Here is a 144,179-nt window from a genome sequence, read left to right on the forward strand (position 1 = left end):
TTAAATTACGCTTAGCCTGAAGCTCAGAGCGCTGGTGCCAACGTACGTCAAGCGACCCAGCGGCCCTCGAAAAGAAACGATAAATTAAGTAAAACTAAATTAGATTACTCTTAGGCCTGAAGCTCAGGAGCGCTGGTGCCAACGTACGTACGTCAAGCGACCCAGCGGCCTCGAAAAGAAACGATAAATTAAGTAAAAACTTAATTCAAACTCTTCTTACTAAGTAATCTAATCTAATTTACTGATCTATTCGTACTGATTATTTTCTTGCTACACTTTATATCTATAATTATATATTCTGTTAGCAAGCTTAAAGTACGTAATGTCATGTACTTATCCTATCGTTAGTGACTAGGCAAGTTCAGGTAAAAGCGTGTTTTGGCAGGTAAATAAGTACCTACTTACTTGCACCTTATCGTGGCGTGTGTGGGGGCGGCGGCTCCCACTCGACGACTTCGACTGACTGCTAGACACCGACCGAAAGACAGCGACCGAGAGAGCGAGGAAGCCAGGCACAGCGTACTTACGTACTGTAGTACTGGAGTCGTCCGCTGTAAGGCGCTTCAGCCCTTGAAGCGAACTCCGGCGGATGTATCCTGAAACTCCGCGTCTTACCCGGTCGAGCCGGACCCCGCCAGCTGACGTCTCCCGCGATGGTGTTGAGCTACTGGAGTCCCCCCGTAAAATGACATGTTACAAACGTAATACAAGTTCTAAAAAAATTGTCGGTAAATCCTTATAACGTACACGGACGCATGCAAATAATAAGTTACAGATCGGCTAGACACATTAAATTTACGTACTTTTAAAATTTATATATGTTTTAATTAATATTTAAAAATTGCGGAATGAAATGGAGCATTAGCAGCAAGATAATTATAACTGCAATATTTACATTAGAGCTACATTTTATCTGTGGCTTTTCGAGCAATTTACCGCCGAACAATTGTAACGTCATAGTAATATATATTTTCTTGAAAATGTTTTGAAACATATTTCACCCTCTTGAAAAATGATAGAATAATTGGACTTTCGGCCCTAAATCCTAATTTTCTACTTTCTTTAAAAAGTAAACAAATAATATTCATAATTTTTCGCCATTCTGCGTGTTTAAGTAATTAAATTAGATATAAATGTTTTAATAGTGTTTTTCTATTTTATAAACAACTAGCGGGCCCGGCGCGCTTTGCTGCGCATTTCAATAATTTTTTTGCAAAAGTTGCCCGCGGCTTCGCACGCAATTTCCCGTTGAAAACAGTACACTATATTCACTTATTCTTTTTCTATCACATTCTAAACATTGCTGAGATAATTGATAGTCGTTCCATCGTGAGCCTCTTGGGCGTATTATGAAGGTATGTACCATATTCCTGCCTCTATCTAGCTGTTACCCACGGCTTCGCACGCAAATCTTAAGAACCGAAGTCCTTATATTACTTAGTAAATTTTTTTTTTTACTATGATAAATTTTAGATTAAATTAGTTATATCTCCGATGCCACGATTGAGCTTGCTTTGTTGTCTCGATCGAGAGAATATGTACACACGGAGTTTTGAGAACCATACTTCTGTAAAAAAAAACAACTAAGTTTGATTTTATAACATTCTTTATATTTGTAGCCAACGTAAGATAGTAATTATGATATCTGCATTACTCTTCTGATCAAGCATGAGCATGGTTTATATTAAATAAATATTGCAGTTAAAGGTGAATTTTTACGTCAAATTTGAATTGTATTATCTGGATAGTAAAGTCTATGTTTAACAGTGATTGCAAAAACAGTTTAAACAAAATTTGTCGTTTCTCTTAAGCTTACTCTATGCTTTAAAACTATAAGTGTAATATATGTTTACAAAGAACAGCTGATTAAAAATTTGAAAAGACGTTAACATATGTTTGCTGCAATGCATTTCTTATGGGTATTTCTGTAACCAGTGGGGCGGAATCCTGAATCGGGAAAGGGATGGGCATAGCTTATAAACCTTCTCCGTGGAAAAATACATATACGTACAAATTTTCATCATGATCGGTCCAATAGTTCACGATTCCATAAAGGACAAACATACAAACATTCATTTTTATATATATATAGATTTATGTAATATTTAGGAGAGACAAGAAGAGCTTCGCACATAATTTCTTATTGTTTGCAAGCGTATGATAATGTCTTGTCCGAGTTAATTATATTTCTGACGTCAGTTTTCAGGTTGGCTTGTCGCCAGGGTCAAAGAATATATTTATAAAAGAGAATGTAGTGGACCATTGAAATTTCATCCATTATTTCCGCATTTCCAAGCCCTAAACTGGAAGATATTACTAAATATTATGGTTTTTACAGGACCACAAAACAAGCAAGTTATCCTCGACAGTGTAAGATAAGATCAAATTTGAACTAGAAATAGTTTTCCGAAATTTGAATGTTTTTTGTGTGAGAAAAACTATTTTGTGATATAAAAGGCTGCCTAATTTTTACGTTTATAATTTTATTTTTATTTATTTAATTCAGCTATAGTCAATAAAGGTAGGAAATGACAGCCTACATAATTAAATTAATTTATTTCTCAATATTATATAATCTGAGAGCTATCATAAGATAGTAATATTCCCTCTTATGAGTAGTATAAATAAATAGACTAAGAGGTGAGATACGCGTTTTATACATGACTGAGGTATTTGTAGACATTTCCGTGAATACCACTCTATACATCCGGTCCCCCCAGCACTGTAGAACTCGTATTGTTTCATCGACGTATTGTTCTTTAGACAACAATGTGTTGAAGCACCAGTAGTACTATAGTGATTGTCCAGCAATCTTTCATATTTGTTCTCATACAATAATTATTAACTATTTTGTTCGTGGAACACTTTAAACATCAAACTGGTCAAAATATTAATCGAGTTAAATTAAGATACTGTCCAGGGTAAGTATTTCCTGTAAATTACTTTACAAATAATATTCCTCGATTTGGTCATGATACGTATGATATTATATAATAAGGTAGAATACGTAATAAAACAATTGGCTGTGTTTTAGGATTCTGTTAAAACAACCTACCTACAAACCATGCATTACTATTACTGTAAGAAATGAAATTTCTTTTAGTCTTCGTCTAAAAGAAATTTAATTAATTTTGCTAATAAAACGTACTAATGGTTTTGATCTGTATAACGAAGAATAACCTATAACTTTCAACAATGACAAAGTTTTAGATGGTATGGTAATATCTCTTCACAGTGATAAGCAGAGAATTCAATCGTCATAAAGTTATTTGTAACTAATTTTAACTTTGAAATATGAATCAGATAGCCTTGATAATAGTACAATTATTTATAAATGAGATCGTGTGTCATTATTACTTCTAAAAAATTTCAATTGACTACTTGAATAGTCTTATTTAAAAAATATTAAATATCCATCCATTACATACAGAAGTATGGTGGAAAAGAACATTGAGTTTAAAGAGTAACCAGTACGAAAGCTTCTCTGCGTGCATAATTATATCTCTGAAGAGAATTAGTTGAATTTAACGAGTTATAATTATTGTATTTGGCTGAGACACAATATAGCTTTTTAGTGTCTAGATCCAATGACTAACGTTCGACCGTGTCCCTGTATCACTTCTGCCCGGTGGACCGAAATCATTGTATTGTACACAGTCCGTAAAAAAGATTTCGAATAAGATGTTTGCTTTTGTTTCCCTACATTTATTTTACTAGAGCTTGGTAATATTGTTTTAGTAACGTCAACCTGTTAATTTTTATGTAATGTAACTTTTGATTTATATTCATATACAGCCTGAACTTTTATATTGATATAAATATTAATTTGGCACCATAAACATATGTCATTATGAATTAGTTTAACTATTTTTATTAGCCAGTCCATTAAATTGTTAAAGATTTGATATATTCGGGATGAGACTTCAGGTGAAACGAAAATGTTGACAACTTTCACTCCATAAACAGAATAAAATTTAATAATTTTATTTACTGGGAAAATAGACATTGCTTACTATGTATGTACATATCAATTAGTTATAGAATTAAAGATTAGTGTTTAGTTATCATGTGTAGTTAATCAAATTAGATTTAAACCAGCCAAATAAGGTACCACAGGAGCGTGTACGTAGATAGATACACTTAATATTTAGTTTCACTTTTATACTATTACGAAGCAAAAAGGTTTGATTAAAGGACCATTCATGGTCTAACATAACACATGGACATATTTTTTAATTTTATTAAGGAAAATATTAAAGATTTACTACATTTGTTTACCGAACGAAAACACAGTAAAAAACAACGGCGTGATTGATATATCATCTGTGCTTTGATCACTAAGCCATTTAAACCGTGAGACGGAGTGGTGTTATTTTAAAAGTGTATTGCCATTAGAATAAACCTCCTAGATAGAAATAGAAACGTTAAGCTTTTAGATTTACCTTTCGTATTCTTAACACCTTTGCGAATTTTTAATATATTAAAATATTTTACCTTACAGAACAAATCTCTTAGAAAACTGGTAATGATAGATAAGATATTAGTTTTAAGTACAACCACGTTATGAAAGAACTTTACATCCTCTGGCTGACACTAAAACCTTTTCTCTAAGCATTATGAGATTCTTAAGCAATGTTTGGAGTATACAGAACCACAGTGAAATGTAAATTATTCATAAAATACGTAACTTTTCAGGAAAGAAATTCAACAAATTATGAGTGTATTGCCTTCTTAGGATCATAATTATTGTAAGGCAACATTAAATATTATCTGCAAAATAAAAAATATAACTAAATCCAAAACAATGCTTGGATGTTATAGGTATAGGAACATATGTTTTATACCAGTTATTTAGCAGACACTACATATTGGTTCTACATAAAAGCTTTAGGGGTTATTATTGTTTTAAAGTTTTAATTGTAATGCACCTGTTATTGTGTTTCAAATTTTACTATAAATAAAACAGCCGTTGTTGGAAAGTTTTGTTTGAATATTAATGTTGAGTTTTAACTCCAGTTCACCTTCCTCTCTATGCAGTGTCTGGAATTCGATGCTGTCACAGATTGCATACCTGGAGTCATGTCTGAGACAGCGACATATTCCAGGCACTGCTCTAAGAGAAAAGTGAACTGAAGCAAAAACTTAATACTTATATGATTTTTGTTATACTAAAATTATTGTCCATTCCTACGTAAATTACACTAAATTAAATAAAAACGTAACAAAGGATTTTGTAATTTTTACCCGTATTATTAAATGTATTAAATTATTTTTATAAATTAAAAATGTAACTACATAATAATTTAGTTTTATTTAAAATAATACAAGTTTTAAACACTTTTAATTTTAAATTGGTTTATATAAATTGTATACGTGTAATACTATCAAACGAAATCAGAGAACAAGAAGTTGTTCAAACGCCTAATTAATTATATTTTGATCTAAATTTTTGTATTGCTGAATACAAAATCAGGTTATTGAACCAAATCAGTCCTATAACAATAGAATAAGTAATAAATGAACAAAATGCGTTTTCATAAGGCTTTAGGACTTATTTAAATAGCAAATAAATTAAAGACCAGATATGATGTAAGTAAATTATTATGAGTATACAGAATAACGAATTGAATTGTCATGCTTTCTGGGTGGTCATAAGGACATTTAAACATTGGTAGAAAATAAGGCCTGTTTAATCAAGATAGTCCTATTTTACCGGCAATCATCTACACGTCAAAATCAGGTTTTGTGAAATTAACTATTGCTAATTTAATATAGATAAGTTCAGTAATTTAAAAACACTTTCTTTTTGTAAAAATAAGGATATTTAAATTTTATTATACTTTTTTTGTCTGAATATAACTAAATGTTTTATTTACGGCGGAAATATAAGTTGATAGAAATTTACATATCATTCTTATTATTAAATGAAAAATTAATATTTTTTTAAATAGAAATACAATAAATATATGCAACTAGCTAAATCACTTCCAAACAAGAAATCTTGTAGGTGCATGTAGATTTTAATACAGCAATTTACTAATTAATTATTATATTGAGACGAATATTGCAGCTAATAAAGACGTTCTCATTGTACATGTTCTATGCATGAAGGATACCAAGGCAACAGATCACGACGAGATGGTTCGTAGTATGACCAAATTATAACCAAGTATTGATTTCTCCTATTAGATTCTAAACTATATAAAAATATAAAATAAAAAAAAAAAATATTTTTTTTATTTATTTAAATTGTATTTACCAAAAGTTTAAAATATAGGGCACTAAATAAAACAAATAATTTAATTTATACGTGTTACAATACAGTATAAACATTAGTTGAATAAATGATTAAATATACCAGCACATACGAAGATTAAAAGTATAAATAATATGTCTTATACGCACACCCATGAAACCTGAAACCTGAAAACAGGAGTACATGAACATTCGTGGCTTATTCATGCGGATTAAACTTGAACAGGCTTTGAGCCGAAAAGATTGAATAGGCATATATAAGGTAGAGAGGAACGGAAAATCCAGAGGGAATGAACAATTTAGCTTTGGAGTGGCTTTTTGAAAATATGAGATAAGTTTTTCTCTCAAATAAATTATAAAACATTGTGCTAAATCTCTTTCATCGAATTTCTCGAACATTAGATTTCTTTCTATCGGAAAGAAATTTAAGAATATTTTATTAAAGTTTGCTCTATCCGAAAAGGTTTAGCGAGTCTCTCTCATTCAATTTAATAGTACTGCCACTACGAAAACACACAATATTTGCTCTTCATATGTTCCATGTTATCTTTATTTATATCGTTTGATTGGCTGGGGTTTTGTGCCAAATATTACATTGATTAGTCATCTTAAGCTCAATATGTTTCATTGTAATATATACTTTGAAAACTGTTTTAGAATTTTAACAAGCAGGTTCTGATAACTTTAATGAATGGTGGTTAATGCTGTTCGAGCATTTTTTATTATAAATTTGTATTAGGTAGTTAGGCCGTTATCACAAGAAAATCCAGTAGTTTTTGCATGACATAGTGTGGTCCTATTCTGAAATAAAATATTTTATGTATTAATTGAGTAATACGATGTAGGACATCAGTGGAGTCGATCGAGAGTAATGAAGTTATTATATCGCGTGCTATTTCTGGCCAGAGCTCACGCGAAGATCACCTGATAGTATCGTGGGAAGAAGGGGGAGGACATTCGAGTTTATCTTGATTATGATGCAAATCCTGTACAAGTGCAACGATGAGTGAAGAAACTAGTAACGAGACGAGGAAGTCCCGGATCTACATACCTAGACCTCGAGCTAACAAGTTATTGCAGCATGTCTTCATTATTTTCAAATTCGCTTTGTATACAAATAAATAACACATATATAAAATAAGTAATTATTAGTCATTGATCTCTGCAGTGTATTTTTTAAAATTTGATTTAACCTTGAATTATGACAAGAATTTTAATCAAATTAGTTATTCCACTTGCGGAAAGGTCCATCGTTTGAGTTGGGAATATTACATTTTTAACTTTGAAAATATTTCATTTAGGGGTTTTTATTATGGTTGACTGTTACTACTAGTAGACTACTTAGTAGGCTTAAGAGAAGGATAGAATAAATATTGACTACTGAATATTAAATTACAACTAAACGTGCACCTATTAGTTTCCATAATAATAATAATTTTAAAACTTTTATTTATATGATAATTCACTTTAAAAAATGGTTTTATTTTACTTATAACAATCTGAATTTCGGAATAAGTTTATCAGATTTAGCCTATATGCAGTTTTAACGTTGTGTAAAATACTTCTTATACTCCACAAATTACAGGTAGGTACCTATTATGGATAACTTACATTTTTTCATACTAACTTTAGCATATTATAAATAGCTGACAGAGTAGGTATTCCAAGTCACTTTTCTTTGTATAAGGTATCCAAGCTCAGCATAGACTATCTAGAAAGGGAAAGCCTACAGCTCTAATTACTAGCACTTTACTAATTACTAGCACTAATTACTAGTAATTACTAGCACTTTACTAGCAATCACTAATCACTAGCAAACCTCATTTAATTATCCAAGAATAGATTATCAAAGAGAGTTGTAACAATCTGTAAAGCATTGGATAAAATAACTGTATGAATTCCATTGTTGGTAGCTTTGTAGATTTATAAAACTAGTTACAAGTTCTACCTTGTTTTTTTAAATAAAAATACCTAAGAGTTCGTAAAAAATCAGTGTATATTCTATGACCAAGGCATTTCTTTCACTATACTGTTATAATTTATTATAGAATAAGCAACAGTATTAGAACTAACAACAATAATATTTTGTTCTAGCTAAATATTAACGCTCTGAGACCCTACTATAATTTAAGAAACATTAATACTATCACCATACAGTTATATTTTAAAACTCAGGACATAATTAATGCAATTTATAAACAACAAGAAAACTCTAGGTACTCAATGTATTCACTATGTTAATTTGTTGCATTCATAAGTTTGAATAAAAATGGAAAAAACACTCCAAAAAAATATTAAAAAAATAGCAGTCGTGGGACTGCCGATAGAAGTGAAAACGGAACTATTAAGTTGAGAGTAATTAACAATACGTTATAGTAGCAGTACATCTGTAATTTTAAATGTGACGTGTTTTTAATTTTCCAATTTTAAAATCCACGAAAAAAATATTATCAAATAACTAGAAATCTATTTTACCACTCTAGTAAGATAAATCTTATACCGTAATAATACTCATTTCATGATGAAGAGGTTAAATATTAAAAACATAATTTAAATGAATAATGCTAAATTTAAAATACAAATATTCGTACAAATATTAAAAATGATTAAAAATATATTCGTTGTTTTCATTATTCATTTATAAGTGAGTAATCACCGAGTGAACAACAGTGAGTTGAACACCGTTGTAAATAATACAGTTATTGCTACGGATAAAGTATATAATTGCAATAACAATTAAACCCACAATATTTTTAAAACTAATAAATTAGTTAAATTAACTTGGTTCTTTCGTAAAGGTATTTTTATTGCACAATAAACTAATTTATTGAGTTAATACGGTATCAGTGAGCCAATGCGCCAACTACAGTTCCGGCAGAAACGTTTACTCATCACTTCATACGCTACTACAGGCTAAACAAAACTTCCAATAAAAAAATGATAAATTACAAAAAAATATTCATCTATTTTCACACAACTTTCTCGCTGACAAATTTTGTCTGACCAAAAAATAAAAAAAATCCTCGCTTACTACTTTTTTCTTGTCATTGTAAACGCTATGTAAAATGTAAACAATAATAAAAATTATTTCGAAATTTTTTTAATATTTAAAAATGTAACCAATAGATTGCCAATATTAAGAGCTTTAATTTGACGCATCTTACAGAATTGTACGACATTGGCTTCACTTTTAAATCGCGAGAGGAAGCCGTAAAGGTCACTGATTTTCGCAGTCTGTTTTCATACTCCGCCGGGACAGTTTTAACACAGCGAGACTGACTTTTTCATGCAGGTTAGTAGTCCGCGGCCAAGTCTACGGTTAAAAAACACAGCGAGACTGACTTTTTCATGCAGGTTAGTATCATTAGCATGTCGGTGACGCGAACCGAGGATTTTACCCTCTACCAAAACGCTCAACGCGCCTAAAGAAGTTTCCACTTCAAAAATACCTCAGTGATATAATTAAAACTGAGTTAAATTTGAGAATTCTCAGATGAAAGGAAGTTTCTTAATAATCGGTTTGTGTTTTAACTTCTCAGATAAATTAAACTTGAACTTTCTTAACATAATATTCGTTTAATAGTTAGTTTACCTGTTTATAAATTGGCGCATTTCTCAGTTTTATTAATACGTTTTAAAAACGTTTAAGTATATTCCACTAGGGATTCCACCAGATATAGATAACAAATATGTAACTAGTGAGTCTACAGTGCTTGTTACTACTTTGCAAACAGTAAATTATATTAAACTTTGTATTTAAATTAAATCCAGAGATTGCTTACACTATACTCTTACCTACAACGAATGGATCTGTACCTATATATCTTTATCTTTTTTAATATCTACCGAAGTTTACGTAGAGACGAGTCTCCATTATTAAGTTCTTTATGTTAGTTTTCTTTTATTTATAAATTTTAGAAGTGAACTAAATCAAGACTTAACTTTGGTAAAGAAAAATAAATTGGTTGTTTGTTTAAGCCATTGTCAATTAGGATATCTCAGGTCAAAACTGGTTGAAAAGTTGTGAAAGTTTCAATAAAGAAACTATTATACATAGTCAAGTCTCTCTTTGTTAGCCACTATTTCAAACAAGATCATGCCGTGCCAAAGTAATCCACCTCTCAACTCAATCGGAACTTAAAGTTTCTGTAACGGTCGATTGAGAAATAGAAACTTATACAGGCTTAAAACATTAAGACTCCTCGCCATTATTTACAATAAAAAGATATAACAAATCTGAAATTTCAGATACTATGGTCATCAAATACAAAATTTAATACTTAACTGGAATGTTTTTAATATGAACCAAAATTTCGTATCTACATTAAAATATGTATAATAATTTAAGCAGGATGACAACTTTGAAACTAGAATTCAAAGAACAGTTTTACTAGTGAAGCCGAATCCTAATGTAAAAATTTCTTATCATGGAATTCAATGTAGATGTTTTAGTCAAAATAAATCATCAAAAAACAATTTAAAAACAAAACCTGAAATAACAATCGAGTATTAATTGTTTTAGTACATAGTATTAACCTCAACTAATGTAATATGGTAATCAAATACAGTCGCCTAACAGTAAACTACAGGGTGGAGCGCGGTAATTTGCTGATTTGAAAATAAAATAAAAAAATTATGAACCTTACAAAAAATTATTTTTTATTTTAATTATATTGAACAGTAAGGGAATTTTTAAATTACATGGTTTTAAATAATGTATCTGGCAAATGTCGACCTTCGGCATCCACACACTGCTGCATACGTTTTCTGAAGTTTTCATTAACTCTAACAAGCATGTCGACTGGTATTCTGCCAATTTCAGCCTCAATATTGTTCCTTAGGTCTTCCAAAGTGTTGGGACGGTTGATATACACCTTCGACTTCAGGTAACCCCAAAGGAATAAGTCTCGTGAGCCAGTTCAAATCACCCCTCTAAGAGATAAGCCGTCCAGGAAACATTTGCCTCAAACAATTCATGGTAACCCTCGCTGTGTGTGCAGTGGCACCATCCTGTTGGAACCACGTATCCTCTAATTGCATTGCCTCAAGATCCGGCTGAAAAAATCCTGTATCATAGTCAAGTACCGTTCGGAGTTCACAGTTATGGTACGACGGTTACCCTGAAAAAAGTAAGGGCCAATGATGCCTACTCGTGATATGGCGCACCACACAGTGACGCGGTCCGAATGCAGAGGTCTCTGGTGGACTTCTCTGGGGTTTGTTTCACTCCAGTAGTGCATGTTTTGCTTGTTGACACACCCACTGAGGTGAAAATGTGCCTCATCATAAAAGAATACAATTGCGTCACGCGGTATAGTTGCAAGCGTGTCTTCACAAGAAGTACGCCGTGTCAAATAGTCTCGTGCTGACAATTGATGGACCACGCACATTTTATACGGGTGAAATCTCAGTTCATCATGAAGAATCCGGTGGAGAGAACGTCTTGAAATGCCAAGAGCAAGTGATTGCTTCCGAGCAGAGCGTTTTGGAGATTGCAGTACTGCTGCTCTAACTCTATCGATGTTTTCCGGTTTTGTAATCCTTCTCTGAGGTCCCCTTCGTACACATGACACATTCCCTGCTGTTCTGAATGCAGTTACCCAATTTACAATTGATTGCCGACCAGGAACACGTCCGCGTGGGGGAACAGCGAATCGTAAACGAAAAGCACGCTGCACTGCAATGGTCGAGTGGGCATTTGAAAAATACGCTTCAACACAAAACGACCTCTCCTATCGTGTCCACTGCATGATGGCAACTGAAACGTGGAGGAATACAAATCTCCAGTCAGCCACTATAAGCCATGCCCACTTTCCCCTCTCTTCGACCAACAGTGCCGCCACAGCCTGCAGTGCAAAAAAGCAAATTACCGCGCTCCACCCTGTATATTAATTCGACCCTTAACATTACACATTACCCTTGTTAATTTATATGATCGTAATCATTACAATCAATGAACACTAAAGCCGATGAGCCCTGATGCCGTAATTGTATTGCCTCTACCTATTCACACATCATTGTACAGATTATCTCTACTTTAGTACCTGATAATTCAATTATTTATACTTCAAACCGTATGATCAATACTCGTATTATCCAGGACACGCTATTTTAGTAAAACATTTACATAAATAGGCTTTCATCGACTGAGCTTTTATCGATGCCTCTCCTACTAGTTGCTGGTAAACGGAAACTGTCCAATGAGTTTACATAGTGGATTAAAATTCTGTTTTAAAATCGTACATTTCTACCTCTACATCATATTTGAAAATGGTAAACGTCGGTATATTAGCAGTCGGCCAGGATGTAATTTTACAAATGTAAACCCTCCCACTCTGACCAAACCTCTGGCTTACGTTTGATATTGTAGAAATTATAAAAAGACCTCTACATTTGAAACTTTACGTTTTTGTGTACGAAACATGGAGTTAGATTGTGCTACGTGTCATTCTATTGGATTTTGCTGAGGTTCGTAAACAGTTTTACGTTCATCTTAAGAATTGGCATAATCACACTGAGAACATTAGGGAATACATAACATTTTATACTAACTGAGTACAATCCTGATATTTTAAGATATCATATATATATATATATATATATATATATATATATATATATATATATATATATACAGTAGTTTCACACTAATCATAACTATCTGCAAGATATTCATTTAAATTTAAATCTATATTTCGTTGTCTGAAGACGATATATTGACTTTGATAACGTTAAAGCGTACACGAAGATTTTAAAACCTTCGTACCCTTTTCTTAGGGTAAAAGCTTTAATAGAAACAACAAATTAAGTTCAGAGCGCAACTATTCTTGAGATCTGGTCAATAAATGGAAAAGGGTTAGGTACTTTTGCGTATTATATGAATGTTTTATAGAAGATGTATAATTGCGTGACCGGATTACACTAACCGAATTTCTTTATTTCTTCAGCTTGTGTTCTGAAAAATAGCTCCATTGACTTAAATTAAATAAACGACCTAAATGTTACTGTGAAGGTACCGGTATATAAAAGAAATAAAGAAACAAACAAATAAGTATAAATATATACATATATATTTATACTCACAGTTACATTTACTAACACTATATAACATATTACTGTATTAAAACGTTTATAATAATCAACATACATTTGTTTACAAAACAAGCAATGTAAAAAACCTAAAAAAAATCGTAAAACGTTTGTTTTGAATTTTGTTTATTATTTAAGCTTACCTGCAAATAATCTCTGTGATACAGGAAATAATTTGTGGCTGCAATATGTGGGACAAGTTTAATATCGCGTATTCCTCAGGAATGCTGAACTCGTGAAAATACCATTCGACGCGTTGGTGTACCGAGCAGACCGCTATTGCACCACAGCTGTATTGTTCTTTGGACAATAATGTGATATCTTATAGACTACAGTACTAATAATGATGTAATTTAAAATACCTAACGTAAGCTGAACTATATGTGAATTTAATATAAGTTTTAATAACGCATAGGTCTCATTTCCATTTTACCTATTACATATTTTTACTTGTTTTAATTGTATTGTTTCAGGGGAAGTAAATTTTATGATTCCATAAAAGAAAAAAAGATATATTACAGTCAATTTTTTTATTCTTTCATGTTTGCCTCATTAATTACCTCAATTATCTTATGGTAGAAAAATGATAAATTTTTAATGGACATTCTTATTTAGGAAAAGATTGTAGACAGCGTAGGGTAAATTTACAGTCAATAAGCCTCCAACCAGACGTAGTGTTATTAGATGTATATAATATAGATGGTTCTTTCTCAAACAGTTCAAGATAACTTAGACATACACCTGTATAATCAAGAGTAATATTGATACTAGAGTACACAAGAACCTGTAGGAGAGAAAAGAGAAACATCCGGGAGGGAGGTCCTTAAGTCACCAACTAAGAGTATCGCTAAGACTTTAGGAGAGAAAAAAATAAAACGTCCGGGAGTTGATTTTCTAAGACACTATCAACGATATTATCTTATTAAGTTATGAGTCTTAACATAACAGTTTCAGTCAGCAAATGCTATTAAATAATCCAATACCAGATATATTGATTGCATCAAATCATGTTTTTTAACTCTTATCCAGTGATATTAGTACAAGTATACAATTATACAAGTATTTATTTATATTAAGAACCCAATTTAAAAACTCGCTGCAACGATTCTAAAACTCCACATTAATATGTAACTAAGTAAACAGAACAGTATTCATTATGAATATTGTTTTTTAATTAGTGCCATGGCTAAAAGTAAAACGGAACACTTATTTGCTTATTTGTGTTGGGATCGTGACTAAAATATCGTAGTTCACTCAATCGTGCACCTAATTTGACAGTGAGATGAATTCTTTACTTGATTGCACTTGATTTAGTTGTCTAGGGTTCTCTGATGTCGAAAGGATGTAAATAGTCCTTCTCTAAGTTCTCCATCACTGACTCTCTTTAATCTTTTCAGACGGAAGTAGAGTTCAGAGAGCAGGAGTAAAGATTGTAACAGCGTCAGATTTCAGACACTGCACTAAGCAAAACTGCCTTTGGACTCGCACAAATATATATAGCTAATCCTTACGTATATAAATTATAAAACGCCTAGGGTAGATAGAGTAAAATTTATCGTCATTTTAATCCCGATACTCTGCATGTTAAAGGTCAAAAGTTTAACGTATATACTGTTTATGATAATTGTGTATCTGTTTATAGTGTTATCTTAGTGCTCAGTAACCTCACAAGACAACTGGCTGAGCATTCCGGTTTTATTTTCTGCTTCGAATAAATTTCATAAAATTTCAGCAATTTATTAAAACATAACAATTCTCATTGTAAATGATACTTAAGAGGTTTTTATTGTCCTTTTTTATGTAATTATGATTACTAAACAAAAAAGTCTAATAAAATTTAACATAATGACGCGTGCTATTCAATTTAGTCATATTTACAATAGACTCAAACATTGTCATTTTAGGTAGTATTAAATTCTTCCTTTTTTTTGTACGAATGATTTGGTAAATACGTGATAAAATCAAATAACGTGTACAAATAATTTTAATTTTTTATATTCTTGAGCATTATCATCAAACCACTATTGGAAGCAATATTATTTAGGTACTTTGTTCAGACCATTACTACAGTTAACTAGAATAGTTATAGTTTCAGCTTCCATTTAACCTAGATGAAAACTTTCAAGTAGATTCATATTAATATATAATTAAAATATTACTAAATGTTAGGAATGAACAATGAACTTGTTCTTTATCTGATTTACTGTTTTATACTATACGATTAGTACATATAATCTCATATAATTTGTTTACAAACGAATGGATAATCAATAGCAAGGAACAAACAAAGGATATTGTAGTACAGACACTAGAGTAGCTTATCAATAGTGCACGATTACATTGTTGTACAAAGAACAATACATCGGTGGCACAATAGTACTCTGCTGTGGGGACCGTAGGTGTTGAGGGCTATTGTCGTTATGTATAACAATACCATAGTCACGCAATATATTAAACTCATATAAAGCCTTTGAGCTAGACAGTAATGTTCACTTCTATGATTAATTGGTAGATGCCTGCATTGTATGTCAAACGCAATTAACATTAAAATCAATAATAGTTCATAAGAGAGCTTCTTAATGTTAAATGATTAACATAAAATTACAAAATAAAGTTTAAAATACAAAAGAAAACATGAATGTAATGTACGTATTGTGAATAGAAAAAAGTAGAATATACTAAATTACAAGCAGTGCTATTGATCCACTTACTACGTAACCTCTTAACATAAAACGCATGGTTTACAAAAATTGGGCAAAAAGCTCATACTCGTATAATGATAATTTTATTTAGAGCTTCAGACTATTAATTTTGTATGACAAGTACAATAATTTATTATTAGGTTGCATGCTAACTTTTCTTCCACAATTATAGGAGGGGAGCCATTGCTATCCCCCGCTCACCAAATCTGATTTACTCATCTTTAATTCAGCATAATACTGTAATCAGATACCGAGCAATAACTTTTTTCACACTATGTTTTTATAATCACAGTCATAAATTAGGAATACTAATAATAACCGATTTATCCATTGGTAAATTCGGTCCATAAAGCATGTGATATACAATGTGGCACTTCCCGCTGTGACCAAAACTTATATAACAAACTTTTTCAACTAACGCTCTCCTATTGAAGTTAGTTTTCTGCGTATCTGTAATCGATTGTGATTTTACGACACTAATAAATTTGTCAGACCTACATTTACAAATGAAGCAGCGTATATACATTTAATACCGATCAATACCGATATTAGACTCAGGGTGTAATATGAAATTTCTTTTTATTAAGTGACAGTTTAAAGTAAAACAATCTATCCCATCTTTCCCTGTGGCGATGTAAACAGCTATTGTACTGTTTGAAATAATAACATCCAGAGATTAGACTATTAGATTTCTCATTTAATGAGTGCCACTTAAATTATTGCCATAGTTGATGTCTTGTAGGAAATATAGACATTCACAAAAACAATAAAGTGTCAACTACATATATGCACCTTAAATTAGTCTTACCTAGTGTGTACACTGTCTCCACTGGACAGCCGTATCCATCGTTTAACCAAGACCGTACATTAAAACGCTAGAACTAATTCAGTTAAATGTATGTTAACAACTTTATATATCAAGTTTCAACAGAGCCTTCCTTACTTAATTCAGATATAGTTAAATATGTACGCCTTGACTACTACTTACGATTTAATCAATACAGATTTTATTGTTTTTAGATTCAATTATATGTAATTTTAAAATATTCATATTACGTCTAACTTTGGTCTCAGAACACACGTTGATGCCTTCACGAATAAATAAATGGTCTAAAACTACTTCCAGTACAGTCTTATACAATTATTGCTTGATCTGACACCTTTCATTTCAAACAATAGAATAAATTGTCGTTTAATATAGGATATATTTTATATCAAACATTAGTCACCAATAGTCACCTAATTTGTTAAAAATTCTAAATACAGGGTGTAACTGGTTATTTTTAACATTATTATCTAAAAGCAAAACTCTCCAAAATGTTATTCCTACAATTGTATGTAAAGAGATGACATGCAACTTGAAGAATGCAATTAAGTAAACTGTAATTAAATGAATATATTGTAATAAACATCTTATAGTAGATTCCTTTGAAAGAAACTGTTAAATGAATAGGTCTTCTTTACTAATTATATAAATGCAGAAAATTGTGAATAGTTCCTTTCAAGAAATAAACTCAGCTCTTTAATTATATAGCTACAAAAGAATTAAATTCAATGAAACATATAATGTCCCATATTGAAAGAATATAATGGAACCTTTAAGAAAGGAACATCTTATGGCAGACGCTAATATCTCTTAATAATATAACAAGTTAATTACATCAAGGGCTTTCACCCTTGTATGGATATGCTTGACATAACCGTAAAACCTTACATGTTAATAATTCACGTAACCTACTGGTATAAAAAAATCTCCTTACGTAATTATAGTTATAGCTTTATCCATATATTAGTAATCAATTATATGAATTCATAAATAATAACAAAGGTATATTTTCAGGAATATTTTCTACTTAATTTGTCGATTTAAAGTAGACCTTACTAATGACTAATATATAAAAACCATTTATAATAAAGAGATATATTTGTCAAAAGTAAGAATTAGATACAATCAGAATACCATTGAGAAAAAGCAAAGTTTTTTTCAACCCTTTAGAATCTTTTTATTATGTATGGATACAAATTTTGTTTATAGAATAAAGAAAGAAAGAAACTTGTTTATAAGTAATCCCAAGTTTGGTTGGATATTTATGTGTGACATCTGTTCATCTACAGAGAAAGAACTACATCAGTGCACCATGATAGGTTGTCAACGTAAGAGAGATCTACCGTTGAAAAATAGTACACAGTATAGAAACAGATTAACTGAGTAAACAAGAATACTATGATCTTATACCAATGCGTTTGACTATTAATTAGTAGAGACTTACTAAGTATAAATATTAAAATACTTATAAAAATTAAAACAAAGTATTTGCACTTGGTATGGACAGAAAGTGGGACTATTGTATTTGAAGAAAACGGTATTCTATTTTGTTTTTATTTACAAATATGAATTTATACATATATTCATTTTTCAGTAACGTGTATTTACAGGAATATCTGAGAAAATCCTGTATATCAGTGTAAAGTATATACACATATTATTCGTTTATTTATGTATATATATATATATATATATATATATATATATATATATATATATATATGTGTGTGTGTGTGTGTGTGTGTGGGTGTGTGTGTGTGTGTGTGTGTTTGGTTATATAGAGTACAGATTTCTCCTGAAAGCTATTATTTTAAGGTGGTAGTGTTGTGGTTTTAGACATCGTCATTTCACGGACGTTACATCAACACGGGTGTTTTAGCGGCTAAGAAGTATTTAAATTTGGATTCACACGGGCCTTCGTGTTACAAAAGTCACCGATAATCGTAGAAAATAAAAAAGAATAATATGCAAAATATTTTATTTCGTAAAATGTAATTTGTGTTTGTTTTTACTAAAATTCTGTATCTTAATTTTTTAATACTTTATTTACTAAAGAGAGTTGTTTCTAAATCATTGTTTTTATCCATTGATACCAGTGAGATACGCCACTCAAAATTTTGATTTGTTTTATAAGTGTGTTATATTGTGTTGGTATGAAAATTTCTTGAAACTTTAAAGTAAAAACCTTTTCCTTTCAATATCTGTAAAAAAAGAAAATGAATGGCTTCAATCACAAAAATAGACAAATTAGTATTCAAGAAGTGTATTATTGATCTGAAAGCTAAGAATTCATTAATAAATATTATAGTTTTTACCCTTTAAATTTCACGCTGAATTGTTTTGATTATTTTGTACACTCTATATTTTGTATTGAATTTCAATTAAAACTAATTCCTTATAATAGAATGGTATACAAAATTTTACCTTTTCATTAAAGGCATTATATGAATAAAAATAATTCAAGCTCGGTATTAGTATATTTTAACATTTATTCTAATATACATGTTTTTAATGATTTTACATATATTTTATATAAATATTATATGCATTTAAATAAAGCGGATTAAATTGCGTTTCATTATAGGACCTATAAGACAAGAAATAAGACCAGTACAAGAGACGCAAGTGCTTCAATAGCCTCATAAAAAGGAACAAACCTGGTCTCAGAGAACATTACCGGTGTCCTCGCCCCGGGAGATTTGTCAGTGTGACTTGCTGGAGAGTTGGACTGAAAACAAGATTTTACTTCTAAAGTTACCTTTAGAAAATACATGTAGTATTATTCCAATACATAATACCTACCATATTTGGTATAATATTAAGGGAAACAATACTAACTAAGAAAACATCATAAATTCCATACTTTCGCCTCCTCACGTCTTATAAAACAGGAGAAATAGATATATATTTTGAAAAGTAACGTATCTTATGGCAACTTTCATAACTTTAAATCAATTATATGTATACAGGATGTTTACAGAAAGGTTACTTGTTTCTGATAGAATATATAATTTTTTTACGTAATAAAAACACACATCCAAAAATGTTTATTTAACCATTTGCTGCAATTCTGTTTGATTTTTTTATAATTATCTCCAAAACTAATGAAGCTACAAAATCTAAACTTAGCACACAAGTTTGAAAAAAGTTGATAAAAATGGAAAAGAATATTCTTGTTTAGTTTTTTTAATAATAACAAAATAGGGTCTTTTGATAATTTTTAAGCATAATAACAATAAAACAAGTATATTTATACAAAACATACTGGACAAAAACTAATAAAAGACTTTCGTTGAAATTCCACACCACATTACTTGTTTCAACGAAATCCGTTGATAAATAAGCCACCTCGACTACTCTAAAGTTAGCTTGCACAAGACGGGAGTAGCAAAAATTGTATATGTTAATATTTATTAAACATAGTTGTTGATTAATATAATATAAAATTAGTTTTATCAGAAACATTTTTAAAGGTAAATACCTTTTTATATAGGAACTTTAAATATTTTACACAAAAGGATAAATGAACCATTACTAATAACTTTTAAACTTTGCCTTTAGTTATATGAATATCTGACTGTGTTTCATTTCGTGTAAAAATGTTCTGGAGCTCGTTTTAAGGTTGGATGGATACCCTCCCCTTGATCAATGTAGGTCAAGTACTCAACACCTCAGGCAATTTGTTTCCGCATACTGTGTAGAGAAACTTGTTTAACATTCTTTCTCACCGATTATTACTCGGTTTAAATGTAAATGTAACGTGTGCAGCATACTGACGAGAATTTATGACGATTTAGATCCTTACTCTTGTTTAAAGTTGCATATTGTGAACTTAGCAGTCCAATCCCTTTTGTTTTGGATGGAAACACAGTCTTTTTCTGTACACAATTAATTAATTAAAAATGCCTCAAATACTGTGACAATGAATTAATATATATAAAACAAGTTTAGAGTGCTGTAGCAAAAGAAATTTGACACATCAGGCAATGGAAAAGATACCTTATTAGGCTACTTTAATAAAAAAAAACAATAACAAATATAAACCATAAAAAAAATCGAAAATGTTTTTTGGTTATTTATTATTGTACCTTTTACTTAATATGTGTATAATTGAATGGAAAAAACTGGCTTTTTAAAACGTATGTATTTTAGTACTCAATTGTTACTGTACATCAATTTACAAATGTAATCTATAGTGTGTTTTTACTGATTTCAAATATGTATATATATATATATATATATATATATATATATATATATATATATATATATATATATATATAATACTAGTTTACCGGTTCACTGACAACGCGTATGTCGGATTTTGTCCAACATCGCGGTTTAGCTTAGACAACGATTGTCGCTTAGACAACGCAGTTTAAGCAACAGTTGTCTTTTATGTCAGATGACAACATACATTATAATGAGGTCACATTTTCTTCAATATCAGTTCGTGTTTGGTGTTGCCAATTGGTAATGCGACTGCACATGATTTGATCATATGGTAGCTTTCCTTACACACTGCGAGGAACATGATTTTAAGGTCATTTACTACCTACAAACTTAGAACGATAATGGGTAAAATTAGCTGCTACATAAACACTTGTTACACTTACCATCACTTCCACTAGTGTTTGCCGTTGAGTATAGACCTAGGATATAATTACTTCACTGTATATTACGTTTGAGAGAATTTATTCACCATTTGTATATGTTTGTAAATATCTTATTACAACCATCGTTTTTATGTAACTCAGCAATAACTAATAAATCAAAAAGTAGATACGCACTCAATATTCGCCAACTTTATTCGGCGTAACTGAAGTGAACGGAACAGGAAATAAGGTAGGATATTGTACACAACAAATGCAACAAAAAGGTCTCATATACAAGTTGTAGAGTAAGCATTGTAGTACTGAAAAACTTGCTAGAGAAATCCTGGTTTTTAACCTGCAGAATACTTTTTAATATATTACGTCTGCCTTTAATAATATATGTAAAGAGCGCCTACATGGGGACTGTTTTAACTCAGAGGAGAAGTTTTATGCCGGTGAAAGTAACAATAGGCAAATTTATTCTTTGGTTATGTTATGTTTTTATGTTATTGTTTGTGACTTCAAATAATTTCAAATTAAAACTAGTTTTTCTTAAGTAAAAAACATTTTGTTATAATTTGATATACTATGTTTGTATTTTATTATTTTACCTTCTTAGATTGCTTCATAGTTTTAATTAGATTTATGGTTTTTGTATACACTGCAAATTGAAATACAATTTTTATTTTTGTCTATTAGAAATATAATTTAATGTAACTGAAAAACATTATTATATTCCTTACGTCAAGTCTTGTAGTATTAGAAATATTATTATACAAGTTACAGATAAACTTCAGTACGTATCAAATACCCTTATACTAATATTATTCACGAAATACCGTTTCATTTGATTGATGTATGCTTTTTTTGTATTACTAAGTGTAATATAAAAGTAAAAAATTATATTAACTGAATAATCTCACGGAACTTTCTTAGTTCAAATACATTATTAAATTGGGACATTTTTGGAAGTAAATAAACAAATAATTAAGAAATTTATAAACTCATAATAAATAAAACGTGCTATTTTAGTTTCAAATATATATAAAGTTAGTTTAACGTAAATTGGTTTATAAATTAAAGAAATTACAATCGTTTTTATTCTGTAACTTACATATGACCATCTTAATCGATTAGATTATCCGCCCTTATTATCCTCCCCCATCGCATGAAATAGTAACAATATAACTTGATGTTAATCCAAACATCGTTGATTGACGTAATGTTTAAAAATTGAAACGTTATAGAAAATTTGCTATTAACACGTTTACAATTCGATGGTGGACAACACTGTACTCAATATCTCCACCTATTCAGCCCTGTGAAGCGAAACAAGATCTGAGAACTATCTACTTCCAAAATTATTGAAAATTAAAACTAATCAATGATTCCTAATGAACCATAGCACTGTAAAAAAATAACCTCCAAGAAATATATTAATTGCACGTTTCCTTAGCAAGACATTCAAACTTCCTTGATAATCAGTATTTAGATAAGTACGTAGGGAGAAAAGGAACTTAGTTGGCACTAAGTCTGGTTTTAATGATTTTGGTTTCATAAAAATAATATTTATGGCCTCGATTATGTTAATGGAAAGAATATACTTGTGAATGTAATGTTCTGTTAAGAACAATGGATTTTTTACGAATGAAGCTATTCACTGCAAATAAAGGACCGGGGACAACTATCGGCATCAGGTACTCTAAAATAGGAACAATAATTGTAGGGAACCTTTGATGTGTGATGGATTCTTGGGAGTCTCTTTATACTCCGCAATCAATACGACGAGATATTACCGCTCACAGGCAAATTAATCGTCCCATTGTGTGAGATAGCCGCTTTCATGTTGGCAATTATTGGCATACGAGTCATTTTTCGTCTGTGATTGACATAGCACTCTCTATAATAATTTAGTTTTTCTAATATCTAAAGTTTAAAAATCTAATAATATTTGTTCACGTAATTTTGAAGGGTTTAGCCGCTTTAAACGATATTTTACACTATATAACATAATCCCCGTATCTATTTAATTATTGAATGAAATATATTCACATATAAAAATGAAGAACAAAAAGAATGATGATCAGTGAATGTTATTGTCATACATAATTTTTTTGACAAAACTTGATAAAGAAAGCAATTGAAACTTAATCTTCGTATATTAATGACGGAGCTCTTTGTCTTATAATGCGTCAAAGCAAATTTATTATGTTTAGATGCCTATCTAAAAAATATTAAAGTTTTGCTTTTCAGAACCTTAATAAAAGTAAATAAAAATGAGACTTTCCGTACAAAATTCAGATCATAATATTTTAATAACATAAATACAATTGTATTTTACGTTCTTTATTGATGCGTTTTTAAACTAACAATTGTTGAAAAATGTTAAAGTATGCCCATATAACCAAAAGTTTGTAAAATAGTATTTCTTATATTCCCTTTCCAAATTCATTGTTGCATATCTAGGTCTTTTACAAGACTTAAAACTAGTTTCATTTTTTTAATATTAGAATCAAATCTAATATTGAAACACTGTCTGGAGTACTTTAAAATTATGTTAACAAATCTTCATTAATGTTTAATTAAGTAATAATAATATGAATATGATATAATTATCACGCTAATATTCAATAACATATCAAAGATGCCTATATGGTCTTTACTGTACAATGATAACGTGAATGTTCTTGTACTGAACGAAAAAAGATCATTACAGCTGTAAAGGTTTATCTCCATGATTGAGCTATGGTATTGTCTTTAGATTTCGAATTAAATGTTGTTAAGTTCTACAAAACATCTCAGTTTATTAGGAACTAATGGCGATTTCGGAATGCAATGTGAGTTTCAAAATGATCAATGAAACACAATAATTATTAAACACGACTATTATATTCTAAAAACGTTCTTTTGTGTACTCATGTATTTCATATTATTTCAGCTGTCCTATTATTATGTGATATTTCATACCCAAACATAGATGAAAAATTTACTCTTCCAATTAGCTTGTAATTCTATCTCATCTGTATTTTTGACTATATAACCTTGGACTACTTCTTCTACTAATTTAAATATAGAATAGATCTTCATGACGTACTTTTTAGTGTTTATAGGAACATTGAGATAATAAACATATTATGGAAATAAACAAAGTTTTATTTAAATTAAAAATGGCACCGTTCAGAAAATAAAGGTTTTAGTAATTTGGAAGTAAATGGATATAAAGAGTAAATCCCATTATTTACGTACTTCCTGAGAAAGGCGGTTACATTGTAACGTTATATATATATATATATATATATATATATATATATATATATATATATATATATATATACAGGGGGATTCGGTTAGTGTTACCGGCACTTTCTGAGCTGATTGTACTATAAAAAATAAAGAAAAAAGTTCATATAAACATGGGTCCGGAAATGCTTCCTTACTGGGTTATGGCCAATTGAAGATTTCACCAAAAATTGTGTGCAGGAGGTCAAATGATGATTTGCCGCGTGTTTATGAAGAGATATTTATAGGCGAATGCAACTTTTTCTAACGGATTTTTAGATGAGAAATTGATAAAGTTCATCTCCTAGCTGTATCTCATTTAGTTTTTTTTGTTATACTACAAAAAACAGAAATAAAATAATTTTGAAAACACTTTTTTAAGGTTTGACGGACAATTATTTTGTTAAATAGGCATTGAAGACCCACATTTTTACAAAGAAACTTGCAGAAAATTTAATTCTGAATAAAATTATGTGCCACACGGCTATTAACAGCGAAGTATTAGTTTCTGGAATTTAATTTTACAACAAACATTCTACCAAGCAAGAAATACGTATTTAGTAAATAAACACCGTAATGTAATGATATAAGGTACACAAATAATTGATTAGCATACAATTGTAAATACGATTTTAATAGATTAATACTCAACTAAAAACAATAATACTATTACTTTTTAGGACTATCCAAATGGTTACATCATGTACCTACATATCTTTGTCACGTTAGCTTTACAGAAGGTAAATTATGTTTTTATAAGTTGGTATCACAAATCAGCTGTTCAACAATACACTGCAATTTATTGAGGAATCCAAATTATTTGTTACCAATTCTGTACTAGTTTAATGAGAGCAATTTAATACAATTAATTTACTACTCGTTTGTTAGTGAAGTGTATTTTAAAGTAACTTACTATCACAATTGCAATGCCTTTGTTATTTACAACGGAAGAATATGCCGACATGGTATTTGTCTTAGGCGTTTGTGACGGAAATGCAACCGCTGCTACTGCAGAATACCGAAGACGATTTCCTAATCGCAGAGTTCCAAACCCAAAAACGATCAGTGGATCATTTCGTACCCTAAGAGTAACAGGTAAACTTCCTAGTATTAATAATTATCGGGATCGCCCTGCCCAGAATAATGTAGATATGGAAGAGGCTATAATCATGGCTACTGAACGCAGTCCTAGTGTCAGTACACGGCGTCTTTCTAGGCGATTCGCAGTGTCTCAGTCTGAAGTATGGAGAACTTTGCGCAAAAATAGCATGTTCCCTTACCATAAACAACAAGTTCAAAGTATTCAACCAACAGATCCTCCTCTTCGATTGGAATTTTGCAACTGGTTAATTAGAAACCGTCAACATCATAGAACCATTTTATTCACTGATGAAGCTCAATTTACGCGAGATGGCGTCAACAACCTTCACAATGAACACACTTGGGCAGAGGGAAATCCACATAGTACAATCGTGCGCAACTTTCAACACAGATTTAGTGTAAATGTATGGTGTAGACTCATTCATGATCGATTAATAGGACCATTCATTCTCCGAGGACATCTAAATTCCCGCATGTACCTAGAATCCCTTACAGAACAACTACCACTATTATTAGAAGATGTTCCATTAGCAGCAAGGTGCAATATTATTTATCAACATGATGGTGCCCCTGCCCACTTTTCCCATAATATAACAATGCACTTAAACGAGCAGTTTCCCGGGCGATGGATTGGTCGCGGTGGACCACACACTTGGCCACCAAGATCACCAGATCTAACTCCATTAGATTTCTGTATATGGGGTTGGATGAAGAACCTGGTGTACCAGGAAAAAGTAAATACACGTGAAGAGTTAATAAATCGAATTGAAGATGCCGCCGCACAAATCAAAAACAATCGTGCAGCGTTGCGGAGGATAACTCGATCAATCAGAAAGCGAGCTGCTAAGTGTATTGAAGTACAAGGACTGATTTTTGAACACCTGTTATGAAAGTGGTACGTAGTATTATAAGCTTTAGATGAAAAAAAATAATTTATTTAAAACTTAATTTAAATTGCATCCTAATAAATCTTATGTGTAGGCTACTCAATGTCATTAAAATGCGGTTTTCCTTTGCTTTGGAATTTCTTGCTTGGTAGAATGTTTGTTGTAAAATTAAATTCCAGAAACTAATACTTCGCTGTTAATAGCCGTGTGGCACATAATTTTATTCAGAATTAAATTTTCTGCAAGTTTCTTTGTAAAAATGTGGGTCTTCAATGCCTATTTAACAAAATAATTGTCCGTTAAACCTTAAAAAAGTGTTTTCAAAATTATTTTATTTCTGTTTTTTGTAGTATAACAAAAAAACTAAATGAGATACAGCTAGGAGATGAACTTTATCAATTTCTCATCTAAAAATCCGTTAGAAAAAGTTGCATTCGCCTATAAATATCTCTTCATAAACACGCGGCAAATCATCATTTGACCTCCTGCACACAATTTTTGGTGAAATCTTCAATTGGCCATAACCCAGTAAGGAAGCATTTCCGGACCCATGTTTATAAGAACTTTTTTCTTTATTTTTTATAGTACAATCAGCTCAGAAAGTGCCGGTAACACTAACCGAATCACCCTGTATATATATATATATATATATATATATATATATATATATATATATATATATATAAAGGTAATTTCATAAATATGTAAACACACCTATAAACCTGAAATAGTTACAAAGTCAGAATGCACAAATCTTTCAATATTTGTAAACTTTGATATATCTTTATCGTTGTAGAAAGTTTTCAATAGGTATATTTAGTATTTGTCATATTGTGTTAAGTTTTTGATGTACTACTCGACCTATGCTCTTATTTATGATTTCCACCTGGCTCCTTGCAGAATATGAGAAACTTTATTTACAGCTTTATTGCGTTTTATTAAGGTTTAATGCTTTACGTGTAACCGTTTTAGAATTGTCAAGCTTGTGCGGGAATGAATTTACATCCTGTATATTTCACTAATAGTGATGATGAAAAAATGTATTTCACTAGCAATGAAAAACTTATTCGTAAGCCTATTCACAAGAAGTTTCACTGAACCACGAGTGTGGAGACAAAGCCTTTCGGTACAAAACTCCAGGGAGTTAATATAACACTGTAGCTTTTTCAAAACTTTTTATTAAACTTTATCTGATCGTGACACGAAATTTAACTAGATAACTTTAGGGAAACAAGCGTAACAATAATTCAAATGTAACAGGTAAACTTTAGCAGATGACACTTTCAAAAGCTGTTAGTTCTAATCAATCTCGCATTTTTTTATAAATGTCATGATCGTTTTCTTTAGTTAAAGATAACATGTGTGGAATTATTCAATAATAGCACTTACCAGTGGCTTCGCCCCCAATATATATATATTCTTTTAATATACATTTTAAATGTATTTACATTTATATAGTGAAAGCATAATACAAGTAACAACACTTCTTATTTTAACATCTTTGGAAACAAATTTATATATCCTGGGCACAAATTAATACACGAGACATTGAATGCAATTTTTATGACAGAAAATCGTCGATGTGACGTCGTATTCATTTCTTACTGATAAGGTATTCGATACCTATTAGCTACATGATTATAGGTACGTATAATAATATAATTTCTAGAATGGTCCGAGGAAACTCTTTCATGTTGTGAACTTGGATTGGGAAACAAGAACATTACTTTATCTCGTATTATCTTTATATATATATATATATATATATATTATATATATATATATATATATGTGTGTGTGTGTGTGTGTGTGTGTTGTGTGTGTATTAAACAAAATTAACGTAAATACATTTATTTACGTTTATTTAGTTTGTTAGATGTATAACTTTTTTTATCCTTATTGAAAACGCCAAATGCCGAAATATTAAATTACATTTGTAACCAAAAGTCTTATTAAGGTATAAATATGACATAAAGAAAATTGGTGTATAGGGATTCTTAGATTAGCCTATATTATTGTAGTAATACATCACAAAATTATGGATGGTCTTCAAACAGATCTAGATAAAAATGTCAGGTTTGAAAATTACAGTGATATGTACAGTTGGTTTTCTCATATTTCTGAGGATCTTGAAATAAGAGTTTTCCATTTAAATATAAGGTCAATAAAAAAAAAACTGTAATGCCTTAAACATTCAGTTGCAAAAATTCATTCATAGATTGGATATCATAGTTCTGTCAGAGATAACTTGCTCATGTGACGAAATTGTTGGGTACAATTTATATGGATTCTCGAAAGTTATTTCATGTAGTTAAGGTAGAAGAGGAGGAGGCTTAGTACTATTTTATAAGCCAGAAATGTTTACTTTCAGTCAGTTGAAGCTAAGGGTAGATTCATTTGAATGCATAGCTGGTAAACTAGCTGTTAAGTAGAATATTTACTACTTAAAAAAATGAATAATACATATTATAGCTATTTATAGGCCTCCTCCTACAAGTACAGGGTTTTCAACTAGTTATTTTGGGACAGAAATTGATGATATTTTGGGACAGTATTTTTCTGTAGGAAGTGTGGTATTTTTGGGAGATACTAATATCACATTTATAGAAAATACCGAAATTATAGCTCAAGATTATGAAACAATGTTAGTATCTAAAGGTCTTGTTAAACTTATTGATGATTTTACTAGAGAGGAAATCAAGGCAGGTAGGGTGACCAGATCTTGAATTGATCACTTGTACATGAGAGACGTTTTTAATTTTAATGACATTCTTGGTTGTGTGCTGAAAACTAAAATTTCGGATCACTATCCTATTGGTGTTTAGCTGTCCCTTAAAATGAATTCAGATATCCAGTGCTTAGATTTTAATGAAGGTAAAATATCATATGACGAGTCTAATTTAAAAATAGAACTACAGAATATTAATTGGGATCATATGCCTGTAGATATTACCAATAGAGCATTTGAATTTATAGTTAACGAATTTTAAAAAAAAACATAAGAAAATTTTAAATTTAACAAGTATAATAATAAAAAAGTACAAGAACACAATACACGTAGAAAGCTTGAAAAAGAGTGAATGACGGATTATCTAAGGGATTTGACCAAAGACAGGGAAAAATTGTTTAAAACATGGAAATCAGATCCGGCAAATGCTAGGCATAGAACTAATTATACATTTTTTATAAATAGGGTCACATATGAAATTAGAAACAGAAAAAATGTATACTACAAAACGTATTTCTCACATTTAAGGAATGATATAAGAAAAATGTGGAAAGGCATAAATAATTTATTAGGAAGAATGAAAGACAAAAAAACCGATTTGCTGATTATTAATTCAATGAAACAAATAATTGGTAATATTACAAATAAATTTGCTACTCATTTTGACGTGGGAGTTACACAGGCTGTTCAAAGATGCAATACAGTTAAAGAACTAATTAGAGAAAATAATTTAAGAGAAAACCTTTATATCCCTAAGGCTACAGCTAAAGAAATCATAAATCTTACACAATCAGTAAATGAAAATAAGCCTCCAGGTATAGATTTCATAAGACAAAAGGATTAAAAAATACTCTCACATTCACTTGGACCTGCATTGGCTAGAGCAATAAATTTGTCTTTGAGTGAAGGAATATTCCCTGAGAGTCTTAAGACTTCAATAGTGAGACCTATATATAAAAAAAACTCTAGAGAAATTTATGAGAATTATAGGCCAGTGTCATTGCAACCAGTATAGAAAAGATATATGAACAATTTGTTGGGAATAAGTGAAATGGTTTCTTGAATCAATGTCACATTACTAATGAGAATCAATATGCTTTTCAAAAGGGTAAGGGAACTGAACTTCTTTTGAAGGACTTTACTAACTATGTAAATGAACAGTTAGGAAAAGGGTGTTATGTATTGGATTTATTTTTGGATCTATCAAAGGCATTTGATACCATCAATCATAATAAGATGTTAGTAGTCCTGGAGAACATTGGTGTTGTTGGAGTAAACTTAAACTGGTTCAAATCATATTTACAAAACAGAGGTTACAGAGTAAAAATAGTAAACACTTATAGTGAATATAAGCTAAGCAACTGTGGTGTACCACAAGGTAGTAACCTTGGTCCATTACTGTTTAATATCTATATAAATAATAGTTTTAATGTAACTGATTATGTAAAGGTGTGGGCATCCTTCTGGTAGCATCTCATATGAATCTCGTAACTGCCCAAGCAATGCTTCAAAACGATTTTAATGAAATAAATAAAGGATTGCATAATATGGAACTTGTAATAAATCCAAAAAAGACTGTTATGATGAATATTCACTTAAGAAATAAAAAAGTAGGAATTGAGCCTGTTTTAAAATAACACACATGTATATATGAGCAACTACACACACGTTTATACCTCACTTCATGTGATTGTGACAGAATAAAATTAGTATATACCTATGATTATCTTGGGATAACAATAGATAATGGTTTAACATGGAAATACCACATTGAGAAAATCCAGAAAAAGATTTGCTCGTGTGTTGCTGTATTTTATAGATTAAAAATTATATTGAATATTGAAAGCAAGATTTCAGAATACAAGGCGTTAGTGGAGTCAATTGTTAGATATGGAATAATTGCATATGGAACAGCTGCAGACAACCACTTCAATAAGATACAAAACCTTCAAAAGAAATGTCTGGATATGATGTTGAATGGCAGAGCTAATGGTATTACAACAAAACTGTTGTATATACAAGCCAATAGCTTGACACCAAACGGTTACTACAAGTATAGCATCCTTGTATATTACTTTGCAGACAATAAATATAAAATTTCAAACAGCAAAAACACTTCTATAGCTTTAAGAAATATTGAAAAATTCAAAGTTTATAAAATAACAAATACTTTTGGTAAAAGATTGGCCAAATATATTGTTCCTTTCCTATTTAACAGTCTACCAAATTATATTTTAAATGAACATAATTATTGTAAGTTTAAAAAACTGGTTTACAGGTGGTTAATGGAAGAGTTATAAATTTAGAATATAGATCTGTATAAACATTTCTAGATATTATTAACTAATTATGTTTATTAGTAAAGGAGAATTTGTGATTATGTAGGGTATGTATGTATGTTATTATTTTAATGTTATTGTGGACATTTACTGTTGTTTAATGATTGTTGCTGTGATAAATATATAGTCTATATTAACTTGTTGTTAACTTATACCATAATATTGTTATTTTTTATACTTTAGTTTTGTTATTGTAATGTTGTTGTTGGGGTCTGTTGTTGATTTTGGTTATTGCTGTGATAAACATATAGTGTATATTCATCTGTTATTGTGGTCCATGTTATATTTTTTATAGTTTTGTTATGCTTTTGAATATTATGAATAAACATTATTAGATTATGATAAACATATAGGCCTAGTATAAATAGTTATTATAATATGTTATTTATTGTGTTATAGACTAGCTTTATAGTTTTTAATTATTTATGTAACCTGATTAAGCTTCATGAATCTATGGTGGATCTGGTTGCCCTATTATAGATAAAATCAGATACAGAGTAAATTGTATATTTTTGTTGCAATTTTTGACATAATATTGTCAGTTGTTTGTGTTTAAAATGTTTTGATGTGATGATGGTATTGTTGTTAAGAAAATGTTATAGATATATTTATAAAATATAGCCTATAGTTTTTGTTGTTGTTGATGATATATAAGTTGTTTTTGTTAATGTTTATTACTTTAATTATTATTACTTATTATTATTTATTTATTTATTACTTTTTAAATGTAAACACATGCCAAATATAACACATGAATTTTATCTATACAATAATAAACCGTTTGCTAGGGTTTGCCATTGGTATAAAAGCCTAGACTAAAGAGGAGAGGAGCTGCTGTTTGTGGTGGTGGCCGCGTACTGTACTGCAGTAAGAGAGGTTAGGGAATGGAAATTCGTTAGATATGACTAAACAATATGCAATATGGAATAACTTACATTTTGGAAGGAGTAGGAAAATAAATTATTATCAATATATAAATGCGTCAAAACTCAATGCAATAACACATACACAATAACACAATACCAAAACACAGTTAGGTTAGCACAGGGATAACACAAACACATATCACAGACTGAATAGGCAAACAGACACATTGAAATATATTTTGAATGCTGTAAATGCTACACATGGGTGAAATAAATTAACACAGTTATTTATTTATTGATAATCAACTAAAATGAACTTTAATAATTAGAGCAAAATTCATGCTAGATTTTGCACGTGCATTGCAATTGCAGAAATAAACACTGGTAGTGGCGGAACAAGGAACGCCTGATGGGAGGGAGTATTTATTCTTGTCTCATACCGATTAGAATTGGGTAAGGACATCGACGGCTTCTGAATCGAAATCATACAATCCAATCACACTATATGACCAGTGCAAATTTGTTAGTTAGGAACATGAACTTAACTTTAAGAGTTAAGAGACCGGTTTTATCAGTGTTTATAATTTGAAATGTAAAGATAAAATAAAACAAACCTGTATGCTGTTATTCTTGCTTGTAAACTTTAACAAAATAATAAATGCCAATTTTGATACGTAATTTAATAAATACATTGTATGGTTTAGTTAAGATAGTTTAATTTGGACCCCGCTGATAAGTGCTGTACTTAGCGGGGCCATTGAAATGTAAGCTTTTGGAAATAAACCAATTCAATTCAATATACATATATATATTGAATTGAATTGGTTTATTTCCAATATATACCAATATATATATATATATATATATATATATATATATATATATATATAAAATCCATGATGAAACTTAAGTATTATTTACATAATTTATCTATATTTAGGGAATTCGTCAGATAAATATTAGCTTTATATATGCATACATACTATATATATATATATATATATATATATATATATATATATATATATATATACTAAATATAGATAAATTATGTAAATAATACTTAAGTTTCATCATGGATTTTATAACCTATTACCTGCAGGTATTGAACTGATAGAAGTGGAAGAGAGACGACAAACTTTTTGCCACCTGCAGAATCCGTATTACAATGTTCCTGTTACAGATGAGTCAACTTTCCGCTTTGGAAAGCAAACAGCAAACTCACTTTAGAACTGTTTGCAGCAACAGAGTTTGACGTTTTATTTCAAAGCAGGAAGTTTACTCTTCCTATAAAGCTTTTTCATACTGATTAAACTGTCGTATACTTCAGTTCAGGTCCTGTCAGAAAATATAAAGCAAATATCTTTTTCGTGTTACATTTTCTATAAAAACTGAATTTGTATTTATATATATTACTTTAATGGTTGGTGTTGATCTAATAATATTTATGTTTGTATATAGGTCAACATTATTTTATCGTAATTCAAACAATAAAATACTTATAATAATGATAAGTAATGATAACGATAACCGACTACCAAACTCAACCTTATAATTAAGTGGGTGACATATGTACTTTTTTTAAATATAATACAATCTTGCAAACTTTAAGGTATATAATATATTAATGTTGTTAATTATTCTTTTTATGTAATCATATAGTAAATATTTCAACATATCAGTTTTAATACAATCTTCTTTATATCTGACAAGAATAGCTAAATCTTTGTAAATATACCAAACATACTAAACATATGTTTTGCATCTAAAAAGCGTAATACTTAATATATACACATTCCATGGATGACTACAGACATGGGCCTTAGGAGAACACAAAAATATAGCACTCGATACAATATCTGCTAATAAAAACGATTTCTCAATAAAAATGTATAAATGATTAATATCTACTTATGTAAATATATACACTTACATACATACGAATGAACTTTTAAAAACTTTGTCGTAAATTTAATTAGGTTTTGATAATAGAACAATAAGTCTTAAGGGGGTTCGGTATGCCCTCATCTTCCCATGTTAATTTGGCCATTTTTATGTACCTTTTTCTCAGAAACTTTAAAGCTATCATCATAAAACTTTAGGACCCCCCCCCCAACTACTATTTAGGACCTTGTTAACATTTAGAGGGAACAAAGTTTAGAAAAAAAGAAGTTTTTATTTAATTTGTTGTAATAAAAATTTATGAATTTTTTGTAAAATAATTTATAATTATATTTTTTAATAAAAATTTAAAATACACCATTTTATAATGTCTTCCGCTCTAATGTGTGTACTGGTCTTTAAGTACATGTGTTTTTTTTATGTTAATCTGATCAGTGGATCTGAGAAAAAGGTACATGAAGTAATAACAAATGTTAATTTTCGGGAAATCAGCAGCTAAAAGGCAAACACAATCAAATAAGTGAATTCACTAACCTTTATTATAATATTAATGACATCCAGCTGCATAACTAGGGTTATCAGGTTCCTCCAACTCTTCTTACTGGTGCTTCCAGCCTTCCTCTTGGCACGTGAGGCAGAGCTTGCACTTGATTTTTTTGCGTTCGGTTGGAGCCATGCGTTGAGCTTTTTGTAAGCGAGCTATGTCCAGCTTTTTCATTGCTTCACAAAAAATTATGTCCAAACAGTCATTGAAAGATGTGTAAACCATACATTTTGCCATATTCCTTTATTGAAGGAATTATGGCATCCATACACTCACTAAGTTGCACAAGTGTGGTATGCCCAACAAAGACAGTTTTTGGCAGGCGAGACAGATTATCTTGGTTTACGGATCATTGGGTTTTGTGACTTTACCGTGGTGACATTTACGAAGCAACTCAGTGCACTTAGGTCTGTAAAATTAGGCTTTATCTTGTTCATTGATGACAGCAGGAAGGTGAAAATGTTTGGAATGGTCATAAGTTTCTTTACAAGCATTAGACTTTTGGCTACTTGCCCAAACTTTTCACTCCCTTTTGGGCAAAAGTCCGTGTTGAGGATTTGTATTGCTGGATAGCTAACTGGTAATACTTCAGCCCAAACTGCTTTTCGCATGTCATCTAAATTGCTTGCATTTCTTCGAAGTGCTAGTCCATAATATTTTTGTATGGCTATATGTCAGCTTCAGTCAGTCTGTTCCGACCGCCTATTGTTTCCCATCCGGTTTGTTTGTTTTTTCCCTCGTTTTAAGTTTAAATTCTTTAGGCGAGTCCCCATGCGCTTATGCACATGCCCAATGCATTCTAGTTTTTTCCAACCAGGGCACTCATTATCATAGGGGCGTGCTTTCCACTACACTAAAAAACCCCTTTCACGAATCCCATCACCTAAGTATTCTACGTACGCGAAATTGTTAAGTGGGTAGGGACGATGGAAAATCGGCATCGAGCTCCGACAACTTCCATGCCTCCGCTTACTTCCCAGATAGTTTGCACTGCACTTATCCACTACTGTTGTCCAATTAATTTTTACTTTACAAACGACATTACTTCAGATGAAATCTCTGCATCACATTACCTTAACGGTATCCACAGATTGTTGCGTGATTATACCATTTTGTGATGTATGGCTCGCTTTTGCCATGTCCCGTCTATGGGCTTACTGTCAAATCCCTCCCTACCTTCATTTATAATCACTGATATTCCTACTGTCATACAGATATTATCCTTCGTCACGTAGCATTATAAGTCAAGAGACGATCTTGACGCGTACAGACCTTAACGCAGTGAGCAGAGTGATCAGTCGCGCCGATGAAAAATACACCTCGACGGATGTGATACGTGTCTTTCAAATCCCTACTGCTCCCTAGATGGACCACGCCGTTAGATGATCCTGCTCGATACGCCAACCAATGTCCACGCCCGCCCCCCCCCTCCATCCTCCCTCCCCCAACCGCCCCCGCCGATGACCCGCCTGTCCCCCCCCCCCCCCTCGGCCCTCCTGCAACAACTACGCCCTCCCCAACGGCACCCCATGACCGATTACACCAATTCAATCTTACATTTATGATCATATAATTTTTTGTATCATCAATTTGGTCTATTTTGCTAAATGCGAAGGACTAAGGAGTTTTCATTTAAGAGGCCAGTGTCTTTTCATTGGCACACCTTACAAATGAAAAAAAAGTTCCCCGAGAAAAAAAGGCCTACAACGATTACGTTGATTTTAAAATCCATCGGGCGATTGATTTGGTTGTTTGCCCTTTGTGATCCTTTATGTCATTTTTTCCTTTGGGTGATGTTCTTTTTGTTCTTTTTTTTTTGATTCTTGATTTTTCTTGATTGATATTGCTTGAATTTTGAACCTTTTTTTGATTTGTGTGTTTTTTTTTTTTTTGTTCTTTGTTGATATTTTTTTTTTTGTTATTATTGTTTGTTTGTTGTATTTTTTTGGTCTTTTTGTTGGTTGTTTTTTTTTTGATTTTTTGTTTTTTTTTTTTTGTAGCTTTTTTTTTTGTTGATTGAGGTTGATGTATATTTTGTTTTTTGATTTTTGATTATTTTTCTGTGCCTTCTTTTTTTTTTTGTTTTGTTGATGACACTGTTTGCATACTGCTATTTGAGGAAATTACATTTATAAGTTTTTTTTTAAAATCAACAATATCATTTTGGGAATTAGGCTCCTTATCAGTTATTTTTAATAATTTTGACTGATATTACCTTGTTTCACTTTTGAAGCACTAACAACATCATCTGTGTCCTCATTATTCGGCGTAGGACTAGGCTCAGTTTCACTCTCAAATAACCTATCTTCACCTAGTTTCTTCCAAAACAACACCACTACACACTCGCTTTCACACTCATACAACTATTTCCTTTTTGAAAAACTCACTTTTTTCTCTTCTTTTAAAAATTCTATACTTCTAGGCATTTTTAGAAAATCAAATGCCGTTCTACAAACAAAAATAACAGTAACTACCAATTCACAAACAGAACTTGTTTTGTTTACAAACACAAAATTGGTTATTGTAACTGAAAGACTGTTATAGACAGCTGTATTTTTTGTTATAGGACAAGGCAGGTTGTACCAACCCATAAATATAAATCATAGTTTTGGAAAGAATTAAAAACTGTGTTACTATTAAAACAAATATTCAGTTGCAATGAAACCCCTAAATGTTGGATGTAGTATATTTTTCAAATAAAAATATAAATATTCCCATCATCGGGATGTCATTAGGTTTTGCCTTAAAATGTCAGGAATTTGTTCATTTGAATAAGAAAATATTTAAAAACACCGGAAATTTATAAAAATTTCATTTTTTGGATACCGAACACCCTTAATTCAATATAATTATTTTGTCAACTGGTAAATATAACAACAGTTAAAAGAATATATTGACATAATCAGTATATTCAGAGTTTATTTTCTTATTAACTATAGGATTATATTACTCATTACTCATAAATATTACTCATCATTCTCTCTTAAATTGTATTAATTTAATCTCATTAGCACAGGCTGCAAAGACTTAAAAATTTAATTTAATTATTAAAAATTTAAAGGGGCATCTAAGAACAAATAAAAGGCTATTACTATTTCGAATATTTGGCATCATTATGTTATACAAAATTTATGCCACGACGTATCGAGTATTGTGATCCATCATCTTCATCAGTTGGTGAGGGGGTTATAAATACATACAAAAATAAAGGACAGGAAAAAGAAAAGCGAGAAAGAAAATGGCAAAAATAGCCGAAAACTGCTTGGCGCCAGGTCCAGACATTGTCACTTCACAGGATGTAAGCACACGTCACAAATACAAGAATCACAATCACACGTCACACCAACACAGGCGAAAGTGGAATACAAACAAGAAAATCAATTCGGCTCTCTCTTTGGCACCGCGTTGTGTCATCTGAAACAATGGGACCCGAAGGCGATACTTAGTTGGGCGAATGGGTAATGGCAAGCCGCTTCCTATACCTTTGTAATTTTGGTCATATATCTCGGTTTCATGGTGTGTGTACTAGTTTTTTTCATTTGAGGTTTGTTTAAACAGTATAACAATGTTAGGTATCCTAGTTAGTTTTTTTTATATTAGTATCCAAAGTGATCTAAACTCAACGGAAGGATGACTTAGGGGTTGGTCTGCTAATTCTCTGTTTGCATTCTTAATAGCTTTGCGTTTAAATGAATTCTCCTTGTGGTGTATTATGTTCGGTTTATCACATTTCATGTGGTGATTTTCAGACCACCAATGCTGAGAATTTTTATACTTTTTCACTAGCCCTTTTTCGTTACACCAAATCTTGAATATTTTAATCATAAAGATCAAAAGTTAAATAATTGATATTTTTGTACGAGCTGGATTCTATAAAATCAATACTTCTTGTAAGCGATGTTTAATTTGGAGTTAAAAATGTGTACTCCCGCCCATTTTGTAACTTTTACGTTTTTTATAATTATTTTTTTACTGAGGCATGTAACATAATCATTGCTTTTAAAACAATCTGGTGATTTGACCTAATTCTATGTATTTATACTAGCAGTTCCTTTTAGTGCCGTTACTTGTTATATGTCATTTCATATAGTTTGGCAAACATTAAAAAAACTTAGTATTTTATTTCGATACGTAAGAAAATGTTTGGATGTGTTCTGTTTATGGTACTCTAGATGCAAATAGTGATAAAACAATCAAAAATGTATACTTAAAACATGATTTTAATTGTTAAAATATTCATTAATAAAAGAACGTATACGATCAGAATAATAATAAAGATTAGTTTCCCACCACACTTCTATTTTGGTAAGAGGTTACTATGTTTTGCCAGAGTCAAATAATACCATGTACATTCACGCTATACTATTTTCTTAAGAATCATAAGATGAAACAGACAGTAGATAGAAACTTTTGTAAACAGTTTTCTAATTACACTTTAAATAATACTTCATTTTAAAAAGCTATGCTAATATTAAAAACAGAGGTAGAAATGTAAATGATCAAGGTGTAGTGTAATTGGATTAAACTTTGGTTTGATTTACTACCAGATATTAAGTCACTGATTCTAAAGTATAAAACCACTGAGAACACTTAGCTCTCAGAATCTAATTTCGTTAACTTTTGTTTGATGACACTCTCATCTCAGATTCCATTATATTTGTATTTAGTTGTATACACTGTAAAGTGTACTTAGAACCCTCAAATCTAATTCACATTAATTTTAATCTTATATATATAAAAATCTTGAGTCACGATGTATGTTGCCAATAAACTCCAAAACGACTGAACCAATTTCAATCAAATTTCACATGTATCCGTAATTTAGTCTAACTTAGAAGATAGGATAGTTATTATCTTAATTATTCGCTTATGTCGTGAATATAAACGAATAAAATGAAGACAAGTTTTCAAAGCGCCTGCACATTATAACCTGCAATTACGAGATAGATACGTATATTAAACAGTGAAACACTATTTGAAGGCGCTAAGTTATGATGTATAATTGTCTAAACTAAATTTTTGGTTGAACTTAAAGGTTGAGTGGTAGACCACTTTGTAATAAAATACATTATGCATGTACAATACATTTTTGACATATTTTCTTGATCGTGACATCAAGGTAAAATCTACATCGGGGTTGGAAATATAATTTACTTCAACCAGAAATGCTCATACGCGGGCAAAACTTACGAAAAGCGTGCGAAGCCGCGGGAAACAGCTAGTTATGTTATAAAATTATATATGTCACGTTTACATAATATTATAAAATTATAATGTTATATAAACTTTAATAACATTTTCTTTCAACATTATATAACGTTAAACTAATATTAAGTACAATTCTGTCTTAAATTAAAGAAATAGAAACTTGTTTTTGCATTCAATAATTACTTCGTGAGACTTAATATAACACTTTTCTTACTTAAGACCGATAAAATAAATTAAAATAATTTTTTTTTTATATTTCAATATGATTTTTTTATAATTTATATCAAATATAATAACAATTTAATTTATTAAACGATAAACTTTTATTTTAAACTCAGTAAATTGGGCCTATACTTTAATCATTGTAAAAAAATTTAAATGTAGTGGTTCCTATACTATGTGCAATATTTATTTATTCTGTAATTAACCAGAAAGCCTACATTTATACCAAATAAAATAAAAGAAACTTCTTTGTGTAAACAACCCTCACCACATTCTCTTAAAAGTTTGATACTGGTAAACTTAGAGATTGTTTTTGTATCTGCCTTCCTAGACTTTGTCTTAAGGGACAGTTTTTAAGTAGATTACAAAGGTCTGTTCAAGCTCAATTCTAAAATTTACATTACCAATTTTCTCCGAAGTAATTTTATATCAGAGTATATTATTAAGATATTAGTAGTTTAATAGTTTTTATGATTTCTATCATTGATTTTGAAACATGTTATATTGATAATTCCTCATTCCTACCGTTCATAGAATATGTAAACTATGTTTTCACCAAAATTTAGATTCATGTTCAAATAAATGTTCGGATGGTGAGAATATTTATGTTAATAATATGAATCAACTTATGTAACTAGTGCATATCTTAGTTTGAATGTAGTACGTAGTAATTAAGTTGCAAACTTAAGTAGGTACTTTACTTTGTCGTTCTGCGATAGTAGCGATATAAACAAATAATTGTTTTAGTATCTTAAATAATATATGTACTAATTTCAAACAATACCATCAAAATTAGACCATAAATATTCCTTGATAAGAAAAAATAATTCATTATAATCTTAAAATTACAAAAACTTAATAAAATGGGATACCACAACACAATGGGATTTTTTGGAACAGTTCTATAGTATCTACAAGGGATGAAGAAATATTATACTATTATATACAGAACTACAATACTTTTACAAAGACTGCAAAACAAATTGAAGGTTTACTATTAATTCAATTGTTTCATATAAGCTTAAAAAACCATATCGCATAGTAATTTACATCATAATTTAAAGCAAATTTTAAAGTATATTTGTCAGCTATTTGTTAAAATTATTATTTAAAAGAAGATTGAATGAATCTTAAAATTTTAGTCGAAACATCGAATATATCTCACATAATGTCGATTGACAAACGATCAATTTAGATTTATAATATAGACCCTATTGGGATATGTCTATCACCTCATCAGTTCATTTGCTGTTACTTGCAGCTTTCATAACTTTGTGGATAATATAAACCATTGCAGCAAAAATTGTTACAAAACACTGAGTTATACGACTTCAATATTAGGTAAAGAAATAAAATGAACCCAAACAACAATTTTAACATTTGTTAAACTTGTTCAATTATAACATTGTGATTGCAATAATGTTACTTTGTTGTAGTGTGACATAGTAAACGTACAATACATAGTAAATGTAAAAGGTCAATCCCTTTTACCGCAGTTGTTCTTCATAAAAGTGTTTTCTAGCGAATTTATGAAGCTCATTAATAACAATACTTTTATTTTACAATAACTCATATCAGTAATGTCTTAAAAGCTTGACTGTTCAAAATTAACGTTGTAAATAGAAATTTGTTAGAAAGCACAATAATCTCATTTATTGGGTTGCTATTAGTTTCATCTTTGAACTTTACTCGCACATGTTTTGCCCTAAGACAACTAACTGTTTTTTCGAAAGAAAACACACACAGGGAAATATTTTAATTATTAATCAAACTAAAAAAAATCTGTCAAGGAAGGAGTAGCCTACTCGTTACTTCCTAGAGCAAAGAGCTCATGCTCACATAAAGATGAGTTAAAAGAGGAATTTAAGAAAGTTGAATCGGATCTTAGAAGCAATGGATACACTCAATTAGTTACAAATAAGTGCAAACGAACCAGAAGAATCATTCTTGAGTCAGAAAAATACAATAGTGATAATTTTCCTTTATGGCAATCCTTTATGTGCTGGTATTATCGGAAAAAAAAACAACATTAGAACCGCGTTTAAAACACACAATAATCTTAGAGTAAGTCTCGTAAAAACAAAATGAAAAATTTGCACACATGATTCCAAAAACTGTGTTTATAATATAAAATTTAATTGCAATAGGGAATACAGTGGCGAGACAAAAAGACCATTAAATATAAGGGTAAAAGAAAACAAAGAAAAACCAGAAATAGTTTCATAGAACATGAAAATATGCACACCACTTTCGGTCAGAAATTTGAATAAGCTTGAAGAGATAAACCTAAAAGAATCCAGAATCTTAATTTAATTATACCCAATGTTTGGAACAGCCAATGAAGTTTTAAGTAGTTTTGAGTTGAAACATAAATACGACCATCCTAAGCTCTGGTATGACAAAGTAAGCATTGTAACGACTTAAGTTGTGCATTATGACTGGGATTCAGTTTGGAGGTTTATAGATAATGTTAAAGGAATTACAAGCTGGACTTCTATACATTTCGGTTAAATGATCATGATCTCTTATCTTCACATTAGTAATTGTAAAACCTTCTTTAGAAATATAACATGTAACAGCTGAATTATGATTTTGAATTTAAAACTTATCCAGACTCTTCCTTCGAATAATATAACTATAAAATACTTGCACCCACCCTATTTTATTTACCATATAATTTATAGATAAATTTTACAGCTGCTTGGTTTTACTGAAGGACCATAGTATTTAAATGTAATTGGCTGAAGAACCTCCGTCAACATTGTCTTCATCTCCTATTTTAATAACGATGCTTCAAAGTCAGGATAAACAACTATAGGAATGCGATTACCGATGATGGATACTAGTAAATTGTAATATACATTGTTTTATAGATGGTAGTACTACCTTTACGTGTTATTTCTGATTGCATAAACTTAGTGCTCATTCATTAATTTTGATCCTATCCTTTGTTAAATTCCTTTCGTAAAAAACATAAACAACGTTTACATTATGTTATACCACAACTACTTTCAGATAACTGGCCCAACGATAAGCTTGTTAAAACCCTTGATATATACATAATGTGAGACATCACTGTCTTATAATGATGAAAGATTTTTATGATCTCTAAGTTTCGCAACGACTGATTTTAAATGGGTATACATTTTTTCCATCATCAATACCAAACTCGTTTTACAGATTCTCGGGGGGTTATTCTTTTCAAACTGTTAGACACCACCTATTTCGACAGGATAACATTATTTCCTTGAAGGTTGTATTGATTTGCTAATTGAGGATATTTTCTAGAAGGTATGTTAGTGGAATTTGTTGGAAACTGCTTGATACAACCTGCTTGATAATTGTAATTGGTCCATTGAGATGAATTTCTCGATTCACATCATTATGTAAAATCTCTCTGAGAGTAATTACATTCATTCATCTTGATATCTCTCTCCACAATCAAGGAAAACATATTATTCCATATTATAGGAACACAATTACAAATTTTTAAACACGGAACGTATAAATATTTTATGTTTTCGTTCTATAAGATGGAGGGGGTTGGTTGGGGTTAATGGGGCAGAATATAGCGGAAAATTATGATTTTAAAGTTTGATGATTGTTTTTTGAGTAAGGGTGAAGGCATTATTGATCGTTGTTAATAGGGAATGATATTTTTAAACTTTTTTATATAAATATGTTTTGTTTCTTTCATCCTAGTTTCTCACTCGATCCATTAAAATTTATTTTCATCGATGCGAGATTTCAGGTTTCCTTCAGGAGTAAACATGTTTTTTTCAAAATGTTTAATTTTAGTGTCTCTTCGCCAAGAGTGAATGAGTTCCAATTGTATACCCTAGAAGTTTGTATGATCTGTTCAGATCTAACTTTAAAATGTTTTTAATGGGATAAAGATCTTATTGATATTTTAATTTCTTCAAAACACAGTCAATCTTTTTCTCCTAATTATTGGAGGTGCATTTTCTTCTTATCTGATTTCGTAATATTTTTTTCAATGATGGATACAACATTAATTTTTATACGGAATATTGCATGACTCACTTCCGAGGCCCTTTCCACAAAAGGAACGAGCAAGGAATCCTCGTTATATAGTTTTGAGTTTATTTGCTAATATAGCCAAGAAGAAATATCAATTCCGTTTTCCTCTTGAGGAATCGATTTCTTACACTCTTCGTTCAAACTATTGCGGTAGATATCTTTTCTGTTTTATAGCACTGTTTTCAGCACTTTTTTGAAAATAGTGTGTAACATTGGCATTTTTATTTTCTGAGAGCTGGAGATCTAAAGCGATGTCCTTTTTTATCGGCTTTGTGCATTTTAGAACGCAGGGATCCATAATATAAATTTATAAAATTATTTAAGAAAGAAAGATAATGATAAAACAGAAATAAAATATCAGCTTATCATTTACGATAGTTGCTAAATTAAAATTCATGTTACTACAAAATAAATTAGAAATGTAAGCTAACGTTGGTAAAATTCAATATCTCTTTGAGCTTATTAAATACCGATAAACAGTTTATCACATCACTACGATACAAACACTTCAAGATCTAAGACCGAAGTGATGGGTTTCTAGATGTGTGCTAGGAGCAGACAGTGTAGAGAGGGAGAGAAAAGGGAGGTTCCAAGGTAAATGCAGGTATTGCAAACTAAACATTTCTGTACAATAGTGTAAACTCTTTAGTTTAATCACTCACAAACATCAGTGTTTAACAGTTTATTAATGTATACTTATTCCTTGATAGAAGTAAAGATTCGTTTATAAATACTGTAACTATTACACAAAACAATAATTGACTAGATAAAATTTGTAATGAAAGTTATCTCCGCATGATGTGTAAATTTATTATCCGAATGATTATATTATCAATATAAACCTACACACAGGCACGCGCGCGCGCGCGCGCGCACACACACACACACACACAACACACACACACACACACACACACACACGACACACACACACACACAGACACACACACACACACACACACACACACATATATATATATATATATATATATATATATAAATTGTGTAAATGGCAATAGCCTTATTTAATTTCAATAAACATTGAATCGCAAAAAGTACTTGCTCCGCCGGGAGTCGAACCCGGATCTCCCACTTGCCGAGTGAATGTGCTACTATTAGCCACCACAGAGCGCTTACTTTTTCCGATTTAAATTATTTTGTATTTGGCCGTATCTGTCACATATGCGTTTAAATAAGCAAACTAAGATATAATTGGAAGACCATATAACCTGTCAAACGACTTTTATTTACAATAAATTGTTATAAATGGCAATAGCCTTATTTAATTTCAGTAAACATTGAATCGCAAAAAGTACTTGCTCCGTCGGGAGTCGAACCCGGATCTCTCACTTGCCATATATATATATTTATATAATGAAAGTTATCTCCGCATGATGTGTAAATTATTATCCGAATGATTATATTATAATATAAACCTACACACAGGCACGCATATATCACACAACATATATATATATATATATATATATATATATATATATATATATATATATTCAATGGTGGTTCTTCATTATCTACTAGTTTAATTTAGGTGATATGCAAGAGACTAAACGTGTTTTTTTAGATATATAAGTACATTTCCTACTGTTCAGAGTATATTTCTTTACTTGTATATTAAGTTTTATTTGTCTTAAATTACATTAAACAAGCTAGGTAATAATAGGCCGCTGGTGCAGAGTGTCTTGAGGCTGAAGCTAACACCTCTTGATAATGTTACACAGCGTTAATTACACCAGCGGCTCATTTTATCAAAAGAGCTCAAGTAAATATTTATAAGATCAGTAGATTAAACTCTTTTCTTAGTAAAAAACATTTTAGATATTTTTTCCATAACACGAGCAATTTTAAGCGTTTCCAGAGTTGAGTACACTACAAATGTGAAAGAAAATTATGTTATTTACCTTATAATACGATTAAAACTAGTTGTGAATTTAAAGCAATTTATTCTATCCTGTTTAGTATTAACATTGCTAACAACATTTAATGATGAAAATTAGCAATTATTGGATGTAATTTGTCCTTGTGGAACGGATTATTACCGTGACAGATGGAAAACAACTAAGGGACGAGCATTTTACATAACTCAATAAGCCATTCCTTACAAGTCACTTACAATTTAAGGAGCATAGCGAGCCTCTGATCATTTCACATGGAATCGCAAGAAAAGCACGCGACACCACGTGCTGTATTTTTTAGATTAGAAATCATCTAGAAGCGAGTGTGTTTTGTACTCATGAGGGACTAAGGAGGTTTATAAAAAGGTGTTATTCCTTGTTTTAATATATGATATACAATGTTAACGCAAACAGATATCAGCAAGCAATGACTACACTTTACTGCATGAGGTTTTCATTAATTTATACTTTACAATAATGTAAACCGTCGGTAGAAACGAACACAACGAACCGCTTAGTCCGCAAATCTGGCAGATGACTTTTTTTCAGAGATATAAATTTTACCTATATTTTATAGATACTTATTATATAAATTTCTGAATGTTATGTAAGATTTACTATGTACGATGGTGTTGAAAGTTTACATAAACTCATAGATTAAAAAAAAATCACGGTAAAAGGTACAAGCGTGCTAAATTTCAAGTTTCTAGGACTTCTAGAAGTGGGTTAGAATTTGTATACATATATCAGTAAGTCAGTCAGTTTCACACACGGCCGTTTATTATATATGACAGTTGCTACTTTTCAAAATATCTATATATTTCTCCCGTTTGATAAGACGTAAGGAAGTGAATGTATAGAACTTATGACACGGTTTTTTATTTGGTATTGTTTCACATAATATTTTACCAAATATGTTTAGGTATTGTGTTTTGGTATAATACTACATGTATTTTCTAAAGGTAAATGTGGAGGCAAAATCTCATTTTCAGTCCAACTCTCCAGCAAGTCACACTGACAAATCTCCCGGGGCGAGGACACCGGTAATGTTCTCTGAGACCAGGTTTGTAGCTTTTTATGAGGCTATTCAAGCACTTGCGTCTCTTATTCAAGCCTTTTTTTGTTGACTTATTGGTCCTATAAACAAATACAATTTAATCCGCTTTATATAAATGGATACAATATTTATATTAAATCCTTATATAATCATTACAAACATGTATATTAGAATAAATGTTAAAATGTGCAATTAACTGAGCTTGAAAGAATTTTTATTCATATAATCCCTTTAATGAAAAGGTAAATTTTGTATACCATCCACTTGTAAGGAATTTGTTGTAATTAAAATTCTATACAAAATATAGAGTTTACAATATAATAAAAACTATTTAGCATGATATGTAAAGGGTAAAAATCAAACTATTTACTAATGAGTTTTTAGTTTTTTCAAAAATAATACATTTCTTGAGAATCTAGTTTGTCTTTTCTTTGGATTGAAGCCGTTCGTTTTCTTTGGTTACAGATATTTAAAGAAAAGGTTTTTACCTTTTATAGTTTTATAACATTTTCTCACTTGTATAATACTACATAACACACTTATATAACAAATCTCCTTTTTTTAGTATATCATTGGTATCAATTGATAAAAGAATAAATTTAGAATAAGCCATCATTGGTAAAAAAAGTATTAAAAGATTTAGATACAGAATCTTAGCTCAAAAATAATTTACATGATGAAGGGAATAAGACATTTAGCATATTATTCTTTTTTATTTTCTACGATTATTCGTGACTTAAACGAAGAGATCTTCGAAGCCTAATTTAAATACACTCTACCCCCTACAACAACACATGCGTTACTGTAAACTCAGTGGAGCAACGATGTCTAAAATCACAACACTACACCCTTATATTTTTACATCCTCAAAAAAATATTACCTTACAGGAGAAATCTTTATATTACATATTATACATATATATATATATATATGTATATGTATATATATATATATACATACACATATATATGTATATATATATGTTATACATATATATATATATATATATATATATATATATATATATATATATATATATATTAAATAATTAAGTATAAACGAATAATAATTCTTAATACTTTACACGAGTATAAATACACATTACAGAAAAAATTAAGTTAGTATAATTTCATGATAGTAAATAAAAAACAAAACAGAATACCGCCTTCGTCAAATACAGTAGCCAAAAAATCGGTCTATATCAAGCTTGAAAACTTTGTTTCAAACAAAGAATCCTACTTTTATTTCCACTAGGATTTAATATTTATGTGTATTCTACTATTTATACTAAGTAATTCTTACAAGATAATAGTTGACCTCGCTGTTGTAAGGTCACAATATTCTTGTTTGCTCAGTTAATCTGTTTCGATACCACAAAAATCAATAACAATTTGTCGACAGTAGGTATCTCTTAAGTTGACACACTTTCGTAGTGCGCTGATGTAATTCTTTCTCTATCGATGAACAGATGTCACACATAAATGTTCGACCAAACTTGGGAATACTTATAAACAATTATTTGTTTATTTTTTAATTCAATATACAATTTTTATCTGTACATAACTAAAATATTCTAAATCGTTCGAAATAATTTTGATTTATTTCAAAAGTATTTTGTTTGAATCTAGTTCCTACTTTTGAGTAATACATTTCGTTATATACAGGTTTTTATTAATTTATTTTACATATTTATTGCTAATTGATAAAGTAAACTTTATATCGACAAAAATAAATATAAAATGTAGCTGTTATTTACGACTTTATATAATTGATTACTAATATATGTATAAAGCTATAACTATAATTACGTAATGAGATTTTTGTATAACATTACGTTACGTAAATAATTAATATGTAAGGTTTTGTGGTTAGGCTAAACATATCCATACAAGGGTGAGAGCCATTGATGCAATTAACTTGTAATATTATCAAGAGATATTAGCTTCTGCTACAAGATACTCTTTTCATAAAGATTCTATTATATTCCTTCATACTGACACATTATATGTTTCATTGAATTTAATTCTTGTATAGCTAAATAATTAAAGATGAGTTTATTTCCTGAAAGATACTATTTTCTGCATTTTCATAGTTAATAAAGAAGACCTTTTCATTTAAAGGTTGTTTTCAATGCATAGAATATTCCTACTATAGAATATTTATTACAATGTATGCATTTAATTGCAGTCTACTTCATTAAATTCTTCCAGATATATGTCACCTCCTTACATTATATTATTTACTCAAAGGCTGTACATTATACTGGAAAATAATTTAGTAAGAACTAAATTTTGGAGATTTTAGCTTTTAGATAAGAATGGTAAAAATAACTGACACGTGGACGGAAACATGATCAAAATAGTGCACTAAAATTTACAAATGTTTGGCCTTTTTAAAATATTAGATGAGTTTTGGTGACTAATGTGACTTAGAGAACATATACTATCTTATATGAGTAGAACTAAACGAAAATGAAAATTTATTCGATTGTTTGAAATGAAAGGTGTCAGATCGAGTAATCATTTTATTAGAATGTATTATTGAAAACAGTTTTAGAACCTTTCTTTTAATTCATAAAGGCATCAAATTAAGGTCTGAAGCTTTTATTTATTAAGGTTATGTGCTGTTACTTGTCCCTAGTTTAAAACAAAGATTTACATAATCTGAATATTTTGAAATCACTTCTTGAAATCAATTTCTCACAGGAAGAGAATCCCAAAAATGGTTCTTGAATCGTAATTTGTAGTCAAAGCGGATATATTTAGCTATGTTTGAATTAAATAAGGAAACCTATATTTAAACTTGATCTGTAAAGTTGTTAACTTACATGTAACTCAGTTAGTACTAGTGTTTTACTGTAAGGTCTTGGGACTAATTTGAGGTGTATATATTCAGTTGACACGTTCTAGTTCTGGCGAATTTCTACAAAATCATCACCTATGGCTATAATTGAAGTGGTACTCGTTAGGTAAAATATCTAATAATCAAATCTCTAGATTTAATTATTTGAAAATGTTATTATTTGAGTGTTTTATATTTAAACTGTGGATTTGAAAACACAGGAAATTTAACGTCACACCCTGAGTCTAACATCAACAATGGTATTGATCGGTATTTTTTGTATATACGCTACTTCCCTTGTGCGCTTGAAAAATGTATAAGTGTTGTAAAATTACAATCGATTCCAGATATTCAGAAATATAACATCAATAGGAGATCGTTACTTGAAAAAGTTTGTTATATAAGTCTTGGTAACTGCGGGAAGTGCAACATTGTATATATTACTTGCTTTACGGACCAAATTTACCGATGGAGTAATCGGTTTTTATTAGTGTTACTAATCTATTACTGTTAATATGATAAATAGTATGAAAACAGGTATTGCACGATACGATATCTATTTACAGGACTATGCTGAATTAAACACGAGTGTTTTACCACCGTATCCAAAACGACGGTTTTTGGGTAAATCAGATTTGATGAGCCGAGGATAGCAATGGCTCCACTCCAATATTTGTGAGAGAAAAATCAGCATAAAACCTAATAAGAAATTATTGGACTTGTCATATAACGTTCATAGTCTAAAACTCTAAATAGAATTATCATTACATGAGTATGAGCTTTGTGACCAACTATTCCAAACAATGTGTTTAAGGTTACGAGGTTACGTAGTAGGTGGTTCAATAGCACTGCTTATAATTGAGTATATTCTAATTTTTCCCATGTATAATATACCTACATTGCATTCATAATTTTTCTTTAGTATTTAAAGCTTATGTTTTGAATTGTATTTCAATCATTTAACATTAACAAGCTATCTTTTGAACAATTATTGATTTTAATGCTAATTGCGTCTGAAATATCATGCATGTATCTACCAAATAATCATCGAAGTGAACATTACTGTCTAGCTTAAAGGCTTCATATGAGTTTAATATATTGCGTGACTAAGGTATTGTTCCAATTAACGACAATGCCCTTCAACACCTACGGTCCCCACAGCAGAGTACTATTGTGCCACCGATGTATTGTTCTTTGTACAATAATGTAATCGTGCACTATTGATAAGCTACTCCAGTGTATGTATTACAATATGCTTTGTTTGTTCCTTGCTATTGATTATCCATTCATTTGTAAACAAATTATATGAGACCCTAAGTACTAATCGTATAGTATAAAACAGTAAATAAAGTGTTGAACATGTTCATTGCTTTATTGCTAACGTTTACAAATATAATATTGTTGTTATATATTACTATTAGTGTACTTGGAACTTTTTATCCAGGTGAAATGAAAGCTGAAACTTCTAAAGTATTCTAGTTAACTGTAATGTCCTGAACAATTTTTTTTCCTCAGGAGGAAATGCGTTACGCACCTAGGGTCTCCGCTTCAGAGGTCCCCGTGTGTGGGACTCCCTTTTCTTCTCTTTCTCTACGATCCCTAGGTTTACCCACTAAAACCTCCTGCGCTTCATCTACTGGAACTGGGATCACAAAAAGGTATTACATCAGTCCAGCGTGGTCTCAGCAGTATGACATATACTACTCTACTCTTCTAGTCTATTGATGTCCTTCCTCCATCTTCTTTTGCCTCATGATCCTCTCAACCATTTCTGCCACCAAGTCCCACTGATCTTGGCTTTTAATCATCTTAGTTATGATGTTGCCACTTGTCAGGATGCCAAGCTCTACCAAGTACGGTCTTCTCAGCTGGTCCCACCTCTCACAATCCAGTATGGTATGCTCTGCCGTGTCTACATCCTGACGGTACCTGCAGTTCTCAGATTCTGTTTTCTGCATACGAAATAGATACTACCTCCCGGATTTTTTCTCTTTTCTCTCCTACAGGTTCTCGTGTACTCTAGTATCAATATTACTCATGATTATACAGCGGTATGTCCCAAGTTATCTTCAATTGTTTGAGAAAGAACCATCTGTATTATTTACATCTAATAACAGTACGTCTGGTTGGAGGCTTATTGACTGTAACTTTACCCTAGGCTGTCTAATATCTTTTCTCAAATAAGAATGTCCATTTAAAATTTATCACTTTTCTACTATCAGATAATTGAGCTTATTAATAAGGTAAACATGAAAGAATAAAATAATTTACCAAAAAGGCTGTAATATATATTTTTCTTTTATGGAATCATTAAATTTACTTCCCCTGAAACAATACAATTAAAACAAGTAAAAATATGTAATGAGTAAAAAGAAAATGAAACTTATGCGTTATTAAAACTTATAAGAAAAAAACTTATAAGAAATTCATATATAGATCAACTTAGGCTTGATATTTTAAATAACATCAACGATCATTATTAGTACTGTATCTCTAAGACATCTCATTATTGTCCAAAGAACATTACAGCTTTAGTACAATAGCGGTCTGCTCGGTACACCAACGCGTAGAATGGTATTTTCACGAATTCCACATTCTTGAGAGATACGCGATATTAAACTTGTCCCACATATTGCAGCCACATATTATTTCCTATACCTTAGGGATTATTTGCAGGTAAGCTTCAAAAAAAAAAAATTCAAAAGCAAATGTTTTATGATTTTCTAAAGGTAGTATTGTAGGAAATATTGTAACATGGTGTGACGATGTTGATCGTGTGTGTGTGTGTGTGTGTGTGTGTGTGTGTGTGTGTGTTCGCTCACCCGCGCGCTTATTTGTCTGTCACTCTTCACAGCATAAATTTTAATCATTCCACTTAGTCAAACTTAAATAAATATCTATCAAATAACTGTTAATCTAAATAAACAATTATGCACCTAATAAGTAACATACAAATTAACTAAATTAATGTAATTACATAATTCACTTTTTACTTGTATTAATACGCAAATAATATTTTAATTGAATATTTTAGTTTCAAAAAGGAAAATTGTAAGACAGTCACATGAATCCATCCTACATGAAGTGTTACCAGCCTTATACATTAAAAGGTATACAAGAAAAAATTTACATTAATCATTATACTACTTAAATGATACATTACTGCAGAAATATTTACTCAAGATTTACCTTAGAGCTTATTCAATACATTTTAGTTAGTGACATACGATTTTTGTAACTCATGATTATTAAAATTAAATTAACCTTATTTTTAATAACAATAGTCGCGATTGAGTATTTAACAAAAGCTAAACTGCAAGTAATCTACAAGATCTCCTAGAGAGAGGTCGTTATATTTATCCATTAAACATCTTATGTAGTTTTATTTAATATTATTGTTACTTTAAACTACCAAGAAGAGTTTTGGCCAAATCCAATATGTGTACCTTACTAATACTTACTAGATAAGCTTTAAATTTAAGCCAATTTATTAGCTTTAAATAAAACCACCAATAATGTCTGTTTTAAAGTATTATACATTGTTACAATATTATTACGACTGCATATTGTGGATGATCACGTCTTGATAAAATATTCCCCAGTTCCAATGTGTCGTAACGAAGGTTGTATGTCCAGCCTGGTAATAATGTGCGCTATTTAAAAATATGGTACTGAATATTTACCTAATTTTATAATTTATTTTGTCGAATGCCATGATCAAAAGTTGGCCGTTTTAAATAACAACTTCAATTCTAACGCCGTAAAATATTTCGGAAATATTTTCCCATTTCACATATTCATATCCGCATTGTATCCATCTTATGAACAGTATGAGATCCTTCATTAAAATAATGTAGTATTATGTTGTGTGTTTCTGAGACACCTCCTCTGCATCTAAATAAATCAGTTAAAATAACACCTATTAAGTGGCAACTTGTGTTATTTTAAAACAAAATATGATATTCATCGTTAAGACGGAAAACTAGAAGCATTTGTGACTGATTTGTCCATTCCATTCCATTTCCATTTTTCCAAGTGCTGCTCGTCTTCACAAGCCAACTTCCGCTTTGAGAAAGAAACAGGAAACTCACTTATAATTGTTCCCAGCATCTGAGTTTGTGGTTTTATTCTAAAATAACAAAGTAGAATTTTTATACAGATTATATTAAAAACTTGTATTTAATTGTATTGATTTTAGCTTCTTACTTGATTAAAGCTTGCACTATATGTTAGCTTTTCATGGAAACAATTTTTGTGTCCATCAAACCTGAAAATTTTTTGACATATAAGTAGTGACACTCTTATCTTTATAAAATTTGTGGTTTAATCGTAAATATGTGTTAAATTTAATGAGGCAATGGCATATTTTTTATGAATGCGCAATAATTTATTTTATCAGGTTGCTATTAGTTTAATTCCTGAACTTTCCCAGCACATTTTTATTGACCTCATTGTACAAAGTGTGCTTATGGATATTCGAAAAATTCTAAATCATCTTTGGATAATTTTTTTTATTTTAATACAAATCTCCATTATTTATCCAAAATATGAAACCGCCAGTATCAAAGTATGATATAACAATTCGATCTCTTCTATAATAATGAACCATTTTATTACAATGAAAATCGTACATTTAAGTTTTAGATATATCTAAAATAATCATCTCAACATGTATTGGTTTATCCATTTTACGATGCTTTTATCCTTGCATACTGCTACGTTGGCTATCGTTAACTATGGTAGCAGTGTTAAAGTTCGGTTTAGCAACCAGTATTTCAATGTTTTTCTGTTATTAAGTTGATGTATTAATGTTTTCTTTGATCTTGAATACTTTAATCAAATATGGCATTATTATTCATTAGCATAAAGAAGTCTGTCCCTAAGAATTTTTTGAGTGCAGCTCTCCTCGCAATCTTGGGGTCGTCTTCACAAGCCAACTTCCGCTTTGAGAAAGAAACAGCAAACTCACTTATGTTTTTATTCAGCATGATTGCAAAAAGTGTAATACACAGTGTATATTAGTTACAAGAAGTCCAAGTTTTAAAGCTTATTGAATGATATAGAACATGAGCAGTATGTTTTGATTTGTTAGTTAGAGTTGTGATTAGTTCCGAATATTAATTTTTGGAGGAATAATGTTTTTGGTAGTATGGGTAAATCGTAATGTTAATCAAGATGACATTCAGGATATTCAATGTCTTATTCTATGATATAGCCAATGTTTCTGTCTTGTGGAATCTGAAACAAGTCTTGTATTTCATCGTATTTGTATTAGGAATTATCGTATTAGGATTTGTGAAGTTCTTGAAAACACCAATGCATAGAAATTATTTGCATCGAAATATCCTAAGCATAGTAATTCTTCTTCTGGACTAAATTTTGATAAATATTTATTATTTGCTTTATCATGTTTTTGGACACTTTGTGTGACACCTGTGCAAACGGATGATTCAACCATCAGTCAATAACTGAAGTTACGCTTCGTTAATTTCATCATTACTTGCAAAGCACGGTTATAGCGGTTAATAAGAAATATCAAGACCAAAAGTTGAAAACATGTACTGCAAAACTCCTCCGCGACGTCAAACTTTTATTAGAGTTAAATAAAGATCACTATTTTCTCCTAAGGTTGAAAAGTTCAATTGTTCCCTTACATTGCAAACTTTTTAATGTCTTAACTAAGTGTGGCGTGTAATGGATGGCTGTATGCATACAAATTAACAATTAACCATACTTAAATACATAAATATAATCTAGATTTGGTAATAAATATGTCCTTTTCATAAATAACATATTACAGTAACTCTAAAATTAAGTATTTCACGCAATTGATTCCATTAAATAGGGCGTACTAAGAGTAAGTATGTTGGAGTTATGTACGTGTATGAATATATATATGATATGAATACGTGTGTGTGTGTGTGCGTATTGTATTTTGGGACTTGGTATGTATTTATGTAAGACTGGGTGTGGTGTGTTGTGGATGGATGTATGCATATAGTTCTTAAATTTATAATCATTAAGACTATTAATGTAGTCAGAAATAGTTGAAGATAATTATTAAATATAGTAAGCGGGTAGTGCGGGTTTGGTGATAGGAGTGTGCGGAATGAATGACTTTTTGAATGAAGCGATTGATGATTTTAGATTAGTAAGTCCAGTAGTGTATGAGGATATTGGGGATTTTACTTTTTGGGCGAGAGACGTTGATGGCTCAGACAGCTGTGGTATAACAATTTTACATGACAATATTAGGAGTTATAACAGACACATAGACGAACTCTTAATTATCTGAAACAGTCTCGGTAATAAGTTTGATATTATTGTTTTAACAGAAACCTGGTTAGATGAACGTTGCAGTATGGCTGGTTGTATGGATGGGTATGATGTGATTACGAAAAAAACAAAAGAGGAACCAGAATGATGGCGTAATTGTGTGTGTCAATAAATGTTTTCGAGTAGAGTATGAGGAGGTAAGTATGCATGGGGCCACAAGTATCAGAGTGGATATGTCGGTTGGCGGTGAGCGGCTCAGTTTGCTCGCGGTGTATCGCAGCCCATCCTCAGATAATGATCTCGATTTATTCATTAATGACCTTGAATTTTATAGCAGCAATAGACCCAGGGACCGAATACACTGGCTAATTGGTGACGTCAATTGCTGCATTTTGCAGGAAAATCAATGTTTGTTATCACAACGTTATCTTGATGTATTATACGGCGCCGGCTTTGTTAGTTGTATAAATATTCAAACTAGAGTTACGGCAAATTCATCTAGCTGCATCGACCACATTTTTGTTGATATAAAGAACACAGATGGCATTGAATCGGGTTTAATAAAATCGAGTATGACAGATCATTTTTTAATCGTTACTAAACTTTGGACAGAAGTACCTATTGTAAATAATATAAATAACACAAATATGTACAAATTTGATAAAGATTTGGTCTATAGATGCATGTGTGAGCAGAATTGGAACTTAGTAACGGTTTTAGATGACGTAAATTCAAGCTGTAATGTTCTTGTTGAAATACTTCAGACCATAATGGAAAAATAAAAAAGTCTCAATTTTTTTCGGCTAGGGAACGAAAAATTAAGCCTTGGATCACAAATAGTTAAATCAAATCGATTAGATTTAGAGATAAATTAAGTCAACGTTGCAAAAGAGAACCATTTAATACAGTGCTGCTTAAAAGCTTCAAAAACTACAGAAATATATTAAATAAAACAATTAAAAATGCCAAGTGCCAAAACTACAGGAGTAATATCTGTAAAGCGGGAAACAATAGCAAATTACTGTGAAAAAATATTGGAGAAATTACAGGCACTGTGACTAAAAAAGATCATTTTCCAATTGAACAATTTTTATCGAACAAGAAGAATATTTTGAACTCAGACATTATCCATGTGGCGAATACATTCAATGAGTATTATGTAGGAGTGGGAGCTGATCTGGTCGGCGCTGTTCCTCCTGTGGCCGAGTGTGTAGTGGACGACGACATGCACAAGGTGGACTCTGTATTTCAGCTGGAACCCGTCACTGAGCAGGATATTGTAAAAGTAGTACAAGAGATGCGAGGTGGGTGCGCCCCCGGGCTGGACGACCTACCAGTTTGGTCTATAAAAGGAAACATCCAAGTTCTTAAATTTCCACTTTCACACGTAATAAATAGTAGTTTTAGACAAGGTATTTATCCGGTCACGTTTAAAAGTGGAAAAGTCATCCCTATATACAAAGGAGGTCCAAAAAATCAGTGAATTAGTTTTAGGCCTATCACTCTTGCAAGTGTCCTCGCCAAAATTTTAGAAAAGTGTGTTAGAAAACAATTTCAAAATTACGTTATTAATCACGGATTTTTGTATGGAAACCAATTTGGCTTTCGGAATGATAAAAACCTGAAAAATAACTTATTTTCATTTACAAAAGAAATTCATGATGCAGTTGGGCGTAATAAGAAAGTACTAATAGTTTTCATAGATCTAGCCAAAGCTTTCGACACATTCAATAGAGAGTTACTAGTAAAAAAACTAAGTGAGAGATATCAGATTGTCTCAATTTTAGGCAATCATAGTTTAACAAAACAGGTTGAATATGGTGTTATTCAAGGTAGTACATTAGGACCACTTTTTTTCTAATTTATATAAACAATATTGGTAAAATTAACCTTTTAGGTGGCCAGACCTTTCTATATGCAGATGACACAGCCTTGTTGTTCGAGGGATCCAGCTGGGGGGAAGCATATGGAGCGGCGGAGCGGGAGCTGCGCACTGTCAAGCGATGGTTTGACCAAAATCAGCTCACAGTCAATTTACATAAAACCAAGTGTATGGCAATATCACTGAGAGGTGACGGAGATCCTGTGAACCTTACTTTGAAACTCCATACTTGTGCAGGCCAGAATGATTGTGGCTGCGAAACTTTTGAAAGAGTGTCAGATTACAAGTACCTCGGTGTAATATTTGATAGTAAACTTAAGTGGACAGCTCATGTGCAATTGTTAAAGAACAGATTGAGAAAGTTTATTTATATATTTCATAAAATATTAACGCCAGCTTTTATGAAAACAGTTTATCACCCATATGTACAATCATTATTACAATTTGGTATCATTGCTTGGGGCGGAGCATATAAAACTATTCTTCTACCATTACATACTTCACAGAAAGCCATTATGAAAGCGGCATTACAAAAACCAACTAGTTACTCATCTGAATTATTATTTAATGAGTTCAAGGTTTTTAATATAACTCAGTTATATGCAAGAACAATAACGTTGTATATTTTTAACAATGAAGAAAATATTTTCAAAAAAATCAACCACCCGTACGTTACAAGAACACAGATTAACTCGGGTATTATAACACCAAGAATTAATAAATCTCTTAATTTTACAGACACTTATTATATAGCTAGTATTGTTTTCTCAAAATTACCCCACCAAATGAAAACTCCCGGTCCATGCAGTTACTATTCATATAAGAAAATAGTTAACAATTGGCTAGTAGAATTAGGTAGAACAGGGATAGATAATCTCCTTAAGTCCACTTACAGGGCAACCTAAATGCCGGGGTACTTACGTATCTCGGTTTGTGTGTGGGTGTCTGTTTGTCTGTGTCAGCCTGTTTGTGTGTGTGTGTGCCTGTTTGCGTGCGTGTGCTTGTGCTTGTGCTTGTGTGTGTGTGTGTGTGTGTGTGTGTGTGTGTGTGTGTGTGTGTGTGTTTTGGCATGTGTGGGATAGAAAGGATGGGTGTATTCGCAAATTAGGTGGTACTAGGTAAACCTTATGATTGTGTCTGTTTATGAAATCAATCATGCGTGGAATGTTTGCTAGTTGGAAATGAGTTACGCAGGGCAAACTATTTATGCCCTTAATGGATTTTAATTTTAATACATATTTGTACCTTGCTATAGTTAGAGCCACAGTCGGTGTGGCCAGATATATTGCTTCTGTTATTTCCACTTCAAAAGCAAAGAATGTGTAAAATTGCTGCTAATTTTAAATGTATCACTTAGTTAACTGAATGTGGACTGATTGGACTCGATTCTCGCGCACAGGTTACGACCCATGCGAGGATCTTATATCTATGCATAGTTACTATGGATGTTTTAATGTGTTGTTTGTGGCTGGAAATAAATGTATTTCTTTCTTTCTTTCTTCCTTAAATATCTGTTCCATTCAGTTTGTTGTAGAATTTATCTATTGAAAGTAGTGAAGTTATTGATCTTCATTCATTGATTCAATGAATATATGTAGTTATATCATAACACGGTTTTATAAAAAAACAAGGTTAATTTCACTATAAAGAAATAGATTTTTGTTTCATTGTGAAGAGCGTTTTTTAATATTTTTAAATTTTAATAAGCTTGAAGAGATAAACCTAAAAGAATCCAAGAATTTTAATTTAATTTTACCCAATTTTTGGAAAATCTGATAGTTTTCAGTATTTTTGAGCTAAGGCATCAATACGGCCAGACTCTCTCCTAAGCTCTGGTATGGCAAAGGGAGTATCGTAACGACTTAAGTTGTGCATTATGACTGGGATATAATTTGGAAGCTTATAGTTAATGTTACAGGAATTACAAGCTGGAATTGTATATACAATTCGGTTAAATGATCATGATCCCTCATCTTTACATTATAAACTTTCTTTAAATATAACATATAACAGCTGAATTGCGAAGTCGAATTTAAAACACATCATGACTCTTCATTGGAAAAATATAACTACAAAGTACTTGAACCTTATTTGCTATATCATATAGTTCATAGATAAACTTTACAGCTGTATTTTCTCTTCGATAAACTATTAGTTTTGTTAAAAGACTATAGTAGATTAAATGTTACTCAGGTAACGTTACTTTTAAAAATATGAAAATGCTGTTTGAATAACGAATTTGGTATTTCGTTATGGCTGAAGAACCTCCGTAACATTGCATTCATCTTCTATTTGTAATAACGATGCTTCAAAGTTAGCATAAACAAGTATAGCAATGCAATACTGATGGCGGATACTAGTAAATTTTAATATTATATATATATATATATATATATATATATATATATATATATATATATATATATATATATTGTTTTATAGATGGAAGTACTACCTCAACTTGTTATTTATGATTTCATAAAGTTATGTGCTCATTCAATCATTTTGATCTTCCTATGTTGATGCCTTTCGTAAAAAAAAACATACACAACGATTAAATTACTGTATGTTATACCACAATTAAGTTTGGATACCTTCTCAAAGATAAGCTTGTTAAAACCCTTGATATATACATGATACACAGTTAAACTTCACTGTCTTTTAGTAATGATAGATTAGTATGATCTCTTAGTTCGCAACAACTGATTTTAATTGGGTATATTCTTTCTATCATCAATAGCAAGCTCGATTAAAGATTCTTTGGGGTTTTTCTTTTCAAACTGTTAGATACCTCGTGTTATGACAGGATACATAATACCTTCAAGGTTGTACTTATATGCTATTGGACGATATTTTCTAGAAGGTAAGTGTAGAGGCATTTTTGGTGAGATATTTAGCTATTGCATACTTATTTCGGTTTTAAACATTTATGCAAGATTTGGTATTGAACACTTTTTCCGGTAATATAATTTAGCTGTTTCCCCGTTGACCATATCCCCGTTTATTTATTCTCAAATCAGATGAAATAAAAATCAATGGAGACTAACCAAATTTACTTGCTTGATGTTCTGTTATTTTAAAAATTTTTTCTTCAATCGACTCTTCAACCGTAATGCCAAAGTTAGAATTCATAAATTGTTTCAAAATTTTTGTTTTTACTGTGTAAATAACTACGTGGAATTTAAGAATATTCAATATTTTTAACTCATTACTCAAAATCTCTTATGCATTATTCTAACCTTGGTTGAGAACATGTAGTAAATCAATATTACAATTATTTGTTAATTTGTATTGATCAACAACGAAACCCTTAGTGGCATATAAAACTTAAACTGGAGAAAGCTGTTCTTGCATTTGTTCTTCTTGCATCAAGAAACTGCTTCAATCAACCGATGATTGTAATTGGTCCATTAAGATGAATTTCTTACTTCTCATCGGTATGTAAAACCTCTCTCTGAGTAAACATTCATTCATTTTGAAATCTCTCTCTACAATGAAGACATTCATATTCAATATTAAACGATCACCCAACGGCAGATATTTGCTTCTAATTCTTGGAGGTACAATTGAAGGTTACGCACCGCAACTAATTCGGGTTCCTTCTGATTTGATTTCGTCACATTTTTTGAATGATGAAAACAACATTCATTTCTAGACAGAATATTGCATGACTTTCCCTTCCGTGGCTCTTTCTTCAAAGTAAACGAGCAAAGAATTTTGTTCTCTAGTTTTAGTTTTGTTCGAATTAATTAAAAAGAGATATTAATTTAGTTTGAGGGATCGATTTCTTACATTCTCTCCAAACTATCACAGTAGATATCTTCCTGTTTTTATAGCACATTTTTCAGGACTTGTTTTTAAAATAGTTTGTCATGTCATCTTCTTAGAGCTGAAGATCTAAAACAATGTCCTTTTTTATCTTCTTGCTCAATAGAAGCCCCTCCTCTAGACAGTAGGGAGGGCTTTGTGCTTTTTTAAACTCAGAGATCCATAAAGTAAATTTACAGAAATATTAAAGAAAGGAAAAGAGTGATGAAATTGAAATAAGGTATTAGGTTATTAATTAAGATAATTTCTGTTTGAAAATATATTATAAATGTAAGCTAGCATTGGTAAAATTCAATATCTGTTTGAGTTTATTAAATACCGATAAACAGTTTAGCACATCACTACGATACAAACACTTCAAGATCTAAGACCGAATTGATGGGTTTCTAGATGTTTGCTAGGAGCAGACAGTGTAGTGTAGGAAGAGGGAGGTTCCAATATACAGGTATTGCAAACTAAACATTTCTATACCAATAGTTTTAAATCTTTAGTTTAATCACTGACATATCTCAGTGTATAACAGTTTATCACTAATAATGTATATTTATTCACTTGTACAAGTAAATATTCTATTTACATAACATACTATTACACAACAATTCTTGACTCCGCATTATGTGTAAATTTATTATCCGAATGATTATATTATTAATATAAACCTACACACGCGCGCGCACACACACTTAAATAATGTGTATATATATATATATATATATATAAATATATATATACATTAAGCTTCACCTGTAACCAAAAATATATTCACTAATCCACCTAAAGTAATTTTTAAAAAGCCTCAAAATTTGAAAAACATATTAGTAAGACCAAAACTACCCTCTGATGAGCTAACTCAAAATTTAAACAAACCTTTTGGCTGTGAACCCTGTTTTAAGCCTCGCTGCAAAACATGTAATTTAATAATAAGTTCAAAACATTTCTGTAGCAGCACAACGAAAAGGAATTATCCGATAATTGGTAAAATGACGTGTGAATCCAGCAATGTTATTTACCAATTGTCATGTAAAGACTGTCCGAAGGACTACATTGGTCAGACTATAACTCCATTGCACATTAGAATGAACAAAAATCGCAGCGATACAAATCTTGAAATTAAATCAAATCCTATTTCGGCCCACGCAATGGAGCATAACAAATAATTCGATGAATGCTTTTCTCTAAAAAGTATTAACAAAATTCAGAACCCCCATAAACTTAAAATAAATTATTTAGAAAATAGCTCATCAGAGGGTGCTACAAACTAAACATCCGGATGGTCTAAATTTGAGATACGGATAGCAGTATGTATAAATTAAACGTTACAATTTTAATTTATAGTTTTATATTCCTTGTAATAAGCAAAATTATTTACTCTTTGTACGTAATTCAAAATTAGTTTTATTAACATATGATGTTTCTTTTGTTTATTATTTTTTGTTGATATATTTGCTTATTTACCTACTGTATATATCTTGAAAATGTCTTATGACGAAATATAGTGAATTTTTATGTTCTTTTCTTCTATTCTTTTCTATTCTTATTGAAGATATATATATATATATATATATATATATATATATATTATATATATATATATATATATATATATATAAACATTTATTATATATATATATACATTTATGTATGTATGTATGTGTATATATATATATATATATATATATATATATATATATATATACAAAATCATTAGTATTTCTAAATTTTCTACTAGTTTCATTCAGGTGAGATGCAAGAGACTAAATATGTTTATTTACATATAGCAATATATTTCTTCCGTTTTGGAGTATTTTTTTTACTTTTATACTTCATCAATCTGATATTACATAAATAAGCTCATCTTCAAATATAATAATAGGCCGTTGGTGCAGAGTGTCTTGAGGCTGAGGCTAACACCTCTTGATAATGTTACACAGCGTCAATTACACTAGAGGCTCATTTCCTCAAAAGAGTGCAAGTCATTTTTTATCAGATCCTGTATATTAAACTCTTTTTTTAGGAAAATATAAAACAATTTTCAGATATTTTTTTCCCATAAAACGAGCAATTTTTACCGTTTCCAGACTTAAGTACACTACAAATGTGAATGAAAATTATATCATTTACCTTATAATACAATTAGCACTAGTTGAGAATTTAAAGCAATTTATTCTATACTGAATAGTTTTAACATTGCTGCAAAAATTTACTGAACAAAATTAGTAATTATTTGATGTAATTCGACCTTGTGGCACGGATTATTACCGTAACAGATGGAAAAAAACTATGGGACGAGCATTAACATAACTCAATGAGCCATTCCTTCTATGTAACTTAACATTTAAGGAGCAAAGTGAGCCTCTGATCATTTCACATGGAATCGCAAGAAAAGCACCAGATACAACGTGCTATATTTTGTAGATTAGGAATCATTAAGGGAGAAGCGAGTGTTTTTTGGTCACATGAGGAGGTTTTATTCCTTGATTTAATATAGGATAGACAATAGTAAAGCATACAGAGATCAGCAATCAATGTATACACTTTACTGCATGAGGTTTTTATGTATTTATACTTTACAACAATGAAAAACCCAAAACGCCTAGTCCGCAAATCTGGGAGATTATATCTTTCAGAGATAAAAATTTTACGTATACATTAAAGATTATTCTATACATTTCCTAATGTTTTGTAAGTGTTACTATGTACGGTTGTGTTAAAAGCTTAGATAAACTCTTAGATTAAAAACGGTTTTTTTTAAATTTCTGATTAAGTAGGTAGAAAGAGAGAATCGTAATCGTAAATTTTAGGTAAGTCCGAAATGCTTATCTCTTCTTCAAAAGTATTATAGGACTCCGTAATATTACATCATAAGTGCTCTCCCTTGAAAATAATAGGCTACAATGTTCAGGCTGTCTCCCTGCATAAGTTAGTTGAGCTGTTTAAAGTACATAATGGAAATTCAAATAGAAATATTATACGAGTAGTACATTGAGCACCATTTGTCTATTGAGTGTATCATTTATGAAAGATAAAACGAAGACATCCTTGTTATTCGGCAACGAAAATGACAAATGATAAGTGTTTAGCCGCGGGTAACAGCTAGTATTTTATAATGTTATATTATTTGAACAATAGTATAATAATAAATTAAAGCACATTCGAAACCTAAGCTCTAAACGTAATTTCACTGTGAAGTAGGTTTAAGTTCCGATTTTTACTCCATGGACAGAAATTACTGCCTAATGGAAGGAAGCTTTTTACCCCAATAATTTGAGATATTATATTGTTTTAATTGCCTTAGTCATAATTTAATACATAGCAAATTTTTTAATGGACTATGGCTTTATTTTACGAGTAATCAATTTGATGAAATCTACGATATAGTTATTAAAATTGGACTTCATAGGCAACTAATAACACTATAAATTTCCTTCTAAATTACAGAGATAATTTGAACAATTTAACCTACTCTTCGCGTTTTTTGTCACTTAATTAAATATTTATAAAGAACCACCTGTATGTAATTAACTATATTCGGCTTGAAAATGTTATGTCTTTATACTTAAACATGTCATTTAAAATGGTGCATAAAAACTAAATGTATAAAGTTATATGAACGGAAATATTAGATCTCAAACTTTCTGTAATTTAAAAAGAGTAAGGGTCAGCTAATCGCAGTAGTTGTGTAGTTGTTTTGTTGTATCATATGGTTTTAATAATTGCTTGGAAAATCATAAAAATTACAGTCTTAATTTTTTTCTCGTAACAAATTCTAAAATTTTTGATTGGTTACATATATGCACCATGAAAGTTTTTTTCTACATATTTATCAATAGGTAGAAGTTCACTGTTTTTTACCATTTTATCAGTTTATAGGAATCAAGAAGGCTGGCCAATATGAATAATATTATTACAAGGCAAGGGTGTGGTGTATTATTACATAGCCTCATAAAAGTTGTAGAGCTGATCTCAGAGAACATAACTGGTGTCCTCGCCCCGGGAGATTTGTCAGTGTAATTTACAAGCTGCAAAGTTAGAATGAAACGGAGTTTTGTCTTTCTTAATACCTCTAGAATATTTTCTATGATAATAATTAGTTTATGATTACTTTATAGTAATTAAGAAAGATGAATATAACTATTTAAAATAGATCACTGTAACTTCATTAATGAACACATTACGATATATTTATATAATCATAAACTTGTAAAACTGCAGTATCGAAATAACAATCAATCAATGCCTGCACCCTTTATGACATTATATTTTTTAAATATTCGACATAAACATAGTTTTTGAAGTAAAATATTTTCAGAAATATCACTGGTTTTTTTCTTGTACATTCATACAATTTTATCACATTTAAAAGGTAAAGTAACGAAACAAATTTAGAATTATGTATATCAATGTTACTATCCTATAAGTAGAGTGTGTGATTTTTCGAACTATTCGTTTTTAAAATGCTTCATAAAAGTTGTAATAAATCATTAAAATTAACGGTTTGAAGCCGTTCATATGATAAGTAGTTCTATATGTCTTAGCCAATGATTAAACAATATTATCTATATTAAATAAATCGTTACTAATAAATTATGATAAAGATATTGTGCTGATTCATTACAAAATAATGCCAACAAAACATTTTGATGGCATAAACAAACTTTCGGTTGATTTTTCATTTGAAAATATTATATTTCCCTCAATATTGTTATGAAATAACAGGTACTGTGCCGATATTTATATCGTATCACGTGCTATAAATAACCTACGAAGATTGTGCTATCAATTAATAACTCAATTATTATATAAATAAGGTTTTATATTACAATACTATTTAATTGCTTAAATAAGATAATGTATATAAGACAGGTTACAGCAACTTAAAATGTATCCAGACTATATTATATCAATTAATATATATATTTATATACAAAAATGAGATAACCCCAGGCATCTGCATGAAACTATTTAAAAAATATATTTGTTCCTGAGTTATATTTTTACCCTGTGTCCAAATCAAGTTAACAAGTAGAAACCCAGATTTAGTAACAAGACTATAGTAGTAGTCACTGCCATAATTATCCATGTTTTATGTGAGAAGATATTGTAAACCCAGTGCTCCTATGATTAGTCTCTAATTTATAATAATTAAGGAATCATTTACTCGAGGAAGACACTGCAAGAAACGAAGAAAACACCAATAATATAAGTGCTCACATGTTTTTCGAGGCATTGGTACACCATTGTAACATGTTTATGTAAGGTTGTCGCACAGAAAGTCTCTACTTTATGTGGCTTTTCTTCTCTTGAAATGAAAAAGAATAACTAACAGCATTTTTCTTCTCTGAAGATAAATTTCACGGCAGTTAACTACTTTCTGAATATAGCACACTAAATAAAAAGTGGTCAGCATCTCAACATTTAAGAACAAAAATCTTAACCTACTCCAAGCTGAGAAGTAATTTAATAAGGTCTTCTGAGAGAAAACTATCTGAGGATTGCTAATTTTGGCAGGAAATACAACCATTATGACCGTTTAAGTTTTCTATTTCCCTTACCACTGCTTACATAAACAAGTAAATACACAAAATAAAAGTTTATATTTATAAACTTTTTACACAAAATAAAGAGTAAACAACTGTTATAGTGGGTCAAACTTGACTCCAGGCGACAATCTATGATTTTAATGAAGAGCGCAGGAAGCAAGGAAGACAAGAACTTAGAGCGTGTCGAAGGTTATTGGCATTACACAGACTTAAAGTATTGGCCTTAACAAAGTAGTCACGGAATATTGCTCTCTTCTTTGCGTTGGTATCCAAATGGATTTTGAGCGTTTATTTTTACAATGCACTTTTGAAAAAGTATACGTACCATAGAAACCGCAATCTGTTGTTTAACTACCTGCTCGAAAGTAATGAGGAGGTAAAATGTAGTATAAGAGGAGCATTATAAATACATAAATTTGCATCAATTAATCTTGATCTTGTATATGCGGAAAATCTCTAGGCCTGAATAATTATATAAATTCCTAACAAAATGTTTCCGTTCCACATAGCGAGTTTTAATTACCTCAAGAGGTTTGTGGCCAGTCACCCACCGTCAATGCAGCAGGTCAAGTACTTATCACCTTAGGCACTTCGTTCTCGCGCACTGCATGGAGATGCTTTTTAAATATTTTTTTATCATCGAACATTACGTCGTTTCAATGCAATAGAAAGAACTCCATATATTATGTAATTTAACCCTTTTAGGACCCTATAAACGTTAAGTTTATTTACGCTGAACAGGTTGAAGTAACAAAGTATTTTTTAACAGACGCGTTACAATCTACAGTGAAACTTGTATGTTGTTAAATGTTTTCCCTTTCTTAAGAGGTTTTTTTGTGTGAATTCTTTCATCCGGTTCCTGTTACAAAACTTCAAAAATAAATATTTTACAATTAAAATTATGCGTATGTTTGCTAGTAAACAAATTAATTTGTATTTTTAATATTATTTTTTGTACTTATTTCGTGTATTTTGAAAAATAAAATAAAATGATAAAAACGAATTTGAAGAATGCAATTATTAAAAACACTTAAAAATAATGTTTCTGTTTGTAACTAGTAATAATTTTACAAAGTGCAGTAATTAATTTATACACATTTAGATGTTTACCTTATAGCAATTTCAAAGAGCTGAATAAAAATCACTTATTTTTACGTCTTAAGGATTAGCCTTTACAAATTTTGTTTTATATAAAATAGTTTTTGTCATATTATCACATTTTTTACGTATAGATCAAAGAATATTGAATATACAAGTACACTACTAATTAATAGCAAGCTTACTAATTAGAGTTCTTCGTTCATAACAAATAAGAAGCAAAATTCCTCTACAGGTACAGAACAGGTCGGGTGTAGAGAAGCTATTTATGGTAACATTCTTGTTATATTATAAGGATTATAAAGGCATAACATTTATAAACATACCTGATAACAAGTACTCCTTTCTCTGTAACATTAAATGGACAAGTAAAGTATACAGGAATATATACATTATACTTTATATATATATATATATATATATATATATATATATATATATATATATATATATATATATATATAAAGTGAAGACTACTTATATTTATAATTGCCTTCAACGGCTATAAAAAAGGGAACTACATTTTATATTCCATCATGAATCTATTTAAACCAGTTTAAAAGAATATGTTAGCTTATAATCGACATTAGGATTTTCAGAATACTAAAACCATTCTAGTTATACCTGACGAGATTTATTTTAGTTTTATTAGTAATAAAATATATAATTGTTGGATAAATACATAATCTATTTTTATTAAAGAGTTTTACGTTTTACTCCATTCTGATAAGAAATTAAACTTATATGTAAAATTTGAAAGTAAAAGGAACTCCAGTTTTTTAAATACAAAATCTCTTTAGCATTCGTCTTAGCTGATTATCTATTTGAAGGATTATTTATAACTCTTATTTATAACCTTTTATGGAATGATTTCATATGCGTTGCTTACTGCACTTTATATAAAGCTGTCTTTTGCAAATATTCACATGAAAGTTTTCGTGAGAAGTAATACTCATGCCAGTCATTTTTGTCTTTCACAGTCCATCAAAAGTATATCCAAGAATGTTATCAATCCCGCTTGCTAAGATAATATTATTATGGTTGGATCATGTATTTTCATTTTGTCATGATTACTGTACTTTATTAGTAAACTGTAAAGAAAGTATTCCAGTAAAAGAGATTTTTTTTATTCTTCATTGCCGCAATCTGGAGTAAACATTATAGGGTAACTTTATTTTAGCTATCCACATTCCAATAGTGAAGTACTGAGCATTTTACTAAATAAAGATGTCAACAAATGTTTCAGCCTCTCAGAAAATGTTCAGCTTAAACATAAAAAGGTTTTAAAAGTACCAACAGCTGTTTAATTATAGTTATGGGGGGTCTGACATTAATTTTGGTGAAAAAATTATTTTTATTTTTACTGTTTTAGATGCTATGACTCTTTAGCTATTATTATTTTTTGCCAAAATTCTGACGGTATATTTTACCTTTTTAGGGGCATATTTTTTAAAGGTTTTCAATGCCATTTTATCGATTCTTAACACTCCTCCTGGTTGTAACTCATTCACTTTTTCGGTGAATTGTTACAAAAGTACTGCTCATATAAAGGCCTTATATTTTGTTGAAGCAGTGACTTAATTCCCTCTAAATGGCGTCTGAGAGATATGTATCTACAGCAATCTAACTCATGGCAGCGCAAAGGACATACTTCGTTGAATGGGGTTGTTACTGTAATCGCAGTTAATACTGGTAAAGCTATTGATGTTAGAATCAACGCTATTATTGGGAATAGCGGACATTTTAGAAAATATGAGAAAATCTTAATGGGCCATTTACTTTCACTTACTATGGACAAATGAGTCTCTTGAACAAGGGTTATCCGCGAAAAGACATAACAGTTGGTGCTAATACCAAAAAGCACTAGCGCAAAAAAATAACAATACAAATCACACACATCTAACTTTGGCAGTTATGAATTAAATGAAGGCAATTTTTAAAAATTGGAGCAATCAGGAACTACTAAGAAGATGCCTGCATAAAAGAACAAAAAAATCTCAGTGAGTTACTAGATAATATTATTTGGTTTCGTACACCGAACACAACTTTTGTGATTATAAATTCTCTGCAACTTGTTTTTTTATGAAGCTGTGGACACTTTTAATAAAGAAAACAGTGAGGGCTGAGATTTTAGAGAAACTAGGTGTGTTTCCAGGCACAAAATGTATTCAAGTAATGAAGCCCATTGATGAATTTAAAAAAAGCCGAGAAAAAGATTCAAGAACTACAAAGAAAGTGCCGTAAGCAGCTTTCCATAGCCAAGAAAAGTTTGGAAGACACAGTATAAAGAGATACAAGACCCATAAAATCCAACATAAGGAGCTGGAATGCATTGAAGGTTAGCCAGCTGTGATTTTAAATGCGTTTTCCGTAAATTGGTAACTTTTATCTTTAAGTAAAAGCAGAAGGATTTTCAATACAAGCTAATTAAAATTTGTTTATCATGTTTTTAATTCTTTAAAAAATTTAGGTTTTGACATGTATTGTAAAAGTAGTTTGAAAATTTTAATGTTGCATTTTTTAATCCTCTGCTTAAAATATTAAGTAAAATGTCACCTATAAAATAAAAAACAACAGGGTTTTAGGTACGATCGTTAGGATATACATGTTCGTAAATATGGATAAAATAACATGAAAGGATAAGGCAGTCTGACACCCCTTAGTTTTAATGTAAAATATAAATAATATCATTATTAAAAAAAAATTCTAAAGCCTTTCGAGAACATGTTCATGTTGTTATTAAGTTAGCACTTGACTAAAAATTGCATAGCCCACTTTAATAAATGCATTTATGATGTAATATAATGAAACCGCTTGTAACAGGTGTAAAAATATCAGATACATATTATTTCAGTGTCCAAGATAAAGAATTCTATTATTGAAATTATAGTTATGAATGTAAAGTTACTATGGACAAATGAGTCACTTCCGTCAGTTTAAGTTATCTGCCTAATTCATTTATTATTTAATTTATTCATTAATTATTTGTTTCCCCAATCAGGAGGGTATATATGTTGGTTTTCAAGATTTACTTGAGTTAAAAAGCGTATACCAGCACGACCAGTAAGCGTTATTATTTACATCTGGTCTAAAATATTTCAAGTGCCATACTTACTTAGAGTTTGCCTTTTCGTCCCAATGAAAAAATATATAGTACGACTAAAAGGTTACTGCGGTCAAATATGTCAGTTCCGGCCGTATAAAATCACTTCCGTCTCATTTATTCACTGATCCACTGTTCAGTTAATGTTGCACTGAACAAAAAAAAAATACACTTTAATAAATAAATACGAATTTGGTATTCAACTTAGGAGTTAAATACTACTTTATAAAAATATGATTTGCTTCCGTTTTTTTTTTCGGTTTTTCTTCCGGGTTAAGGGGTCTCTTTGACATTCTTTAGACTGCAGTAAAAATGCTACATATAATATAAATAGAGTTAATCAGTTTCGAGTACCTTACTTGCAAACAATCACAGCTATGATCATTAAGGTGGTTTAATTAACAACGTTTAAATAGTACTTCTATTGCATTAGCTGGTACATTTGTATAATATAATATAAAAGGTACAATTTAAAGTAAATGTTACATACTAACTCCATCTATGCAATGTGCGTTACAGTAATAATTAAGCAGCGTATTTATAATATTTTCTAAGAGTTAAATGTAAACATATGTTTCTGCCTGTTTTATCAACCACAGGTGAAAGTGTCTACAGCTGTGAAGTAGCAGTTCACTTTGGATTAGGTATCTTAAAAATGTTAATTATTTCACGAATTATGAAGTATTCTGAGAATTTGTTCTAACATTTCTCCTTATAAACCTTCTTCAGACTTAAAAACCTATATATAAAAAAATTATTTGGCGAATTAGTCCAGCTTAAGAGGTTTTTTACCAGAGATGAATATAGTAAAAAGCACTTTAAAAGGTTAATCCAGTACAAAATGTTAGATTTTTAAGGTTTTAACCCCTTTGAAACGATTTACCAGTACATTTCGAGCTATGCTTACATTTTATTTTTTCGCAGAACTCCTTGCGGGCCATCCTCCATTGGATGCGCAGTCAGTAACTACCTTAAAACTGTTTCATAAATTCAGTATTCACTACGTTTAACTGCCACAATTTAAGGAAGACAAAAATATTATACCATCCCGAACATTATTACATTATTAGTGTTTCAAATTTTCAACCTGCGTAATATTTTATAGAGGGAACCTTTTTAAATCACATTTACGGTATTGTAAACTTATAGTAATGACCTTTGATGTACTGCTATGCTTATGTTCTCATTTAACATTTTCTTCTGACTCATTGGGCGTCATCTCGCCGAAATGACAAAAAATAGTACATACTTTAAAAAGGGAAATAATAGGTGCAGACATGATGTAATAACTATCACTGCTTTACCTGTAATAGTTATAGAATCATTAAGCCCGTGCGGGATTTTATTAACAACAGGTATAAGTTTTTCATCATGAAAAAAGAACACTCCATATATAGTACATGATATATCTTATCTTGCAAGTAGATTACATGGGCTGTTTTTTTTTAACTATGTAGGACATGAAAACCAACATATGTATACATATTATTGATCAAGACAATAATGCAAGCCCAAATGTTGAAGCATAATTGAATTAGATATATAATGAAATTAAATTGTCTGATCTGAAACTTTTAAATCTCATTAACATACAACAAAATAGTAATTTTTGATTTTTGATTTAATTTTTAGTGTCTTTAGTCGTGCAGTATATTTTCTTCATCGGGACTAAAGTCCAATTATCTTGTATAAGTTTACTTTTACCTGGCACGAAATATGAAAAGCAGCTGTTGTTACCAGTATAAATAAACAGTTTACTGTCGTACGTCACAAAAGCTAACGTGACAAGTAAACCAGCTTATGGTTGAATATTTAACTAAAACTGATATTATTTTCATTGCTACCAAATTAGTTACCGATAGTAACAAGAGTTAAAAATATTGGACTGTTCTAAGTCACAATATTGTACAAAACCTAAGCTTCACTTGACACAGAAGCTGAAAAAAGTTGTCTCCTGAGTATATAAGTAGGTCATTTTCGTACGTCATCAAGCGAACGTAAAAAAAAAAATAGACAAAAACAACGTCACTGTTTTGTTCCAGAACTGAGATAATGCATGCAATTCATCTATTATAAAAGACTGCACTTAATTCCAATGACACATATGAACAAAATCGATAGTACACCAGATTGTATAAATAGGTTATTGTACATTAGAACATGACGAGTAAATGCACTTTTGGTTGAACGATTTAATTCAATATTAAAATTATTAATGTAAACTAACTGGTAACTGCAGTTTTTATTGAAGTCCTGAACTAGGTAACAAAAAGCCACTTTACAACCACCTGGACATAGTCATGCATCGACTCGAATCTTAAAATGTTCAAACAAAGTATCTAGTTCAAAGCGTCATATTTGATGGTGTATTTTAAAGTTAAATGAACACCTAATGGTTATAATTTTAACTAACAATTCATTGTTTTAGAATTACATATAGAATAGTTCTATAGCAGATTCATATATTGTCCATTGTTAATAATAAAAAGCGTATTTGGGTAAAGTGCTAAGGGTAAAGTAGTTCAGAGTATTGCTAAGCTTTCTGACATTCCTTTCTTTGCAAATATATAAGACCGTACTGAGTTTATTCCTGTGTCAGTCTTACTTAGTGAAACCTTTAGTACTCGTATAATCGTCAAATATAATCGAAGGGTCAGTGGGAAATACGATGAGAGTAAATAAATTAGTAAAATTCGGGTTTTGATGTTTTCTTGTAGAATAAAGCAGTAAGTTTTTTTCAGTAGAACACCTTGGGGGAAAAGCGATGAGGGTCCTGAGATATTTAAAGTTAAAGATTTAGTGCAAGGGAGAAAAAACGATGAGAGTCAACAATTGGATGTTTGTTGTGTTGGAGGTAGACACAGCTGTTTCCCGCTCTTTCTTTTGAGGTTATGCTGATGTTGTTGGTGTGCTGTCTATGATTCAACTAGTGAATGTGATTTGTTTTAATGGTTAGTTTTTATTGATTTCTCAGTTATTTTCAGTTTTTGCAAGTATGGAGTCAGTGGGGGAAGTTGATCCAACACGAAAGAAGAAACCCAAGTTAGGCAGATTATCTGATGTCACAAAGTCATGAGGTAGGCCCAAGCTGTCACTGCTCGTGTTTAAAATGTTTTGAGACTGTGAATATTAATGATAGAAAAGTGATAATAAATAAGTTCAATGCAGTGACTGATTACAATGAGCAAAATTTGTACTTGGGTGGGTTGATTTCTAGTAGTTTAATTAAACAACGAATACCTAGAAAAGATGAACCTGCAAGCCATTCCTACTCTTACAGTTACAAAGTTAGGCTTTTGAAAAATGACAATCTGGTCGAAATACCTGTGTGCTATAAAGCATTCATTTCACTTGACGGTATAACACCAAGCTTATGAATAATGGGGAAATCACCAAAGATGCTCGTGGAAGCCACAACAATCGTACCCATAAACTTAATGAAGATACTATACATAAGGTCCATGAGCATATACAGTCTCTTAAAGGTCGCAGGTCTCATTATAGTAGACAGGACTCAAACAAGATTTATTTACCCGATACACTAGATATTAAAAAACTACATGATCTGTATAAGGAGGCCTACCCTAACTTCCCTGTGTCGTATGATTCGTACAGGAACATTTTTAATACCAAGTATAATATTGGTTTTGGCTACCCAAGGAGCGCTACTTGTAGTTGTTGTGACCAATTTAAAGCTCCTGTTCACGACATTGAGCTCCAAATCCGCAATAACAGTGGTGAAAGCAACAACCTCCAAGAACAACTGAAAAAACTTAATATTGACCATGAATTTCACCTCAGAAAAGCTGATACATTTTATGAAAGAAAAAGAATTGCTAGGAAAGCAGCTCAAAAAAGCATTGAAGTAGAAGCCATTTGTATGGATTAAAAAAAATAAATCTGAGCGTTCCCAATATTTCAATAAAGGACATTTATTATAAGCGCCAGTGTTCTTATTATCTTTTTAACATCCATGTCTTATCAACTCAGGAAAGCATATTCTATGGATATGATGAGACGATATGTAAAAAAGGCTCCGATGAAGTAACATCCATGCTGTATGATTTCATTTGTAACTTCTTGAATCCACAAGTGCGTCTTCTAACTATTATCTGTGATTCATGTGCAGGACAAAATAAAAATTTCAGTCTATTCCATTTTGCTTACTTTGTTGTTCACGTGATTGGTAAACTTGATAGCCTAAAAGTGGTATTTCCTACACGAGGTCACTCGTACATGGAGTGTGACCGAAACATGGGCCTAGTCAACATGAAATCTTATATCGAGGTCCCGGACGACTGGATCAGTGTGATTGCAAATGATAGGGTAAAACCTTCATATTTCATTGTTGTAAAATGTGACCGATCCTTTTTTATGGGGTGGACAAATTTCTTTGACGGATTGGATTTCCAAGAAAAGTGTCCCTTTAAATCACGTCCTGTTAGGGAAATGGAAATTGACATTATAAAGCCTACAATGATTTAGGTGCGTGACTCATACAATGGAACATTCATGACCTACAGTATGACTCGAAAGTCCACTAGGACACAGAAGAAACAAAGGCTTTTAGAAAACCAAAAAGATGTGATTGAGATGAAACGTGGCCTTCATCTTTTTCCATCTCCTTTGTACAGTAAGGCAATCCAAATATCAAAAGCTAAGTTTAATGACTTGCAAGATCTCAAGAAGTTCTCACCTCGAGAGGCACAACAATTTTACGAGAGACTTACATTTAAAGATGGAAACAACACAGATGACGATGTAGATGTAACTGTTGGGTAAGTTGTGGAATTTTATTTGTATCTTTAATTTGTCCCAACATCTAATATGTTATTGGTATATTATGAAACAGAAAATTCCATGTAATTGCTAACGAGATATCTACTGTAATTTTGTTTCTTTCCAGATAATAGAAGAGCATCTTCAAAAAATTTAATAAAATTATCAAGGATTTTTGAAAAACAAAAAAAAAAAAAAAACAGCACAGAAACAAACTAATTGATGAAATAGAGTTTAGTATTAGTATAATCAATCTCTGTAAAACATATTAGTTTAGTATCAAATATTTAAATAAATTTATTATGATAACCACACTTCTTCGCTTGACTCTCATCATTCTTTCACAACAAACCAATGACTCTCATCGTTCTTACCTCAAAAGAAGCGTATTAAGATAATTTGTATTAATTTTACCTTTACCTTATAATGATATACTACAACTATCGCTTGTTGGTTTGATCAATAATAAGTTCTAATTTATTTAAAAAATTAATTTTGTGCTAATTTAATCACAACTTAGAACGTATAATGTTTCAAACTTTTGAAACGCGATTTCTCCCTTTTTAATTGACTTGACTCTCATCATTATTCCCCCCGGCCCTTCTCTCTTAAGTATACTGCGCAGTGGAGTTTTTAAAATATTTTAATGTAATTTATTTGGCCAGGTAATGCAAGAAGGGGTACCTCCAGATGGGACGTCATATATGTAGTGAAAACAACACAACACGAATACGTCTTTCTATTTTTATATTTTTAAAGTATTTGTGCGCTTAACGTCTCTCTGTTTGATATAATTTATTTTTATTATTCATTAAGAAATAATGAAAAATTGAGAAGTACGCATTACACGCAGATAATGCGTTAAGAAAAAGTAAAAAAGTTGTTTGCATATAATCAACTTAGCGGGGTATTGAGTGGGGGTCGCTTTAGGTTAGTTTATTTTGCCTGCAGTCGGTTCTGCAGTATTATATTCTCTCGTGGAGAGGAATGTCGTCTGCTGTACTGGAACCACTGGCGGCCACACGGAGAAGTATAATAAGGATCATTTTGAGGAGAAGCCGCATATATCATTCTAATCTTTTATATAATGAGTTTCCTGTTTTAAGTGTAAGGGAATTACATATAAAATCTCTTTTACTGCATACAAAACTACAAAGTTTTTATCTTTATAGTGCTTCACCACAACTATACTACCAGAAATAGAATACAGTTTGGATATCAGATATCAAGACCAAATTTTTCCATATAAAAATTTAACTCTTTTTTAATAGCTCATGTGCTTTATAACAATATACCAGAACACATATTGGAGGCAGAGGGCGGAAGTGTAGCCGAGTACAAGTGTACGGTGGGTCGGTGGTTGCTCAACCTGGGTTATGTTGCTGCAGAGGCACTGATTCGTTCGCGTTACCAATACGTTTTTAAGAATCCTGTTAACAGCAAATTATTTGGAAATATTGTGTAAAATAAGTTTAGATTCACAGTCTACTTTCCGAGTAAATATTTCCTTCACGGAGATTAAACCAGAAAGATATAATTCCTGGTAAATTTTATTAACCAAGTCGTAAAAATTACAAAATTACTGCTTTATAGAGTACTGTAAATATTTTCATGGCAGTTTTGGTGCAACAATATCTTAATCTAGAAAAATATATTTTCTTACACAATGATATCACATCTTTGGTGGATTTTGGATATCAATTATCTTTTATTTTGTACATTAATTTTCCGTTCATTACGGTAACAAATTATTTTTACTCTTATATTAACTAATCTACATTCCAATATAATTTCATCTGTTTCTATCAAGTATCCGCCTACATCAACTTCCTATGACGAATCCTTAATAAAGACATGCTTTTTAACAATTTACGTAATAATAGAATAAGAGGCTACTATTGGACATAGATACTAACTATCCGCTTTTTAATAACTCTTTGACTCAAACAGAACCTAAACAATAGTACATTCATCTCACAAAAAATGGGTTACAGGATGTTTTATAAACACAGCTTTATATACATTATCACAATTAAGTCAATTTTAAAGATATTAAAACAAATAAAATAAACTCATAAAACGGATCTAGAAACTGTAAGAAATTACAATCTCAATGCTAATTTTTAAAGTAATAGTATTGCTTTGCAGCTTTATATTGCATTTTACCAACAATATCAATATATTTATTAAATACCTAGTTATTTTGTTTTTATTTTCTAGTTATGTTCTAAAATAGATTAAAACACGTTTCTATAATTTCACCTTTTCTCAAATGTTTGTTAGAATCAAAATAGTAAATATTTTTTTCTTAAGAAACTTAAAGAGTGGTTACTATCTTTATTAAACCTCGAGAGTCTTATGAATATTCAAGTATGAAACAGGGTTTTTTTCTTTTCTTAAAACAGTCTATGTCTGTGTAATTTTATTTAATTTCTACAGTGTTAATTTCATATAAATGGTATAGAATGTTGAGCCATAAGAGTATTGATATTATAATTTTCTGGTATGTTTCTTTCTAGTTATGTATGAGCGTTGCCAATTCCATTAATGTAATATTTAAGGTTAAAAATGGAACCTCTCAACAGGCTTAGTCTTCTGAGGTCCTAAACATTCTTGCTAGTAATTAAGAAGTCAATTGTATTTAAATGTCCAGTATGTTATTTGAAAAATGTAATCTTTTTTGTTTCAATGCTACTCACTTATATTACTAAGTAATATTTGTTTTTAATTTCTTTAAGTAATTATTATTTTTCAATCAATAAGTTATATATATATATATATATATATATATATATATATATATATATATATAAAACTTATTGATTGAAAAATAATAATTACTTAAAGAAATTAAAAATATAAAAACATATATATATATATATATATATATATATATATATATATATATAAAATTCATGTTGCCTTATCATGTTGCCTTCTGTTTGTTTTAATAATTGTTTTTGTGTAGGAGAAAATAAATATTGTTATTCTTATTTCTTATATCTTCTTATAATTTTCTTCAATTATACTAGTGTGTTTTTTTTAATGATATCAAGGTATTGGAAATTTTTTAGACTATCGGAAATATTAAAATGCTAAATAGTAATGTTTTATTTCATTTACACTACAAATCTTAATAAAAGAACTATGGAGTCACACTTCAGTAACCCATAGGTTTTCATTTAAAGTGAATGAAGACAGGTACTAGTCTTTCTGTATACGAGTATCCTAAGGTTTACACCGTTCCCTTGGATGTTATAAAATCCCATCTTTTTCCGGTCTAATAAAGATGTATGTTTTTTTATGATATCTTTATTCTACCTGACATGGACCCAAATTCATCACCCCAGTAATGTAGAAACAACATTTTACTTTATAGTTTTAAGAATTTATTTGCTTTCAATGGGTTAGTCATTACATTACAGTGCGGTACATTGAAGCAGCAACTGTATAATTGATATAATTGATACTTCTCAACTGTGTCATGTTTAATGTTCCTTGATTGTGCAAGCTTATCTTTAAAGTTGTCATTCTCACTTATGCTTTTCTGGATTTTGTTAGAAAAGTACCTTTGGAATTGTTATAAAACTTTCAAAGTATTTAGTATATTGTAAAATTTTAAAATCTGAGTAAAACAGCTGATGCCTAACACAAGACAAAAGGTTTACTGCTGCCGGCTTGTGCAATTTTAGAATTTAAGTAGTTGTGCTCGCTTATACTTGACGATTCGTAGAACTACTGTTGAAATTGCAATACAATTCTTTAAGTTGTTTGTGTATAGGTACACTTTAATAACTATACTGGTTTTTTTGCAGTTGTATTTTATATAAAACTTTTCAACATACGCTATTATGTTAATCTTAAAGATGGTAACAAATATGTTTTTTGTAACTTTTTGATTATCAATTTAAACCCATATTTCAAATTTTAATCCTTTCGCTTAGCTAACTTTGGAGATAAAATGTCTCTCTTAAAATGGGGCTAGCGGATAAACGATATGTAATTTTTGCACATGTATTTAACCGATATTTTGTTTTTAAAGATGATTACTATGTTCCACAGAAAATTATGACTCCCTGTATAATTTAATGTACAATACATATAAATATATATTCCACTTAAAATTCAATTCTAAGAAACAAAACGTGTCGGGGTTGAAATGAATTCATAAACTTCTACTTTTATACAACACATTGGCTTCCATTAGATCTTTCATTGTGGAACAGGATCACTTGTTCGTTATCAAACTTGTAAAATATCCTTCAACAGCCTTTGTGTAGGGACCAACAGACACACATACTATTTTTTCCTACCACTCAAAGAGGACAACTGTGAATAAGATGTGTATTTTGATACTCGCTTTGTATCTAAAACGTTCACTATAGTGTTAAGATTAAAAAATGTCAATACATAATATTGTTAGTAGTCTTGAGTTTAGCTCCATTTCACATTACAGTTAGTGGAGTTTCTAAATTTGTTTTGAATCTCGCAATTATCTTTTTACTGTCAAAGTTTTAACAATAGAAGATTAAATCGCACTTGATTAGTATGTTTAGATATACAGTACAAAATTTAAACAAATTAAATTAAATATTCAATTAATTAAACTACGCAATTCTTTTTATCCATAAATGGATTTTCGTAATGAACCATATGTAACTACGTCACACTTATTCAGATAATTTTACGATAGTGTAGATATTTTCTACAATACTTTGCAAGAATAGAATAAGTAAATGCTAAAGGCTTAAAGATAAGCGTATAAGAGCTGAAAATAGAGCAAAAAACATCCTTGAATTTCTGATCCACATATTTTATTTTAAGGTTTTACTGTAATATAAACCTCACATGTAGCCACAAGTAAAATTCTTAGAATATATGGAGCAATTTCAGCTTCAGGATTTGAGAGACGTGACGATTAAGTAAACTTTATAGTTTTCACAGAAAATCATATCAGGGATTGAATAAATATGTTTCATATTTTACTTATATATACGATGGATTTATGTAATGCAGCATAAACATTGTTTTCCTCATTGCAACTACGTTAGCTATTACTATTCTAAGCTTCTCTTTGAACTGTTATTTTATTGTACACCCCTGTTTGTAATTTTTGGTTTATGGAAAATTCACAACCTATGTTACATGTGTAAAAAAATAAAGTTGATAATTTTGTCAAAATACTGATCACCTAAAAATATAAACTTTTCTGCACAAGATCCAAATGTTCATATTTACCAAAAGAGCTGAATATAGTATACCCAAATGCATAAACATATCTTTTTATTAGGAAAATAAGATATACTTGACTGTGGGACCGTAAATACATAGCACCAGAAGTGCAGTTAAATGGCTGAAAATAGGATGCTTTTCAACAAAATGAGGCTTTTCTATCCCACTTTATCTGTCATTTTTTGAATTTGAGATAAGGTTATGAAAATATGCAGAAACAATTAGCTTCATCGTTCCAATGATACCTTGAAAGTTACAAAAATATTCTAAACAGGGAAATTTAGTTTTGAAGTGGTACCTAGTAAGTCCCTTGGATTGGAAGCCCTGATTAATTGTCGTGACAACTCGTATGTTCATCTTAATACGTGCTTATGAGAAGTCGGACACGTGGGTGCATAAAGCTGTTTTTTTCTTCGGTGCTAATTTTATTCAGCAGGTAATCATACGTTTTATACTTAGTTATGGTAAAGTAAGAACCTAAAATCATTTAATAATAATAGAAAACACAGTAGTAAACTGGAACATTAAAATATAGGTTATGTCATATGAGGTATCACCGCAAAGGTTCTATGAGCAGGGATGGCTCATACGAGGTATCACTACAACCATTTGTTATACAATTTCAAAATATATTCTATTTTTCGCATTATTATAGGTACTATCATGGATGATGGCGAGCCAGAGCAGTTATCTGAAGAGGATTATCTTCAGAACAGTTCTGATGAAGAATTAATTTCAGCGATCAAACAACACTATCCAGCTGCAGTAGTACACATTGTCCCGACAACGCACAATAGGCCTAGCCCATCAAATCCTTATGTCCCACCAGAAGCACATAATGTTATCATAAATGACATTCAATTGGATAACGATTTTTATGACCCAGCTTCGCCAGATCAAACGTTAATCAATGAAAACAACAATACACTTACGTCTAAAACTGATAATTCAAACATCCAACCTACATCTATGTCTGAAGTTGTCTTGGAATTTAAAAATGTTATCACTGGCAAAGGCGAGGATAGTATGAATTCTGATGATGTTGATGACCCAGATTATGTAGTATCTGACTCAGAAAACAATAATAACGCACCTCAGGAATAAAACACCTATATACAAAATGAACCTTCCGAGCCTGTTGCAAATGTTGCATTATATCAATCAAAGAGAAAACGAAAGAAGATCGCAGAACCGGAAGAGTAGAGAGATACTAAAAACAAAAAACTAAGAGAGCAAGGTAGAAGTATGAAGGTTGGACAAGAAAGTCTGGAGCAAAAGGAAAGCGAGGAGAAGAAAGGAGTGAAAGGAAAATGGGACCTCCTTGTACGAGTAATGGATGTAGAAAGTCAGGTTTACGACAGTGCCAAGAAGTTAATGAAAATGAAAGAAAACAGCTTTTTGAAACGTTTTTGAACAAACTTTCATGGGACCAAAAAAAAATCTATATCGGCTCATTAGTTCTTTGAGCAAAAAAGGTTAGGCCTAGGAAAGAAAACAAAAATGAATCGAGAAGGAAGAACACAAATCAAATCAAATCAAATCAAATCAAATCAAATTCTTTTTATTGTCGTAGACATTGTACATGCATAGACATTGTCAATAAGCCGAAATACTACTCTTTGTCACAATAATTAGAGACAAATTATAGTTTGAGTTAACTTAAAATATACTGAACCAGTTACAAATTATGCCTTCCAGTTGGATCAATATCGTAAATAAACTATTAAATAATCAACAAACTATTTACAATAACATATATAATAACAAAAAATATAAAACATATGGTTAAAATCGAAGGGTAACAATAACAGGACAAAAATTACATTAAAAAGTTGTGTCAGAAAGCTCCTAGGAATTCATTAAAACCATAAAAGGGATTTTTAAAAGCCAATAATTTAATTTTTTTAGGAATACCTGTTGCGGGTATTTATTTATATTGGAAACTAATTTATTATACCACTTTTCTTACACATTACAACATGACTTTTTAAAAAACTTACTTAAACGACAGTGCTGAAAACTAATTTTATTTTTATTGCGGGTATTGAATGAGTGTATATTTTCATTTAGGACCATGTCAGGTAGTTTTTTTAAGGAATAGACAGCCAGTTCAAATATGTAAAGGTTAATTACTGTATTTATTTCTAATCTTTTAAAAATAGGCTTACAATGATCAGATGGATTTGAACCGTCAATTATTCTAACGACTTTCTTTTGCAATTTTAAAATTTCTATAATTCTTGAAGAGTTGCCCCACACAAGTAAGCAATACTTAATTATTGATTTGGAAAAAAGCAAAGTAAGCCATTCTAATATATTCAGATGTTACACAATTTTTCAATCGTCCCAACAAATATACAACTCTAGGATAGCCTAGTTTTGAGTATAGTCTATATGAGTACTCCATGTAAGCCGATGATCAACACTTATACCTAAAAACTTAGTACTAGTAACTGTTTCCATTTCCACTAGTCCTTCATCATACGGCCTTAAAGAAAAAATTATATTTTCAGTTTTTATTTTTGTTTAATAGATACCCGTTAGCTCTAAACCAGTTTCCCGATTCTTCCATTGAGTTATTTACCAAATTTTTTAAGTCTAGGAGGCTAATGGAAACATTTACAAATGATGTATCCATCAGCGTAAAGAAGAGTATTACTAGTAACATTGTGAGGTAAATCATTAATACTAATTAAAAATAACAAAGGTCCCTGGACAGATCCCTGGGGAACACCAAACCTCAAGTAAACTTCTTGTGACTGTTCACCTTCAATGCACACTACCTGCCTTCTATTCCTAAGATAAGACTCAAAGAGTCTCAGAGAGACACCCTGGAAGCCATAGAAATTCAACTTTGATAAAAGGTCTGAATGGTCAACACTGTCAAAGGCCTTACTCAGGTCACAAAAGGTGACCTGAGCAAAGGACCTTGCCTCAAAGGCCTGCAAGATTTGTGATACTAATTCTTCAATAGCATCCAGAGTACTCTTACCGCTCCTAAAGCCAAACTGAAAGCTGGACAAAATATCATTTGTTTCTAAAAAACAATATAACCTGGTTATAAATTATGACTTCAATCACTTTTGATAGTACAGGTACAAGAGAAATAGGACGATAGCTTTTCTGGTTTATCTTTGGGTCCCCCTTCTTAAAAAACAGGAAAAACTCTAGAAATTTTAAGCTCCTCCGGGAAAATCCCTTCTTGTAACATACTATTTTACACAAATTGCTAAAGGAGTTGAAATGCTTGGAATTATTTGCTTCAAGAAATTATTTGACATGTTGTAAAAATCATTACTGTTAGAGTTACTGAGATGTTTAACAGCCTTTAAGACATCATATGATGTAACCGTTTTCCACTCAAACAAACACATATTATCAGGCCTATAACTAGGACGTCTTAAGCTTACATTTCTGACAAGATTTTTCAGCCCCTATAACGGGCTGTGCAATATCTCTTTTGATTTTCTCTACAGCATCAATGCAAAAATTATTAAACATATTTGGTTTCAATCAATGGTTTGCTTTCACTTGAAAGATTAAAATTTTTCTTAATTAAAGCCCAAGCTGTCTTACATTTATTTTTTGCTACACTCTATCAACTTACTATTATGAGCAACTTTAGCAGCAGAAATCTTAAGTCTATACTCTTTTTTTAAAACCAGCAGCTGACCTTTTTACTAATGTGCTTCCTGTGTTTTTTAAACAGATAGTCAAGAGACAACAATTTTTTCCTTCATTTGTAACTAGTTCAGGTGTGTACCAATTACAATTTGTTTTTCTGCTACTTGCTTTAGATTTATGAGGTTTTAATTGTAGAAAAAATTAACAATATCATTTAAAGTTGAGAAAAAATATTTAAACATTGTTGCTGCATTGCAAAAAATATTGAGGAGAGAGGAAATACCAGTTGACTAGATTCAGTTTCTCTATATATTATAAACACAGTGCTTGGTTAGCACCAATTTAAAAGAGTTATTGTTCTCAAAGGAATTAGTTGAGGCCTCCAATGGCGCAAAATGATCAATGGCCTTGAGTCCTATAACCAAGCCATCGTGGTCCGAATAAGGGAAGCTCTTAATATTACACAATATTCCATCAGAGTTACAGTTAACAAAAACATTATCTAGGCAACTGTTACCTCTCGTTGGACTAGAGTTTAAGCAGTAACTATTAAACTGCCGAAGTAAGTTGAGGAAATCAGCAACTGTCGCCTTTGTGCAACACACTTTCATACACGTTAAAAAAAACCATGCGGAAAAGTAATACAAGTTTGTAAAACATTATTTCTCAGCAGTTATTCATTAGGAGAATTGACTGTTTTACAGTGGGCGTCAGGAAATATTGAGGGTGAAAGTCATGGAATGAAACGTAAGGAGAGACAACGTAATTGCTCAGAGAAGATCAGCTTCTCAGTCAAAAGAACCCCGAAAATCAGCTGGGAGCGAAGTTCTTTCAACATTTTTAGAGTCTTTGCCTAAATTACCTTCACATTATTGTCGGCAGAGAAGCAATAAAGTTTATTTAGAACCAAAATTTGGCAATTCTATGGCAGATGTATACAAAGAATACGTTAGAGTATGCAACGAACACCATTCTGGCCCAGTAAAAGCTGTATCCAGGGCTTCCTTTGATAGATATGTTAGCAAAATTAAGTTGTCCTTTCAACCTGACAAAAAAGATAAGTGTTACAAATGCGTAATATTTGAAAGCAAAAATCTGGATGAAGTAGCCTACAACAAGCACATAGAATAAAAGGACAGTGCACGTAAAGAAAAAAACTGATGATAAAGAAAAGGCTGTTAAAAGGCAATGTACAGTTTTGGCCATGGACGTGGAAGCCGTGAAAGTGTCCCCAAGCCTGAACGCTTCCGCGTTGTATTATAAAACGAAATTGTGTTGTCACAATTTTACTATTTTTAATCTTGCAACCCAAGAAACTGTATGCTACTGGTTTGAAGAATTACATGCCGACCTCACAGCTAATACTTTTGCTTCTTGTTTGATTAACTTTTTAGATGAGAAATGTGATTCAAGTAAGCCTATAGTAGTTTGGAGTGACGGTTGTACCAATCAGAACCGCAACAGCATAATGGCAAACGCTTTACTGGCATTCAGTAATGAGAAAAATGTTCAAGTAGAACACAAGTTTTTGATTGTTGGACATACACAGATGGAGGTTGACAGTATACACTCGTTAAAGGAGGCTGAAAGACAAACCGATATACCTTCCCTGTAATTTTGTGAGATACACAGCAGAAGCAAGACAAAATCCAACTCCTTTATTAACAAACTCTTTGACTTATGATTTTGTTAAAAACTATGCTGAAAAATCAATGATGGTATAAGAAAGTATTAGGCCTGGTAAGAAGACCAGGCGATCCAACTGTCACTGACATTAGAAGTATGAAATATTCTCATGGTAAAATTAAGATTAAGCTCGACTTTGACGACAACTACTTTGACTTACCCCAGAGAATCAAAAATGCATGTAGACCTCTGTCAGATTTTCGAAGTCTTCATAAAGAGTGGCTCAAAATAGCTAAGAGGAAATACTTAAATTTGCAGGAATTGAAAGCAGTAATTCAACAAGACTGCCACCCATTTTACGATTTAATTCCTCACGATGGTCGAGAATAGTAATGTAATGATTTGTTTGATCTCTATGAAATTTATTTTGTATTTGTAAGGGTAGGTTAGCCTCAAGTCGTTAACTGTTACAAACAAATTTATTTTATTTTTTGACTAAGTTTCATTAGTTACTAAATTTTATTCTTTTTTTAGTTGAACTCACTATATCGAATATAAATTTCTAAGAAACAGTTTTTTTTTATCTGTACAGTAGAGGTTTGCCTGAAGTTTTTAACTACTGTATTTCCAAAATATGAATTTATGGTTTTGACACCTTGTTTAAGTAGCTACTGCATTTTTTCTTTTATTAATTCAATTTACTGTATCATATAAACAATTCTAAGAAATCTCATTTTTTTAGTAGAGTAGGGAAACCTCAAGTTGGTAACTGTAACCATAACTTTTATTTTAGGTCTTGTAATTTTGTCATTAAGTAACAGTGACTTAAGTACTGTATTTTTTTCTTTTATTAGTTTAATTTTCTGTATCGAATAAAGAGTGTTTAAAAACAAATATCTGGTATATTATTATAAATATCCATTATCATCAAAGTAGTGACACCTCGTATGAATAGTACAATGGGTAGTGATTTCTAGTATGTACACGTATGTAAATGAGTTTGAAGTAGTGATACCTCGTATAAATAGTACTATGGGTAGTGATTTCTAGTATGTACACGTATGTAAATGAGTTTGAAGTAGTGATACCTCGTAAGTGTTCTTAAATTTAAGCCAAAGTGAATTATAATTTAAACTCACCTATTTTTTATCTATCACAATTATTATTGGCAGTAAATAAAAAAATACTTAATGTAAGTAAAAACAATGTATTTATTTAGTTTTTTCTATCCCCTGAAAAGTTGCTAGTTTGGACATACTAGTTATCACATGTTAAGGAGCGATATATAAATATATATATATATATATATATATATATATATATATATATATATATATAATATATATATATATATATATAGTTTTATAATACAGCAGGATATTACGAGAAGTGTCTTATAAGCACGGTATTATTTTGGAAACTGCTACATTCATTAAACATGCATCCGTCAATCATTTCCACTTGCAATAGATACAAATAAATGAAATGTACATTAATTGTACCAAAACTAACAGGTAATCTACATAATATAAATTTAATAGATCCGATTTCTAAGACGATCTGTATATTTCGTCCCTTAAAATGTTACTAGATTATATGTTAATTTTAAATCGTTGGTAATAACAAATATGTGACGACGAACCTTTCTATATTATTGCTTATGGTTTTATTAGCACATAGAATATTTTAAGTCCCACCACACTATTACAGAATTTATATTATTAGCATTCTTATTAAATTTTTATTCAAGGCTTTTGTATTGTATTTAAAAATTGTGCGATTGCAATGATTGAAAAATATTAGGTTTACGTATCCAAATTATTACACAGAATTTAGTGAGAACTGTTTCATCAGCTGCGTTGTCATATAATTTTCCAATAACACCAGAAATATTAAACAGAAGAAATCATTGTAGAAACAATAGTATAATAATGCATATTGTAATGTATATTTGTTTGGGGAAATTATCTTCCTTCCAAGATAATCAGGCAGTTTGGCCTGTTCTTAAAACACAGGAATGTTATTCAATAATAACATGAATACAACTTTTTAGACGAAAAAGAATCATAACTAAGAATAAGTATTAATTCTCACCCTTAATTACGAAACTAATTGTTAGTGGAGAAACTGTAGTAAATAATCTTTTTTTACAAGGTATATTATTTTGAAAGTATTTCTGAGCTTTGCCCTCTAGTATGCTTCATGATTCTTTGTGAAGTCGTAACGACATTAATTGTCAAACCCTATTAAAAGCTGTAGAATTCTATGCCAACTGTTAATACAGGAATTAAAATATGCTTATTTAACGTAACAGACCAATAATTAGAACTGCATGGCTATCAACCAAGATAACTTTATTAGAAATAATGATTATGTCTAGCTAATCATTAATTAGTGTAATTAGCTGCATGGAATCAACCATTGTTATTAAATTTCAGGAATATCTCTTTGATTCTCCGACAGATATTCACATTTTCAATTAAAATATATCGATTAATTACCATTCTCTCTACTAAGTCATAATATCACTCAGGAGTCCTTACAGCCAGTTCAATTGGGGTTCTTAAGATAAATATATACTTTTATTCTCATATGTATATCATTGCAGAATATAAAAAACGTTGTTGGTACTGATATATATATATCTTCAATAAGAATAGAAAAGAATAGAAGAAAAGAACATAAAAATTCTCTATATTTCGTCTTAAGACATTTTCAAGAGATATACAGTAGGTAAATAAGCAAATATATCAACAAAAAATAATAAACAAAAGAAACATCATATGTTAATAAAACTAATTTTGAATTACGTACAAAGAGTAAATAATTTTGCTTATTACAAGGAATATAAAGTTATAAATTAAAATTGTAGTTAAATGTGTAAAGTTATAAATTAAAATTGTAACGTGTAATTTATACATACTGCTATCCGTATCTTAAATTTAGACCATCCGGATGTTTAGTTTGTAGCACCCTCTGATGAGCTATTTCTAAATAATTTATTTTAAGTTTATGGGGGTTCTGAATTTTGTTAATACTTTTTAGAGAAAAGCATTCATCGAATTTTTTGTTATGCTCCATTGCGGTGTGCGAAATAGGATTTGATTTAATTTCAAGATTTGTATCGCTGCGATTTTTGTTCATTATATATATATATATATAGTGGTTTGTCATTCAGAAATCAAATCATTGCTCAAAACAAAAATAACATAATTTAAAATGATTAGGAGGAATAAACTACTGGTTTCTTTCTCTTTAGACAGTTGCGATAAACAGTTAAGGCAAATGTTAAATACCTAATTGGATTCCATCAGTATTAAGCAATAATCTTGCAACTTGTATCATTTATTTGATTGCACCGTAAATAATTTGTTTTTTTTTTTACTATATCGTATTTATTTTAGGATAAAAAAGGCTTGGCATATTTACATTATAATTTTTAAACCAATGGAAAATTATTTCAATGGCTTCCTTCATTTTCATACAGACTGTTTTTACATTATTTGTAAATATGACCACACACTAATCCAAGAAATTTATGGAAAGTATTAGAGGATTGCTATATTTACACTTTTATTATTTTGTGTCTTTTAGTGTTTCTTCTCCTCAAATCATGTAATACGAAACAAATTAATAACGCAATATAAAAAATAAAAAATATATTTTGTTTAAATTTACACTATGATAACAATAATTCATTACACTACCGTATAGTAACTAAATTAGTGATATTTCCTCACACGTATAGTGACTAAAATATTGCAATATTGTTGGAAGAACAATACAGCCGTCGTTCAATAACGGTCTGCTGGGTACACGGACGCGTAGAATGGCATTTTTACAAATTCCCCATTCCTGAGGGATACGCGATATTAAACTTGGCCCACATATTGCAGCAACATATTATTTTCTTTGCTATACAGATCATTTCCAGGTAATCCGTAGTTATATATCTTTGAAAATTGTCTCTAAGATTTTGTACTCTCCTTTTTTAATTATCTTACGCCAATGTTTATACCCATGTTGCAGTGGACCTGTTCAGAGTGAGTTTTCATTTTGTTATTAAAGATATAGTACACTGAAATTTATTGATATTTGAAGCATAATAAATGCACGTCCAATTGAACAAGGATCAAACTTTACATTCAATTTATGGCTCATGCAGAAGTTTAAAAAGCAAAACTCAATTATGTATAATATTCTAGTATTTGCAGCTTTTAGCATAGCTGTTTGAAATATCGTAAGGAACAAGAATGCAAATAAGCGACAGTTACAATGATTACTTTGCAAAATTTTAGTAATTTTTTATCAGTGTCTTAGTTTTCTAATCACTTATTATATTTAAAGACATGCTTCTCAATTTCGAAAGCTATTCAGTAAATTTCACCTTTATACATTGAGTTATGTCAGATATGTCATTACGTATATGTCCAAGTAGAGGATTGATGTCTAAAGTTGTTTGAAACTTTGTTACACATATTTATTCTTTTAATATCTTTGGCAAATTCAGAAGTGTTAAACAAATTTGTTGAGAGACTGAGTACAACAGTTTTTATTACAAGGTTAATAGTTGCACTAGGTTGTGAAATTTAGGTGAATATGAACAATTACATTATGTACAATTGTCGCTTTGCCTAAAGCCCGTTATCATTATTCTATACATAATACTGAACCCGTTTTTTTACGGAAATAGTTTCATGAATTGGCGTGAAACATAAGTTTTGATACTATAAATATAACATTGCGATTTTGACAGTAACCTATAGAATTTACGACTATAGTTATTTTTTTATTAAAGCGATTGAGTTATTCTTGCCTAGAAAAGCCTACTCTTAATTTCAAACCAATAAGAAGAGAGTTTAAAAGAAGTACACTGTTGAAACCATAATTATTAATCTCTGCGTGTTAATTCAGGAAAAATACAAGACACTAAAATTGTTTATTTATTAAGTTTCTTACAGTTAACAATACTTTAATTTCGTTGAAGATAAATTTTCCTAAATCTGAAATTACATCAAACAATCTCATCTTTTAACAGAAGACTGGGCCTGTAGTGTGGAGTGTCTGGAGGCTGAGGCTAACACCTCTTGATAATGTTATGTGTTAATTACACCAGCGCAGCAGCTCAGAGCAAAAGTAATTGTTTACTAGATCACGTGGATGGAACTCTCTTGTTCATTTTTTATACACGGATACAATCGCATACTTTTAATTATTTGGATATAGTAATGTTAAAAGTAAAATCAGGGCCTACTTTATAAAATATAGTTACTGTCTACTGTTCCTAGTTATTTTGTACGGTCTATCAATAAGAGCACGTACATAATTACTTTACAAAAACAGAAACCTTAACTAGTCACTGTGACAGATTAGCGCAAGGTACATTGACTGATAACAGTTGCATTGATTACATATAATCACTACAGGGATAACGTGTCGAGAGAGAAGAGCCCGGTTCTGGTGACTGTTGTGTAGAAAGGGTTTTTTTACTGACACACATCAGCCATAAAACGTTACTCTGACAGGTTGTTGGCGCGAGGTACATTGACTGATGACAGGTGCATTGTGTACACATAATCACTTCAGACACAATGAGTTATCATGATTTTCCACGTCACATTCGGCAATTATTAATTTGTAATATTAAATATCCTCTGCACATTATTAGGTAGTAGGTAGAGTGTTTTATAGTACTAAATAAAACGCCTAGTATTTGATTGCTTTTCCTTAGAAATACAATAATATTTATCAATTTACATATAATTAAATAGATTGGCTTAATTTTAAACAATATATATATATATATATATATATATATATATATATATATATATATATATATATATATATATATTATGGCTATTTTAAAGAGCCTACAATAAACTGTTTTGAGAGTTATGAAATGAACAAACTTCGTTAAAATTAAATATGTCTGGCTGTTATCTACTTGTATCTCTGCACGATATCTTTGGAAGGATCTGACCTATAGTCTTCATATATAGCATGAAGGTTAATTTCTGTAGAGAAGACAGAAATGGTGGGTTTTTTTTGGATGAGAGTTACCTAAACGCATTACATAGGTACTATGGATAACCGTGATATCAACGAGATATTGTATAATTCATAAATATATTAATAAACTGAGTACATTCCCGTGGCATGTTTTCATGATACATTAGGTTCAAACATACATATCGTCTTTAAATTGTGTATGCAAACTCTGTTACGCGGCACGAAGGTTCGTGATTATTGTTTGTTATAAGATAATAATGTCATCCAATTAGTGGAAAGAAAAGTTAATTAAATGTATTCATAAAAGTATTGCAATCATTGCTGCTGCTATAACCAAGGATTATTTCCACGATACAGTTTATACTTTTTATTAAGATTTAATCAACGTCCCAACACCAGCTGGGATGTGCCCTCAATGATCACTGACTAGTGAGATGAATTGTTTTCGCCGCTCGATATATAGATGTACCTTTCCTTGTTAACTGGTTCTTGAAGTTTACTGATAAAGGTTGCAATGTTGTCATAAGTCACAGTGAAGAACATTATTTTTGAGAAGTAGTAGGCTTGTGCAGGCCACAGATCAATAGGGTTGGGTGAGTGTGGTGAGGTTAGCCTAGCTTGAGCCTAATTAATACTGCTCTACGCTTCAAAGTTAACATAAGTGAATAACTATTAGTGCATTCCATGTTGGGTTTATTCAACAGGTTCTCCAAAATATTTCAACAAAATATAAGTAAACAAGAATAATAAGTATATTAATTAAAATAACGTGTTAAAATAAAACTTAATACTTTAACATTTCTAGCCATGTAGAATATTCAAAATAATTAAAGTTTGAGGGAGTCATACCATGAAAATACATTTTTCAATTTTGAAAACGTGTTCTCATGTTATATTATTACAAGCCAAAGCATACAGTTTTTTTAGTTCCAAGCACGTTTTAAAAGTTATGAACAAGTACACTATTTGGATTAAAATAATGCTTGCCTAAATTAACTACATTATAATTTCAAACGTACATGCATACAAAGTATTAAGTTGTAATGATAGAGGTCCTTAACTTATTACGCAATTTTTTCAGAAACAGTGTGTTTAATTTATGATTAATGCAAGCTCTAAGTTTGCAACCTTAATATCAGTGAGCAAAGCGATATAAATTTTCACGGAGAGGTTATAATATCCCTTTCTCACACCCCGTGGTGGAATGCCAATGAACTGCCAGCATGGTCCGGCCTCTCGTGTTGGTTGAGTGATATGGCCCACTGAAAGTGAAGAGGCTAGTGTTCTTTTTTTTTAAATGCAGCACTCATAAGACACTAAGTTCGTAAGGGTCAGAGTTTTAAGTTATTTAAAAAGAGGTCTGCATGACTGTTAAGCTTAAAACATCTGTAATGAAGATTTATGTGTTCTACAAATTCTAACAACATTCTTGGAACGTAATATTTATCCAATGATTGCATCCCCTGTATCTTTGTATGGATTCTACGTTGGAGAAGGATAAGTTGAGTAGCACCTGTAAACTACCCGGTAGAGAGACGGCCTAGAGCGAAGGACGTGGTCTAAAGGTGTCGACAAACATGTTGTATTTAATCCCAACGGAGTAACATGCGCACGTTAATATCCATAATATTATTTCAAAAATGACGATTTAAGGCACTATCGTCATTGAAAATAATTAAATATAAACTCTTGGCTGATTCGCTTTTAAAGCCGAGGTGTACATACAAAGTTTTGCTACGGATCAGGTACAGTCCTTCACAAGAAAAGCAATGTTAGAGTATAATCACTGAGACACCTGAAGCGCGCAGGTTTTCGCGTACAGGACTTTTTAAGTCAACAATACGGGTCCTGTAGGTTTAATTAACACTTTTATTAAATTCAGGTGAGAATTATTGTAAACGTTTTATATTTTAATTGAACTGGCGTGTATTAAAGTGTGTTTATTAAAGTTCCTATTTTAACGAGAACGATATGTGAAAACAGATATAAATTCAAATTTCTTATTAAATTATTACCCATGGGGATAATTGCTAATTGTCTGGAATGCTAAATTTTAACTGCTTTCCTTGAAAATAATTAATAAAAAAATGTATAACGCTAAACTTTAATAAATTGTTTTCTATTTTTAATAAATTTTCCATCAAACAGATGATAAAATATTACACTACCAATATTATTGCATGCTGCTTTAAACCCGTAATAATTGTAATCTCAACATTAATGTCTCCCAGGCAAACACTTAAAGTACTCGTATTATTAAAGATTATTCCCCTGATATATTCTTTCCTAGAGGGCAAAAACAGTAACAACAGGGCATTTTTATAAATGCAATATAAAAAACTTTAGAACGTGACAATAATAAATAGCTTGTGTTTTTATGATAAAACACATCCCTGAGGTCTCCTCACACATAATACGGTAGAAAGTCTGGTAAATACGCTATAATTAGCTCTTCTTTTATTTCGAATTTCATCAATTTTGTTGTATCTCACTTTTTATAATAAGTCTCTAACAACATAACTCATGCGAGACCATAATCCAAAGTTGTAAGATTATAATCACATTAGAGACAAAAATGTATAAATGAGGAGGTTTGATGGAGTTTGTACGGTTTCCAGTGTTAAAAAAAATTTTAGGACACCCAAGTATTAATCCATTGTTATTAAAGCTACATTCGTTCGAAAAGTATGTTATATTTGTTAACAGATTTTAATTTTTACAGTTTTACTTTTGGATATTCAAATTTCGTAAAACCTAAATAAACCAAATAGGAAGGTAAGAATTTCATTAATTATATCAATAGTTCTCTTAAAAATTTAAATTATTACCATTTCAATTTTGTTTTTACCTTGGGTGGTTGAGAAATTGCACATAATATACTATATTTGCAATAGAAATGAGCGTATAATGTATAACAAAAAAGTTAGAATCAGCAGACTTTATTATTTTAATAGCCATAATTATCTATTTTTCAATGAGACGAATGGAATATCTCTGATAACTGTGACAGCAGAGCATAGCCTATCTTTTAATTTAAATGCATGCGGTGAGGTTCTTTCAGCTGAAAATGTTTCATTTAACATTTTTGTTAAATAATATTTAATTTATTATGTCCTCCTGCCGCTGCTTTAAATTGACTTTGGAGATGTTGTGAGGTTTTCAATATTTAACACTTATAGTTGTACTGAGGAACTACGAGAAATTTTGCGCCCTTTCTTACTAAAAAGTGAGAATACACAGCTACTAGCATTTCCGTTTCTCATTTGGCTTATTTACTTTTTTACTTTAAATTTTTTATTTACTTTTGTAGTGCGGTCTTTACCTAAAAAGTCTTCTAATTTGTGACAAAAATTTACTGTAAAACATTTGCCATATGAAAAAAATCATTATGGAGCACAAAGCAGATTCCGGATATATCATCATTTCATAAACCCTGAGTTTCAAACCACAACTTAATCGAAATGTATTTAAATTTAACTTTGATTTTTGAACATACAGTTTTAGACTCAAATTTTATCCAAAAACCCTTATTAAGAATATTTTTGTAGAATCTTGGAGCATTGGAAAAAAGGTTTATCGTACTATCACTAGTATAAACAAATTTAAAATTGTTTTGAACAATTTTGAACAAAACAAATTGAAATTGTTTATACTAGTGATAGTACGATAAAGAATATTTTTGTTTACTATTACTGGTAAATAAATACAGATTTTCAAATATTTATTAGTTTTTCGAAAGGCCTTTCGGAACCAATAGTTTGACTTATTATATATGTCGTAATAATTCAACGTTTTCTTAATAAAATTTAATATTACCTTTATTGGTTAAGTGTTGAAAAATGCCTTAGAGAAATGCCTAAGAAATTCTAACATCCATGGTAAGAGAGATAGCATAAAAAAGGCTTTATTTTACACTTATATTTCATGATTTTTCTATAGATGAAACTATAATATAACTGCCACGGTTTGGTACTTTACTTAACATTTATTTATGTAATATAAATTAACTAATTTTTAAATGTAAGCACTCCATTTAATGAAATAAATATTACCAACAAGAAATAGAAATCTACCTCATCCTGAAGAAACATATTAATTACATTTTCTATTATTTCACAAAAGAAAACTCACAATTATCCAACAATTTGTGTATTTTTCACGAGGCCTTTCGACATCGAAGATGCCATCATCAGGTGTGAATCAACAATTTAAAAAAACAAATATCAGCTGAGTAAAACTAACAAGATTTATATGGTTAAAATTAAAATAAAATGATATAAATATTAGTATATGTATAAAGGTTTGGGTCAAAAAATTTAGTCATATTTTTAAAGGATGGTGAATTTTGAATCGGTCCAAAATCATTGTTTAAAATGTTATCCTTTGTGTTTTGTATGTATAATGTTTCATATGCGTCGAGTTCTTCTTGTTTGTGGACTTGTTTTAATAATGTAAAGTTTTTAAAGTGTGGTTTGTTTCAAAAGCATGTTTGGCAATAGCAGATTTATCAGTTTGTCCATATTTATAATATCTTTCGTGTTCTTTAAATCTTTTTTTTAATGGTTCTTTTTGTTTGGCCAATATAAATTTTATCACAATCTTCACAGTTAATTTTGTAAATGCCACTTTTATTTTCATCTAAAACTTTAGTCTTTAGGATTTTCCAATTAGGTTTATTTATCTTATATGGTGTGTAAAATGTTATGTTCATGTCTTGATGTTTTCTAAATACTTTTTTTAATTTCTTTATAAAATGGACCATAACTCATGGATTTTTTGCCAGTTTCGTTTTTCTTTTTGTTCACTTTTTAAAGTTGTCCTCGATGTTTTTGATAAATTCTTCTTTTGTTTTTTTTAATAAACTGTCAATTAATTTAGTTGAGTATCCATTGAAAGTTGCTATACTTTTTATGTTTCTTATTTCCTTCATGTATTCATCGTGTTTTAAAGGTGTTGTAAGTAATCTATTAATCATTGTGTGGAAAGCAGCTCTTTTTTGGGAGGGTGGATGGTTTTCGAATCGTGTGGTATGTATCTGTTGTTGCAAGTGGGTTTTCTGTAAAATGTCATATTCTATGTCCCATTATTCCTTTTCACTAATACAATCTAAAAATGGCAATGTTGAATTAGTTTTTTTCAATTTCACAAGTAAATTTAATAGTCGGATAAAATGTATTTAGTTGATTAAATAAAATTTTGAAGGTCTTGGTTTTTTGTTAAATATGGCGGAAAATGTCATCAAAATAACGCAACCACACTCTGGGGAAATAAGTCATATTTTGTTTCGCGTCTAATTCAAATTTGGCCAGGAAAATGTTTGCAATAAAACATGATAAAGGGTTTCCCCATTGCTGTTCCTTCAAATTTGTTGATAGAACTGATTTTCGAATTGAAAAATGGTTGAGACATGCATAAATCAGTTAACATTATGTATTCCTTAATTTTCTTTCGTCTTGTGTTAAATCTATTGATATTAACCATTCCTTGATAATATTTAACGTGCATTTCATAGGGACATTGGGATACAAAGAAGTAACGTCAAATGAAAACTAAATATACTTCACTGGTAATTTTAATACATATTTAGTCATGTCGATAAACTGATTTTCTGTCTTTAACAGTAAGACTTAGAGGCTGTGAAAATTTTTCAAATCGTTGAACTAACCATTTAGATAATAAGTATGTGGGAGAGTTTATACATGAACTATTGGTCACATTTTGTTCCCTGGCTTATGGATCTTAGGTAAGCAATATAAACGTGTAAACATGGATTTGAACGAAACAGTTAATCTTCTGCGTAATACATTTTTCATAAGCAATTGGCATTCTTTTAAAGTTTGTAACCATCGATTCAACGGATTTATTCAGAGGATTTTTACTGGTTTTAACGTAAGGACCTTCTGAAAGCATATCTTGAGCTCGACTGTAATAATCTGTTTTATTCATAATGACTACAGTATTACTTTTTGTCAGCTTTGAGATAGGAAAAAAAACGTCCTTCTTCTAAAATTTTTAATTATTTTATGTTTCAAAGTTCGCCTTTTTTTGCTCATTACAAGTCTTGGAAAATTTATGATTTTGACAAAATTTGGGAGAGTTCTGATCTAATTGCACTTTTATCGTCATTGTTTAGATATTTTATGCTGGTTTCAACATTAAACAAAAAATTCCTCTTTGTAGTTTTTAGATGGTAGGTTTGTATTTAAAAACCTTTTTCTAGAAGTTTCATTTCATCATTTGTGAATGCCTCGGATGATAAGTTTGAACTAGAATCTTGTCTGAAGATGCATTATGCTGAACGCATTCAGTTGACTCTTTATTTTTCTTGAAGTGTTTTGAACTTTTTGGTAAGATTAGAACATTTATGTTCATGTTTTAAAATCAGATAACTTCAAGAATATGTGTATATTGAATTTCAAAAATTTGATACTGAATATTAGTTAAGTTTTTAACAATTAGCAAGTGTTGTTCATACGAGGCTTGAAGTTCTAAATTGGCTCGTCTTTGAATATAAAAACTTAATTTTCAAGATTTAACCAATTTATTTTGGCGTTAAAAAAAATTACTTGACTAGTTACTGAATTTTTGATTGGTATGTTAATCTTTATAGATTTTGGAAATATTTTGTTTCTTTATTTTTCTTTTACAATTTTTAAGAAAACTAATGTCATCAGTTTGATATGAGTAACTTATTTCATTATTGCTTATTTTGTAATCAGTGACTTTACTACATCTAAATTTAATTAAAATTTTATTCAACACTTTCTAGAATTGATACGGTAAATTTATACAATATTACTTACTTTAATACGTTTTTTCTTTAAAAGAGAAAATCGGTGCCTTAATTCAACATTTAATATTTAAAACATATACATATAATAAAATATTATAATGTAAAGGTCAATATTGTTTTTAAGATTTTACAAAGACTACTATGTTACGTTTTTACTTTCAATATAAATATTAATAAATGTGATTATTGTTAAAATAACAAAAAGGAAAGGCAAAAGTATTTGTCATTTATTATAACACTACAGACTAGCTTGATGTCGTAGCCTGAAGCGATACAATACTTATTATTATCCTCCAAACATATTTTATAGCATATTAAATTAATATAACTAAACAAGTATTATTCAATACAATTTTATTACATAATTTAAGTTCATAACATAATCTGTCTATGTTAACAGCAGTGGAGGATAAACAAAGTCTTTTATCCTCCACATTTTTTATACTTAGGCCACTCTTATTCTGTTTGTGCCTTCAGCTACTGTTAGAAAGTATTTGAAGAAAAACACTGGTAAAGGTCGAGGTATGGTATCTCAAAACCGTATATCTTTCAGGCATCTAAAACGAATATCCTCTAAGAATTTAGGGATTGTGAAATATCTAAGAGTTGCCAATCTGTTTACAAATACTAGTCACTTCAACCATCCCTTCTTAGACTATTCAGTGCCTTAAGTGGGCCAAGAGCTGTTTTATTTTTAGTGTAGCGCTATGAAGGTTTAAGAATAACAAGATTCTGTCAAACCCCTAGCATTTACTTGCCTTTAGAAACCATTTACCTCTAAAATTCAAAGCAATGAAAGTTAGGTCTGTCAATAAAACATATATGTAACTACTTTAGTGTGCCATTATCTAATGTTTAGATTCAGGTATAATAACAAGCTAATAGGAAAATAATAGATATTATATTGTTCCGTTAATTGTACTAAATTGTATAATTTATACCGCCAACTACCTATGTTTCAAAAGAATTATCCTGGTATTTAAAATTTTTATGTTAGAACTGCCCTTTACTGTCTAAAAGATTATGTTAATGAACGTTTGATAGTGCGAAAATTATGACTTTAAATTCAGTTTAACGTCATAATTTAAATTCAAATGTAAGTTATAATAATAAACTAATTGAAATACGTTTTATATTTTAAATTTCAGAATAATTTATATAATGATACGATACGTTTTTATATAAAATATAATTATCATTATAAAATCATGCATAGGTAATGTATTATAAATAATATATTGGATGTAATACTTAAGGTTGTAATGGACCAGGGTTTAACAATCACCTCATCTAATAAGCTAGTTAACACTTTAACGTTTAAATTAATAATGTCCACATAGTATGAGATTAAAACCAAATTGACTGTTTTATATTGTTTTTCATAAACATGCCTTGTAAACCTCAATCCATTATTTCACGAAGTGCGCTTCAGATAATATTTTATAACACAAAGTATTTTTATACAATTTGATATAAATTTGCATGTTCCGTTTTGATTCGTATTAATTTCTAACAATAAAAGAATATAACTAGAGTTTCTGGTGTACTACCCAGAAGATTGAGGTATACCATTGCAGTGCATTGAACTTTGCGTCACTAAATCCCCCGGTAACGTAAACGCCACTGGACTGTATTTAAACGAGTTGTAAAACACTAAGATCTCGTCTTCTGAAAGTTTCCTACCTTTTTGAGCCCCTGAGTTTAGCAGTTCTGAGATTCCGAGAGCTTTCAGCCTGTAGGGGCTTCCCACCATTGCAAGTCACTGGCTTTTGGCAGCTCCCCACCATTGGAAGTTCTGGCCCTTGGAAGCCTCTTTGATTTCTGATCTGCTCAACGTTGGAAAATATAAATTGGATGTTCAAAATAATTCTATTAAAATTAAAAAAAAAATTGTTTTAACTTTCTGATATCACTATATAGTCCTATGGTTCAACCCTCTTGTTTCAAAGGCATTGAAAAACCATCCGCGGTTAATATTTGTTGTATAAAAAGTTCCTTTTAGCTATGGTAAAAAATAAATCCAACAGCGAGGTATCTATTGTTGTAGTGCAAAATATATTTGGAGTCTCAAATTTCTTAAAATGTACGTAACTTTCATATTAGGTACAGATGTGTCATAAAAACGTAACTAAAGTGGTACTGCCCAAACGGATACACAGACAAAGGAATAAGACTTACAGTTTACTTTCAGATCTTAAACTCGTTACAGCTCGTCCTTGGGCGAAAATAACATATTGAGTTCGAAGTCTTTATGATCTTTCTAACAAGATTTATTGTACAAAAGGTCACGAGACGATTTATGAAGGCTATTTTATATGTACGTTACCCTCCTTGTTCTTTTTGGATGGATTACAAACAATAATGTCGCAAATTTATTTTAAATTATTTCATATTTAGACTCCTGAGATTACAAGTCACCACAATTTTAACTCAATTAGAATATATATTATTTGTGTAATAACAATTACATTATAATAATATTTTAATTAAACGACAAAATACAAATCTCATGTAACGGGTGATTTATCGCACAGACGGGAAGACAGGTAGATGCAGATAAAATTAATTGAGTTATTTCTTGAAAAACTGTTCTAGGATTCATTTCTCTACAACTATTCTCTCAAGAGTAATCGCACAGACGAACGGGGGATTGCAGAATTTCAATATACCCTTACGGGTTCTTGATAAGATTGCTTTACATTTTTATACCTAAACGGTTCAAAATTTGTTAAGAAGTTTTTAGTTTTACAATATGATTAGCAGAAATAATTTAAAATATGTCATAGATGACGGACTTCAATGTCACGGAATTGTTTGGATGGGAAATTTATTTTATTGAATAAAAAGCCTTATATGCTGCTGAAAACAAATTGTTTGTTGGCTCAGCTTTAACCAAACCGATCATTCGTAGGGCTGAAAAATATTTCTTTCTCTTTGTCTGTTTTTCTTTTTGTCAATGCGTCTGTCTGTTTGAATTATATTTTAAGAAGAATTTAACCCTCATCTCTAAAAAATAAGTCAAACTTTAAGTGTGCAGTAAGGTTTATTTCATTATTAGTCCAGTCGTATTACCTGATTGAAAAAATAAATGTTTTCTTACAGCAAACTAATGGCACAATATTAGTCAAATACATCATAAATAAATTAAAAAAAACCATTCCGAACCAAAATTGTCTATTAGGGGGGTATAGGAGGGTTGGTTTTTAGGGGTGAAAATGGTTTTTTGCAATTTGTGAGTAAACAATGCATCCTATTGAAAAAATGTCAAATGTAAAAGTTGTTGGAAATAAAAAAATCTACAACTTATGTTGTAATCAATTTTTGCCATAACCTCAAAAATTTCCCCAAACAAATCAAAAAAACCGTTTTTTTTTGGTTTTTAATTTTTTTCTTTTACAAAAATGGTTCGATTGAGCGGAAAGTTTGATCAAATATACTTTGTCCTATTCTAAAAATACTGTATTTTTTTCATTAAGAAATATTCAGCCGTTATAATAAAATTTAACTTTAAAAAAATATTGTGATAAGTTTCAATCACCATTTGAAACATTTTTTTTAATCAAAAAAGGTTCTCTGACGGCTCATTATTTTTGCTTTTTAGTCTATTTTGAAGAAATGAAATAAAAAAATATGTAGTTTAATTGAAAAAACTGCAGAAAAATTGAAAATAAACAAAATATTGACATTTTTCATTATACATTGTATTATTTACGTGGAAAAATTTTTATTATTTATTTAAATTCTAATTTTTTTTATACCAGTTGCTATTTGTAAGCATTAAGCAAAATAATAATGAATCATGCATATTTAAAAATTATGTGGAAATATTTAAATAAATCAAAAAACAGAATTCGAGTCTTAGTAATTTTTTTTTAATTTGTATTTTTTATCATATATTTTATATTTCTTTACAATATTTTGTACAATTCTTATTGAAATTGAATCAAGAAACCATTATTTCTTTCCAAAAGTTTTTTTTGAATATTTATGTATTTTTTTCAGTGAACTTAAAAATATAAATATCTTTTTTTCATATTCTACGTCATCTGATCCGTGATTCATACCATATTCTACTCGATTCTTTCCCTGATTTTTTAAATGTAATTATTGTATCTCCTTTCATTGAAGGAAACACAAGATCGTTATCAAAACTATAACTCATTTTTTTTAATGTATTTAATGTTGGGATATCACCATCAAAATCTGCTTTAATTTTCGTTAAGGGAAAATTGGCACTCGGATGATTTTTTTTTTAAGTAATACACGCAGTAACTTATGAAATCTTTAGAATCTACACTCGATGTATGTCTACAAGATGTTGAGCTTGTCCCATCATAAAAAGATGACATGCACCTATTATGATAATAAGCTTGAACTTCATCTGATTCTTTGAGAAAATTCAGTCTAACTAACAGACTTTTATTAAATGATTCTGAAACTTCTCTTCCCTTTAAAGTTGATAAAATTTTTCTTTTTAGTCTCAACCTTCTGCATGCCGCGAAATGCTCTATTTTGGTTACAAGGTTCTTCACAAAAAACACAATGATGCTCAAAATCAAAATCACATGCTTCTTTCATAATCTTCTTCCCAATAGATTTTTTTTCTTGTTTGTTCTTTGGAAGCTGTAACAATTGATCGAGGTCTATTGTATGCCGATCGACAACCATCATTAATGTGTGTGCTTCAGTTAATTTCTGAAATGTTTTATACTGCTGATCATTGCTTTGTTTACTTGACGAAATAAGAGTATCTATCCCTCGACTTTTTATTTTTCACCAAATCTCCATCGCGGCTTTTACAAATGATACAAGAAGGTACCTTTTCCACCATTTACATTAATCTATAAAATGTAGAAAGCACGATAAAATTAGTATACTGAAAATACGTAAAAATTACTAGATAAATAGCATGCGTAAAATTGTATGTTACAGAGACAAAGTTTTATGATCTGTATTATTTTTAATAATTTTTATTGAAATAATTTGTATAAAATTTTGTTTCGCCAAATTTTAAAAGTTTTACTTATGATTTGTATTTTTATATGGACAAAAAAAATCTTGTAAATTGCTAATCAAAGAGGGCTTATTTCACGACATACTCCAATATAACTTGATTGACGACAAAGCAGCTGCTTATTGAATGCTTAGAAACATACTGAGACCCGTATAATAGAAGAATAGGATTGACCCCGCCTTTTGCTTCAAGGACACTATTATATACCTGTAATCCAACTTTCACATTCAACAATGTTTCTAAACTTTGCAAAATATTCGAAAATTCTTCAACATAAAAAAATTAGAATTTAAATAAATAATAACAATTTTTCCACGTAAATAATACAATGTATAATGAAAAATGTCAATATTTTGTTTTATTTTCAATTTTTCTGCAGTTTTTTTCAATTAAACTACATATTTTTTTATTTCATTTCTTCAAAATAGACTAAAAAACGAAAATAATGAGCCGTCAGAGAACCTTTTTTGATTAAAAAAAATGTTTCAAAATGGTTGATTGAAAATTATCTAAATATTTTTTAAAGTGAAATTTTATTATAACGGCTGAATATATTTCTTAATGAAAAAAATACAGTATTTTTAGAATAGGACAAAGTATATTTGATCAAACTTTCCCCTCAATCAAATCATTTTGTAAAAGAAAAAAATTAAAAACCAAAAAAAAACTGTTTTTTGAATTTTTTTTGGGAAATTTTTTGAGGATAGGGCAAAAATGATGTTACAACACAAGTTGTAGATTTTTTTTATTTCCAACAACTTTTACATTTGACTTTTTTCAATAGGATGCATTGTTTACTCACAAATTGCAAAAAACCCATTTTCACTCCCTAAAAACCACCCCTCCTATACCCCCTAATAGACGATTTTTGGTTCGAAATGGTTTTTTTTTATTTATATATGATGTATTTGACTAAATGGGTGCCATTAGTTTGCTGTAAGAAAACATTTATTTATTTGACCATTTTTAACTGCTATTTCTCCTGGACTATATAGGCATCATTGAGTTGAATGATAGTACACGTAACCACATAGAACTTTCTCAACATTATTGAACACTTGAACCTTTGCCTAATGGGTGCATAAATACCCATCAAACACAAGTAAAATGTTAAATAACGCGTGTTAAAATATGTGTGTGTGTGTGTGTTTGTTTGTGAGAACAATAAAATATCGCAATAAATACATAAAAAGTCTCGGAATATATAACAGAAATCAATATCTTCAATTATGCTTACGCACTATATTGAAATATGGACTTGATATATAGCATAAAGAATTTGAAAAACCAGTTACGTGACACGTAGTGTAGTGTACTCGTACCTAATTAGTATTAGTACGTGTGCAATTAAATTTCATAAAGCATATATTTCCTTTTACTCCTTTTGTTCAAAATGCAACATAGTGTTATAATAGAATTGTATAAAATATGCACTGTATAAGCATGTATTTGCAACAAATGAAAACGTATTGATGAACACTTAATCCACGCATTGGAACTGTTGTTATAATCAGATTACGTGCTACATGTGGTGGATTAAACACCGAGTATCCAAGTTTATTTATTTCAAATATGATGACAAACTTGTTATTATGTATTTACTACCTTTTCCAATCTTGTCAAATATTTGTATTGAAAATTTAAAAACTAAGGTATGTAGAATAGTAATTTATTTCATCGAACATGTCTGACTAACGGAAACGTTAATGAATGTAATTTATGAAATCGTGCTACAGAGGAAAACCTGTCAAAAGTATCTTCCATGTAAAACCAAAATAATGTAAACAAACTTCCCTACTTATGTTTTCTGGTCTAATTCCAATTTTCACAAGAATTTGAAGTATATATTTTATTATTACTTCTCAAAAGACCCTTGATAAAGAACAGTTTTTATGCAATATTGAAAATTTTATAACCTCCCATGTAATAAAGGAGTAACTTATTTAACAACACAATTTACGGCAACATTGGAAAATCAACATGTATTATACCTAGAACTACATATTGGTTTTATATAATCTGCTATATGTATCTTTAAGCTGTAGCATAGTTTGTAAAACGTATCTCAAAGGGGGACTGTTACCCAAAAAATTAATAAAATAATAATTTTTTTTTTATTTTTCCTTATTTTTCTTTGGAATGTACTGATTTCATTGCAGTAATTAGTTTTTTTTCCTATGATTATTATAAGTTGGTAAAAAAAATATATTATTGAAACCCTTGCATGTCATTTTTCGACACTAACTGAACATCAGTCATGTTCCACTAGCTAACACTTTCATATATTTCATTGTTTTGCTGTATTTAACTTTTTATGTTGGCTATACTGTCTAGCATCTTTATTTCAGGTTACTATTATTGTTACTACTGTCAAAAGAGGATGGGGAAAGCGGCTTTTTAAAATTAAAATCTGTCTCGGGTAAAGTAAAACTTGAGGATGGTAAGGGATTAGGTGGGCAGGGTAGGCTAAGTGAGCCTAATATTCAAAAACTGCAGACCTATTATGGCCTGGCTATAAGGCGAAATGTGCAGAGTGTTGAATAGATGAGAAAGGCAATATGGGCAGTGTACTTTCACACGATGTCATCAAATGATAAACCTACTCATCAGCTATGCCCTAAAGACAATGAGACATGGTGTAAATATAACCTGAGTTTACTGACCAATGAAATGTATGACCATGATAAACATTTTCACATCCCTGAGTGTGTTATGAGTCTTATAAAATCCATATTCAAAGACCTTTCAGAAACCAAACTGTTGATGCGATGTTTGAAAGGGAAAACTCAAAACTAAAATGAGTCATTGAATAGTGTTATTTGGTCCCTAATACCAAAAAGAACTTTTGTAACTCTGCCTACCCTTAAATTTGGTGTTTACTCTGCAGTTTGTAGCTTTAGTGACGGCTTTTCTAGTAAATTACAAGTTTTGGAAGCATTAAACCTACGTCCAGGGAAAAATTTTGTAAAAGCGATGAAGCGCCTAGAAATAGTGCGAGTGAAGGAAGCGGACAAGAAAGTTCAAGAACTAGAAAAGAAAATAAGGAACAAGAGAGCTTTGAAAATAAAACGCCTTGAAGACATGTTTACACAAAGTGAAGACCCAGATAATCCATCCTACAGCTCAGGAAACTACTAGGCTATTGTAGTTAAGACATTTTCTTCGATTCCCGTAAGTTGGTTTTTTTCAATTTAGATGCAAGTTTTCTCAGCCATTTATGAACTCAGACCTCTCAAATATTTACCACTTGTACTTTGTACTATAATCTAGGTCCTGACCAAAGGGTTTTACAAAATAAAAAGTATTATCTTAGAAATAAAATATATTTTGTGATTTTTTTAGTTTTAAAAAGGTGAACTTTTTAAAATTATTTTTTTTAATACTAAAAGATGATAAATTGTAATTTTGGTTGGTCACGAACTACAAAAAGGTGTGCTTTTAAAGACAAAAAAAATCAAAGCTCTATCATGACTCATTATTTTAGAAACCTGCATTAAGTTTATATGGACTAAGATAGGCGGTAACAGTCCCCTTAAAATTCTGTTAAATATTTTCAAATAATGCAGGTGAAAGTAGAGCAAAACGAGATAAGACTTAAGAAATTATAAAGATTAAAATTGTAAATTGATAACTGGATATTTATAACAATACATTAAAAACAACTATTTTAAATATACATAGCACTTTTGACATTTTGTAGCTGCCTTTCTAAATCCGTACACATACCAACCATGGTCGGGTATACAGTATATAGATTTTATTGTTAGAAGTACTGTAAAAATAAAACGTAATACCGATACGTTCAACATATGTTAATATAAAAATATACTGAAAACAAAACCAACAGCTAAAGCAAATAAACAATTATTTGGTCTTAGCTGTTAAATACCTTTCTATTTACACTAGTAGAAGAATCACACAAAAAAGTCATCTTCTTCAGCTGTTGAAGAAATCCCGTGTGCGCAACTTTGGCACTTAGTACACTGAATCCACCCCTCACCAGCATTTCTGTTTTGGTGAAGGGCATTGGAGAAAATTCAAGCTTCACCTTTTTTAGTGTCATCATCTGACGAGGACAAAATCCACTCTTGAGGAAGTATAAAATCACAAGACTAGGTTTAAGAACTACCATTCCACGTTATAGGGGTTTTTCTTTTTGTTGGGTTTCCTTGGGTTTTTTTCACTTGGAAGTCTAGTTTTTCTTTCATATTTTCCCCTTAGCCTAATTGGCTTTAGGGACTTTAGTTAGGTCAGTGATTTTCTTAGCAGCTTTAGCTTTCATCCTCGTAAGTCATATTTTGTTTTTTTTTATTTTCTTCACGCTCTAGTTCTAACTTGTGGGGGATGAAGTTATCAATACTGCTTTACTTTTTTCATTCTTATTATCTGTTTTAGTCTTTCTAGCGCTACATGTGGAACAGGAAGCAATTCTTTTAGAGAAATAGAAAATGATAAGCTAGGCTGAAAATAGTCCCGGTTATGCTCCGGTTTTCCTGAGGATGTTGTTGATTGGTCTAAACATGCTTATGCTTGCAACACTTGTCAGAGTATCAGACAGAGTAGGGTTCTGAAGAAAGTCTGTTACATTTGTATCTGACTGTAGTGCATATTCCGGCTCAGCTGGCTCGTACACTGAAGCAGCGACTGCAGTTTTGTCATTTTGTTGAGAAACTGCTGCTCTGATCTGCCGGCAACTGTTGGTCTGTTGTAAGTGAAGGGGAAAAAGGATAGTCAGGAAATACATCAGGATTAAATGGAAAAATGCCAGTTTTAAAAAACCCATTGATGGCTGTTTCCATAACAAATGTTCGAGTATATGCTGCTTTAAACAGCTAAGCAGCTTCGTATATTGAAATGCAACTTTCCGGATGTGTAAAGAACCCCTTATTAACTTCCTGCACATGGTAAGCACATAGCGGATCCATGGCGGTGACGTCTAGAGGTTGAAGTCAATATGTTGTGTGTAGTGGGAAGGTTAGTATAAAATTATTCCTCTCCCTTGCCAATGTGATGACTTCTAACTTTGGTGTGATTTTTATGGCTATCTAGGAGTAAAAAAAACTGGATTCTCTTTAGAAGGGTTAGAAAATTCTAAAAACCTTCCGTACCACAAGATGAAAGATTCATTGGTTATGTATCCAGTCTTGTAATAGGCACCAAAGAAACCAGCGTCAACCATGTGCCTTGGATCCTCTTTATCCCTGAGGAAAACAAAAAGGTGTGGGGGGTACATAAACTCCAGCTGCGCTTATGCACATCTCAACTGTTAATAATTCCTCCCGGCAGAGGTTAAGAAGCCTACTTGCTTTTGTCCTCTTAATGATTAGAGTGCTCAAGAGTGCTTGTTAGGAACTGTAAGAACGCCGGTTTCATTAAGATTGTTAATCTTGTTGGGAGAAAAATTATATTTTTTTAATTATAAAGGCTAACAAAAAGTTTGTTACAGCAGCACGGTTTAGCCCTGGCCATAGACTAGGATTCGGGGTCTCGTAGCCTACGTTTAGCATGTCTACTAAGAAAGGAGTACTGCCATCCCTGGCATCACTTTCTTGTCGTTAAATGAATCCTCGATTTGGTATTTTGCGCTAATTTTAAAGCCTGTATTTTTAAATCTATTAAAGTGTAGGTAAAAAGCCAAATATTTTTCCTGTTTCAAAGTGAACACGGTTTGATACCGTCCTAACGTTTTGGAAGCTGCTACTTGTAAAGAATAATTGTTAAATTTAGCGTTCTTTACTTTTCGTTCCAATCATACGTTCTTCACTCCAGCTGTTCCGGTTTAAGTTCCGTTTGTAATTTTACTGTATCTTCTCTTTTGTAACAAACCAAAACCCTGGTTAGGACTCATATTATAGGCCTCATTAAGATACAATGAACACGTATGTTTAAAACTTAATATTGAAAGAGGTCATGAAGATACGGCCTATAGCCTATATAGCTATAGCCTGTTACTTTCTTACAGTAGGCATACGTCAGCAAATAAGAGTTTTAGAGTTTAACGAATCTACCAAAAAGCTTGGACACTTTTCAAACAAACATGACTACGAATGGTTCCGTGACAGAAGAGTAGAAGTTCATTTTTACGAAAATATTCCTTAAGCAATGATGAATATATACTTACCAAAAACGTATCCGATCATACATAGAAAACACGGTGAACTCAACATATGATTTTCAAAACTATTTCCACCCAAAAGTTTTAAAATTAAGTGACAAAATCACAACAACAGGTTTTTTTTTACGAACAATTTGAGAATTCCGTCATGGCGTCCTCGATAAAGATGCGCGCGCATCCTGCGCTCTAGCAGCTACAGTATTGCTATTGTTTCAGGTATTCCGTTTCACCCTCATATCCCGTTTTTTCCAATTCTCCACTACTTATTAAATCTAATATTTTCTTTAAAACAATATTTTTAAATACTTATAAGCGTATTATAAGTTATAATATAGTTACAATTTTATAATTAAAAAATATCTTAATTTTCTTTAAAAGCAACTCTGTTACTTGTTACTGGTTATTTTCATTTTATATTATGTTATTGGAACTAAATTCTTGGCGGAATAATAACCTTATTGGCACACGTGGTACTTTTTCACTTTTGACTTTTGTAGCTGAAGATAGGCTATATACATGTACATGTAGCAACTCCTCGCGCGCCTTCTCCTTTAGTAAAATTGTACATTTTTGTATTATAAATTAGACCTTTTATGCAAAACATCTATTTTGAATGTCATATAGAGTAAAATTTTAATAGTAAAAAGTAACTTACCTGATGTTTTGTTTTCCAGATTATACAGTTATAGTTGTGATGATGTTATTCTGATGAGACCACGTTATCGTGAATATATATGTTTTCTCACTAAATGGCTAGTATCGTAGATATTTTGTTTTAGGCGAGACAATGTACTTTGAGATCAACTTCTTGACCAAGTTCTGGTTCAACTTCTTATTCAACTTCGAGTAGAATGATTCCTCTTCAACTACCTCATTCCGACTACAGCTGCAATGAAGAGCCAAGATGCTGACGCCGCCATATGTGAGTCGACATCGACGAGAAGGGAAGTTAATTATAAAGTTTTCTTAAATGATTAAGTTCGTAGGCAAAATTAGTAGAACATTGCAACCATTTGGAAAACACCCCAGGGTATCATTGTAGTTCACTTTGTAAACTTATAAGTAAACATTGAAAATAGAATATTCATTACTAAGACCTCCGAGATTTTCAGCCCTATATGTTTTGTCTATTCGGTACAAACTTAATTTAATACTTTTTCCAGAAGACAAGAAACAATACTTTATTTTGTAAACTGCGTTTAAATAAAACCTTTATTTAACATAGCATGTAGTACTTCTCTATTTTTTAAAGAAAATACTCACTCACATGACTTCATATTTGTTTATTTATACGTTCAATTGTAAAAGTTGCCGATAACGAAACTCGAATTTCATATCTTTAACGTTAAAGCAATGTTACTTTAATGATTAATGTTACTTGACTGATTTCTCATTAAGTTACTAAAAAACTTTTTTATTTCTGTTTTTGAATGCATCATCAAAGGTTTCTGGAATTTTGGCTTATATGAAACTATGAATATTAAGTGTTGTAAATGAAAAAATAATTATTCTAAAATATAAAAAACAAATAACGATAGTAAAAATATTAAAATGCTAACTGTGATAGTAGTAGTCTGTGATATATGTTCAATGATTCCCTTTCTAAAAACGTGTTCTAGGATAGTACGATAATGTTTGTTGTGTCTGTGCAAGTCCAGACTGACCTTAGTTTTTGACTTTCTCTCTTTTATACGATTTTAATACGATTACTAATTACTATGAATTTCTCTGACTGCTTGAAAACTTATTTTATGACACTACCACCTGCTATTTAATAGAGTACATTACGTAAAAAATTGTTAGGGAAAAAGACTTAATTTGCTCAAGATATGACACAATATAATGGTTACTCGGGGATACATTTTGTCAATATTACTTTTTAGTGTGGTTACCATAATTTTGAAAAATATACAGAGTGTGTTATAAGTATAGATACACTCTGTTTAGTTTTTTATGGATAAAAGATGGAGCGGTGAACTCGGACAACTGTCTAGGAAATAGAAGTGATAGTCATTGTTACAAATTTGGCAATTTCTCAAGAATGATATTTGGGGGGGGGAGGGGCAACTCAAAAATGTTTGAATTTTAAAACCCATTATGTGACCATTTTCCTTTCTTGTTCTTGCTAAAAGAAGAACATGAATGGAGGGTAATAATTTTATGGTAATAGTTTTATAGAAAATCAAAAATTGTTCACATATATATATATATATAAAAGGGCTTAATGTCTTATGGAGGTTTTTAGTTACTTAAGATTGTTTTAAAAAGTAGCATTAATATACTATATTTTAAAAGTGTTGCTTTGATTAAAACACCTGTTTACTGAAACGCACTTGCTTTACTCAGTTATTAATTCTAATATCACTAAAAAAGTTAATACCAGCTGATAATTATAATATTAATATGCAATAAAAAACTATTCTGTTTTATATTTAAAAATGTTCAAGATAATGTTTTTAAGTGTATAATATGCATAAGCTACTCCTACACTAACATAATAACATTGTATCTAATTTAGAACTTTTTATTATAGTATTTACATTAGCGTCTCTGTTTCAATTGGCCACAAACATTTAAAGTCTTTTCTGCGTCGGCAGATAAGAGCATCATTTAGGTTTTTAACTCATCTAACATCTTAAGAATATTGTTTTTTCCACAGAACTTTTCATAATGATGAAGATGATGTAACGTCATAATTGTGACACTCAGAAATAATAAAGAGTTTAAAAAAGAAACTTAATAAGAATCCGTAATAAAAATATAAAGTTTCAAGGATAAACTAGTCCTTGTATATGCCGGGTTTAATTATAACTATACGAGTTTCTAACAAAATGTGTCCATTCAGAGAGAGAGAGAGAGAGATAGAGAGAGAGTGAGAGAGAGAGAGAGAGAGAGAGAGGAGAGGAGAGAGAGAGAGAGAGAGAGAGAGAGAGTGAGAGAGAGAGAGAGAGAGAGAGAGAGAGAGAGAGAGAGAGAGAGAGAGAGAGAGAGAGAGAGAGAGAGAGTTTTGCGGTTTGCACGGGGTTTGCGGTAAGGCTCCCACAGTCAATGTCGGAGGTCAAGTACTCGTCACCCCGGGCACTTTTTTCCCGCGTACTGCGTGGAGAAACTAGTTAAACGTTTTTCACGTTGTGTATTTCGTCGTTTTAATGCAAATAAAAGAACTGCATTTGATAAGAACCCTTTTGGACCCTTTAGAGGTTAAAGTTACTCACGCTGAACGGTTTTGAATAACAAAGTATTTTTAATGTTGGTCCTACAATCAACAGACAAACGTGGAATATAGTGGCATTGACTTTGTGTAATAGAAGTTTAATGTTTAGAGTTTTACTGTTACTCAAATTAAAATGAAATATTCTAAACTTTAAATTGATGTGTAAGTAGCACTAACCGCGGATTCGCTCGTAATTTCTGTGCAAATTTATATCCGTATTTATATTCCTAATCAGTATCGTATACCTTATCAGTGAGAAAATGTATACGATAACCCCACGATGAAATTTATATCATAAAAATTGCATTTAGTATCTCGAGTATTGCTTTGTGGGTTCTACTTGCAATAATAACGGACACTGCACGCGCTTGTCTCCTCAAATAATAGTTGCGGAGTAAATGGTTTATTGAATCACGCTTATACTCAGTACTTTTGTTTGTGTTTCCTTAAGTTGGTTTTAAAATGTATCGTCCCACAAATGTCTAAGGAAACCAATTTATAAACATTACATGCACAAATAAAAACTTATTTCTTTATGTAAAATCCATAATGTGTTATGTTGGGTTTCTTTGTTGCCACAATGTTGAAATTGTTACGTTTGTCATGCTTTCACTCTAAATTAAATGAATTAATCATACAATCGTGCTGTCATAAAAGAATGTTTACACAGAACTGTTGATTGCATTTAACACGCTCTTTTATTTTATATTTCGTAACTTTGGAGAACAAGTTGGGTTTTTTCACAGATTTAGTGACCGGTGGCGCGAATCCCGAGGAGTATTCGAGTACGTGCAAACCATTATTCATCCAGGAACCCTAAGAATTTCTATTTAAAATTTCAGTTTATCCGATCAAACTGTTTATGCGTACAAAAAACAATCAAAGATTTAATTGAAATTTATAATATTATTATGATTATGTTATGAAACTATTAAGTTTGTATTCAACAGTTTGCGTTTACTTTTAAAGTAAAATTGTTTAGATCAAATGTTTAATTGAAAAGGTTGTTTGATTTATTCTATAAGTTACTATTTCTTTAAAGGCTTCCCTTAAAATTCTTACCGATCTTAAAAAGTATTTTACATAAAATTTGATGGCAAATTTGATGTTTATTTGTTTATTATTATATCAATGTTGTAAGTTACAACATTTATTACATTTTGATTTCTTTTTATTTTGGTTCCCTATATTAAATTTCTATTATATAACTGTTTGTGTTATATATTAATTAACGTAAAATAGTGATATATCTTAGTAATAATTTAAATAAGCAATAGATGGTGTTTTTAGTTAGTTAATGACACTTAACACTGTGTACAAACATTCTACGCGAAACATTAATATGTTCCGTATATATGGTTAATAAAAATTTATAAACTATAGATGTCGCCAAAAAATTTATTACTGTAATTTCAAATAGGCTCATATCATGTACGGTCGTTTTTTTTTGTATACGCTTAAAAAAAAAGAAATTCAACCCAATTACCAAACACTTTTTGTTGCAACTAATACAAGCTAAATAGTCACAAAATTACACATGTTGTTAGGTACATTGACATGTACTAGACAAATGTAGGAGTACGCTATACGTGCGTCGCGTAACAGGGCTTGTTGAAGCTGTATTTACAATTTGAAGTGTATAAGCTTCATGTATTGTTTACTTTGCTAGTTGTGTAAATTAACTGATTTATCCCTAATCAGTTTGTTTTAAATATATTTATTCTAAGATATCCTTGTTGTCAAATCCGATTGAGTGAGCGTTGGTCATTATCGAATTCAATTTTGTCTGTATATAAATAAAGTTTCAAATCCATAGGTCAGGTCACCCATACCATAGTGAGTGAAAAAACGTACTAACGATTGTATAAACAGACAGACACAATATAAATTCAACCAGCTCCTCCAGTAATAGGCCTCGCTAACGTTCAGGCAATAATCACTCCATAATAGATTGCAAGTTACATAACCTCCTGAAGATGCAAAGTTTATATTTCAATAGTACACTATAAGGTATGTTTCAAATGTCTCATATTTTACGAGCGATTGAAATTCTACACATTTATAATTCTACATATTTATATTCCTAATCAGTATCGTATACCTTATCAGTGAGAAATGTATACGATAACCCCACGATGAATTTATATCATAAAAATTGCATTTAGTATCTCGAGTATTGCTTTGTGGTTTCTACTTGGCAATAATAACGGACACTGCACGCGCTTGTCTCCTCAAATAATAGTTGCGGAGTAAATGGTTTATTGAATCACGCTTATACTCAGTACTTTTGTTTGTGTTCCTTAAGTTGGTTTAAATGTATCGTCCCACAATGTCTAAGGAAACCAATTTATAAACATTACATGCACAAAATAAAAACATATTTTCTTTATGTAAAATCCATAATGTGTTATGTGGGTTTCTTTGTTGCCACAATGTTGAAATTGTTACGTTTGTCATGCTTTCACTCTAAATTAAATGAATTAATCATACAATCGTGCTGTCATAAAAGAATGTTTACACAGAACTGTTGATTGCATTTAACACGCTCTTTTATTTAATATTTCGTAACTTTAGAGAACAAGTTGGGTTTTTTCACAGATTTAGTGACCGGTGGCGCGAATCCCGAGGAGTATTCGAGTACGTGCAAACCATTATTCCATCCCAGGAACCCTAAGAATTTCTATTTAAAATTTCAGTTTATCCGATCAAACTGTTTATGCGTACAAAAAACAATCAAAGATTTAATTGAAATTTATAATATTATTATGATTATGTTATGAAACTATTAAGTTTGTATTCAACAGTTTGCGTTTACTTTTAAAGTAAAATTGTTTAGATCAAATGTTTAATTGAAAAGGTTGTTTGATTTATTCTATAAGTTACTATTTCTTTAAAGGCTTCCCTTAAAATTCTTTACCGATCTTAAAAAGTATTTACATAAAATTTGATGGCAAATTTGATGTTTATTTGTTTTATTATTATATCAATGTTGTAAGTTACAAAATTTATTACATTTTGATTTCTTTTTATTTTGGTTCCCTATATTAAATTTCATTATATAACTGTTTGTGTTATATATTTAATTAACGTAAAATAGTGATATATCTTAGTAATAATTTAAATAAGCAATAGATGGTGTTTTTAGTTAGTTAATGACACTTAACACTGTGTACAAACATTCTACGCGAAACATTAATATGTTCCGTATATATGGTTAATAAAAATTTATAAACTATAGATGTCGCCAAAAAATTTATTACTGTAATTTCAAATAGGCTCATATCATGTACGGTCGTTTTTTTTGTATACGCTTAAAAAAAAAGAAATTCAACCCAATTACCAAACACTTTTTGTTGCAACTAATACAAGCTAAATAGTCACAAAATTACACATGTTAGTTAGGTACATTGACATGTACTAGACAATGTAGGAGTACGCTATACGTGTGTCGCGTAACAGGGCTTGTTGAAGCTGTATTTACAATTTGAAGTGTATAAGCTTCATGTATTGTTACTTTGGTAGTTGTGTAAATTAACTGATTTGATCCTAATCAGTTTGTTTTAAATATATTTATTCTAAGATATCCTTGTTGTCAAATCCGATTGAGTGAGCGTTGGTCATTATCGAATTCAATTTTGTCTGTATATAAATAAAGTTTCAAATCCATAGGTCAGGTCACCCATACCATAGTGAGTGAAAAAACGTACTGACGATTGTATAAACAGACAGACACAATATAAATTCAACCAGCTCCTCCAGTAATAGGCCTCGCTAACGTTCAGGCAATAATCACTCCATAATAGATTGCAAGTACATAACCTCCTGAAGATGCAAAGTTTATATTTCAATAGTACACTATAAGGTATGTTTCAAATGTCTCATATTTTACGAGCGATTGAAATTCTACACAAAACTTTCGTACATAAAGTTATTGTACTTTGAGAAAATGTTATGATGACAATAACATATTGAAGAAGATATTTTATAAAAATTTCCCTCAATAAAAGCACGTTGTGAATGAGCTTCTATATTAACTATGAATTAATTATTTTTTCGTCAAGTATAAATATACGTTAGATATAACTTGAGGTTCAAACCTGGGTTACCTTTGGAAAATCCGGGATCCCGGGTTATATTAATGGACATTGAAATTTTTGCTGATTCTCTTCTGCAACACCGTGATTCTCTGATCATCTTCTGCAACACCAAATGTCAGAGAGTATGAATTTAGGTATTTAAGGGTTTGCATGATAATGTCCATAGTGTATTGTTGAGAAATAGCAGCCTATCCAAAAAATATTTCAGCTTAATTACAATATAATGAAACACAACGTCTGTCTGTATTAACAAAACAAAACAATGACGTACTTAAACGTTGAAATTCATGTTAATAATAAATTAAGGTAATATATGTTGGTAATGAAAAACACACTAAAGATTTTGTGTGTGTGTGTGTGTGTGTGTGTGTGTGTGTGTGTGTGTGTGTGTGTGTGTTGTGCTCATGTAGATAGATGTGTGTTATAATGTCACATTGATTAACGTGATTAACTCTCAGACAATGATGCATATTCTCCAAGTTACTTGGAGGTTTGGAATAGTTGTTGAAGCATATGACACGAAATTCTGAAACTCTTAGTACCAAAACTATTTAGTTCATGAAAATCGTACGGTTTAATGGATTTATAACCAATTACATGTAGCACAGAGTGATTCTAATAAACGAAGAGAATAACTAGATTATATATATGTTTAAAAATTTTAGATTTTAAACTCTTATATAAATTGTTTTGTCAAGAAATGATAGTATAAAAATATTTAAGCCACCCAAAACATAATTGACGATAATGGACGATGACAAATCGAGTATATTTATTTACAACTTTACATTCGTTTTTAAATTATTGTGAAATTGTACACATTCTTAAAAATAATGGTACTGATTAAGTAGTTATCTGTAAAACTAGTCCTTAAATCTTGTAAATTGCCTTTGAAAATCGGGATTTGTTATACCATAGTTTGTCGAAACTTCAAAGTGAGTGTGTTAACATGCATAATATATATATATATATATATATATATATATATATATATATATATATATATATATAGGAATTGGGAAATTTTTAGATACCCCGAAAGGCTACAATGTGGTAATGTTACTCTCTCTAAGTGAAAAAATTATTATAATACAAGTGGAGTCTTCAATAAAACTTCAATAAAGGAATTCAGTAGCTTACTCATTTTGATTAAAGATAGTTGAATATTAGATTGAATCGCATATATGTTTGTAAATGTTCTTCAAATTTAAAATTATGTATGAAATTGCCATAATGAAATGAATATTTTTAAGTGCCAACTTAAAAACATATAGACAAACTTAATAATGCATTTCGCTTGCTTTAATATTATAGAAAAGAAACTATTATAATTATAATTTATTCAATTTAAGTTTATTATAAATTAAAACAATCATTAAAATGCAGTTACTTGACTTATTCACCTATTGAAAATCCACCAAATGTACCGTTATAAGAAAATTTAACAATTATATTTATGAAGGAGTGGATTTTGTTTAATATAGTAACCGAATTTCTAAATAATTAGTACAACTATTTATATACGTAATTAGTTTTTGTATATGAGGTGTTATGTTTCTTAGGGACATTAACATGGTTAGCACCGTCAATTTATGTTTTAACTCTTCTAATTGAATTAGTAAGTTACAAAATTTAATAAAAAGTTTGTTACGTTATTACGAGATCAGGAGGATTAGAGTTCGCACTAAATTGATACGGGGAGTGAATAATGGGGTTTTCAGCTACAAGTTAACATTTAAATTTCATTATACATTGTTCTTGTTTAATAGAAACTATTTGCAATGAAAATTGCATCCTTTCTATCCAAACAAAATTGTAAAAATATCATAAATATCTTTTATTTCCTGTATTTCGTCTTTACTTTTGTTCTTTCGTTAACTTATTACTCAAGTTAAAAAGGAGTATTGGCTCAAGAGTGAAGATGGTGTAATCTCAGAAATCGTTATTAAATATTATTCTTGCTTTCTCCAAGTGGCATGAAAGTAAATGTACTTTTAACTTTATAAGGTTAATTTCTCTCAAAAATATAAATCCTTATTCCTGAGATTTATTTTTAGACATTCGTTATAAGACAATAGAAATATGTCTGGGCCTGTAGACCGTTTAATCCCCTCGAGAAATGAGCTCAACAGATTACAAATTCGAACTAAAATGAACATTGATATACCGATTGTCTTTAATACAGATTATAAAAAGACTGCTGAGTGTTTATTCTCGAAATTGTTTCTGTAATATTTTTATAATCTTTTATAATTAAGTGAACATGTAGTGACATAGAAATTGTATAAATAGAATTAAACACTCGCTTCTGATTGTGCTGGCAGACACACAGACACACACACACACACACACAACACACACACACACACACACACACACACACACACAGACAGGCACACACACACACACACACACACACACACATATATATATATATATATATATATATATATATATATATATATCTCGAACGACTTGATGGAAAAAAACTTGATTTAGTCTACAACGTTTACTCAGACATAGAAAAGAATACAGTTTGACGCCTTCAATTTATCATAAAAAATAAATAATAAACTATTATATTTTTAGCAATATATAAAGGTTTTATAAATAATAATAGTTGTTATTATTATAATTTAATTATAAATAATAATTATATTTATAAATTTATTTTTGTAATAATAAAATAAGCAATTTATATTTAGAATTAAACCTTTACCACATCAATGTATTGAAGTAATTAAACTGATTTTTGTATTAATAGTAGCCAATTTATTTGTTCATGATCAAGTTTTTTTTTCTTCTTACTGAGTTACAACATAATACCTGTATTACTGTATGATACTAAAATAATTGCGCAGGTCATTTTGAGAGAGTCAATTCCGTAAAGTTACAATTATTAAGAGTGTAGGGCAAAATGATGCACTTTTTATAAGGAAATGAAAAAGAATAAACTATAATAAATATATAAATATTATATTTTACTGTAGGTAAAAAAGTTTGTGGTATGATATCTCTGAAACCTCAAACACATATACCAAATATATCAAATTTATTTCCACTCGGAGTGAATTATCGTAGTATATAAATTCATAGTAACAAATTTTTCTACGTAAAACAAAATGTATAGTTACTGAATGACTTTCCATTTGTTACTAATACTAAATAATTATAAGTCAGTAAAAACTCCCTGAACTAATTCTGATATTACTGGAATTGTTTTGAAAAACTATACATAGTACTTTCTAAAGCAACTTTTAAATATATGAATGTATATTTTATTTCAGGATTTATATCTAACATGTACCAACTAACTGAGCAAATATCGTTATAGCAATTATATTATTCTAGGAATATTTATATATGTCCCAGAATTAAAAGACTGCTTGTTTCTGTTGTGGAAGTGTGAATAAAAAGTATCTAGATAAAGTAGGTACTTAGTGTAAAGTAATTCACAGAATTGTTTACGTTTACTGATATTGCTTCCTTTGCAAACATGCAGACAGTCCTCAGTCTAACGCTGCTGTATGATGGTCAGTCGTACCTTGGAAAACAGGATAACTGTTCAGTGTAATCGATATTGCATAATCTAGTTGTTAGTTACATAATTTTTTTAACACTGTAATTAAACTATTGAAATAGAATAAAAATGTTTAAAAAACCGAGATTTAAAAAATATTCAATTGGGATTTATGAGTATCTATTTATTAACGGCTTAGCTCATTGGAATTTGGTTTTCAACAAAATTGGTTTTTTAAATAAATGCAATGATTTTTCTTATATAATACCTCCTTTTAAAACATCAATACCTAATAATAAATAAAATTATCCTAAATGTAAACGAAATAATAAGTCTAACGTGAGCCTTTACAAGTGACAACTTTTAACTTTAGTATATTTGGCCATCTAACGCCAGGAGAGGGATCTCCACATAGGATGTCATATATTCAGTGAACAATCCAAAATTGAACTAACGCGTCTACTCATCGTACGATTTCAGTAATATTTATACACTCAGGAGTACTAAAGGTAATCAATAACTCAATGCCTAGCTCAGGAGCCCTGAGGCAATTAATCGGTATTCCCTGACATATTATAAGCCACTTACCACGAGAGTACTAACCAATCATGTTGGATGAATGTATATTATGAGGTTATTGATGTTGCTTCATATTGAACTTATGAGACAAAATCAATATGATTCATAAACTGAATTGTCCTTTTGTCATTACCGTATATGATTATCCTCTTTTAAATAATTTTAGCAAATTCTTTCATATTTTTCAGCTGTTTTAAATTCCATAAGTTACTTCAGATTTAGCGACGACTATGACACTTCTGAAACGCACCAGTTTTCGAATGAGTATTTTACAGGATATCTTGGTTAGTACAATTCTATTTATATTCCTTTTATGAAACCTCACTTTTAAATAAATAGCAGCAGAAGCAATGAAAAGCAATTTTAATTTCATTACCAAATATTCAAGATCGGACATCATGGAAAGAGTTAAATAACTTTGTAATGAAGTATCGGAAATATTTGCTCATGTATAAAAAATATAAAATCATAAATTGTGAATCATGAGGACGATAACGTGAGGACTATTAGAGGTAATAGTCCCATTTTTTATGATAGCGAAACGTTTCATATAACCGTCCCCTTTTGTTCTTGCGATTAGTCATTTAGCTAGTCTATACTGTTGTGACCCTTATTATTTATTCCATAGACAAAATTTTACGCTAGATCCATAAAAGAAATTAAAGCATACTAGCAGATTATGAAGAATAAAATGTCTGTGGATTATTTGATTTGCATATTCCATCTCAATCATTTACTCTAATGTTATCCGTAGATATAGTCGCAGAAAATATCGTATAATATGTTTACCAATAAAATCGAATCTTCAAGTTTTAACACACCTAATGATTTAGTAACCTTTACAATTTCCAACCAGACTTTGGACAGAATAAACGTTTTTCATATTTAACTTAAAAAATACGGAAGATTTTCGTGGTTAAACAGCGACTTAGATTACCTCTTTGCAACTATATTAGCTATCATTTGCAGCTATCCCTCGTAGTTTTCCATGTGTGTAATTGTTAGCATGCTTTGTCAAAAGTACTGATTTTCCATTTTGCTGCACGAGTACCGGCATTTTGTATTCACCAAGAGTTTTATGTAGTATGCCGTTTTACACATGGATATTTTTACATATGGCTAAGAATATTTTTTCTTGATAGGGGCATTGAGGTATACTTGTCTAGGGACCAACGGAGGTAAATCCATTGCAACGGAAATCAATTTAACCCTTAAATATTAAAGGTCCTCTTAGAGATTTCCTTCTCTTTGCATCAATTTGTTGCATCATAGAGTACGGAAATGGAATACTATATTTTGTTGAAGACTTATATAAGTTAATTAATTTTTTTTAATTCTCTTTAGGTCTTCGTGTGAGAGAAAGATAATCTCCAGCTTTATCTGAAGGTGGTTATGTAGTCATCAGGCAAATTATTACATAGGAAATCGTTTGAATAGGGATAGAGATTCCCATGCTTACTAAAATTTATAGGTTAAGCCGTATATTTTCCGTTGCATTGCATACTGAGTTAATGAAAATTATAGTTGTCAAATAAATACATTACAAAACTAGTACTGAAATAATTATTTCAGCGAATATTTCAATCATAATTACGTTTGTCAGTACTTTTAGGTATAGTTTTATCCGTCGTTAATCAAAAGGTTAAGCGTTGAGTAATTCGATGTATATCATTAAGAGGATCACCGAATTGGCCTTACTTCTAATGCCAGGACATATTGTAGCCTAAATAGTGGAAAAAGCTTTTTATAAAGAACCCATTATGTGTGTTATTGTTGTATTAAATATTACTAATGTCACATATCCTCTGCATGTAATCTAATACTTTTCTCTGAACCTTCCCGTCACGGATAAGTTACTTGTATCACTGATCCTCGCAGATTAATATACATCTTACACTGTGGTAGTGGAAACCTGATGGATCTTTTTATAAAGGATCAAGATATATAATTTTGAACTTATCATGAATTCATGAAATTTTGTGAATGAAACATACGAACAATTAGCTTATAAATAATTGGTTGTAGAATATTGGTTTACACTTTAAGTTCATCGTATACGGCATACAGTGTAACTTGTCTTAAGTGATTGTTATAAAACTGTTCTCGAATAGTTCGTTCACTATTTCATATCAAACCATTTTGCGGTGAGTATTTTGAAAAGTGATGTTTATAAAGGTATGATATTATGTTAAGTATAAACTGTATACTCCCTTACTAGGCCCATATTTTCAGGATCAGCTTTTATATTTAAGAAAAATATTTCATTAGCAAACATTAAACCATCGCTGTTACCCCATAGGTTGTTTTGAAACGAAAAGTATTTGATGCATGGGCCCTCAGTATGTGAAAATTATATTTCTGTTCCAAGAAACAATACCAAACATCGGTAAAAATGTGAAAAATCTTCCACAAACATTTTTATGACGTTATGAGGATGCGCATCTTCCCTTCATACAATTCTGAGAATAGTATTTTGCCTCTGTTGTTTTGAAAGTACATTTAGGCAAAAATTCTTATCTTTAACGAAATAAAGTTTCATTATAAGTTTGTCGTGTAAATAAACATTTAAGTTATTATACCCTTCTCCATATATCTATTAAATATTTGAAATGCTTATCAAGTGCTAATAAAAAAATATATATTATATATATTATAATAAGACAAAATCTGTCAAATTTACCATTATCATCAGTCATCTACGGCTAAATATATATATATCGATTTCTACAACTTTTGTAACTATTCAGACGGTATTCTGTATTTTATAATTTCTCCTGATAAATAAAACTTACAAAAGGTTATTCTATATAATGAAATATTTTTTAATATGCACACAGATGACACACGAGAAATTTAGACTAGTTTTTTTAACAAGTTAATTTTCAAACTTTGCCTTTTATCATCAGAATTCCCCTGTGGTTTGCACAGATAAAGAATATCTACGTAATGAAATGAAATCTCTAATGCCATTGTTAAACGGAAAATCAGAGAAAAAAGTTCTTGTAACCATATGTTTACATACCCTATATATCATGTATGTATTCGTTAAATTTATATTTCAGTTAATTAAATCGATAATTTTACACTATACACAAATATAATTGATAAAGTATTTCTTCTAACGTTCTATATATAAAGACAGATATTCTACTTACATATAAGTAGATTATATAGTATTAAAGATTTTCTGTGAAGTTGTTGAATAACGTGATAAAATACGTTCAAATCATGCTCCCTAATGGTCTCAGCTATTGCCCTAATCTCGTTTGAGTAGTCAACTCTAGTGTGAAATGAACCAATAACTAAAACAAAATAACTGTATCTCACTAAAATGTTATTTGCTTACATATTCAATAAGCTCAGTCATTTACTAAAGATTTTCCTAGAATTTTGATTGAATGAAACATTATTTAAAAAATATTTTTTAATCAAATTAATGATAAATAAATGAAAATGATTAACTCTCTTATTACGCAAAGAATGAGGGTACACATAGTTTTATATCATTAAATCTTTTAGTACCTATTAACAATCGTATTTTGAATACTAGAATCAGATTTGGGTTACTGGCTGCAATGGTCAGTTGTATTTTGGTTGAACCCAAATCATAGATAGAACCTCTATTTGAAACTATGATTACATCAATAGAAGTACTTCAATTACATTCAAGTTTTGCATGTAACTTTTACCGTGAAGCTATTTCCGAATGAGTTTAATACTGCCTGATTCTACACACGTAGTGTTCTACCATATGTATAACAAGAACCTGGGATAATAATAAAATAAAAAAATAAACTATTTAAACATATAGTTTCATAGTAGTGTTTTCATATAGTAAACACTAGGATGAAATTATAACCGATTAATACGAAGTCCAATATTTTGTGTTTGTAGTGACAATTACTGTAGTCTGTTATACAAGTTATAGACGATTTAAGGCGATGTCCTATTTGAGTTACGGTTATCAAAATCATTTATGTTTCTCGTTGTCTTTCAGTAATGAGTTATATGTTTAAATTATATCACTGTCGGTATTTATTGCATATTTTGTTCTTAAAGTAGTGTTTTCATGATTGCACTAAGGGATTAGAAGCAATGCCTTGCACAGACACAATCCAAATCTTCAATTGCTTACCAATTTCGCTTAAGTAGGTAAATTTGGAACGAAATACTAAAAGTAAATATTTACTAATCGAGAATTAAATCCCTACTAGGTAGAAATCATTGAATTAAGTTTTGTATTTCAAATACACAGACTACTACATACTAACAAGAATGTCAGTAAAAATTTAATTCTCGTTACTACCCATAAAATATTATTGGACTATCTATTCATCACTTGGTGAAGTATCTGAAAACCGACAATGTAATATGGAACCTATTTCTAACCGAAGAGGTCTATAAACAGTCAGTGATGAAGTCGATAAAAACGCTCTCTTTTAATCCTTTCGACATCAAAGACACCTACTGTACAATAGGGATCAATCTAATTACCCGGTACCTATCCAATATAGTCTAGGTCCTGTACGAGTGTCAGTTTTCAGAAGCGAATGGTCAATAGAATGCAATGTTGAATGGAAGTCAATATTCCCATTTAATCAACCCTTCCCACCTTAGTTAATTTATATGCATTGGCTGCTATTCAATGCTTTAGGATTATGTGTAAAACTTAATGATACAAAGTACTCCTTCACTTAAATGTATTGGACTTTTCGTCCATCGAAGCTTAACTGATGTGAAGCGAACGTGTAAAGTGTGACCTTCGATATTCACACAAAAAGACCAAATGTGAATCTAGTTTTACGTATCCGTTGTAGACCAGTTTTTCGATTAATGTAATGCTTATTAGTTAAAATAGTTAGGATTGGTCATCATAAAACCGTCTGGTTGTAATAATGTGTAAACACTAACTTACATATTCCTCAATCTGCCGGTGCGCCTTACATATTAAATTGTTGCCGAAGAATCCAGAAGGCTTTGAAAAAGCTCATCCAAATCCCATGGCAAGGCATGCTGAATTAGCAAAGTGTATTTAGTTTACATTAAAATAAATTTAAAAAAAATTAATTGCAATTATACGACGGAATAACTGAAAAGCCGATAAAACAAAATAAAAAGCTTAAATGAAACCCATTAGACCAATGGAACGAAATAATCTTTTTAAATGTTTATATCAATGTAAGTTACACTTTATCAGTAAATAATGTAACATTTCTTTACTCAGTTTGTTTAGGAATTTATCTACATTATGATTCTTTCGTTACCATTATAGGTGCCTCTAAATGTACGATATCACTCAGATAAATCCTGTGAAGTGGTATTTATTCACATCGATGTTGCCAAAATGGAAAAAAAATCTTTCGTGCAAATAATTATAAATCTGTAAGTTACTTCTCTTTTTAGATATCGTTTGGACAAACCTATACAAGACAGACATAAATATATGTTTTCCACCTCCTTGAGTAAAAGTCTTCACTAATGCTCAACCACATTACTACTACAGCTTCATAATTAACCATTCTTTAAATGTAGTTTACAGAATTACTAAAATAATTAACTGTAATTGCTGAGTACCTACAAATTACGTTAGAGTTACTAAAATTGTATGTTTAATTGCGTGTGAGGTTTACTCTGATTTTAATAAAAAGATCTATAGTTTAGTTTGAGACATTTCTGTGTAATACAATTTTTACAATATTCCATACTATTACCATTTATTTAACCTCATTTAAAACTACTCGTTTGTTACAATTGATATTTCAAAATGTCGCTGATGGTATTTGGTACAGTGATCAGACGTGTAAGTAGTTAGGATGTACACAAATATTTGTATAAATAATTTAAATAGTTTCGCAAAGCACTGCTTTGTAGTTAGTTTCTTCTAACTTAAAAAATATTATGTATATTCCCAATTTTTGTACCTAGGTTAAAACTGAGTTTGTATTTACAATAATAAAAAAAATATTTTTATGTTCTTCAAGTCCAAAGGCAAGTCTCAAATATATTTTTAAAGATTTGAGAAAACTGATAGCCGGTCTTGGCATCGGAATTTGGTTCCAAAATAGAGATATCATGGTATAAAATTCTGTCCGTTACCGTTTCACTTTTCATCAGTGCCACAGACCGTGTACTGATTCTTCTCTTCCTTATACTGTGCGATAAGAAAGAGTACTTATTCTTCCTGACACAGTAAAACGAACCATAAAGACGGTCTAATTAAAATGAAGATGCTTTTTAAGTTTGACATGCATTTAAACCAATGAAATTGATATAATAAAATATATTTCTTATTCTGAGAATTATAAAATCTTACATAAACATCAACATTGACATAAAGAAGTAGCTTTCTACAATTAAGAATTTTGTTTTCAAAGTGAAATTGGTTGTTTCACTCGAAAATGGACATTATATTATTTATTATGAATACAGTTCGGTCGACGATTTATTTAGAAATCTTTTTATCATACATTTTTGTTTTCCATTTTAGATTATAATTTCTAGCATTTTTCAAGACAAGCTTTTAAGATTTAAAAAAGTTAGGGATGTGAAAACCTTTATAATATAGCAAATAATTCATTAAACTTAGTATTATTCCATTTTTTGTTACAGTCATTGAAGTTTGCATGTGTTTTTGACACAAAAATTCGCTATTTTTAACGAATAAAGTTGCAGTGAAATTTTTAAATTCACTAAACATTTCCTTACGACTTTTCCTTATGGTACAATTATGTAAAAAGTAACAACTAAATAACATTCAAAGAAAATAAAATAGTGTCATGGAAATAAGAACAGTATTTAAAAAAGATAATTTGCATGTACAGAAAACAATATTAATATTTATTAAAAAAGAATTATTGAAACAGATTATTGGATACTGGATATATATAAGTAATGCCGTTCCCATCTGTATGAAGCATAGTTTCTCAAAACATTCTTTGCTTATGAAATTGAAGAGTAACCCCCATATTATTGCCCAATGCAGGCCTAAGAATATTCTTTTCATATTATGTTATGTTATTATGTTGCCATATTATGTTGGTCAAAAGTGATCTATCAGAAACTAACTTTATAAATCTGTATATGTGATTTGAAATAAAGCTTTGGGTTTCTTTTATAATATCACCATGAGAAATGGTTAGATGTGTTCTCAATACAAATTTGCTTGCGGGTGTAACATTACGTTCTACAGGAACATATCATCTGCCGTGTCACAGCCTTCTCAAAATTGGAATAAACCACAGTTGTAATCGTATATCTCATATCATTTCGTGTACTTTACTACATGATTATTAATTTATTACTTTGTGTTATTTTTGTACATGAATTTTTCTGATTCAGGTGCAATAAGACAATTATAAAATGAAAGTTTTATATTTTTGTGTTGTTTGTTTACTCCCACTTACCCAGTTTATGAAGATTGTATAATTGTTACAACTCTGTTTATTTGTAATATAAAATATAATTTCATTTTTAAAATAAACCTTTATATGTAATGATCAATTGTCGGTCTTTTTGTTTGACTTACTCTGTGATGATCACGACATCACGTGATCAGGAACACAGCGATGGCGTTACTTCGCTCCCAGCCGGAAACTGGCACCCAATAATGTGAATCTGGGAATGGTTGATCTCGATCTTTTTGCTTGATAGGCCATTCCTTTAAAAATTTAGTTGTACTCGCTTTTAAATGGGTTTTCATTAGGTAACTCTGGAACGTGTGGTTCTCGATATCATCGCACGATTGTACTCTTACAAACGTTTATAGCCCTTTTCTCTTTCTTTTCTTAAAACTATGAAATTTATTAACAAAAAAGATGCAGGTATTTATAAGATCACCTTGATTGTCATTCAATTACGATTTGTGGTGGCTGTTGTGGATGTTGAAGACAACTTTGGTGATAATGCCTTCGTTCAACTTTTCTATATTTCTTTACACATCACCCCTTCCGATATAAATTGTTGCTTATCTTTCTAAAAGTTTGTAATATTTTTTCTTCTATAAATGTCGCTTGTAGTTAAACCCTTTATTCAAGAAGTTTCCCCTGAGAGCTTAGGTACTACAGTTTATCTTAACTAAAGAGCATTTTAAGAGACGTAATAATTTAGGTCTAACACGGGGACATGAAACTGCCTATATTTAAGTACACAGTCACTTCTTGAATATATGGCACTATACAAACAATCAGTATCTTAGTGCTCTTGGATATTTATGGTGTCTTAAATATGATTAATCTTAATTATAAGGTACGGTAACACATTTGCGTTATTTTATAATTAAAAATTAAACATCTCATGACACTTCAACTGAATGGATATGTCTTAAAACAATCGAAAACTAAGGCACAAAGTTTGTGAAAAAATATACTTTCTTTTGCGCACTCTTTTTTATGTTTATGAAGTTCGCGAGTTACAATACCTATATACTGGAGAGGAAGAACAAATTTGACAATTAGGACTTATCGGTCAAGTATCCTTCTGAATAAATATTCTTTAATAAATTTATTTTCATTAAATTTACCAAAATAATAAATTTTTAGGAAATAAACATTTTTTAACATATAAACTAAATACTAATAAACCTGAAGAAATAAAAAAGTAATATTAAAATAATTTTCAACTAATAAATAATTCCAGTTTTAGCATAGTACAAATTGTATTTTAAAACTAAAATCATTTTTAATTTTCTATTCCATAAAAAAGATTATATTAAAATTATAATTCCTTTGTTAAAGTATTTTGGGAAAATGTACTATCCTAAAATACAATGAACATTATTTTGTAAATTATACTGTATAATGCCATATTTTCATATAATTAGATAGGCTACACCTTATGTTGTTTTGATGTTATTGGGTGTGTGCTCGACAATATTTTTCGCTCCATCGAACACTACAAAAAAAAAAAAAAACACTATTCGTTGTAATTTTTATTTTACCCATATATTTATTGGTAAGAGGCTATAACAATCCTGTCGCTGACAGGTAAGTAACAACAAACAAATCAATAATTTCAAGTTCTATTTAAAGCAAACTTTATTTGTTGCACGTTTACTCCTTTCATAGCCTCACCCTGTATACTCTTTCTACATGGGGTTTTTCCATTGTGGGAGGATATTTTGAGCTGTATAATTTTGAGAAAGCTTAAAAATAATATAAATTCGAATACATAATCTTTTGTTTATGATTTTAGAAATATGTATATTAAGACCTTTTTAATTACATAGGAGCAGTAGAAGTTAAAGTCTGGTGAAGTAAAATAAAAGTACGTGTTATAACGTTAAACGTATATCAGTAAGAAATAAGATTAAATAAAATTAAAATAAATTAATTTATTGAATTTTTAAGTTATTATTTCTATAATTTATTTTACGTGTTTACTAATTTTAGTATTTTATTGGGTTTTATTTGAAATAAAATTAACTTTACTTTAGATTTTGTTAGATAATATTTTTAAGAAATAATTAGTAGATATAAATAATTTGAATTTAGTTTTAATGAAATGAACATTTACTTAATATGCGGATAGAATTTAGATTATTGTAGTTCCTTTGGTAAGAAAAGCAACTTCCTAATCTATATTAAATGGCTAGTTAAAGACATGTATTATTGGACCTTAGTAGATTATACCCTGTAATAACTTTTGGTATTTTCATAGAGAGAAATCATTAAAACCCCATTTTAACGTCTTCATGTAAATAAAATAAATTTACTATTGAGCAGACAAATTAAACAAATATATTTTAATTAAAATTAAAATACAAATTCAAGAATTATTCTCAAATATCATAGATAAAAGTTATATGAATGTTGGATAAAAAATGTTTTATAAACTTTAACGGTTACATAACTTGTCATATCCACATGTAAACATAACAATAAATCTTTCGATCTAAACATTTACTAAATATCATGTAATTTTCTTAGATAACACAAATTACTGATTCACTGTATTTGTTAAACTGCCAAGATTTAACAGGTTTAATTAGGGTGAGTTGTTGATTGTTTAATGCATAATATTCCAAACGCAGTTTTATTAACTTGACATACATCAGAAATCTTTTTCTAGTATATTATTGTGGTGCTAAAATACGCTTTCATATGTTGTAGGTATAAATAATATATTACAACGAACTCAGTTAAAAAGGGTTTTATTAGTTAAATCAAGCTTTTTGGAAAGATTTAAGTTTAAGAGTGTTCTAAGAAATCCCATGTACATGTATGTATTTACTGATAAATTTAATCTACTCTTAACTAAAAGGTAAGTACAGCTCAATACTATGAAATAACACTTGAACAGTGAACAAACTTCCATGATTAACTTTACTACTAACACAATGTAATAGGTCTCCAGTGTGCAATCCAACCTCCCAGCAATGCCAATTACTCTTGTAATTTGAAACTAAACGTATAATTCTACCAACAAGAACTGAGCATGAATTTTACTCTGTTGTTTTTGTCCTTTTTGTATATTATCCAAAGTTAAATTCCGAAAAAATGTTTTCATTATTTTAGGGTTAGTTCAGATAATTATTTGCAGCATTTAAAAACGAACTGCTCATTCGCGTATACTCGTATATATATAGGACAATTCAGTTTGATTAATAATACTCACAGATGACTAAATTAAGAATGAATATTACAATTAACCTAATATAAATTTAGAATAATGAAAACCCTTATTCATGTAATTGTTTTTCATTAATGTATCTATGGTAATAAGCACTATTATATTAAATTGTTACAAGAATGTTCTTAATTATTGATAACCGGGTTCTTTGTGTAGGATAAAAAACAAGTTTATATTTATATAAATTGAGAATTCGTTAAACCTAAATCCAGGGGAACACAAGCAAACAACAATTAATAGTCTATCTAATAGCTCCAGTACATTACTTGTCATTTTAAAGTGACTGAAATATTTTAGTCTACCATCATCTCACTTATGAGCTTAGAATATTTATCTAAGCCATCTGTTTATTGCAGGTAAAGCCATATTAGTACCAGAATTACCAGCCATTTGGCCAACAAATCTCAACTCTAAATCTATTTAACCCGTTTAACTCGTAACTATATAGGTATCACTATGTGGAGCTATGTTTAGTGTGAATAATCTATATAAGCCCCCTTCCCTTTTCAGATACAAAAGTTTTCAAGTGAATTTGTATTAAAGTTAATAATTGTTTTTTTTAGTTTTTCATTACTATATATATATATATATATATTTATATATATATATATAAAACAACTTAGAATTTTTTTTAACATCGTTTTTTCAAAAATTTCACGTTGTTATTTATTAATTTTTGTTTCTTATTGTTCGGGACATAAAAACATATTTTAGTTCTTCTTTATTTCTGTCAGACCAAACGATATTTAAAAATCAAACTGACTTTGTAGACTTTGTGAATTTCGTAGTGAACTAAACAATCATGGATACACAGATATAGTTGCGTGTTTCTTAATGGTGTTATGAATAAATACGATAGCAACTAAAAAATCTCAGAAGAAATACATTTATCGAAAAGCTGAATACAATTAAATGGTATTTCAACATATTAAATAGTAGAGTAAAACAGTTACCGTAATGAAATTCATGTATGCAACATCATCGAAACATGTTAACGTTACGTAGATTGCGTACTCTTGTTTAAGTACAACTTAGGTTTTAAGAATTACATATTCCTGTACTGTTAAACGCATTGTATGTTTATTTTCCGATGCATGAAAGGTAAATTAACGGGAAAAACAATGTTTTGGATTTACTAAATTCACCCTATTCATCTGAATTGTAGTTAAAACAACTAGATAAATTTACTGGCTCTAACCTCATTGTGAGATAAACTTAGCTTCAGTGGCACAAACCAACCTATGAATGCTTGATACACATTAAAAACTACAAGAAAGGAAGACAATTTTGGAGCTAAAATCTAGCTTTAGAGCAACACTTTGCTATCAGACTTTCACGATCCTAAACTCGTGTTAAACGGGAGTATAATGTGGTATGAGCTTGTTCAACACAATCAGATCATTGATTCTAATGATGTAATGACATAGGAAACTCCATTTGTTGTTATGATTTCATTTATAGTTTTCTTTATTATGGGAAACGCATTGCTTGTTATGTTAAGTTCTTTAAACAAAGTTATTACTAAGTAATAAATCTATTTGGATCATAAGTTAGTCAGTCTAGAGATCACGTTTCAAAATGTATTTCAGACACAAAAATCCAAATGATGTGATATATGTGCTCCAGAATGATAGCTTGTAGTAATATTATTTAATACATGACAGATTCAAAATACTTTTGCATAAATTCTCCGTAAAGTTTCAGATACCATTAAAAAAATTTGAAGGTAGAAATATATACAAAGAAGGCATAACATTAATTTATGCACTTTATGGACTGGACGGGTTTGTAAGTTAACCAAATTATTTTTTGGGGAAGTCCATAAAGTTAATTATAGATTAAAATAATTGTATTTTGTGATTTAAGTTACCAAAAAAAGTTTTTGGACTACTGGGAATGAATATCGGCTCAGGCAGCGTACAGGGGACTATATGCTTACTGATCAAACTATGGCACGGGCTCTCATGTGATGTTAAATTGAAAAGTCTCTGCCATTGGGAAGCAATTACTTGATTATACGTCTTACTCCATAGCACAATTAAACTCAGTATATTAACTATTTGATATAGGGCACTAATACAAACCAAATTAAAGTAAATAAAAAAACTGTATTATTATTATTTAAAATGGTTGTAACAATTTATTATACAATCTTGTTAGTATATTTTAGACGGAATTAAATTAAAATTATTATGTTGGAAAAGATAAGTTATTAGAAACTAAATTTAGTTTATAATAAAATCATAGAATTCAAAAATTATTTTACGAAAAAATAAAATCAAAGTGTATTTGTATTTTATATTATAATTAAATATTATAATATAAAATACATCGGGGACATCGAATTTTTACCTTTATAAAAGTATACTGTGTATCATTTCTAGAATGTACCAAGGAAATAGTATGATATGGTAAAATGAATTGGAAAGCAAGAATATGTACTTTACTGTATTATGCACACTTACATATAAATGAAAGCTGTCATAATAGTAGTATTGAAATATGTTAGTATCACTAAAGTTATGTCTAGCTTTTATGAAAACAATATAGCTGTTTAGTATGCAACTTCATTAAAAATTTCGAATATACATAAGTCCTGATATGCCTGGTTATATTCTAAACGGATTTACATATCGATGTAAAATTTTCACCATACCTATTAAAATACGTTTTCGGACTTTTTATAGCGTAAAAGTCCATTTCTTTCCCTTTCAAAGGGGAGAAGAGGGGGGTCACTTTACATTTTTAAATTTCAACCCCTATCTTATAACATTTAATTTTATAGGTATATTGAAGTATAATTTAGTTGAATTTTATTAATTATTAGTTAGTGTCTATGAAATGCGTATTTTTAAGTTATTGTACATGGAGTTCACGCTTGAACATTGTATTTATGATTCATGACTTACGCGTGTTACATCATTCTGGTATGATATATTTACTTTTACCTAGATGGTACTGTTAGGATATTTATTCATCTGAGGAAGAAATCAGATTTCCGATTTTTAAACATAGAGTTACTGGTTGTTTGTATCTGCATGATAATAAGTGATGTTTATTCACTACATATATTTTGATGTGGATGCACTACTGAAGTTTATATATCGTATATTACGATTATGTTTTAAAGTAACATTATTTTATTTCTATATAAAGTTTACTCAGGAATTTAATTAAATATTAATAAATATTAAGTTTGGAATGTTATAAAATTACAAAATGCACGACAGCTTTCCTTAAGAACTATATAATGAGTAAAGTTCTAGAAAGAATTGACTTTAGTAACTTAGTAAAAGAACAGTGGACAATTCCTTTCTTTTGTAAAGTTAGAGTAAACCCTTAGTAACAACAGCTTTTGTTATCCCTTGCTATAATATAATCCCTTTTGTAACATGGTTTGTATTAAAAATCTCAAATCACGTTAAATTATCATTGCATATATTAAAAATATATAAGATTTATATAAAATAAATCTTATTAAGTATAACACTTTGAGTAATCTTTGATTAAAAACGTTTAAATATGTGTTTAACCTTACGACTATGGCAGTAGTAATTATAATGTTGATGATTGGATTCAATATTCACATTTAAGTTATTATTGATAAGACATTAGGGTATACTAGATTGTTAATTATATTACTCATAAATATCATTCTCAGATGAGAACAGTTGTTTTTTCTCTGGGAACAGTGTGGCTCACAAAAATTTACTTTTTTTTGCTTCAACATGTGGTGTTATTCTCATCTTCCATGATTTATTTTTAAATAAAGTAATGTATAGTGTGGTTTATTTTTGTTTTAAAAATTTTATCATACAAAACCAATACTATTCTTAGATTATTTTCATTCTCATAACAATAGTTTAACCAGTAACTTTTAACCACTGTTTTAGAATAACAAATTTTAGGGCTCGACCTACTAGTGCAGGATAAGTGAGTGTGTCTAGAAAAAATCTCTTAATCGAGGGTACTAAGCGTTCTTCAAACTCTCTGCTATACATTTTACCTCGGGTACAGCTTGCTCGTCTACCCTAAACCTAAGAATTAGAGTCCCAGCTCTTCTACAGAGTACACTACGAGGTTCGGAAGGAGCTATGGGTCAGGAAAAAGCTCTCTGAGTGGGAATAGACAAGGAGATAGCAAGGGTAACTCTTATAGGTATCGCCTATAAGATCTATCACCCTCAGCGCTATTGAAACTTATTTCGTGGAAATGTAGGAAAAGGTGTGGTAATGAGACTTGCTCACAAAATAGCAGAGCACAAATGCTCTAATCTTGTTAAATCTACCAGATTATCTCTCCGGAATAGGAAGACAGATATGAACGAACCTTGGGTAGTAAAGATCCAACAAGCAGCAAAAAAGTGGAGCCCAAGTCTGAAATAATGAAATGTCGGCATTGTACTGTAAATGAATGGTAAAGGGAATATTGAATTGGTGCCTACTGCATTAAATTTTATTTCGATAGAGCTTCAAAATTTATAAATAGCGTATTACATTACTACACATTTTATCTTGTGATATAAATCTATTGCACGAGTAACCGAAACAAACTGGTGATTACTATACGACAGACGCCTTTCAGCGCAGTCTGATTAAGAATATGCGGCCTTCCTTAGTGTACACTACCAGTGAAGGTGTAATATTATCTGTGAAATAACTAATTAATGTTTATGTAGGTGAATACTATAGACCTTAAGTATGGAACACTTTGGAGAAAAATTAGGGTTGTTTAAGACACTGTATATTATTGTAACACGTATAACTAAATTATTAACGATTTATAAAAATAGTATAACATTTTATGATGTTAAGTTTTGCTTATTTTAACAATGAAAACATGTTTTTTAATGTACAATATTGGAACAATAATAAATGATCACTAATAATTTTATATTAGTATTCTGATTTCAGTAATGTACCAAAAATTTTGATTTCAATGCTGCTATATTAAAATATTCTACAAAAGATAGTAAAATATTAAACCCAATTTTAAACTGAAAATATAAACATTTTTATTGCTTATCGACTGTATATAAATTAAAATAATTTAGTCAATAAAGTACAAATAAAACTACCAATTTGTGTATATAATTTGTAAATATAACTGGGTTTTATAAAATAACTAGCAGTTACCCATCACTTTGCACGAAATTTCTTGTTGAAAAAATAGGAACAACGTGGGCATATTCTTGGTCAATAACATTCTATATATTCCATATGTAACTCATGAGACACTTGAAGATTAAAAAATCTCCTTAAGCTTTTAGATTCAAGTTCGAAGAACAGTGCTTTGAGACAAAGAAGTCAGGGAATATATATTTTATATTTTATAAGTATCAGTGAACGAACTCGAACTAACTAATAAACTATCAAGCCAGTGTGAATGAATCTTAAAATCGAAGTCCGTAGCCTTTCTGCTCACGCGATGTAATAAATAACGTAGCTCTATGTAGTTTAGTACTTTTCAGTGCTGATGATTTACGGTTTTAAATATTAAGCGAAATTGCCATTGACTATTGTTTCAGTTTTTCAGCATATGATAAATTCTTGTTCGAGTGAATTATGATTACGATGCCAATATCGATGTTTTTCTAGGTGGCACGATCAAGAAAATAGTTCATAAAGTTTATATTATTGGCTATCGTAATTTACTCGTACACTCTTCCAATCAAATTGGTTTGTTGTGCTGTAGTTTCTTATCTCTTATTTCTCTGATCAAGAAAATATGTGTACACATAAATGTCTGAAAAGTATACTCCTGTCAAAACAAAACTGTATTGGTTTTAGAACAGTTTTTAAATTTATAGTAAATTTATATTTGTTTTCTTATAACTAAATTACAGTACTGACTTCATATTATAATTTACTCAAACTCTGTTTAGTTAATAGTAGATTTTCGCCTAAAATTTATAATTTTCTGTTGTGGATAAACCCTTAAGCTCAATCACGATACCAATAAAAAAGTTAATAAAAACATTTCTTACCAACAAGTTTACTCTTTATTTCAAGACTTTAGATGCAAATTTATATTAACACACACATTTATTTACGATATAGTTGTTTTGTAAAAACAAAATCATTACGAAGCTCAGTTGAATATATTTAGCAGGCTCTTAAAATTTATTAATTGTATTTGTTATAATAGAAATTTATAGAACCAGATGGGATTTACCGCAACTATAATAATAATAATTTATTTTACACAATTTACAAACAAATACAAAACCATTTACATTGTTTGGAAATACACTGACCAAAATCCAGTAGCTAGTCAGCGAAACGAAAACAAAATAATTTACTAACATAAAATAAAAAAATTCATTTCCTGATAAAAAACAATATTCTAGCCAACAAGCTGCTCTCCATGACGCTTGCATCTACCTAAAACGTCTAGAGGCATATAATGAAAAACAGTTTATATATATATATATATATATATATATATATATATATATATATATACACATACATACATTATACATAAATATACAATACAATAGACAAACGTTTGCCATTCACTTACCCATATTCACTATATTTCACTAACAATACATCTGATACATTAATTATAAGTTTGGCTAATACCAATTACAAGGAAAAATAACAAAAAGTTGTAATAATAGTAAAATAAAATAAATTTAGTATTTATTGTACTATTTGAAAAAATTAAAATTAGAATATTCAGCTCAAAACATTTTTTAAGTCACCAATATTATGATTTGTCAAAAGCCAAGCTTTCAGCATGTTAGAAATACAATTCAAGATATTACATAATTTTATTTAGCTTGGAATCTGATTAAAAATATATGTTCCTATATACTGAATGGATTTCCTGAAAGATTCTTTGTTTACTTTCGGTATTCTGAAAATTCTGTTATCTATACTTCTAGTCCTGTGCAACAAATCATTTGTTCCAACATTTCCAATTAAAAAATTATTAATAGTTTATATACATACAAATGTTCTACCGGAAAGATTTTTTAAGTGAACATACAGTGGAAAAGCATTTTCTCTTCTACTTTTGTTCAATACTACACGAATCAAGTAGTTTTGTGTTGTTTTTTAATTTATTGATAACATTCTTGTATGTAACTCCCCAGCTATGTACAGCATATTAAAACCTTGATTGTGTTACTGCAAAGTATAATGTTAGCATCAATTTCGTATCTCAAAAATTTCTGATAAAATAAAAAGTTCTAATCGTAGATCTCAATTTTCTATGCAACTCCGCTATATGATTTTCCCAAGTTAATTTATTATCCATGGTAACGCCGAGATATTTAAAAATGTTTACTTTCTCTACACATTGATAGGTACACACATCTGGGATGCAATTTATTCTGTGGTATTGTAATTGTAATTGGGAAATCAAAATCTCTAAATCCAAAATTGATACATTTGGTTTTTTAACGTTAACGTTAGAGACCATTGGGGCGTAGCCCAGAAGGACTTTCGAAATGGGAATATACGTTAACTAAGGATGCAAAAAATTTTATCCAAATGCAATAACTTTTACGTGATTGAGTAAACAAACACACAAACCGATACAATTAATTTTGTTTATAACAGTATAGATGACGTAACCATGCTGAATCTCGTATAAAATTTAGTTACAAAACAATAATTTAATAAATAAATATTTAGATGCATAAATTTTTATAAAAATTATAATTTTAAAAGATTATCACAATAAAGTATTTTATTATGGTTTACTGTTCTTTGACGATGAATTTGTTTCAGTCTTGCAAATTCAATAGTGTTACACGTAAAATAAAACTCCTTTTTTCCATATATAAATACAATTTCATATATAAATTAAAATCTAGAAATCAAATATTTCTCTTGAAATTATTCTATGTGGTACAATAACATTTTCTGTTAATTTTTACTTCATTGGAGTGTTCAAATAATAAAAGTATAAGCCCTTTCGTCATTACTCCATGCCTCAGAAAAAGTAACCAAAAGAATATACTTCACTAGTTTGAATAATTAGATCACATGTGTATATACATAACATTTTAGAATATAATATTCTTGCATTTAGTTTCTTCCCAACATATATCTATTCTGTAAACTTTGGGTTGCCATCATAGTTACCACTAAAACAAATGTAAAAATATTCGTTAACGCTTAGTCAAAAAGCAATGGAAGTGACATTATCAAACACAGTGTTTTATAGATGTGAAGATTCTTTGAAACTTTTAAGTCTATAAGTCAGTTCTACTTTGAGATATCAAGCGAACAGATGGATAGATAGATGGACAGACAGAAAATCCATTTTTCCAGTTTCTAGAGGATAGTATTCTTTATAGCCTAGCTAGGGAGCCAGGAAGTGCCAAAATTGAGCCAAGTATTTCCATTGTTATGTATGGGACGTTATCAATGCTAAATGGCTATATTCGTTGATTGGTGTATTGGCCACCTAATAACTTATTATTACTTTATTTAAAAATATAGTAATGCAATGTTAATTTGGGAATTAATTTATAAATAAACACAAAACAGTAAAACAATAATCAGATAAATTATTTCCCATTTACAATATATATACGCGTTCAACCAAAATATTGATATTTTTTCCGAAATGAAACGGAATTTTCGTTCCAAAGCAGTTGCTTTATTATGGAAACAAAGACGATAAGATGATGTCAAAGACAGCATCTTACCGAACAAAGAGGTCATCTGACCGTGCTTTTCTGTTCTGCTACTATTGTGTTCTGCTCTTTTTTAATCTAGGGTCTTACGCATTTATCTTAAATTTATTTATTCTTTAATTATATACTTTTATATTAAAGCTTTTATTTTCCATTATGATACTAAATATTAAAGTTACTTTTTAAAATTAAAATTTTTCTGAAACATACTCAATTTCAGGAAATTATTTTGCATTTATCACAATATTTTTTTAGATATTATTTATTATATTTCGAACTAAATGTTTGTATGTACGTTCTTCTTAATAGTACTTTCTCTTATACAAAGTGATTGCGATAAAAATACACATGACAGTATTTAATGTTTATGTTGGTATGATCCTATAGGTTGATTCTGAACCAAAGGTACGGTATCTATTTATACCTCAATTCCAAGTAATTTAACTGCTTAAAATAAGTTATTCTAGTTATGTAATGTTACATTATAGTAATAAATTAGTGCTAATTAGGTGAGGCGTACATTGAATTAATTCAAAATTAAGCTCATGAAATTATCTACTATTTTATGTGCAAATATTCTGCTAACTCGTATATTTAAATTTTATAAATCAATTTGCTATATGATATCACATATTTTACCCAATTACGTAAACATTAATAGACCGATTGTAATGAAATTTTACATGGAAATTATAAGGCCCCTCGTTACATGTCATTATTTTCCTTTCAGAATACTCTGCGGGATGCACCCTAGTGGTCTCTAGAATTTCTAAATATATAATATTCATTACTAAAGTTGCATTATAAAAAAAAGCACCTGAAATTGTATTAAAACATATTAAATGTAATAAAGTATTCTACAAAACGTTTTTTAATGGCAGCACAGTTAAAAATAGTTTAACCACTCTTTCCAATGTTTGTACATTATAGCCATGAAATCACGCAGTGGGATTGTTTGATGGTAAAAAAACTACTAATTTTTTCCCCCTAAAACTGATGAACGCCAAATTGACCAAATCATAAATTATGTATATTATATTTCTGAGGTCTTAAATACTTAACAAAACCGTTAGCTAATGAGTTTACTAATATGATCCAATGAATTCTTATAAGGTTCTAGAATTTTTATAATTTCTCGTAAAAAAAGACAAAAGTATGTTGAAGAAAACATTAAACAGATTAGGTAAAGTTTGAGAAAAATTACACTTAGCCTTTTAACTCTTGAAACTAGAAGGAACAGTATATCTGTAACTGAGGAGGGTCAGGTTGTAATTCCAATTATCCCACGTGGTGCACGTGTTAAGCGAATTTAAAGGGATCTGTGTAATGAGTACCAGCACAACCTCATATTTCATTCCCTATCACATTTCACTATATTTTCAGTTAGTGTCCGCTTTTATTCTGCACACTAGTTTCTTTTTCCATCTACCGTAGGTTTAAAATTTGAAAAAGATATAATGTTGTGTATAAATATCACAAGGTGTTATTTTGTGTATAAATAAACGCAATATTAATAAAGATATAGTTAACTTTATCCAAAACTTGACCTGGACCTTTTTTAAAATAGCAATTATCCAGTACCCCACTTTTCGTTCCAACAAAACTACGGCCCAAAATTGTTTGTTGAGGCTTATCAATCGCCTATTAGATAAGTAATGATTTATCTGTGTTACATATAACACTAACTTTTAGAGATTAAAACTTAAATCATACGGGTTTGATTTTTTTTTATTCAAACTCAGCAATTATATTAAGAGCTAGTTTTATACTTAAAATACTCTTATAAATATTGGTGTCTAAGATAAAATAAAAACAGTAATAAACATGCGAAGAGAATTCCACAATATAAAAATTGTGTAGTATTTATTAAATGTGCTACCATTACACCCCAAAGCCCCTAAATTGGACGATTTAATTACTTTATTTTGTATATATATATTATAGTACGTATATATATATATATATATATATATATATATATATATATACACGAACTACAATACGGTATAGTACATTTAACCAATACTTAAGCTAATGAATCTAATGTCCATCTAATGATACCTAATGATCCATATTTTTTGTCATACATTCTTTTTATTCAAAACTATTAATTTTGAGTCGCAGGAATATTTGTCCAAATTCGTCACTTATGAAATAAAAATTCTG

The sequence above is a fragment of the Homalodisca vitripennis genome, chromosome 2, assembly GCF_021130785.1.
Source record: "Homalodisca vitripennis isolate AUS2020 chromosome 2, UT_GWSS_2.1, whole genome shotgun sequence".
Lineage (NCBI taxonomy): Eukaryota > Metazoa > Arthropoda > Insecta > Hemiptera > Cicadellidae > Homalodisca > Homalodisca vitripennis.